Source organism: Nothobranchius furzeri, chromosome 6, assembly GCF_043380555.1.
Source record: "Nothobranchius furzeri strain GRZ-AD chromosome 6, NfurGRZ-RIMD1, whole genome shotgun sequence".
NCBI classification, from domain to species: Eukaryota; Metazoa; Chordata; class Actinopteri; order Cyprinodontiformes; family Nothobranchiidae; genus Nothobranchius; species Nothobranchius furzeri.
In genome coordinates, this window is record NC_091746.1 from 76013552 (window position 1) to 76138296 (window position 124745).

At 41.0% G+C, this 124745-nt stretch overlaps 2 protein-coding genes across 5 annotated transcripts in view; one reads left to right on the forward strand and one right to left on the reverse strand.

Annotated features, from left to right (window-relative positions):
- The window catches only part of LOC107375152 (protein CutA homolog), a 4293-nt gene extending 2430 nt beyond the window's left edge, over positions 1–1863 (reverse strand). Inside the window, exons 1-4 of one of the 4 annotated variants that reach the window (XM_054744754.2) lie at positions 1807–1863; positions 776–849; positions 199–317; positions 1–53 (exon numbers count right to left, since the gene is read on the reverse strand). The exon at positions 1–53 is cut by the window's left edge and continues 7 nt beyond it. In XM_054744754.2, coding sequence (XP_054600729.1) covers positions 1–53; positions 199–317; positions 776–838 — 235 coding nt within the window. In that variant the 5' untranslated portion in view covers positions 839–849; positions 1807–1863. Of the gene's footprint in view, positions 54–198; positions 348–775; positions 850–1787 lie in introns of all 4 variants that reach the window. The other 3 variants (XM_054744753.2, XM_054744752.2, XM_015943534.3) reach the window with 3 other exon arrangements.
- Positions 1864–22261: 20398 nt separating this feature from the next.
- On the forward strand, positions 22262–120562 carry LOC107375153 (voltage-dependent calcium channel gamma-2 subunit). The gene is made up of 4 exons (XM_015943535.3): positions 22262–22660; positions 77414–77497; positions 115462–115602; positions 119885–120562. Exons 1-4 carry the CDS (start codon positions 22450–22452, stop codon positions 120415–120417), a joined length of 969 nt encoding a protein of 322 aa, XP_015799021.1. The 5' UTR covers positions 22262–22449; the 3' UTR covers positions 120418–120562.
- Positions 120563–124745: the final 4183 nt, after the last annotated feature.

The window sequence follows — 124745 nt, forward strand, 5'->3', positions numbered from 1 at the left end:
TGATAGCTGGGATGATGTTCACACAAGCAGCTAGTTTCCGTTCCACAATACCCCTGGGACAAAACATAAATGCAATTTTTTTTAAAACACACCACAGATCCCTGCCACTGCTGTGGCAGACACAGAAAGCCACGTGGACTCTGCTGGTTCTGCCGAACTGTACTTGCCCAACCAAGGATGCAGTAAAGATTGTATCACCTAGCTAAATCTTTAGCAACAGTGTCATTAGGACAGGTGACAAAGGCTGCAGAGTGTGTCCCTGATGTGTACGTCTCAGAAGCCATTGAGAAAGCTCGCAGTCCAACAGTCCTCAGCAGCTGAAACATAAACACACTCAGAAGCACCGTCTGGAAGGAAAAACCACAGATTAAGAAACAAATGCATTAAAATCTATTTCCTTCACACTTGCAAGACTCTTTAGCTCTTGTTTGATTCACGGAACAGTAGTGGCTGTCAATTTCACTTAATGGAAAAGAAACAATGAGGGGATAATGTTTTACTTCTATTTAGTTTAACTGTTTGTATCCTAAAAAATTAAATGTGGCAAACATTTTTTAAAAATAGGCTACAAGTGTAATTTCTTATTTGCAACTGAATATGAAATCAGTGTAACAAAAAACAGTGGACAAACCCAGTCATCTAAGAGATAAACATAAATGAAGTGTTAATAATTCATTAAGATATCTGCAGAAATTAGAACGAAATGGACCCACAACTTTAGTGTATGTGTTTTAATCCATAGTGAATGTTTTCTGTGAGACATGTTTAAACTCACCAAAATCAAAGCTTTTAAGGACCTAACTTGCAGTGTGTCTGCACCGGGAGGACCAATGCACATCGCCTGTGTGACTGAAAAATACTCAGTTGTTAAAGTCTAAACACAGATTTGTTGTCAAAAAAGTTTTTACCCAACATCACAAGATTTCTACACACTCTGAAAAAGGGTCTTTACTACTTTAGTAAATGAATTACAGAAAACAAGCCATTTTCTCTGGTTTAATATGGACATTTTTACAGATTGTATTAATGATAAGGAATCCTAATCAATCCGTTTTCTTTAATGCTGTGTTACATCATGATGATTTAAAAAGAAATAAAATGTCAAAACATATCAAATAGAAATAAATGTGTAATATAGTCTGAGAAAACAACGAGAAGTAGTTTCGAAATAACTAATGTGGATAAGAAAACCTTCACAATATTCAGTGTAGTGGCTATAAAAGTCATGTTTCCAGTTAATAAAATGTGCTGCATGTGACAGATGAATTCCTGAAATAACACCAAGGTGTATTACTGAGTAAAGTATAGCTTTATGAAGCTGTAGCAACATTTTATGAAAAAAAACTACAAGTTTCTAAAAATTGTTTTTGCTCTTTGAAGTTACTTTAGCAGCGCAAAACATGTTATAACTCAATAATAGCATAATAAGTACATTGGCTAAGTGCAAAACCGAAACATGTTGACTCTAAACTACCAAAGTGTTTTCTTTCATTTTTAGTAAAAAATAAGCTGCCTGTATCTTGAGTGTGTCAAGTGATAAGCTTGGCGGACACATGAAGGAAGTTTTAGAGGAAAAATGTCTGTTTCTTAAAGTAAAGAGTATGTTGTGATGTTCACTAATACTGCGGACGCCACTGGCTAGCATAAATGCTAGCCTCGTGTACTCCTGCTAACTGCAGGCGACTTGATGCAATTTAGAAACAATATAAAACAATATAAACACTGCTAAACTTGGTGATTTAAACGTTTCGAAGCTTTGCTGAAAGCAATTAAACGAATATCAGTACCTTTACCTTCGAACTTTACCTGCTCCACTGCGTCAACCGTAAATCGTGACGGCGAATTGTTTGTGTAAATGTCGTAAAACTGCCGTAGTCTCAGAAAACATTTTCTCAAATTCTCACTAACTGGTTGTTTTATTGTAATTTAACACAACATATTATTATGCAATGAAATAAAGACATTCAATAAAGTAAAATATAATATTAACTTAAAAAATGCCAAACTCACTATTTAAAAAAACATTCTATTTATGTCCACTGTCAACAAAATTGAAGAAATGTATGTCTTTTGCTTTTTTGTTTTGTTATTTTTATGAGAATTCGACTAACATGGAATTCAAATAAAACGTTTTACAAGACAAAACAAGTATTTGTTTCTTTGGAATACTGTCATGGCATTTACCAACCACAAGATAGCAGCTTTTACTCAGAATGTATTTATTTTATAAGCTATGATGAGTTTGGGTATATGTGTCTCTATCACACACACACACACACACACACACACACACACACACACACACACACACACACACACACACACACACACACACACACACACACACACACACACACACACACACACACACACAATAAATCAGTCCCTGTCAGCAGGGTGCTGGCAGAGTCATTTATTTAAGTTATGTTAACTCCATGTTTAATTGCATGTGTGTTTCTTGTACACATGTAGCAATCTCCACCACACTCCTGCCTTTTGTCCCATCTTTGTTTAAAAAATGACACAAGCGTGTTACACTAACTGGGATCTGCATATTTGTGCAATGCACACACATGCACATGCATGCATGTGCTCGTGCGCGCGCACACACACACACACACACACACACACACACACATGAACCTGACATGCACATTTACAAGAAGACTAATTGAGCTGTGGCTAATAGGAGAGCTCAAGCAGGAATTCATGGACACACATGAAGAGAAAGCGGGAAGCATTAAAGGAGCTCATCAAGCTTTTGCAATAGCAATGAGGAGCGTTGTTGGTGGTGGTGGATGGTGGTGGTGTGCGTGTGTGTGTGTGTGTGTGTGTGTGTGTGTGTGGGGGGTGTTCCCATGGAAACTGTGCAGTCAGCACATCTGTACGGATTATGCGCTGTCCCCTCCTATTGCAATCCTGTGGCCTCTACCCACCTCAGCTGGACATGACAGCCTGCACTCACATGTAAAAGGCAAAAGCTCATGCAAACACACTTAAATGCTCATCCCGATATGGTTGTTATGACAATGGAGTTGTTAACCCACATGACGCCTTTTTGTCAAAAAAATGGAGACATCATGACATGCAAAGACTCAGCCATGACCTAACTTTCTTTTCCTCCACCAGGTGTTCTCTCTTTTGCTCCGGTCTGTCTCCTTCTTTTACTCTGTCTCTCAACCTCTCTGCCTCAAAGCATGAGGAGAATCAATATGTTTTCAATTTGCAGCAGAGCCTTCCTCCTCTGCATTCTAATCAGGCAGGACTGGCCCTTTAACTTCTGAAGATAGACCGCGGGAAAGGAAAAATCAGAAAGAGGGAAAAGGAGGGGTTGAGAGGTAGACGTAAGTTAAAGGGCATGTCAAAATGTAGCAAAGATATCAAACCTCAAAACCGATGGAGATGTCTTTATGAACATCCCTAGAGTTTCAGTACAGGATGTACGAGGCAGACTCCAGCAGAGACCAGAAATCATCTGGGCAAGTTCCTCAACTTAGAACATTTTCTCATTAAAGTCTCTACTTTATTTTCCTGAGGAGCAATGTGTGTTCATCTACTGCCTTAAAATTCAATGTATACCTGATGTGGAAAAATGGGAGAGAATCCAAATTTTCCCTTGGAAAACAACTTCAGATTGCTGTAGGATAGTTTTGGCATAATAAATTAGGACAATGCCATACATCACTGTGTGTGCAGCTGGAGTCAGAGTCTGCACATTAAGTGTAATAAAGTTACAGTTTTCTCGTGAAAAAAGTTAAATTATTTTTTAAATCTCATTGTCCTGCTTGATACGAATGTCTTTTTCTGTGTGCAAGTTCTATAGGGGGTACTCTTTTGGTCGGAACACACCAGATGCGAAAGTACAACAATGCGCCGCAAAGCACCGTGGCAGGACAAGTGTTTCTATTTGGCATCCTTGTTAACCTACGCTCATGGTCACATCAGCTGCAAAGCGCCAAGAAGACTCGCGCCGTGTAGCGATCGTTTCGGCGTGAGCTCTAATCTTTTCGTAAGCCATGAGTGAGCCGCGTCAATTCTGGCAGGAAGTCAAACCAAAGCAGAAGAGGTAGGCTGGTGTAGCGCTATGAATATTCTAATTGTCTGCCCTTTTCGATTTCGCTCCTGGCTGGCTCGCCAAATGTAGTGAAATATAGATCATATATTTATACACTGTAATTAGATCTAGATATTATAATCAGAAGCGGTTGTTTTTATCATCAGGGAGTTTACTTAAACACTTTGTATTGACTGGAGACAAGAAAAGAGAGAGTTGGGATCGTTTAAGAATCTTTAATTTCTATAATTATAAATTCTTACAATCTACCAGGACTAACTCTGTGATGGATGCATATGGATTAGAATGTTATCGTGTTGGTGCGTGTGTGTGTGTGTTCAGAATCTCTAGGCTGACGTAGGCGGATCTGGTTGTTATGACTACAAATCACGAGGCTTCAGAAGCTGATGACATGAGCAGCCATTTTGCCGTGACCACGTACCCTGTGGAGCCTCCCGTGTTAGATCAGGAAATGCCAGGTCCTCGGACCTTCAGATGTACTGGAGCTGGTGGAACAGCGGTCGCAGCACGACAAAGCCCGTCTGTGGATCGACTCCGGTAGCAGCGGCAGGCGTCAGCGAGTTAGCTCTTATTTTGAAGGAACGTCGTCTTGTTGTTCACACGACGGAAATCTCCAGCTTGACAGTTCTCAGCTTAAAGTAGGAATGTGCAGCTGGCCAGCCTGCACTTTTCTTAGCGATGACAAAGGAACTCCTTAGGAACTCAGATTGAACAGAGCTGAGGTTAAAATGGAACTGAGGATAAAATGGCGTTGCCTTGTTTTATATCCCCTAGTTGTTTATAAATCTTAGTAAACCGGATTGGACAACTTCATTAAACAACCCAGATTCTGCCCTACGACAGACGAAAGTTCTGATTGGCTGAGAACAATGTGTCATGCGTTTCCATGTTAATGTAGATCAGTCTGTCTGGTGCAGTCCTGTTTATTCATTAAACACATAACTCATGACATCTTTATTTCACAGATCATTCACCTGATTATTATTGATCAACATACGTTTTGATTAGCTTTATCACAAATAAAGTACTTTGATTAATTAAAAGCGTTCTTCTTCTCTTCTTCTGTCTCTTCTCCTGGAATGTAAACATTCAGAAACCAGCACCCGACCTTGGCGATTCCTACACGTTGTTACTGTGTAAAGGGGCAGCTGTTAAGGGCAGACAATTAGAATATTCATAACGCTACACAAGTAAATTTAACAAAATTAAGAAATGTTTCTAAGTAAAAAGCAGCGATTGATAAATGTGATCATTTTTGTGTATCTAAACAGACTAGAGAGATGAAAATGAACAAAGACACACACAAACAAACTCCTGCGAAGAAAAACGACGTTTCCATTGTTTCAAATGCAGTTTTTACAGTAAAAGATGGATTTAATACATGTGAATACAAACAAATACATTTAATTCAAAGGTAAAACAAAAGTGAACGCAGGAGCAGCCAACACTAGTTTAAGGGAGCTAAAGGAGACTACAAAATCACGGACTGATGATGACCTGGCTTTGTTGCTACTGGAGCTGTAATTAATAATATTTTGTTCTCCAACAGTGTGGAACTTTTTACTTTGTGGTTTATTTTAGTATTAGTTGGCTCACGTTACTGTTAGCTCATTGTTAGCGCCAGCCATAGCAGCTCGCTGTAGTGTTGTTGACAACAGTTATTATTTCGCTTTCAACCAGTAGGGCTTATTTCCCTCTTTCCTATTCATTCTCTCTCTTTCTTAACATTTTTTATCACGATCGTCTATTTTTTGCTCATTTTAAATATATTTTTAACCATTTTCTAAATTCTTTTTTATATTTTTACATTTTTAGTTTTTGTGAAGCGCCTCGTGATTTTTATCTTGAAAGGCGCTATAGAAATGATATTTTTATCTTCTTCTTGTACGGCGGAGGAGCAGGAAACTGCTCACTGTTACTTTAAATGTTTCAGATTTTATAAAGGTCACGTCAACATATTACTTATGGAAAAGCCTTAAAATGAAGCTGTCTAATAATACAGTTTTTTTCTAGTATGCTTATTTTCATTCAGATCAAAAAAAGGGAAAATGAGAAACAAGCATTTAGTTGCATCCCTGACTATTAACTCACTCTCTTTTGAACCAGACTCAAAACCCACCGGTTCCGTCTAGCATTCCAATAGTTACTCTCTTTGCTCCACACTGTTTGTTTTATGCTGTTCTATCTTTTATTGTTGTGTATTTTATCTCTGTCTGTAAAGTGTCCTTGAGAGTTTAGAAAGGCGCTGTTGAAATTAAATGTATTATTAAGTCAGGGGGACAGCAGTAGCTCCGGAGGTTGTCCATAAATCGAAAGGTTGCAGGTTTGATCCCGGGTCTGAACAGAGAATGCTTCTGTTGTGTCCTTGGTCAACACACTTAGTTAGTGCTTAATTTTATGAGATATATGCTTACTAATCCATAAAAACAATAAAGAAAATATAATTTTGATCATTTGATTATAAAACTTCCACCTGCAGGACTCCAGTTTATCACACAGTGACAGATCATAAATCAAAGCATGACCAAAGAACAGTGCAGCACACAGATACTTTGTTTTAGGAAAACTTTATTTTTATTTGTAATTATCAAAAGCTGGTTTTCTGAGCAGCGCAAAGAGACTCAGATGTATTCCAACAAACTTTACAATCACCAGATTTTAGTCCAGTCCAGAACCTTTTGTGCCTTGTGAAGTTTAAAGAAGAAACATAACTTTTTTTCTTAATCTTTAGTAGTCATATAGTTTACGCCAAATATGTTCATGAAGTTGTTTACATTAAATACTATTTACACTACGTGCGCAAATTTCTCCATTTGTGACATCACAAATGGGAATTTATTGAAACAGCTTTGTAGCGTTATGAATATTATAATTGTCTGCCCTTAACAGCTGCCCCTTCACACAGTAACATCGCCAAGGTCGGACGCTTGTTTCAGTATGTTTACATTCCAGGAGAAGAGACAGAAGAAGAGAAGAAGAACGCTTTCCATTAATTAATCTAAGTACTTTATTCGTGATAAAGCTAATCAAAGTATATGTTGATCATTAATAATCAGGTGAATGATCTGTGAAATAAAGATGTCATGAATTATGTGTTTAATGAATAAACAGGACTGCACCAGACAGACTGATCTACATTAACATGGAAGCGCATGACACATTGTTCTCAGCCAATCAGAACTTTTGTCTGTCATAGAGAGAATCTGGGTTGTTTAATGAAGTTGTCCAATCCGGTTTACTAAGATTTATAAACAATTAGGGGATATAAAACAAGGCAACGCCATTTTATACTCAGTTCCATTTTAACCTCAGCTCTGTTCGATCCGAGCTCCAAAGGAGTTACATCATACTCTCAACATTGTTTTCAACCAGCTCTCAATCCATCACCTCCAAAAGAGAAGTACAGAATGGCCAGCTGTACTTTCCTATTTTAAACTGAGAACTGTCAAGCTGGAGACTTCCGTCGTTTGAACCAACCAGACGGCGTTCCTTCAAAATAAGAGTGAACTTGCTGATGCCTGCCCACTGCTACCGGAGTCGACCCACAGACGGGCTTTGTAGTGCTGCGACCGCTGTTTCACCAGCTCCGGTACATCCGAGGGTCCGAGGACCTGGCATTTCCTGATCTACACGGGAGGCTCCACAGGGTACGTGGTCACAGCACAAAATGGCGGCTCATGTCATCAGCTTCTGAAGCCTCGTGGTAGCCTAGTCATAACAACCAGATTCGCTACGCCAGCCTAGAGATTCTGAACAACACACACACACACACACACCAACACGAAACATCCAAATCCATATGCACCCATCATTGAGATAGTCCTGATTTTAAGAATTTATAATTATAGAAATTAAAGATTCTTAAACGATCCCAACTCTCTCTCTTTTCTTGTCTCTCAGTCAATACAGAGTGTTTAAGTCAACTCCCTGATGATAAAAACAACCACTTCTGATTATAATATTTTGATCTAATTATTGTGTATAAATATACAACTACAGATCACTACAGCTTGTTTGCATGGATGCTTTATTCAATGTTTGGAGTGTTAATAGAGGCGGAAGAGACCCACACATCAGCACAAAAGGAGTCAAAAGGTGAGTATTGCACATTATGTCCTCTTTAAGGCTCACATCTCTGTGCGGCTAACGAAATGTCTGCAATTGTTTTATGCTATCACATCAAAATGGACCAGAAACCCTGATGAGCGTTTCCAACACATTGTTGAATTAGACACAAGTGGAAAGATTTCTTAAAGATGTTGAGCACTTGTTTAATCAATACATTTGCAGTGGTCTCTAGTTGGAATGAATGCCTTGTAAGTCGTACTCTGGGGGAAAAACCCACTGGTGCATCATTTTCAGGAACTAGACGTTATCCACATCCTAGCTGGGCCTCAGATGGCAGGATTTAGAGTCTTATATCCTGATATTGGGACATCGCACCTCGGATTGGCTAAAAGCAAGTCTTCTCTACCATTGACTTGCAACATGGCTGTTTTCTCCACAAATAATAAAAGTCCGGAGGAGTTCTGCTCTGTGGTGGAGTTGCTGATGCTAATGATAGCTTCTACTAGCCGAGATGTTCTCTGTTGTTTCCTGGACGCTAAAACCACAGCAGCCTTCCCCGTCGTGAGTCAAGATGGGCGAGGCCATTAATGTTAAGCGACAGTGTGACGTAGATTGTTCGGGCTCTTTAAATCCTAGAATTTCACCATCTATTTTCTATTAGAAGCTGATGCAGGAGATAGGTGTAGGAGGCTTTTCTTTTTATTTCTGCCAGTCTGAAAAACATTCCAATCCATGACTGAAAAACGTGATATGATCTGCACCATGAAATTTCTGATCTGTCGCACCACTAGCCATCAGCAATGTCTAGTTCCAATCCAAGTGAAGCACAGACCTTTACCTGAAGAGAGCACAAGGATATCGGTTTGGGGTAGAACATTTATATTTTAAATAAGATGCACTGAAATGCCAGAATAATGACCGCACATGTTTACAGCGCTGTTACACACTCCTTTATTCGGTTTATCAGCAAACAACAGTTGATCTGGAGGTGACTTGCTCTCTAAGGCAACTCCGCACTAAATCTGACCTGTCTGTTTGTCGTCAAAGTTGTGCAATTTTGTTTCTTTTTCTTTCCTCTTCCTCCCTCCGTATTACTAATTTACCAGCTCACCACCTACACCCGTCTGGCTGTGACTTTGCTGGTAGCACTGAAACAGAAGAGAGGAGGTATGTGAGAAGTAGGCCAGGTTGCAGCAGGTAACGCTAAGCCATTCATGCAAACTGGGATCTCGTGATGAAAGTAAGAAGAACAGGACACCCTGGTTTATCCTGAGGCAATGAGGGACAGAGAGAGCGAGAGAGGAGATAGTTGGAGGAAAGGAATAAAGTGAAGTGGAAGACAATAAAGAAAAAGTGTTCGGGGATGTGACAAAATGAAATACATGAACTATGAATAGAAAGAGCAAAGACAAAAGAAATGAAGGGAGATGAAAAGGAATCTAGTGGCAGTGACCTAAATTAGACGTGTATGAGTAGAACTGGAGGTTCTGTGCGTGTCTGTGAGAGCTGTTGAAATACTCATAGATCTGCATAAATTAAACTACTTTAAATCTAAAATGCCGTGCACATGCTCTCGCACAGCCTCAGAACAAAACTCCCACTTTCTCTTCTCCATCTATCGGCTGTACCCACTTAATCCTTTAAAAGGGTCATCGGAGGCTGACGTCCAGCCCAGCTGACCGGACACAGAGACACCTCTGGACCCGATGCAGAGGCCATCACTGGACTAGCATGCTCACGGTTATGTTTCATGTGAATTCTCTGTTGGTCAGAGATTTAACAGGCATGTTTGCGTTGGAATTCAAACACATCCTGGCACGGAAGTCATGCAAAGATCATAAAAAACATTCTACAAAAAAACAGCAAATAGTTTTTTAATCCAAAAATGATGGCTATGTTTGTAGTAAACTCACAAGAAAGGGATTCATCATCTTCCTGAACAATGGTTCGTTCTTGACTCTGCCGTGGCTTCGATAACCCAACTTGGTTCATCTTCAGAAGATGTTTGGAAATCGATGACTTAAACTCATTCCGTCCTTGAACAGTTTCCAATCCCTACCTGTTGTCCTTTCAAGAAGAGGCCTGCTAAACCCCAGGGGTCAGCACTCAGCCACCAAGCGCTCACAGACAGCATCCTGATGACTTGGCTTCACCATGTCTCTCTTTTATGAGCTTTCTTTCATAAACGTCTTTAGAATGTCTCCTGGACACATTCTTCTGAAGGTTTTCCAGGCAGGGCGAATATCCTGGGATAAACCCATGACTCATTGGACACATCTGGCCTGGAAACAACTGGAGATCCTCCAGGAGATGCTGGAGAAAGATGGCGTCTGCATTTTCCATCTTGGATCTGTTAAGTGAAAAAAAAAAGAATGAATAACGTGTCCATGACAGTTCCATAACAACCCATCATCCCTAAATGTTTAAGGAGCTACTTTAACACAGTAAAACAATTATTTGATTGTTTCATGGTGCTCTCATTAAATAAGCTTAACTGGGATGTTTGTATAACTAACTACGATCAGGGTCTGTCCACTTTTTAACATTTTTATTTTCCTTTTTGCTTCAGACGCTGAAACGCTTGTGAATCTCTGGTGATCCAATCACAGTGCAGCTGTGACCTGTCAGGCGTGCTGGTGAGTGAGACGGAGGTGAGATCCACACGCGGGTGAAGAAGGAGGCAGACAGACAGACAGACAGACAGACAGACAGACAGACAGGAACATTAAAACAGGGATTTTAATCGGGAACACGCTGACATAGAAACAATGATCCAACACGAGACACAGAACTGAAGGGGTTTAAGTACAAGAGGGCTGGGAGTTTGGGTGATTGGAAAACGAGAGGCAGGTGGGAGCAATCAACAGAGACACATGGCTGAACCAAACGGGGAGACAGGACAGGGTGTGACATGGCCACAGTGAAGGAGTGCGTACACACTTAGGCCTAGTCCACACGTAGCCGGGGTTTTTTAAAAACGAATATCCGCCCCTCCAAAAACTTGCATCCACACCACCTCGTTTTAAAAAACAACTCTGTCCACACGTACCCGGATAAATACGTTGTTAAGGACATGCCAGACCTGTAGGCGGCAGTACTTCCCCCGTTCTTAACCTCGTCCTTCGTCTGTGGTCTTCCGCAAGGAGCAGTAATTCCGCTTGCAAAAACAAACAAGCAAAAAGCACTTGGACAATTGATGGATCGGGTAGCAGTGTTGCCAGATGTACGATAATTATCGTATTTGTACCATAATTTTGGGCTCTGTACGATGTACGATCAATAGTTTCAAAAATCCTCAAATGTACGATAATTTCACATTGCATCTAGTATCACAGTCGTTTGCTGTGGCTTTCCCAAGTCCATTACATAATTTTAAACTGTTCTGAAGTCAGATTTCACCTCAGTGCTTACAGGTTTATGCTACTGTGTCTATTACAAAAACTGACTCTGGAACTAGGTGAGTAGGCTGCTTTGTCATCTATTGGGTCAGTTTTTCCACTGCTGTGATGTTTTGTTGCGTGCGTTTAACCTATGTAGAAATGAAATAAATAGGACTGCGCAAATGTGCATGTTGTGTCAATGCGTGGAGGTCGGAGTGGTGCCGACACACTCTGCACGTTTATAAGCATTATATTACTGGTTTTAAAGATGTTTATTTAAACAGGGCAATATAAAACACCTTCTTTGTTATATTATATTGGAGTGAGAAGTCGTTTATAGAACGTTATTATCAAATTTATAATGTACGATAATTTGTACTGAAAAACAATAATTTAGGCCTCTCTGTACGATATTGTGGGATTTTGGATCTGGCAACACTGTCGGGTAGTGACAGAGCGCAGCTCTGAGGGCATCCATGATGTCGGCTAGTGTAAACACAGGTTGCACACGTGATGTCAGCATTTTTTGTCGCGGAAAGTGACGTTGCGGACCTTAAAACTCCGGTTTTGTCTGTCCACACGCAGACACCCAAAACGGAGAAAACGCAGATCTTCACTTTGGCCGGAGTTTTTAAAAAGATCTGTTTTCGTGTGAAAAAACTCAGTTTTCGTGTGGATGACAGGCCAAAACATAGAAAAATATCTACGTTTTGGCAGATCCCCAGCTACGTGTGGACAGGGCCTTAGTCCTAAATGGTCTTGGACTTGTGTCCATTCATCTGAAAAAGTAAACTGTGTCGAATCACATCAAAGGAACACATATTTTCTTGATATATATTTGGATGTTTAAAGCTGAGGTACGTAGAATAAAAATTATAAAGTGACTTAAAATAGACTTAAACGTGACTGTCTGACACTATTCCATGATAAAAAGTAGGTAACCTTTCACAGTTTGCTCTATGTTCACAGGAGCCTAGAGCATCGAACCAATAGATTTGCGTATCTACCATGGTATCCACAATAGGGAGCTGTCAATAATAAGAAAGCAACCCAGTCCCCAGCATGCACTGCAAAGTGAACGCTAACTCGACCTGCACTGAATCAATGTCAGTCTGCAAACTTCAAGCTAACTACGGAAGAGGTGGGAGGGGAGCGAAGGGGGATTCATCTTTTGGAGCCAAGTGGTTATTGTAGGGTTTAACCTTACACCAGACTATTGATTTAGCCCGGGGGTCACCAACCTGGTGCCCACATGCAATATAAGGGGCCCTCAAGTCTAACTCAAACAAATACATAAATACATAATCTGCAATTTTTTAATAACAGATCCATTAATATAGATTTTGAAACAACACATTTATTAAAAAAAATATTAAAATATGTTTATTGTAGATGAAGTTTAGTTCAACTCTGATCTATTCCAGTTCAAAGGTCGGCTCAGTAGCCATGAAGTAGCTCTCAGCTTCACAAAGGTCGGTGACCCCTGATTTAGCCTTTTGTAGCGTTTTAGCGCCAACACTGCCGATTTGATTAAAATTAATGATTAGCAGCTCAGGCAGAACCCGTTGAAGGCTGAGAGGATAATTCAACGGTTAGAATCAAGTGTGAGCAGGAACATGTTGAAAACATTACCTGTCTGTTTGTATGATAAATGATGTGCATTTGTGTAGCCCCTTCTAGGGTTCTACACCCCCCCCCCCCCCCCCAAAGCACTGTGGAACACATGCTGGTGAAAATGAGCTACAATGCAGCCACAGCTGCCCTTGGAGCACACTGACAAAGGTGAGGCTGTTGAGCACTGATGCCTCCAATCCCTCTGACCACCACCAGCAGGCAAGACAGTGTCTTGCCCGAGGACACAACAGCAGCATTCTCTGCTGGGAGCCGGGATCATTCCTACAACCCTCCGATCAATGGACAACATGCTCTACCTCCTGAGCTACTGCTGTCTTGTAGCACAAATATTATGAAACTTCAACCTTTAGCGTGCTGCAAATTTTTATTTGTATGAAATTAATTCAGAGTCCATCCATCCATCCATCCATCCATCCTTCCATCCATCCATCCATCCATCCATCCATCCATCCATCCATCCATCCATCCATCCATCCATCCATCCATCCATCCATCCATCCATCCATCCTTCCATCCATCAATCCATCCATCCATCCATCCATCCATCCATCCATCCATCCTTCCATCCATCAATCCATCCATCCATCCATCCATCCATCCATCCAGCCAGCCAGCCATCCTTCCATCCATCCATCCATCCATCCATACAGCCATCCTTCCATCCATCCATCCATCCATCCATCCATCCAGCCATCCATCCATCCATCCATCCATCCATCCATCCATCCATCCATCCTTCCATCCATCCTTCCATCCATCCATCCATCCATCCATCCATCCATCCATCCATCCATCCATCCATCCATCCTTCCATCCATCCATCCATCCATCCATCCATCCAGCCATCCATCCATCCATCCATCCATCCTTCCAGCCATCCTTCCATCCATCCAGCCATCCATCCATCCATCCATCCATCCATCCATCCATCCATCCATCCTTCCTTCCATCCATCCATCCATCCTTCCATCCATCCTTCCATCCATCCATCCATCCATCCATCCATCCAGCCATCCTTCCATCCATCCATCCATCCATCCATCCATCCATCCATCCTTCCATCCAGCCATCCTTCCATCCATCCATCCATCCATCCATCCATCCATCCATCCTTCCATCCATCCATCCATCCATCCATCCATCCATCCATCCATCCATCCATCCATCCATCCATCCATCCATCCATCCATCCTTCCATAAAAAAATAATTCAGAGTGCTGGATAAATTCTGGAATGTGTTTTATTTAGAAGCAACAATAAGTGTGCGTCATGATTAAGAGATTAGCTTTGCTTCTCTTCTCATCTCTGGCCATCAGTAACCAGAGTGCAGCAGGGACGTGAGGTTGTGGCTGGATGAGAGAAGGAGGAGCAGAGCAGAATGTTAAATGTTTCCTCTAGACCCCAGAGGAGGAGAATGAGGTAGAGGAAAAGCAGCCAACATGGCAGACTTTTCTTTCTCCGCCTCGTTCCACCTTCTATGTGTGGCTCCATCTTCATCCCCCGTACCACCTTGCCATCCCTTTTCCTTCCACTCTGTCATCCTTTCATTTGGAAACTCTTCATACTTGTCAGTCTGTGTGTCTCCTTGGAGCACTTAAATTTTGTTTTATGGCTTTAATTGTGATTCACTCAGTGCTTGAAATGTTATTATGCTCAATGAATTACAGCTCATTGGAGAAAGGTTCCACATGCTGTTTTAGAACGAACGAACGAATGAACGAATGAATGAACAAACAAACTGGGTTGGGTTGGGTTAATCTGGGCATGGGAGTTATCATTTATTTAAAGAGAAAAAGTGTATTTTTTACCTTTAATCTATGGAATTATCCATCAAAATGTTGAAAATGAATTAAATGATTCCCAGTTGTTGAAACACATTGGCGGCTTTGTAACATTTAACCATAAAAATCGGGTCTAAAGTACAGAATCAAAAAATAGATGCAATATATTTTGGCTAAGTGCTCTTGCTGTAGCATGATGATGCCATCAGCAGGCGCAGGACCGCGAGCAGATCCGGAAACTACAGTGGCAGAAAACTACTATCGGCGATGGAATTAACTGCAGGACCATCAAAGTCTTGGGAGTCACACCGAGGCTGCATGCTTTCTGCTCCACAGGTAACAACGTAGACCGTAGTGTTTTTTTAAACGGTCCTGGCAACATGGTGTAAAACTACCCTGAAATGTATATACTGCCCCCTAGTGTTGGGTAACTCCATGTTGCCACTTTTGTCTGAAAGATTTGAACAGAAAAAGAAACCATGGCTCATGGCCAGCCATCTAAAGAGACACGCGACATTTTGTTGCCTTTCTGCAGGTTTAACATCCGGCTGAAGCTGTTCTGTTTTGGGGTCATCTCATGCCTGGCTTTCCCCCAGATACTCTGGCTTCTTCCCACAGACCAAAAACATGCAGATAACATTACCTAAACCGTCCTTAGAGTGAACGGTTGTCTCGTTAGCCTCTACACACGGCCTCATGATGAACTGATGGCCTGTTCAGGGCTTACCCTACCTCTTGTCCAGTTGCAGCTAGAGGAAGGAGGCCACCCTTACAGGATGACACAGTAAAAGAAGATATGAATGAGTGAAAATGTAAGCATGAAAGGTTTTAAACATGTGGCTCCTTGTGACTAAATAGTGTTTATGTATTCATGATAGATAATGTTAGATGGGTGTGGCTTACTTGTTCATTCAACACATTTGCAGTGTTCTCTGATATTAATCATAAAGCCATGATGCTCCTGTTCTGGGATGCACAAGTTTGCTGGTGCAGAGGTGGGCTGAGAACAGCAGGATTACTCGTTATTATTAATAATAAGTAAGCTTAAAAACTTAAAAGTAAAATGTAAACGCCTCGTGATTTTTATCTTGAGAGGCGCTATAGAAATGATATTTTCTTCTTAGTTTTCTTCTTCTAATGAAATGCACACACCTCACTTCTGACTGACTAACTAACAGAACACGTTCAACCATGTTGCAAAGTCACAAAGACACTCTCCGCTGCTAAACAAATTTAAAAAAGCTTTCCTGTGGGCAGGCGTGAGCTAAGATGGGCGAGGCTGTCATGATATGGAGTAGTAGTTAGGACCCAAACTGCAGGTAAATCCAGAGGTAGCCAGGTATGGTTCAAAAAGTAAAAGTGTTTTATTGAGAGCAGGAGCGGGAGCAGGAGTGGGATGCAGGAGCGGGAGCAGGAGTGGGAGCAGGAGTGGGATGCAGGAGCAGGAGCGGGAGTAGGAGTGGGATGCAGGAGCGGGAGTGGGATGCAGGAGCGGGAGCAGGAGTGGGATGCAGGAGCAGGAGCGGGAGTAGGAGTGGGATGCAGGAGCAGGAGCAGGAGCGGGAGCAGGAGTGGGATGCAGGAGCAGGAGCAGGAGCGGGAGTAGGAGTGGGATGCAGGAGCAGGAGCAGGAGTGGGATACGGGAGCAGGAGCGGGAGCAGGAGCGTGAGCGGGATGCAGGGATGCAGACAAACACAATGAAATGACAACAAACACGGAACAGGGCTTGGTTTAAATGCACTGAGAATGTGGGTGGAGACGAGCAGCAGGTGTGATGAGTACAGATGATAATGATGGACAGGTGTAATTAATCAGCTCTGGGGAAGGGAGGCAGAAAACAAAGACAACAGGAGGAAAATGATAACAAAGCTTAAGACTCAAAAACAAACCAATAACCAAAAACTGGAACTAAACGTAAATATGTAAATAAAACAGGGAGGATAAATGCAACTCAGATGAACAGGCCACAGCGAAACAAAAACCTGAAGATGACTAAAATTGAAAGACTAGGAGAAAGTAGGATAAACACGGAAACTAAATGAACCCAACAAAAGCTAAATGAGAAAAAAACTAAAAATGGGAGAATAGATGACTATAGACAAGGGAAAACAGCTAAGGAACACAGGGGTCAAAGGTTAAAGACACACGAGGAGCAGAACAAAAACTAAACAAACTGGAGGGGGGAGATGATAACGTAAAGTACGCTAAAGTGCAAATATAAGACACAGGGGAGAGAGAGATGGACTGTAAAACCTGAACGATATGTCAGAGGGGGACCAGAGACAAGGGAGATGGGATGTGGAAGGGACAGGGGAGACATGGACAGGACACAGGACATGACCATGTATGCAACTTCACAGTGTGACAAACATGTGAGGATTTTCAAATCCTAGCATTTCACCATCTATTTTAAATCAGAAGTTGATGCAGGAGATAGGTGTTTAGCTAAATTACACTTGACAGTTGTTTTTGTTCATGTTTGTTTAGCTATTATTGTCCCTTCCTCTGTCCTCATGGGTGACCCTGCCAGGAAGGTTGACCATTGAGCAGGGTTGATGGTTTATCCCTTGAGGTCCACGTGGCAGGGGTGAGGTGGTGCTCACTCCTCAGCCCTGCCACGTGGACCTCAAGAGACAAACCATCAACCCTGCTCAATGGTCAACCTTCCTGGTGGGGTCACCCAAGAGGACAGTGGGAGGGTTAAATAATTCAGTTATTATTGAAAACGCAGTAACTAAACGTTCCAAAATAATGTATCATCATTTTAAGTCATTTTCACAACTGATTCTGTAGAATAAAAGAGTAAAATTACACTTTTAATCCTAAAGGTTGCAGACTTTTTAACTCTTGCTCATTAGCTTGTTCTCATGCTGGCGTTTCCATCATTCCAGAATGTTCCCTTAAATTCGTTTTTGTCTTAAATTTTATGTTTGTTATCGTTTTTATTGTTGTTGTTGTTACTATTATTATGAGTAGTAGCAGTAGTAGTTCTTCTTCTTGAGAACATGGTCATTGTGTGTGTTTGGGGGGGGGGGGGAGTGTCAAGGGAGACATTTTTACATCTTTCACATCTCTCGTCAAATCAAACATGTTTGACAGACGCAGATTTAAACACTGGGCTGATGTCGGTGTTACATCACGGCTCTGGTGCAGTCACACCTGCACCTGTAGAGGCTCTTTTAGATTTCCATCAGCAGCAAGAAACTTCACATCTGAGACACCAAACGGCAGCAGCAGAGAGCTGCAGAATATCTGAACTTTGGTTCAGAAAAATCATGAGAAGCTGCATACAGGAATGCACTTCTGCTGTGAGTTAGCCTTTGCACTGCACAGCCCGAAGCTGTGCAGCTCTTTTATGTGTGGGATGTGAGGTGCATCAAAAATGTCTTATCCCCATCTGTAAATATTCTGAGTATCATGGTGAAATCTAAAAAAATTCATAGTTTCACTCAAATGCAGGCTTGTGCAGATTCTTTTGTAAATCTTTTGGACAGAAAAGAAAAATGGAGTGTGTTGCTGTTGCTGTTATCAGGTGTAGAGTCTCAGTCGCCCATCTGAGAAGCTTTTTCACTTCAAAACTGGAAATTTCATCACACATTTCTCCTGATCTGCTCTTTTAGGCCTGCACAGAGCAGCACGTTTCAAGCCAACATGAACAGGAGGCAGAAACTGTTACCCAGTAAGTACCAGCTTCTGTTACCTACACAAAGGCCAGCCTGTTGCCCTGCGTATCCATGTGTTGGTGTGTGCTTGTTTCTCTGTGTGCATAGATCTCTGGCAATCTGTATGAAAATACCATGTGGCAGCGGCACAGCGAATCACAAGAGGGAGACAGCTGCCATGCTTCTGGAGCTGCAGAAGGAGCTGTCCGTTTCAGCACCACGAAGGAGCTGCAGCCACTTAAACACAAACAAACCTGCTTTATGAAAACATTCAGAAAAATTTATGTTTTTTTACATTGTGAAATAATATTTGAATAGATTTGCAAATTATGTTTTTAGTTTTGGTATATTTTTAATCCAAGTTGTCTCATTACCACAATAAAACCGCTAGAGCTGCATGGTCTCCTCAAAAAGCGGAGTGGATATGAAACATAAGACAGAGTCTAACGGATCAGCGGCTTTTACAACATAATACATCTACTTCTGTTGGAGCCACCCAACCCTTTAACTGCTCACTTGGATGTTTTACAATCACTGCTGCCCCTCCTCCATCTCCTTCCCCACACCCTTTGGAAATTAAAAGACACCGACTACGGCCTGATGGAAAATAATAACACATCTCTGATAACAAGGGGACACTTCATTGATTCCTGTCAGGGTAAAATGCAGAACTTTATTAAAAGGCTAAATCAGAGTCGGAAACAGAGCAATGGCAAAAAGGAGCTTTAAATGAAAACGAGACCTTGGACTTTTCATCCGCTGCCTGATTAAAGGAAGTTTTTCTTACGTGTTCAGTAATTATTAAAGTGATTCATAAAACCTCACTTTATAGTCTGACCATGTGTAGAAATTTATTGAATCATGTAAAAACATCAGTGTAATTTGTTCTGCATTTGAGAGGTCAGACATGTGTGTGTGTGTGTGTGTGTGTGGGGGGGGGGGGGGGGGGTACTGACATTAGAGAAAGGGTGAGATATTGGAGAATGAACGTTTTAAAAGTATAAAATGGTGAGTTATACTGGTTTTGACTTTTTGTCTCCATTCCTTCCATCTTCTATACCCGCTAATCCACGCAGGGTCATGGGGGGCAGGCGCCTACCTCCAGTAGTCTCCCGGTAAGCAGGCAGGGTACACCCTGGACAGGTTGCTAGCCCATCGCAGGGCAACACAGAGAAACACAGGACTAACAACCGTGCACACACATGGACTAATCAACCTGACAGTCACATTTTTGGATTGTGGTAGGAAAACCCGGTGTACTCATGCAGAAAACCCCCGGGCCAGGATTTGAACCCAGGACTTTCTTGCTTAAGGCGCCAGCACAGCTGCTGTGCAGCGCCGAATGTTTGTCTTAATAAGAAAAGATCGGCTATTTCCTACTGGCCAATAGTTTAAAATGTTTTCTGACACTTTACTGATTTTAAAACGCTTTATTCTTTCTGCTGATAAAACTGAGAATCTTCTCACAGATTTTGAAGAAGAGTTTTCTACTCAAGTCAGATGATTTTATAGAATCTGACTAGTTTTTAATCATGTCTGGTTGTATGTGAAAGCTGGAAAAAGTTGATAAGTCAAGGAAATCAGTTATAAAATATGGAGTCCAGGTGAATTAGTTCTGACCTACATTAATGACGTTTTGTAACGTTTTGGTCCTTTCTGCTTTAGCTCAGAACATTTCGTGAAAAGTTGTTTATTTTTCATCTCTTAAAGGAAGCAAAGATTCCTCAAACCGGAAACCGAAAACTAGAGAATCTCGTAGATCTGTCTTGTTTACGTCCTTGTTGTTGTTTTGGGCTTCTTCCTGTGGGGTAGGGGTGGTAGCAGTGCGCTTGTCTTTGCGTAAAATGCGCTGCTATTGCGCACGGAACGTCTCCCTCGCTACTCTCTCTCTCTCTCTCTCTCTCTCTCTCTCTCTCTCTCTCTCTCTCTCTCTCTCTCTCTCTCTCTCTCTCTCTCTCTCTCTCTCTCTCTCTCAAGTAGTGCCGCTTTTTTCATCCTCTGCTCCTAAACATAATCCACCCCCTCCTCCTCCTCCTCCCCCCCTCTCTCTTCTTCACTTCTATCTCAGCTCTGCGAAGAACGAAAACGAGGAAACGGAGGATTGATGTGTTGGTCGACTTGAAAATTTCCCCTTTTTCGCGCGCACATCACCCTTTCTACTCCTCCTCCTCTCCTCACACCTGCCGGCATCTTCTTCCTTTCATTTTTTATTATATTTTTGGATCATGTCTGATCATGCTGAAGTGATGACAGTAAGTGGCCGTGTGTCTGCGCGCGCTCTGTGCTCTCCGCCTGGCCGTAATGTAAGCGTCTCGGATCGTCGTGGCTGCAGGGGGACGAGCCTCTGAGACTCCGGGAAGCTTCGTTCTGTCTCTACGCGTCCTGCTCCTCTCCCGGCCGGCTGTATAGCCGGTGCTGCTCGGTCTCTTTGCCTGGATGTGCCCCTCTCTCCTCGGTGTACCGTCGCTGCCCCAATCCCCTAATAGCAGATTTCCGCTGTTGCAAGAGAAAGGTCTAGGGACCACATATGGAAACTGGGGATCGCAATTTTAGGAAAAAGGAAAACTAACCAGGCTGTTGTTTTTATTTTATTTTATTTTTAAACCACGTTTCTTAATTTTTTTCTCTTAACCTTTTATTTGAAGAGAGGGGGGCTTAATCTACCTTTTATTATTATTATTAATTTCTCACCATCTCTGCGTTTGATGGCAGCCATAGTACCTGCTGATGTTTGGCTTTATTTATCACTCAGTCCTTGATTTTGTAGAAATGCTTGAATCTGTTGGGTTGAATCTGTTCTCTCATTTCTTTTAGTACGTCCAGTACTCATTTTCTCCACGTATTCTGGGCCCTGCTTGTCTGTCTAGCTTGTCTTCCATCACCCTTTTCCTCCACCAGAATACATTAAATGTCATGGCTTGGTTTTAGAGGTAAACCCTTTATCATGTCAAAGTAATTACACCCCATTTCTGAAATGTGCCAGCCTCCATTGGATGTTTCTGTTTAGGAAAGGAGGAGGGGGGGCATTTTAAAGAAACCAGGCCATCAACTGTGTTAGTCTTAACCACACTCCACCCCCACCACCCTGTTTCTTCATCCCTTTTCAGTATGAATTAATTCAAACTGTGTGCATCTGGGTGCTCTTCCATGTACAGGTGTGTGCGTATGAAAGTTGAAGTCTGTTAGGAAGTGTGTGTGTGTGTGTGTGTGTGTGTGTGTGCGTGTGCGTGTGTGTGTGTTGGAGGCTGACTGAGAGGGTCCATGTGAGGTAAACCAAGGATTTTTGCATACTTCCTGAAGCTGTGATGATTGTAACATCTTTATTTCGCTCAGAAAGTTACAATCTGGCCTGAAAGCACCACAAAAACGAAGTAAAAGCCCTCCCAACTTCTCATTATCTCAGCTTTTCTCTGAGTTTGACATTTAGAGGCCTTCAAACTCACCAAAGTCGGCCCAGATCCCAGACCGGATCTCTAGTGGGATCTGCTAGAAGCCTGTGTTTTTAGGTCAGCCTTATATTTTTCTAGAGCAGGGCCACTTACTGCCATCTGAAGTCCAGAACTGAGACAGCTTCACAGCTAAGGTGTGTTCGACCCGCTCGTTGGGCCAAACTCTACCTTGATCTAATTTTTCACCTGTTTGCTGGCAACCCCCCCAAAAACCAACCATACGATTTCCCCCGAGCTCCCCTAACTCCCCTGCCCCCCCAACAGCCCCCCGCCACCGTCGCCCACCTGACACCGCCCACACCCCGCTGTCCGAGCTGGCGTGGCGACGCAAACTCACAAGTATTTACTTCCTTTACATCAAAAGGAAAGGGGGCCCCCCTTTTGTGGAATGTGGCAACATGGGCGTGTTTGACCGTGGAGTTCAGATGCTGCTGACCACGGTGGGGGCCTTCGCCGCCTTCAGCCTCATGACTATCGCTGTGGGGACAGACTACTGGCTGTACTCACGTGGCGTCTGCAAGATCAAGAGCACCAACGAGAACGAGACCAGCAAGAAGAACGAGGAGGTGATGACGCACTCGGGCCTCTGGAGAACTTGCTGCCTGGAAGGTGAGCCAGAGATACCGAAGTGGATTTATACACACATGTATGCTCCCAACAGCACCGCTCCTAGGCACACAGGCAGATCAATCCCTGCATGCCCACACACACATTCACACAGTGCTGCATTTGCACTCGCATGCCTACACATAGGCTCACATGCCCACACTCTCTGTATCTGCATTAATGTCCATGCACATCTATCTATCTATCTATCTATCTATCTATCTATCTATCTATCTATCTATCTATCTATCTATCTATCTATCTATCTATCTATCTATCTATCTATCTATCTATCTATCTATCTATCTATCTATCTATCTATCTATCTATCTATCTATCTATCTATCTATCTATCTATCTATCTATCTATCTATCATCTATCTATCTATCTATCTATCTATCTATCTATCATCTATCTATCTATCTATCTATCTATCTATCTATCTATCATCTATCTATCTATCTATCTATCTATCTATCATCTATCTATCTATCTATCTATCTATCATCTATCTATCTATCTATCTATCTATCTATCTATCTATCTATCTATCTATCTATCTATCTATCTATCTATCTATCTATCTATCTATCTATCTATCTATCTATCTATCTATCTATCTATCTATCTATCTATCTATCTATCTATCTATCTATCTATCTATCTATCTATCATCTATCTATCTATCTATCTATCTATCTATCTATCTATCTATCTATCTATCTATCTATCTATCTATCTATCTATCTATCTATCTATCTATCTATCTATCTATCTATCTATCTATCTATCTATCTATCTATCTATCTATCATGTGTAAATGCACCCTATACACACCAACTCAACACATCTCTGACCATATAGGTCACACTTCCAGGACATGTACAGTGCAACCAGGTGTGCAGTTGCATCACATCTCTGCAACTCCAACTAAATATGCAAAAAGATTTTATACAAACCCCTCTAAAGGAGAGGAAAGAATCCCAAAAGTGTTATTTTATCTCAAAAGACAGATAGGGGTGTGTTTTTAGTCCTCATAAGAAGTATTTAATCTCTGTAATCCTTCCAGTTCTTCACGCTGAGTCTGTTGAAACTTAAAAATAAAGTTTCCGAATCTTTTATTTCATGCAACGATCCTTCAAAGTTGAGACAAAGTCAAAGTGATGCTTCAGTGGCTTGACTTTGCCGGTGTGAGGGTTTTCATTAGACCCAATTTTCAATATGACGTTCTTTTTTATTAGACCCATCCCCCTCTTTCATCTTAATAGTTTATAAAGTTGAAATGGGGAAGAAAAAGCAGCCAATGAGAGGTAGACATCTCAAGGAGCTGAAATAGACATAAACTGCAGAGAATTCTGTGAACATGAGTGTGTAGACAGGCATTCGAGAGAGAGAGGAGAAAAAAGAGAGAAGGAAGCATATGCGAGTTGCAGTGTGAGTTTGTTTGTGATCATACAATAGGAAAACTGTGAAATGTCTCTTTATGTGTGAAAGAAAATTTGACACACTTACATAGACACACACATTCAGGGAGGGACACACATTTGTGCACGTACACACACCAGGCTGCTTCAGCCGTCGTCAGACTGAATCAGAGGAATGCCGGGCCTCACGTCCACCTGATTCACAGGACAAAGTCAGGGGCTGATGACACAGATTCACCACGTTTGTGGGATTTCTGTCGTGATTCATTTGGTTGTCTCTCTGTCGTCTGTGTGGGACTGCCACAAGAATAGCTTCCGTCTTCACTCTTTATGTGGGTTTAAGGCATCGCGCCGTGTGTGGTATGCAACCGTGTTCAAATCACAACGAAGCCTCCAGCTGCACTTAGAACCTTGATTATAAAATACTTTCTCATTAGAACATTCTGTGTGTGTGTGTGTGTGTGTGTGTGTGTGTGTGTGTGTGTGTGTGTGTGTGTGTGTGCGTGCGTGCAGTCACCAATACTGAGTTATTACATAAACTGTGACCTCTCACTGCAAAAATCTGCTAAATAATGTGTTTTTTTTTATGTTTTAACCTGGGAAATGTTAAAGAGCAGCTCTAGGGACAAAGTTGTGCATAATTTACCCAAAAATGCAGATGATCAGATTTTAGAGCTTTTTGGTGGTCATGTGTCAGTGTTACATCAAACTGTCGTATCTTTTCTCGCTTTAATGTTTCACACTTTTGACCAGAAATGCTTTGTAAGTTAGGGGGTAAACCAAGTCTTTTCTGGTTGAAGTACGTGGCTTTTAACACCAACATGAAAACCCTGTTGGGGCAACAGTAGTTCAGGAGGTAGAGCGGGTTGTCCAGTGATCGCAAGGCTGCCGGTTTGATCCCAGCTCCGGACAGAGACACTTAACTCACCCTGTCTGCTGGTGGTGGTTGGAGGGACTGGTGGCGCCAGTCTGTGTCAGTGTGCTCCAGGGAAGCTGTGGCTACATCATAGCCCATCACCACCAAGGTGTGAGTGGATGAAGAATACACTGTAGCGTAAAGCACTTTGGAGTCCTCTTACTCCGACAGACGCTGTGAGAGTGCAGGTCATTTATTTATTTCATTTATTTAAAGTAAAAATAGAAAAATTGCAACAGGCAATGAGCTAACACATTTGCTGCATTCACTGACACCATCATCTGTGCTCCTTGTTCTGATTTATATTAAACAACTTTTAATTTTCTGCCACAGTTTAACCAAATTAGCTCCGCATTCTTCATTTTAGCACATTTCTCACTCTGTTGCAACTCTTAGCAACTGAGAGTTTTGAAAATGCCTGGAAATGTTCACAAGGATTCAGTTTCTCGATGTGAGTCACATTGAATGGTTGTTTCTTATGCTGCACCTTCTGCACTGTAACTGCTGAATCTTTAAGTTTGCCACTTATTTTATTCTGAATTTTATTTGTGTATCTTCACTATACTGTCACATTGATTTAGCTGTTCTTGCTACTGGAAAGTGTATGAAATGTGCTATACAAATAAAGCTGTCTTGCCTTTTTGAAATGGGGTTAGGGTCACATGCACACACGAGTGTGAAGATAGTCTACTCCTATTTTCTGCATTCGATACAGGAAAATAGACGGGGTAACTCTTGGGTCAGAAAAAGCTGATTTAGCGACGAGGAGAGGGCAGAGCGCGTGGTTATAGAAGCTAACTATCAGGCTTTACTATGTCTGGACATTAAAGAGATGGTGTGTATTTTTCCTTATAATAAGGGGCAGTGCATACCCAAATCACTGCAAGCCATCAATGTTTTTGTGCTCGAGTAAGACCACACCAACAGATGGCCATTAGGGTCAAAAATCCTTGGGAGCACTATTTTTATGTTTATGTTTATTTATTTGGCAGACGCTTTTATCCAAAGCGACGTACAAATTTTAACTTGTAGGGCATGTTGTGATCTGTAGGGGAAACCGGGGTACCCGGAGGACACCCACGCATGCATGGGTAGAACACGCAACTCCAAGCAGAAAGGCCGCAGCCGAGTTTCTAACCTGCAGCCTTCTTGCTGTGAGGCAACAGTGCTAACAACTGCGCCACCATGTGGCACATTTTCATACGAGTATTTTGTCAGATTCTTTAACCTCCAGCAAAACGACACACACATCAGATTCCCTTTCATCACAGGCAATGAGTGAAGAGATAAATGTGTAAAACAACAACGTTCATGAATGGTGAAAGTTTTGTAAATGCTTTACAAATCAGTAAATGTGTTTTGTCCTCACGGGCTTCCATAGAAGGAAACATGGCGTCTAATATGGCGCTGCCCAGAGGCTTAGGCCCTCCCATTTATTTTAGACCCATTATTTATGGTTATGTGTTACGAAGCCACCAATATTTTCAGTAAATGTGTTTTGTCCTCACGGGCTTCCATAGAAGGAAACATGGCGTCTAATATGGCGCTGCCCAGAGGCTTAGGCCCTCCCATTTATTTTAGACCCATTATTTATGGTTATGTGTTACGAAGCCACCAATATTTTCAGTAAATGTGTTTTGTCCTCACGGGCTTCCATAGAAGGAAACATGGCGTCTAATATGGCGCTGCCCAGAGGCTTAGGCCCTCCCATTTATTTTAGACCCATTATTTATGGTTATGTGTTACGAAGCCACCAATATTTTTCAACAACTGGACATCAAGTCATTCATTTTTAACAACATTTCGATGGACATTTCCAGAGAATATTGGTAAAAACTACACGTTGTGTCTTTAAACATCAACGTTGCATTTATTTGTTTTTTACCTAAGAAAGAAGAGTGAACTGAGGCAGCGGAAAAGTTGTGTCGCTGTTAGCTAATCGACAAAATTATAGTAAGAAAATGACCCAGTTCAACTTCTTATATTAGTGTCGTACAAAACAGTTGGTTGTAGGTGGTGGTAGTACAGTGTACGGCAGACTCGCCTCTGATGTAGCTCATCTCCACCAGGGTGTGAATGTGTGTGTGTGAATGGGTGAATGACTGATTGTGTTGTAAAGTGCCTTGGGGGGATCCAGGACGCTACACGGCGCTATAGCAGATACGGGCCATTTAGGGCGGTAACAAAAAGTTGATTGAGGCTCAGAATTGGCCAATATTCAGCACAGCTTAAGTAGTGTGATCTGTCAGTGCGCCCCAGGGCAGCTGTAGCTACATTGTAGCTCATCTTCACCAGCGTGTGAATGTGTGTGTGAATGATTGTGTTGTAAAGCACCTTGGGAGGTTCCAGGACTCTAGAAGGCGCTATAGCAAATACAGACCGTTTATCATTTACCATTTAGTGATGGACTAATCTGAAATTCAAAAATTTTAAGTACTTTAGAATAAAAGTTCATTTGAACACAGGTTAACCCTTTCAAATTTATTTTCTAAAGATTCCACAATGATTTAAAGTATTAATTAGCAACTACAATTATTTATGGGCTAAATATGCTATATGTTTGATACATACACCAAAATAAAGTCAGACTATTTGTTGGAGCTAAAAAGCGTCTTTATAAATTTCAGAATGGTGTAAAACACAACGGTAGGAACACAGCTGCACCAGTGCGGTCTATTTGATGCGCCTGCTTTATTCATTTATTTTGCTAAGTGGCTTTATTCTTCTCCGTCTAAACTCACCTCATGTCCTTGACTCCCGACTTGAAACCGCTAAAAAGCAGCAAAAGTCTGAGAGACATCCAGCCTGCACGCCTCTCCATCAGAGCTACGGTTGCTACACGACGTGCGTGGTGAGGAGAGGAGAATGAGAAGGAGGAATGGTGGTGAGGGGGGGAGACAATCGGAAGGTGTTGAGAAAAAGAAGGGAAAAAGAAAGAAAGAGAGAAAAAGCAAGCAGCTCTGGTTTGCTGTCACACACCCTCAGGCCTCTTGTGCTATCTTTAACACGCAGGCCCACGTTCTATCTAACCTATCTTACCCCAGCTCTTAACATAAAATGCTGCAGCATGACTGTGATTTCTTTAGAATGCTCGGAACATGATGCACATAAATTTGCTGTTTCCATTTAGGGGCTGCGCAGTGGCGCAGTGGTTAGAGCTGTTGCCTTGCAGCGTCAAGGTCCTGGGTTCGCTTCCCAGCCTGGGATCTTTCTGCATGGACTTTGCATGTTCTCTCTGTGCATGCGTGGGTTCTCTCCGGGTACTCCAGCTTCCTCCCACGGTCCAAAAACACGTCTGTTAGGTTAATTGGTCAGTCTAAATTGTCCTTAGGTGTGTGTGTGTGTGTGTGTGTGTGTGTGATTGTTTGTCCTGTGTGTCTCTGTGTTGCCCTGCGATGGACTAGCTCTCTGTCCAGGGTGTACCCTGCTTGATTGCCCATTGACCGCTGGAGATAGCACCCGACCCCACATGGACAAGCGGGTTCAGAAATGGATGGATGTTTCCGTTTTGTCATCACAGTAACATCTTAGCAGAAGATGGAAAGTGGCACCTGGTAACTCCTGTGGAGCTTTGAGTTTGATGTGACAGATTTGATTTCCTCTCAGTGTTAATGTTCCGAGCTGTATACAAATGTAAGCGTGTGTGTGCGGGGGTGGGTGGGTGGGGGGGCTTAAAATTAGAGTGCATTAAAGCATTGGCATTAATCATCCTAATAACCAACAGCTCCAGCGGTTTTTCCAGTGCAGATCATCAGCAGAGTCTCTTTATCTAAAGCTGCAGTTAGTGATATTCCTGGGCTGGTGGGGGTAGCCAATTACATGGACTCAGATTACAAAAATAATTCACTAGTACAAAATAAAGATGCACTCCACACTTTTATCTAAAGCTCCAGTAAGTGGTTCAGTGGCTGGGGAGCACACAGGATATGTAATCTGATGACTGAAGTCATCTGGTTTTGGAGGAGAAACAAAAAGACACCGGGGGGGGGGGGGGGGGGGGGGGGGGGGAGAATTCACAATCTATTGTCTCAAGCTACGCTCACATGGGCACATGGGAATGAATGAATGCCCTTTCAGATCCAAAATTTTTCATGTAACCTTGTCAATCTGAAAATTCTGATCCGATACGGCCCGATCACAATGAAACTCAATTCCAATTGAGAGAGGTGGTTTTGTCCGATCATCATTCCGATGGATGTCCATGTACACACTCATTAGGATTCTTGGAGTAAAATAAAGCCCACTGCGCATGCGTGCAACGGCGTGACTTCTTTCCGTTTTTGCAGACACTCAGGACAAGAAGGAAAACATGGCGGGAGGTAAACAGAGGTTATTCTGCTCTCCTCTCCTGTGGTGGAGGAGCAGTAGCATAACGTACCACTGAGCCTGTTCCTGAGCTAAAGCGATCAGTAAAAACAAAAGCATACAGGTGAAAATGTGAACGTCTGTAATGGAGGAAAAATACGTAAGTCAACAGACAAAGCTAGAGAATAAGAAAATAAAATGCCAGGGGAAAGACGTGCGGACAAGTTGGCATTTGTTTTTTTGTTTTTTTTTTGTTTGTTTTTCTGGGAAAGACAACTCTGCACATGCTCAACCTATTTAATCTGACTAAATGTTTGGTGCATGTGTACTCACTGCAGGATCAGATCATTTCAGTTCACCTCCATGTAAACAGAGATTTGGCATTTCCCACCAACCAAGATTTGAATCGGTAAGTAGAAATGCTTGGCCCCCAAAATGCCCTAATCATTAGGATGTTACAAATGCCAGTGCACAGCGAGGAGATAAGTTTCACTTTTGTTTTCACTCATGGAACACTGGGGTCCTAAAAGCAAGCCAAAACTGCCTAAAATCCCTTTAAAACTTGAAACAACACTTAAAATAAATCAGATCTTGTCCAAATGAAATGATAAATAGTAAGATTTATGTACTTGGTCAAAACAATCCAGGGGTCAAAGGCCACTATCCTGCATCTTTTAGATGTTTATTTACACTCCTGATCTAAAAGAAGAAGAAAGAAAAAATGAATGCAAGTCAACGGGGCTAAAATTGCTATTTTCTACTCCGCTTAGCCTTACGCCCTGGATCACACATATGTTGTACTACAATTTCAATGAAAACTATCGATGGGTGTTTCGACCATGCCAGTCACGTACTTTGAGATTTGTTAGCTTGTAAAAGTTCGTAATTAGCATGACAACAAACTAGAAATCGGCACGTTGCATATGTGACGTCACCACATAATCTCATCTCCCCTAATGTAGCTGCTACTTACCAGATGACCAGATTTATGGTGGTTCTTTCCTCCTGTGAGAAGTATGCTGAACTTACAGCCATTTTCCTTCAGTTTTCTCCGTGTCTGGTTCGACGGCGTCACTTTCGTGAAGCACATTTGTAGTCCTGGACTTATTTTGACACAAAACCTAAAATATCGTTCCCACTCGTTGAAAAATAAGCACTCACAGGTTATGGTAGGGCCACTCACCTCAGACCCTGACATGCTTACCCTGTTGGCAGATTATATTTACTCAACACAAGATCATTTGGATCATATATAACAATATTTACCTTATTTTAAGGAATGTTTTTCTTTTTAGACTAAAAATAAAATAAATGTCTAAAATTTTGGCTTTTTTATTTCACAACAAAAATAAAAATAAAAATCACAGATGTTCCACCAATGAAATTAACACCTTTAATCATCAAAGTATTTCAATGAACACGTTAAACAGAAAAAACACTCTTTAGGGTGTCTTACAGAGAGAGGTGTGCTGGGTAAATCATTAAAACAAGAGCCATTGTTCTTCATCGTCACTGATTCTTGCAGACAGCATTAAGCCGCTGTCTGTGGGCGGTCTGTTCTTGACACTGTAATAGATGTGATTGACAAGTCAAGGCAGCTGTCAAACCTCTGTCGTCAATATGCCACAAACACCCAGATTCTATTAATATTTTTCCAAAAACAAACATCCTTTCAGATTATTTTTAACATGAGATTTTTAATAAGCCTGAAATTCAAACGTCCGCTTATTTGTGGAAGATAATAAAACAAATGTTTTCAGAATTCTCTGACATTACTGGACCTCATTTGCCATTTATTCTATTTATTGTCGTTGATAAAATAGATAACATGACAGACGTTGTGCATTTGTTGTCACACTTCTTTAGATAAATAATAAAGACAAAAAACAATATAACCACTTTTCATTTTTTATTGTCTTTATGCAGCACTTTCCCAGAATGGCAACGGAGTGCTTATTTATTTTCTATTGACGGAATGAACTGAACTGTATTGGAATGTTTACTATGTGAAGTGCCTTGAGACGACTTTTGTCACGATTTGGCGCCATATAAATAAACTTGAATTGAATTGAATTGGTCGGGATGGGTCAAATGTGGAGATGAAATGTCACCAGTGTGTGAGATGATGACTAATGGGACTTTGTCATTGTCAGACACTGTAGTAGTAACATGTCTTGTCAGATGGCAAGTCGTTTTTTAACCAAAGTAATACTTTCAGCAGCTTTTTACTTGTTATTGGGTTGGGGAAAACATTTTTAAGTTACTCAAAATGAATTACTCGGTTTGAGATAGGTCAAATGAACTGGTGTACAATGGGGTCTAACGTGGATCAGTGGTTGAGTTTTTGTGCGTCCTCGTTTTAATCAGAACTAGGGAAATCTGATCTACAAGAAGGAAAAATGAACGGGAACGCCCCCCTGAAGTCAGATTTCCCACTTGGAAGTTGTGGCGGTAATGTTTCGTTACAAAGACACACTCTTAAGTGTGCATCTGAAATCAATGTTAAATTTAGATGTATTTTGTTTTTAACAAATAAATATTGTTTTGCTCTTATCCAAGTCTGCACTCCATTACTAACCTTAACCCGACAGCTTCAGCTTACTAATGAGCCTCTGCACTTTCCCAGAATAGCAACGGAGTGCTTATTTATTTTCTATTGACGGAATGCATGAAGGTAATTATTTAAAACACGAACACGAATTTTGTGTTATTTTGACATCACTAATCTCACATTTATTCCCCAGTTCAAATCAATTAAATTTTTGGAGATGAGAGTGGTGAAGGCGAGACTGTGATGCTGTTCCCATTTGGTAAATGTGATAAACAGGATGAGGACATTGCTCGCATGCCACTTGTTATAGGAAGTACATTACTGGGATCATGATATTACAGCTTACCTGTGTTTGTTTCATCCTCAATAAAATAAAACTTATGGATGAACTAATCAATCACACAGTCAAAAGACCTTTTTTTGAGGCAACATTTTAAAATTTGCTCATAGTATAACACAAAATTCATGTTCGTGTTTTAAATAATTACCTTCATGCATTCCGTCAATAGAAAATAAATAAGCACTCCGTTGCTATTCTGGGAAAGTGCAGAGGCTCATTAGTAAGCTGAAGCTGTCGGGTTAAGGTTAGTAATGGAGTGCAGACTTGGATAAGAGCAAAACAATATTTATTTGTTAAAAACAAAATACATCTAAATTTAACATTGATTTCAGATGCACACGTAAGAGTGTGTCTTTGTAACGAAACATTACCGCCACAACTTCCAAGTGGGAAATCTGATTTCAGGGGGGCGTTCCCGTTCATTTTTCCTTCTTGTAGATCAGATTTCCCTAGTTCTGATTAAAACGAGGACGCACAAAAACTCAACCACTGATCCACGTTAGACCCCATTGTACACCAGTTCATTTGACCTATCTCAAACCGAGTAATTCATTTTGAGTAACTTAAAAATGTTTTCCCCATTCCAATAACAAGTGAAAAGCTGCTGAAAGTATTACTTTGGTTAAAAAACGACTTGCCATCTGACAAGACATGTTACTACTACAGTGTCTGACAATGACAAAGTCCCATTAGTCATCATCTCACACACTGGTGACATTTCATCTCCACATTTGACCCATCCCGACCAATTCAATTCAATTCAAGTTTATTTATATGGCGCCAAATCGTGACAAAAGTCGTCTCAAGGCACTTCACATAGTAAACATTCCAATACAGTTCAGTTCATCAAGCCAATCAGTGAAAAGTTTCTTATATATGGAACCCAGTAAATGGCATCGAGTCACTGACTTGTGCCAGTGTCTTTACAGCAATCATCATACTAAGCAAGCATTTAGCGATAGTGGAGAGGAAAACTCCCTTTTAACAGGAAGAATCATCCAGAGGATCCTGGCTCAGTATAAGCAGCCATCCGCCACGACTCACTGGGAATCGAGAAGACAGAGCAGACACACACACACACACACACACACATGCATCTATACAACATATATACCAAGTAGTGTTTCTATGGTTACATAGTGATTTCTTAGTAAATATTCTATTTAGTAAGCGATAAACTTTATTGCATTTATCTTAGTGAATCTATAATTAATTCAACAGGCAAACTAGTAGTAGCACATTCAGTGTCAAAGAAAATAAAATGTTATTGTCAGCCCGACCAATCTCCCAGTCCCAGGGCGGACACGCGTACCACAAGGCCACTGAGAAGTTAAAAGTGTGACTAATATATGTAAATCTCAAATTCAATTAAGTAGCACATTTAAAACCAACAGAATAACAACAAAGGCAGATTAAACAAGTAAAAATCCTGTCAAATTAGAATAAAAAGGAACATTTTTAAGCTGTTCTGCCCTTTTCCCTCTATTGACCCTCATACAGCAGTTTTCAAGTCTGCGCCATCCTGTGTGCCTGTCATCCTGGATGGATGGCTCCATGTCGGTGGTCCAGATACACAGGCTGGTTCCAGAGATCCAGCCTGTCGCAGGTTCCCATCATAGATCTTGCCCCAGGAAAGGCTCTCATTCCCAGACACAGGCTGGGGGGGGGGGGGGGGGGGGGGGGTTCGGCTTTGACAGGTGGAGCTCAGCAGGCTCTAAATGCTGCCATTAATCTCAATCACAGCAGGTTTGAGAGCAAGCAAGGTGTGTGTGACAGGAGATATGTTTCTGGGAATGAGGTGTGTGCATCTGAGAGTGTACTCGGGCTGTGTTTATACCAGTGTACTACTCCAAATACTTTCTTTAGTGATTACTATGAGCCCTTTGAACCTGTGAAAACCTTACCATGTTAAATGGTTTCCATCAGGAAGTACTAGCAAAGGGTTGTCAAAACACAGAATGTTTTTGTGTGTGTCATAGCTTGCAGGGTTTCTCAATACTAATGTTTTATTACAATAAATATTTGCTACAGGATTAAACTGGTACAAATATACACAAGGGTAAAAACCCTTTGAGATACTCACTCATCTAGGTGACTGCTTATTTTCTTATTTTTAACTGAAATTTGTAATCTTTCATCTGTTTATGACATTTTATAATGTTATGACTTTATTTTTTTATGCTAATCTATTTTTGTTTTGAGATCATTATGATTTTATGACTTTGTTTTATTTTGTTTTGATCTATGTGAAGCACTTTGTGATTCTATGTCTATGATAAGTGCTACATATGAATAAAATTTACTATTTACTTACTTACTGTTCAGTTAGATTTCAGCTGCATTAAGGTTAATTGTTTGTTTTATGATTTTTTATGAAAAACATTGACACTTTTTAAAATTCCCCTTTTGTGCATCCATGAAAAGATAATTCAGTGTTGGAAGTGTAGAAAAGAGATCTGTTAAATTCTCTTGAGAACGCAATGAATAAATGGCGTTTGTTCTCCTCTAGCTTCGTAACACCTGAGCCGGGCTTTTTACATGCAGCAACGACAGCTGCTAACATTTAGCATAAGATGGACAAAACCTCAGTTCAATGTCCAGAGTGCCCAGGACACTCTCATGTCCCAGGATTACACCATCTGTTGTTTAAGAGCGCTGCAATCCATCTTGATTTACACTTGCTGCCCTGTGGGCAGTCCTGAGCTGGTTAAAACGTGAACTGGAGTTTGCTCCTGTAGCCACGTTTCTAGATGAACAAAATTACAAATTCTCGATTTTTCCACTTTTTTTTTTTACTGCATTCCATTTCATTTGCAAGGTGCCTCAAACTACCCAAGATCAAGGTATTGGCTTGACATCCTCATGAGCTGCCACTGAAGTAGTTGCAAGTCAATGTTGTTTTTCAAAGCAGCTTTTTTCTTAGAGTTTTCGCTCTTTACCATTTTCCCAGTAAGACAAGAAAAGTCCCGTTAGTCGTCACACACTGGTGAAATTTGTTCTCCGCATTTGACCCATCTCCTGGGGCAGCAGTGAGCTGCAGACACGGCCACGCTCGGGAACTTTCAGGTGGTTTAACCTCCAAATCAAACCCCTCAAAGACACAATGTGTAGTTTTTACCATTAATCTTTGGAATAGCCATAGAATTTTGTTGAAAAAGTATTAAATGCAGTTTTTGAAAAAAAAATTGGAGGCTTTGTAACATATAATAATACAATTTCGGTTTGAAATACATGGGAGCGGGTCTGAGTCTCTAGGCGACGCCATATTAGACACAATGTCTCCTCCTACAGGAGCCTGCGAGGACAAAACATAAGATTTGTAGCAAATGGTTAAAAAACATTTGCCATTCTTAAACGCTGTTTTACACATTTACCTCTTCGTTTGTTGCCAGTGATGAAAGGGTTGTTATTTTGCTTGAGGTTGAACGATGTGACGAAGTACTCATTCAAAAAATGCGCTCAAGGGTTTTTGACCCTAATGGCCATCTGTTGGTAAGGTTTTACTCGAACACAAAAATATCACTTGTTTGCAATGATTTAGGTAAGTACCGCCCCTTATCACCAGGGGAGATACACACCATCACTTTAATGCTGAGTGTCAAGCAGGGAGGCACAATTTTCAGGAGTCTTTGGTATGACCCCACTGTGGATTTGAACTCACCGTCTCCCAGTCTCACTCACACCACTAGGTCACTGAGCTAATAGCATTTACAAAAACCTTGTAAAATGTAGTCAAATTTGACATTAGAAATAACATCAAATGAATTGTCTAATTGTTACCTAGAAATTATTCAGGTAATAGTTTGAATGAATTCACAACTAACCTTTGGCTACTTGTACTGCTTATTTTTCATGCAATATTTATGGATTTTAGATAAATAATATCTAAATCTACTTTAAACCACTTTCTACCTTTATGTAATTGATGCAGTTGGTTTAAGCTGTATTTGTAGATCTGATCGCCCTCTTTAATGGCATTGCAGGGCATTGATGCCGACATGACACCATGGAACTATGGTGATGCAGTGCTCTGTTGGCAGCACAAGGCCGCCTGTCAAACAGACATCACGGACTCTCAATCAAAGAGATTGTTTACACACACACGTTGTCACACACACGCGCATCACACAGCAACACCACCTGAGACTAAAACACACTTTGCTCTTCTTCGTGGGAGGGACATCAGTCTCTCACTCACACAAACACAGAGGCCATTTAAAAAAATAACAAAATAAAAGAAAACAGAAATTCAAGGGTATAAAACAATCCTAATACAACAAGAATCTGACATTTTTTAATCTAAAGAAAACTCATCAATTGTTTAACCTGCATTGCTTGTTTGCTTGATAATAATGAAGAAAGATAACATTAATCTTTTAAAAGCACACTTAAAATCTAAGAATCTAAGAAATGTTGTGCTCGTTAAGTAATTGTGTGTGTGTGTGTGTGTGTGTGTGTGCGTGTGTGCGTGCGTGCGTGCGTGCGTGCGTATGCAGACAACCAAAATCCTCCTGTGTTGATTTTGAAATTGACTTTGAAAGCCGCCCTGATGTGTTCAGGGGTGTCTGTTTGCTCTGCTGCAGATGCTAAGGTGTTTCTCTAACAGGGTTATGCAACAGGACAGAGCTGTTAGCAGTCTGTAGTGTGACAGGCGGTGAGTGTGCCAGGGTGATGTAGTATGCATAGAGCACATCCACTGTCATTCATATACGGTGAGTTATGACTGCAGCGAAAAGCCTGAGTGGACATCTTGCACACAGCTGCAATTCTACACCCAACGATGGTCATAAGTGCATCATGTGGTAAGCTGTGTAGCAGCAAGTAAAGTGTTAAAATTGCTTCTCGAACTTGATCAGAAATATGTCCCACTTCCTGGTATTTGAACACAATGAAATAGAAAAGTTGTTTCCAGAAAAAATCTGAGCAAATAGGGAGTCTAAAATAGGTCATATTAGACACCAAGAAAACAGCTAGAAACTGACTGTAGGTTCCTTTAAAGTCTGATACATGAAACAATGCTAAAATTATTCTACGTAGTTGAAAGTCTATCTGTGGATTGGCTACACTTATTTCATTAGATCTGCTGTGGTTTCTCTAGTATGAATGGTAAATGGCCTGTTTTTGTACAGCGCCCTCTAGTTTACAACAAAACCAGTCATCCACCCATGGACTCACACATTCACGCGCGGTTGATGATGAGCTACAATGTAGCCACAGCTGCCCTGAGGCACACTGACGGAAGTGAGGCTGCCGAACGCTGGCGCCACCGGCCCTTCTGACCACCACCAGCAGACAAGGTGGGTGAGATGCCTTGCCCAAGGACACAACAGCAGCATTCTCAATCAGGAGCTGAGACCAATTTTACAACCCACCGAATTCTGAACAACTTGCTCTACCTACTGAGCTACTGCTGAATAGAATAGAATAGAATAGAATAGAGTACACTTTACTGATCCCACAGTGGGGAAATGTGCTTGTTACAGCAGCACCAACACTTAAGAGAACAATTTGAAAACAAAATAATAACAAAGGTGCGTGTAAACACACATAGGCAGTAATCTAGAATTGTAACCTTCGACCACTAAAAGCCACGAATAAATAAAGGAAATAAACTTGGGTTCCAACACTATGCAGCATTCTGCAAGAGACAAGGACATACTATGTGTCACGACGTGCTGCGGAGTGGAGCGGAGATAAGGCGAGGATCCAGACCGGGGAGGAAGCAGGCAGACAGGTAGGATTAACTTCACAGGTTTATTAGGACGCACGCTGACAATGAAACAATGACACCACAAGGAACACAGAACAGAAGGGGTTTAAATGCACAAGGAGCGGGAGCTATGGTGATTGGGAAACAAGAGGCAGGTGGGAGCAATTAACGGAGACACAGACTACAACCTAGGAGAAGACAAGACAGGGTGTGACACTATGTAAATCTGGTATTGAACGATTATTGAGCACATACTGAGTATTGCATTGGTGTTATTGTGTAACAGGATAATGCCAGTACAGCTTAAACTGAGGAGAATGATTGATTTGTGAATTATTTTTTGAGGGAAAAACAACTCTGGCGCTCCTGTTTCAGGAAGTAGAAGTAAGTCAAAGGAGTTGAGAGTGGAAAACGGTAGGATTTGGATTCTTACTCATTAATAGTCATGATATGCAAACATTTTGATTCTGATTGTCTAAAAGCAACAAAACTCTTCCGCTGCCTCCATTCTCATTAAAGAATGAAATGTTGCTAAAAACACAAACCTGAACAGGTTCTGCCATGTTGTGGAGTTGCTTAACTAACAGTTTACTTCTACCAGCCGAGATGTGCTCTGCTCTCTCCTGGCTACTAAATCAACAGCAAGCTGCCTTTTGCGGTCACAAGCCAGGGTGGGTGAGTCCATGAGTGCAAATTTTACAGTGTGACATAGATTTGTCTGGCTTTATTGACCAGAGCATCCATGCCCATTTTAAGACTTGCCATTACACTTAATTTATTTTTGTATTTAACGAAACATTTCACTGAGCGTCTATAGAGCATATGATCAATGTCCAAACACAACAACAGACCGGTTTGCCCCACTCTTCATGAATATTACATCCTAGAATGCGAGTGGTACTCCAACAATCTTCTTTGTTGTTTTTCTGCCGTACAGCTAGAACGTTGGCAGTAGTTTGGGCTAGCGTTAGCAGTAGCTCGGGCTAGCGTTCTGCGGTTAGCATTACCATGACCGTATGTTGGAAACTCTGAAGTGGGACAGGACATGCTAATGCAAGTTGGTGTGTCTACGCTTACAGAGGGTTAAACCAGGTTTCCTGTAGTTATTTTAAAAACTGGTTTACATAAGCAGGGTCCTATATTCAACTACAACAAGGAAAATGTAGTCTTGGATTCTACGACGGCTTTAATTAAGTTAGTGTGCTGCAGGAAAAAGCAGTGGTGAAATTATCAATTCCTTACTTGATAGTGACACCTTCAAGCATGTCTGGAGACTTCCATTGTTATATTAGGATATGAAGAGCTAATTTCACAGTAGGACCCAACATTTTACAGTAAGTCGGTCCTTCATGCAGGGAGCTGTTGGCACCTCCACGCAGCCTGTTTAACACATGGTGGGAGAGGTGCTGACAGTACAACTGTGCCATAATCCTACAGATTTCAGGAGCCAAAGGAAATGACCAAGAAACTCAAAGTGTCTCATTTTATGTCTGACCATCATCATCATAAAGTGGAAAAGGCAACTAGGATCTCTTGAACATCTGTCTGGTCCCCAAATAAGATTTTTCTTTCTTTTTTATAACAGAAGTAGATACATAAGGGGATTTTTGGATGAAATATCAGTACACTCAACAGACAGTTAATCCATTTTTGTCCATAACAACTAATATTCACCCACAATTCTAAAACTAACTACAGTCAATAGAAAACTTCCACAAATAATCTAAACTTGCATTTATTAGTTTACTCATGTCCACGTTTTGTTAAACTCTACCCATAACATTTGGAACTCTAATTGTTCAGAAATGGTTGTAATAATAAATAATTACACCTCTTAATTTTGCCACAGTCAGCTGTTTATTTAATCACTTTGTGCTTAACCGAACAACATCTGTGTTGTACAATTGGATGATAACTCAGCATGTTCGACAGCTAATCATCAAGCATTTTTAGATATTCTCCCCTATGAAAAAAAGTCATTCTTTTTCACACATTTGTTGTTATTCCTGAATGTCTTGAAGTTTATATTTCTAAAAGTTATTCACTGGAGCTGATCAAGCAGTTGAAGGTACAACGCTGCCTCTGAATGCATAATCAGTTTGAAATGTATCGTAACTCTAACTTGAAATGCACTGCAGCGAGATCACTTTTCTGTCACTTTTAACAAATTGAATCGAACATGCATCTGCCCATTTTGCCAAATATAAATCCGAATATTGTTATTACTTCAAAATTTCATTTTGTCGTCAAGTGCTTTGGTTCAGAGTGTGGTGAAATGATCAGTCTTAACCCTTAAACAGGGCAAGCAGATTGGTAATTACTGTAATTATCAGTTAAGTGTTTTTGTTGATTGATCCTCAAGCCTTTTTGATTATCATGTTATGCTCAAAGGCCCTTGTGTGTGTGTGTGTGTGTGTGTGTGTGTGTGTGTCAGTTCTTGCCTGAGAGAGCCTAAGTGGGACACAGGGCGTCTGTGGAGGGAATCAGTTGCTAACATTTAACTGCTCATTGATGAACTGCAGAAGCTAAATGAGCCAGTAAAAGACTGGTTATGCTGGGCAGGTGGTGCAGTATAATGGTGATAAAATGCAACAATGAAATGAGAGATTTCAGAATCTACTGCAGGGAGGCCCACCCTTAAAGGTGATGAACAATGAAAATACATTTTTTATTTTATTTCTGATTATAATCAGCCTTTCTGAGGTTTTCATGGACTAACAAAACATTCATGGACTGACCCATCTTGAGTCACAACAGTGAAGACAGTTGTTGATTTAGCATCTAGGAAACAGTAGAGAACGTTTCGGCTAGCAGAAGCTAACTATTGGCATTAGCAATATTACCACACGACATAATCCCCTCCAGGCTTCTGTTATTTGTGGAGATAAAATATCAACAATGGTCTTGATTAAGCAAGTATTCATATTTAAATAGCCTCTTTAATAAGACATGTTGTGAGCTTTTATGTTTTGCATCATAATGTGCAAAGGAAACATTGTTGTGACATTTTATGTAGTTAATAAGCTTCCTTAATATGATTAGCATTTTCCTCAGAACCTAACGTATGAAATCTTGTGCGTGTCTAGTAGCAGATCTAACTACTATGAGCAAGTGCCAATTTTATTATGTACATTATTTACATTTTTTGCAGAATAGTCTATAAAGTGTAATTATACATTTATTGTTAGTTATATAACTTTTGTAATGATTATTTATTGTAAAAGTATTTTAATAACAAACTTAATTTAACAACTCTGTTAATATTTCATAGAGTGTAAATGTCATACATGGAACTGTGGACCAGCTCTATACCCTTGCAAGGGTGATGGAGGGGGCATGGGAGTTTGCCCAACCAATCCACATGTGCTTTGTGGATTTGGAGAAGGCTTATGACCGTGTCCCCAGAGGCACCCTGTGGGGGACGCTCCAGGAGTACGGGGTGGGTGACTTTCTGTTAAGGGCCATTCAGTCCCTTTACCAGAGGAGCGTGAGTTTGGTCCGCATAGCCGGTAGTAAGTTGGACCTGTTCCCGGTGAGGGTTGGACTCCGCCATGGCTGCCCTTTGTCACCGGTTCTGTTCATTACCTTTATGGACAGAATTTCTAGGCACAGCCGTGGTGTGGAGTGTGTCGAGTTTGGTGGCAGGAGAATCTCGTCTCTGCTTTTTGCGGATGATGTGGTCCTCCTAGCTTCATCCAGCTCTGACCTTCAGCTCTTGCTGGGTAGGTTCGCGGTCGAGTGTGAAGCGGCTGGGATGAGGATCAGCACCTCCAAATCTGAGACCATGGTTCTCGACCGGAAAAGGGTGGCTTGCCAACTCCGGGTCGGGAGAGAGGTCCTACCTCAAGTGGAGGAGTTTAAGTATCTCACGGTCTTGTTCACGAGTGAGGGTAGGAGGGATCGGGAGATCGACAGGCGGATTGGTTCGGCGTCTGCAGTGATGCGGACGCTGAGCCGATCTGTCGTGGTGAAGAGAGAGCTGAGCCAGAAAGCCAGAATCTCGATTTACCGGTCGATCTACGTCCCAATCCTCACCTATGGTCATGAGCTTTGGGTAATGACCGAAAGAACAACATCGCGGATACAAGCGGCCGAAATGAGTTTCCTCCATAGGGTGGCCGGGCTAAGCCTTAAAGATAGGGTGAGGAGCTCGGACAGTGGCGTGCCCAGATCTTTTAAAATAGGGTGGCCCAGGTAGTGCACTTCTTTATGCATGGGTGGCACAAATGGTTATGCTTTTTTTTTTTACCCCAAGCATTTTGTAGACAAGTCTATTTAATGGGAATTCAGTGGGGTGGCCAATCAGATTCCAAGGGTGGCATGTGCTACCCCAGGCCACCCCCTGGACACGCCCCTGAGCTCGGACATTCGGGAGGGACTCGGAGTTGAACCGCTGCTCCTCCGGATCGAAAAGAGTCAGTTGAGGTGGTTTGGGCATCTGGTCAGGATGCCTCCTGGACGCCTCCCTGGGGAGGTGTTTCGGGCATGTCCTGCCGGCAGGAAGCCCCCGGGTCCTCGGCGCACGAGGTTGCATCTCCAATTTGGTCCAGGAACGCCTTGGGGTCCTGCCGGAGGAGCTGGTGGAGGTGGTCGGGAGAGGACGGTCTGGAGCTCCCTAGTTGGGATGCTGCCCCCGCGACCCTGACCCGGATAAGCGGAGGAAGACGACGACGACGTAAATGTCATAAAAATGTAGGATAAATGATAATTTCATAGCAATAAAAAAAACTCACTGAAAACTGGAGAAAAGGGCCAAGAACAGACAATAAATATTTAAATCAATTTATTTGGTCAAAATGCATTTGTGTCCCTTTTGTGTTTGGAAATTCTGGAATATGTTTGGAATCTTTCCTGAAAATGTGTTATTGATGGGTTGAAAGTGCTTCACTACATTGTACAACTATCTCTTTATTTAATTATTATTTTGGAGGGAAACGGGAGTGTCTTCCCTGCAGCAGGTACCGTAGCACATGAGCTGAGTCACAATAAGCGAAACGATTCAACAGTTTCCTGAAGCTTCCTCGTAGTTCAAGTTGGTGCAGTGACACGAGCATGTGGACACAAAAGGGCCTGCAGCCGTGCTGCTTTTTTGGTATTCTGTAACTCTGTTCTGACGCGCTGACCAAAGGGTGACGCATTCACAAACAACTCTGCTTCAGAGGAACAGATAATGTTTGGATTTCACACTCGTGTACAGAAATGATTTCCAAGCTGTTGTGCTAATCCTCTCTGTAGTTTCACTTCAGTTTCAACATCACAATCGGAAATGTTTACTGCTCATGATGTTTTTCCCATCTTAGTTCTTTCTATGTGGCTCACCCAAAAACAGGACACACAACTGCATCTATCATACCAGCTGTACCATTTGACATTCTAAACATTTGCCAAAACATCTATAAGGATGAAATCTATAGTTTATTTATATTTTCTGATGTGGACTATGTTGGCTTTTCGTAGGGTGAGTACCATCTGAAATATGATTAGAGGTTTGATTTCCAGTCCAGCCCTGCCTCAGTGCTTCTTAGTATTACAGAAAATTGGTTATGTAAACACAGAAAGCAGAAATATGCGCACAAATAGAAGATGCAGGATGAGAGTGAGTGTGAATGGAGACACAGTGTGAAGTACTTGGTAGAACATAGTTTTTTTTTCTTCTTTTTTTTTTGCTTGTGTTTTTTTTCTGATGTGTTTAAGATTGGAATAGACATGTAGTATATTTGATGTGTTTGTATTCAGTTAAGATCGAACTAACTAACGAACTAAAGAAAGAAAGAAAGATGCAGTGTTGATTATCAGAAAGTAAAAAAGAAATCAGATATTCTAAAACTCAGGTGTGATCCCAGTCAGTGATGGAAGTGGAAAAGAATGATTTTTTTTCTAAGGAAAAGTGCCGGTACCTTCTTAGGAAAAAGGTCAGACGTTAGGGGTGGGCGGGTTTGTACAAGCTGGGGAAGAGCCCCTCCAGTGGTGGTGGTGGTGGAGGGGCTGTTGTTTACCTGAAGGTCGACAGATGTTTGTCGGTTATTTTGGACAGTTCAACAAATAAATAGCGAGAAACTCAACCGGTACACACCGTACGCTGGAAAAAAAGTCCTGGCACACTGGGAGGTAAACATCAGGCTAAGCGTGCCGGTTCGGTTCATCGCCCCACATAAAGCACTGATCTCAGCTGTTTATCATTGCTCGGGTTACCTTTAAAGAGCAAGTCACCCCCAAATAAAGTTTTTTTTGCTGATAAACTAAATAAACGAGTGTCTAATCGTGCTGCAGACACGTGTAGTTAATAATTTGGCACGTCAGTGCATCTTCGTTAAAATTTAAATATTCTGCCTAAAACTGGCAGTGTTGTGCCGTTGTCAGGTAAAAAGTCTGCACTGCATTTGAATTTAAATCTGCCACCGCTATTGGCTAAGAGGTATGCTATGATGCAAACTGGTACATTATGATGTCACAATGTCGTGAGTGTATGTGTGTGTGTGTATTTGTTAGCGGCTCCGCCCTCTCGGTCTGCTAGGCAACAGCATTTGTTGCATTTTTCAAACATGAAGTGGGAGTGGAGTTAGACTCTGGTAGGGGGTGACTTGCTCTTTAAGAGACACATGGACACATTCCAGACCATCAGTTCAAAAACTTTCAATCAAGTTTTTTTTACATTAATTTCCTCCATTTGAATAAGAGCACCGACCACAAATTCATTCCATCTAGACAAAAAAAATAATACGTTGTGAAAAACCCAAATGACCTTTTTATTGGAGATTTTGTTAGTTAACAAATAAATAAACTGTTTTCCCTTTTAATGCAGAATCAATTAAACCTTGTTCCTCCTGCCCTCACCAGGTCTACTTATCTGGGTCCAGTTTGCGGGTGCAGCAGCCCTAGCATGCCCCTTCCAGCCCCCTAGCAGGTTAAAGAGCTGGTCAGTGATTTCATAGCCAGGAGTAAAACCACTAACTGTACCCTCCTCTCAGTACCTTGGAGTAGAGCTTGACCAATAGGCTGAGGTATGTGATTCCTCTACAGAGGGACCTTGGTCAGCTACATCAGAGTCTTTGCTATGCTTTACTTTGACTTCATAGGCTGCATACACAGCTAAAATGGGTGATATTCATTTTAACTTCTGTTCAGCAGAGATCTAATTTCTCTCTTTGTGGTTTTGTTTTAATAATAGCACGTCAATTTGAGGGGCAAATATTTTTAGTTTTCTTTTCCAAGCATTTCACCTGCCCCCTCGCCATTCTGCCTGTGGTTCCTTCCTGCTTGTTACTGAGCGCTGATGCATTTGTTGCATATTCAATGATAAATTAGACAGCAGGGGAGGCAGAGGTATGAGAGAAGCAGAAGAAAGACAAAAACAGAACAAGGGGAAAAAAGAGAGAGGGATGAAAAGACAAGTTGTAAGAGAGAGAGAGAGAGAGAGAGAGAGAGAGATGGATGGAGGTGATTGTGCAGATCCACACTCAGCTTTCTTTTTCTTCCTAAATGAAACACTGGAGGCGAGAGCTGCAGCGAGGCGCTACTGAGAATACTGGATGCTCTCTCCTCCCCTCCCTCGCTCTCTTTCAATCCCTCCCACATTCTCAAGGAATCAATAGTTGCAAATTAATCATTCTGCCCAGAGCACTTTGAGAAACGGAGAGATGGAGCGATGATTTGCATAAAGCAGCGAAGCAGCATCAGTGCGCATAATCGCACCTTCCGTGCGTTGAGCATGATTAGATGTTATTCATTGTTCCTTCACTTGTTTTGGGATGCATAATCATTGTTGTCATGGTGATAGTTGTGCTGCCCTTCTTAGAGGCTCCTTATGTCATTTGGAGAAGAAAAAATATCTTCCCTAGTTTTGAAAAACACCAATGAGGAGTTAAAAAGAGAAAAAAATGAGTTTTACTTTTGATTTAATTTAATATAAACGATTATTTATGTAAGATATTTTACAAGCAGAAAGTCAGGCTTACAGCTGCTCTTGTGAAAAGGATTTCAGGTGTAACTTTTCATTTTGAAGAGAAAGGACCAACGGGTAAAATGATGCTGTAAAGCTGTATTAAACTTTTTCAGATTTTTAAATCCTAGTGTGCTAAAAAGGACCCTTTAAAGGGTTAATAAATGTCACTCGCCCCTTGTGGCGAGAATACCGCATCTGCAACTTCTGACTGGCAGATACAGGCTGGCGGGCCATTTGTTTTGTTGGGACTTGGAAAAAATTGAGCTAACATACCTGGCACTGCAGTTTGCTTCCAGTGCATTTCCTTCGTGTTTTAGCTCATGAACACCACTGATATGTTTGATTTGGTAATGAGTCACTCCTGTAGACACTAATGAAGGCTTGGGAGACATTTCAGCTGTTGGATTAAGGTGTTAGCGAGGAGACATGTTTCATTTTCGGTTTGAGCAGAGAGTTAATAACGGACACTAGGGGGTGCTAAAAGCAAGCAAAACTGCCAAGTGTGCCTTTAACACAAAGCTACGACCTGGTTTAGCTTCAACAAGAGCAAATTCATCCAATTGTCAGAACATCTCTCTGCTATGAAGAAAAAAACAGTTCTGTTTCCCATAGATGAAAAAATTAAATCGAAGCTGTGTTGTTGTTGTTTTTTATTATTATTATTTGTGTTAACCTTAAGTTTCCATGTTTGATCTCAGTAGATACATAAATACTTTTTTCACACGTGTGAAAACACAGTGGCACATGTTTTCCTGTAGTTTTCTTTACTCTGATGAACTAAACCAAATTATCAAATCATTAAACACACACACACACACACATAACAAGAAAAAATATCTAAGATAAACACCTTTAGTTTTGGTCCTACAGTGTGTGGTGTGTGACCATGTTATGGCCACCAGCATGGCCTCTTCAGGTGCAGGAGCCAGGATCACCCAGCCCCGGTGATCAGTCCGACACCGCCCCTCCTCCTCCTCTCCTCCAGGCTGATGATGAGCACAGCTGACCCGAATCCCTCTGACGACCCACACCTGGGATAAAAAGGCTGTGCTTTCAGCAGTCGGGGAGGCAGCAGTGCGGGGGTTCTGCAGTCCTGCTGGCCTCCAGGCTGTGTGTTGTTTTAAACCCCTTTGAATTGATGAATTTTAACTTTAAAAGTTTAAACTCTGAGTTGATCCAAAGGGATCATTTGTTGATAACATAGTTGACTGAGTAATGATCTTAATGATCTCTGGTTTTGGGATTTTAAAGGTTAACTCTGTTCTGGTTTTAAGACTTTTATCAACTTTGTGGATTTCAAAACACCTTCAGTTTCGGTGTTTTAATTGTTAAGTTGTCTTTTAACTGTTAAACGTTTTTGAGAAATTTCCATTTTGCATTATTTTAAGAAAGCTCACCATCTGTTGGCACTTGTTTTTAGAACCTTTTATAACAATTGAACCAACTTTTAAATCCACTGTCATGTTTCTTCTGTCACCCCCTCTTTCACATTTTAACGGCACATGTCGGTTTAATGTAAAGTTTTGTTCCGTACAAAGTTTAAAGACAACAATCCAATTAGACAGAGCCTGAAATGGTATTCTGGGCAGTTTCAAAAAGTTTTGAAAGGAGGTGTGTGTGTGTGTGTGTGTGTGTGTGTGTGTGTGTGTGTGTGTGTGTGTGTGTGTGTGTGTGTGTGTGTGTGTGTGTGTGTGTGACATCAAAAAGCGGCTGCTGCTCAAGCCCGGCAGTCCCACCCACAACGCTGTGGCTGCTGTGGCTCGCCAACACGAGTGCGTTTGCATGCAGCCAGTAACCCTTTTAAAACCCGAATATTCACAATAACCCGGTTCCGCAGGTCCATGTAAGCACAGCCAAAAACCCAGATATGCTCATAACCGGGTTTTTAAAAACCCGGTTACTACACCTGGGGTAACCCTTTTCTAACCCGAATGTTTGGTCGTGTAAACGCATATCGGGATATCCCATCAAAGCGTGTGTTCTGCGCATGCTCTGTTCACAAGGAATCTTGGTCTTTTGAGTAGCGAGACGTCTTGTATGCGCCAGAACACCGGAAGTAAACAACAAGTTGGGAGCAACATGGCGAGTCGCGGCACAGCACCACACTTTTGGAGTGACGAGGAAACTAAAGCGTAAACAAACGCGGTCGCTATCTCTTCCGAACTGGGAAACATGTTGTTGTTTTCACGGATAGCGGAACAAGAAGAACCGGAAATGACGTATATTGCGTCTGGACGTAGTCCATACGTCTTGACGCTACCCCAACGTCCGCATTTAAATCGGGTTATGCAAGTTAGGGGTAACTCTTTCTATTTATGCTTGTAAACGGGTTATTCTGATCAACTCAGAAACCCGAATACCGACCTTAACCCGATCATAACCCGGATATTGGCTGCATGTAAACGTAGTCATTCTCACACCCTAAGCGTCAGAAACAAACTCTTGGTCAGCCACCCTCCACGTCAGACCCCAGACGCCAAAAGTGCCCTTTTTCGTTACTTATGTGCGAAAAGGGATTTTTCCCTTTTGTAACTGCAGATCCCAATGCAGCGTAAAACTGACGTGATTAGATATCCGCTGATGCGGCACCGAACCAGCTCTATTAACCTCACCTAAACCTTAACGTTTCACTATTTATAACCTTCCCCTCACCTTCATCCTAACCTTAACCCTCTTGCTACCTAAAACGTTACTCTCACTGTGATCAAGCGTTTGTTTCCAATGCATTCTGACTCTGTCAGAGTCTGACTGTGAATTTTCGTATTTGCCGCCCAAGGGGAACATTAGAACATACCATCTGGCGAGGGGGAGGTTACAAATACCCTCTACTTTTAACCTCCACCGTGGTAGTTGAAACCTCCCCCTCGCGTTGGCTCGGTCCAAACTCGACCGATGACGAGGCGGCTCCCGCCGTTGACTTCATAGAGCCGGCTTTTAGAGCGATCGACACATCACTAACGTGTTCGCTAGCAAGATGGTTAAGGCTAGGATAGGGGTGAGGGGAAGGTTAAATAAGAGGATAAGGTTAAGGTGAGGTACAATGAGCTTGTTTGATGCCCTGGCTGCGGACATCCCATCGCGTCAGTGTAACCCCCAAATTCCACTTCCTCCGCTCCGGTCCGCCCCCACCTTCCGCAGCCGCTCGCTTCCGAACTCAATTTTTACTGGTACCCGCTCTACAACGGCTCCGCTCCGGTGTGGAGACCTGAGGTGGGCAAACAAGCATGCGTGGGATTTTCGAGATCTTGCAATACAGTCCGAGCAATAAACGCAGAAGTTAGATCCAAACACCCGTTGTGTGGGAGAAGCATCAAAATGAACTGTTTAATCTGCCCATCATTTGTGTTGAGATCAGCAGTGTTTGGATCAACAAAGTGTGACTACTTTGATAGTGGAAACTGTATTTATGGCTTATTTTTGTGCATTTAAAGTTCAGCCGCCATTGACAGTTGTTAAAAGTTGTTAAACCTGTGCATATGAAACAAAAAACGCCTTTTGTTTATTGATTTATTGTGAAAAACAGAAGTTGTGCTTGCTCCTTTTCCTGTTGGGCGGTTGTGATTTCTGTCCATTTACTGCGGAGGTGCTCCGGCGTTCGGCAAAAATAGGATTGATTATATTTTTGCCGGACGCCGGAACAGAGGGCGGCGCACTGCGCCGCACTGCCAGAGCACGGCCGCAGTAGTGGAATTGCTCTGATTGACTACAACGGGACCGATTTTGCTCCGGCGTTCGTGTCGGAGCGGAGCGGAGCGGAGGTAGTGGAATTTGGGGGTAGCGCTGCATTGGGATGCAACGGTAGCGGACATCCCATCACGTCAGTTTTACGCTGCATTGGGATCTGCAGTCAAATAAGGGAAAAACCCCTTTTGGCACATAAGTAACGAAAAAGGGCACTTTTGGCGTCAGGGGTCTGACGTGGAGGGTGGCTGACCAAGCGTTTGTTTTTGACGTGCTGGGAGTGAGAATGTGTTGGGCTCGCAGCGTTTACTTTACTGTGGGAAATGGCTAATAATGGTTCTTTGATGGGAAAAGGTTGCAGACCCCTGCTTTAACACCTCCATCTAACTGCTGAAATGTCTCCCCAGCCTTCAATAGTTTCTAGAGGAGCAATTTATCACTAAATTAAACAAATCTGTGTTCACAATCTCAAAACATGCAGGAAACGTGCTGACTCTAGCTCCACTCCACAGCTCTCCCCACTAGCTGGGACTGGATTGGCAGCTCTGAAGTTGCAAGTATGATATTCTGGCCACAGAGGGCAGTCTGAATGGCATTTCATTAACCCTGTAAAGGGTCATTTTAGCACATACTGGCTCAAGAAAATTATCTTAAAATATGCTTAAGTTGCATTTGTTTAACACACCACACATTGCAGGATTATCTGATAAGATTATCTTTAGAGCAATTACGGTAATGGGTGGTGTGCTTCAGATTGTCAGAACGAGATTATCTGGTCAAGAATTGGCATAACTGTGTTGTAGACAGGTCTTAACGAGAGCAGAAACTGAGAACTTGAACAGTTTTGTATGACTAGAGGGAAATTCAGGACATGATTGAAGGGGGAAAAAATGGAGATGCAAAGCAAAATATGGGAAAACAAGATGAAAAGACAATCTGTTGAGGGAGGAACAGAGGGGGCAGAATGATTTGAGTGAGGAAGAAGGTAAAGGAGAGAAGAAGCATAAAACCAAAGGAGGACTGGGACATGTAGGTGCTAAACAACATCTGTGAGGGAGGGAGAAGTAGGTGTGGATGTGGATGGAAGAAAAGTTCCCAAACAACATCTGTACTGAGAATTACGTCTGTAACGAGACGGGGTGAAAAGATGTGAGTAAGGTGGCGACATTTGCTGCTGTTGAAGAAGATCGTTGATGTTACAAAACAACAGAAGCATCAGATAATGAGACTCTTTTCATTTACCACTTGACTTTTTTGAATCAAAGTAAAAAAAACAAATGTAGGTGAAGTTTGCTGACAATGTCATTTATCACAACCTTTACTTTTTTCCATTTACAACCATTTGCACTATTGGTTCTTCAGCTGCAACAGAAATCAACTGGCAATTACCCACCACTGAACAGTAGGACTGCAATGCTCAGTCTCTCGGAAACCATGTTTATGTGCAAATAAATTATTTTTCCAATTACATTTAGGTAGCTATATAATTACTGGCTGGAAAGTGCTCAGGTAAAACATTTTTGACTGAGTGTAAGTAAGTGCTGCTGATGCCTGAACATACCTATAAAAATCCAATAATGCTCTGGTCAGGGTTAGGGCGCTCAGCAAGGTACAATACTTTGTTCACTATATATTTAATGTGCAGAACTTGCAGGTTTGGACATGGTGGTTGTTTGTATGTTTTAATTTAAAAAAAGGAATTACCTTGTTGAAATTATACTCAATAAATGAATTACACAAAAATACATAAAATATTAACAAACTAGCACAAATAACTTCAATAAATATATTGTAATGGTTTAAAAATGTAAATATTCCTATTTTCAGATTTTACATTAATCTGAAGAATACACAGCTCATGTTTAATGACAAATACTTAATATGGAGGTGTAACAATGATGGCCACGTTCCAATTGGAAGAAGTCCTGCTTATTAAGCCCAGTTCACACATTTTTAAATTGTCCACTGATTTTCAGAGGATAAGAGACCACACGGGGTGATAAAAAATCACAGATAAACCAGTTTTGGCCCAACAGTTTGTGGTGTAAAGCAACTCAGCAAAAACTACACAATACACACTAATCACTTTACTGTCAAACATTCCTCATTCAGACGTTAAATCTTATGAGATGACATGTGGCTTTGAAGTGAAAATTGGCCAAACGTCACATTCAACAATCAGACCGAGACAATTCAACATTTTTGAGACCCCGGCATTATGGTCATAATGGCCAGCGCACTCGTAACACACCGCAAAGGTAAAAGTATGATAAGATTGTATTTAAAGTGATCATGTTAAAATAACAGTGACCAGTTTCCTTCTCCTCCTTACTATTTGTTGAAAGTGGAATTACAACTGTCTTAGAAGAAGAAGAAGAAGAAGTAGAAGAAGAAGAAGAAGAAGAAGAAGAAGAAGAAGACGAAGAAGAAGAAGAAGAAGAAGAAGAAGACGAAGACGAAGAAGAAGACAAAGAAGAAGAAGAAGAAGAAGAAGAAGAAGAAGAAGACAAAGACGAAGAAGAAGAAGAAGACGAAGAAGAAGAAGAAGACGAAGAAGAAGAAGACGAAGAAGAAGAAGAAGACGAAGAAGAAGAAGAAGAAGAAGAAGAAGAAGAAGAAGAAGACGAAGAAAAAGAAGAAGAAGAAGACGAAGAAGAAGAAGAAGAAGAAGAAGAAGAAGAAGAAGAAGAAGACGAAGAAGAAGAAGAAGAAGAAGAAGAAGAAGAAGACGAAGACGAAGAAGAAGAAGAAGACGAAGAAGAAGAAGAAGAAGAAGACGAAGAAGAAGAAGAAGAAGAAGACGAAGAAAAAGAAGAAGAAGAAGACGAAGAAGAAGAAGAAGAAGAAGACAATCTTTTATATGGCGCCTCAAAATAAAATTCATGAGGTGCTTCACAAAACAAAAACTTACAAAATGCAAGTATAAAAAAATCTTCTAAATGATTAGAAATATGTTTAAAAGTAGAAAAGAAAAAAAATGTAAGGAAAGGTAGAGAAAATGAATAGGAAAGAGGGAAATCAATGAATCCATTAAACAACCCTGCTGCAGCCTGCTGTCGCTAGCACTAACAAGAAGCTAACACTAACATGAGGCAACTAAAATAAACCATGAAGTAAAAAGGTCCACACTGTTGGACAAAAACAAGTATTACTCACAAGTCCAGTAGCAACAAAGCCAGGTCACCATCAGTCCGTGATTCTGTAGCCTCTTTCAGCTCCCTCAAACTAGCATAGGCCGCACTGATGTTAACTGGTTTCAGCTCGTTGCTTTGCCTCCAAAAACATAACTCTCTTACCTTTACTTCCAGGCTCCGTCATGATGCCAACAAAAAAGCATTTCTTCATGTGTGTGTATGTGTTTTTTTTTTCTTTTTGGACAATCAGCAAACTGAAAGAGCTAGCATAACAGGCAATAGCTGTAAAGCAAATAAAAAGATCTCCCCGTATAAGCCACCTACCCACTCCACAACACTGTTAAGTGCAGTATCTGGCCAGCAGAGGGCTGCAGAGTGGTGTCAAACACGAAACTGGTCAAGTTTCTAACTCAACAATCACAATGTTAAAGCTCTAGCTTAAGGTTAAAAAAATTATTTAATGTTAGTTCAGTGGTGCAACTTTAAGATTGACGGAAGAGGCTGTTCAAAAAACAATATGATTATCCTGCTGTGTGAACCGGGCTTTAGCAGTTCTACAGAACAGCCACCGTAGTGGAATTTAGCCTTTGTTAATGCTTTCTAAACGTCCGCTACATTAGTTTAGATCCAACCCCTTGTCCTATGGGTCCTATGATGTTTGTGTCGTTTTATCAAACATAAAAATCATGACATATGAAATGTAATCAAATAAGTTTTTTTTTCAAAGTGATCAACTTATACTGTGTTTCTTCTATGTTATGACCCAAACTTAAACGTGTGTGGCCTAATCACACAAGAGTATGTGGGGGGCGATGGTGGCTCAGGGGCTTGTCCTGTAAGCGGCGGGTTGTCAGTTTCTGTGTCAAAATCAGAAAGGCGCCACACATGTGCAGGTCATTTATCATTTATGTCAGTTTTGTTAAAGTGGGTTTGAATGGAAGAAAGCCTCAATAATTAATATCTTTGTGTCACTTTGTAACTGGTCCTGCTGTGACTAACTGTTCTTCTCCATTCAGTCTGTAATAGTCTTTTTTCCTCTAAATAAAGGTTGTTCAAATAGCTTTTCAGATATAATTTTTCACAGAAAGTTGCTTCAGATTTAATAAAGCAGCATCGCTCATGACTTTTTGAAGTTTATTTATCTATTTATTCATGAGTAAAGATATTAAAGCTGTGCAGATGTTGAAGCTGCCTGTCACACTACAATATTGCTGGAGGCAGTTCATCAGGGTGCCAAAGTGAAAGAATACCCTGTGTGAACCTCAGAGATGTCACAGGTTTAAAAAAAAAACTACAGCATTTCACACCCAGGGAGCACAGAACGATTTCCAGCCTTGCTGAAAACGGAAATGTTGGAGGCAGGAGCACAAAAGACAACCTGGGACCTAGGAGGTAGCTGTGGGAAAATATTCAGACTGCTGTATGCGCTGACGAGAGACGATTAAGGGATTTGAGGAGCAAGTGTTCAGGAAGGCAAATATCAGGTGAATGGGAAATAGTGGGATAAAGGGCTTTTCAGTTTTATTTCTGACACATTTCACTTTTGAAGCTGAACTGATATGAGAGGAAAAAATCATGCACACTTTTGCTTCCATTTCCTGTTAGCTTTGGGCATTAAGTAGTCCAAGCCTCCAAATACATTTGCTTTTCATGTCTACCGAACAGGATTTTTTTTTTTTTTTTTTTTTTTACATTTAACTTGGCAGGTTTTGCTGAGTCTTCTATAATGCAGCCACAAAAAAGTCTTTAATGTGCTTTTCTTTGGTTGTAGTAAAATGTTCATGCAGAGCTGTCTGAGTGCTCTTCTGGGTCTCTTTTTCTGTGTTGTGTCAGTTTGAGCTGCCATAGATGTTTGAATGTGTGTGTTTTCCTTCTTTCTTTTCCTTTCCTCCTTTCTTTTTTTTAAAATCATTGCCATGTAGTGAAAGCTAGCAAGTAAAAGCCAGTGAGGTCCATGCAGTAGATGAGTCATAGCCCCCACCCCTCATACTCATACCCCCTGCTTTCCTTTCACTCTCTCAGTTGGACTTCACACACTTAAACAAGCCGTTCAGTGTACACACACACACACACACACACACACACACACACACACACACACACACACACACACACACACACACACACACACACACACACACACAGCTCCTTGTAGTTTCTTACAAATCCTCTTAGTGGTAGTCAAACCTGTTAACAAATCTTCCCTGTGGATAACAGCCATTGGCTCACACTTGTGTGCACGCACACACAGACACCTCAGCTTTTATGCGAGCAAGCAGAAGCCCCGAGAGCTGCACACTTGGATGAACCGATGGATGTGCTTGTGTAAAATGCACACGTACAGCTCATATATAAAACATTTAGAGTGGGCACACATGTTCACATGTGCAGGTGCGTGCAGCAGAGTAGGCACATTTTTTGACTCGCACACTCGCACGCACGCACCTGCACACACACACACACACACACCTTTCATTACGTTCTTTTTGCTCAATAAGCAAGATGTTTCCTGGAAGCGCTAGTGGCTGCTTGCTAAAGGACATCTGAAGTAAGATGTCAGTGTGTGTGATTAATTCAGGAGTACACAGTCAGCTTCTTGTTGCTGTTTAATAAATAACTGAATAGTCCTGCCCCAAATGGCCTTTGACCTCTGAGACATGAAACATATCCTGCCCAAGTCTCTGTTCGTGTCAGTCCTTCCATGTTCGTGTCAGGCTTCCTGTTAGCAAAATGTTTTATGAATCACTGGATGGATCTAAATGAAACTCATCACAATCAATAAATGAACATCCACAACTGATTAACTCTCAGTGCCAATCCAATTCAAGTTGTTCACCACAGCTAATCAACCTACGCTATCACAAAAGTGGCTATAACTTTGTTAAATGTACTGATAGTAACTATGATTTAGTGTGGTGGAGGTTAATGGTCACAAGATAAACTATTAGTGGAAACAGTTCAGAAGAGTGCACAGTAAATTTAACTAATGCACCAAATGTATTTATTAGACCTTGCACACACATTGCTGAGTATTCCCAAAAAACAAAGACATTTTCTGAGGTTTGGCCTGGCATGCAACAAAGAAGATTTACGCCACCAAAAATGATTCTCTCAGTAACTCAGACCAAAGTGGAGATCTGCAAATCCTCAGTTGTCAGCATTTAGTTGTGGACGTACCTAACCAGGATTTTAAGGTTTCACTACGTCACTGCCCACGGCAAAAGTGCTTTGCCATCACGTGTGACCTGTGTTTACACTAACTTGCTGTTCTATGTAGAAGACCACAGACAAAGGGCGACGTTAAGGACATTTGTTGCCCACCGCCCAGCTATTCCACATCTAAGGAACGTTTTTTAGGGAAGACACCAATTATTTGGGGAACTACTGCCCTCCCTCCCTTCTCTCACACTGCAGGCACGCAGCAGCAAAAATGTAAACAAACACGTATGCTGAATTTTCCCCGTGACAATTGATGTAAAGATTTCGTCGTACAACGAAAAATACAGCGCGGAGGAAGCTCGTTATTTAATACGAGTTTTAAAGAAGAAGCTCTGGGCGGTGTGAGGTGAGTTTTCAAGGCTCGCTGCAGAAATAAAAACACGGAGCATCAACAGTCAAACACAACACTTGTTTGTATGAACGTGACATAGCTGCACTAATAACGTGAAGACATCACTCTAGATCAGCAGCCTGTGATGACACCTGGTTCTGCTCACTATAGGGGCTGCCATAGATATTGTTAAATAAATAAATATAATAATATACTGAAAATTAATCGAACCAAACTTTAAAACACTGTGTCACGTTTAGGAGAGTAGGACCCAAATTGCAAAACCCAGGATGACACGAGGCAGGAATTGAAATAAAGAAAATCCTTTTATTGTAGGATGTGTCCAAAATAAAGAATAAATCCAAGAACGGGGAGGGAGCGAAAATCCAAGAATCCAGGGAGTCAAAAAAACACCAGAGGAACGAGCAGACTGACAGGACTAATAACGCTGACAAGCAACAATGGACCGACAAGAACACAGAGACAGACAGGGCTTAACTACACTGGGAGGAGCAATCAGGGAAACAGGAAGCAGGTGTGTGGGGTGAGCTGCTGGAGGGAAGGCAGGTGACACTAATCAACTCAATGGGGAAAACAGAAACAGAGGATGGCAAATACCTTAACACAAAACTAAACAACAATTTCCTAAAGACAGAGGGAAGGACTCACACAAACTAGCTGGAGGAGGACATAGTACATACACACACACTGAGCTGGGGACAACGAGGCTGGAGCTGACCTGGGAGGAAACAGTAAAAGATAACATCAGACACTAGACTGACACACAAACTGACACACAGAAACTGACACAGAAAAAGGACACAAGAGGGCGCCAAAGGGCTACAACATAAGACACATAACAGGGATGCAGACAAGGACACATGAGGGCGCTAAGAGAGCACAAGGGGAGCTGGGGGAACAAAGGGACACAAGAGGGAATCTAGAGAGGGATGGAGGACACCAGGAGGCACATAAAGGAAGGGGGCTGACGCAGACCATGACACACTGAACCGACCCGATAATGATTTTAGCGTAGCGTTACGCCCTTAGTCTCCGCATGCTGTTGGACAACAAACAACATGACGTACTCACCGATACAGATTTCAGCCAACGGGGCGGTCCAGCAAACATTGTTGAAGAAGACACAAATAAAATCCTTTTACTAAATAAAATTAAGTACCTCTGTCTGCTCTTGACTCAAAGAAATCGAATCGTTTAGAAACATTTTGACCATTTTGTACAGTGTTTTGTTGGAATTTGGCAGCAGCAGTCTGCAGGTGCAGGAATTTATGTTTTTGTTAGTTTTGGAGTAATAACTGTTTGTTTTAGATGAGCATTTCCAATTTTGAGGCGATAACATTTATAAAGATGCGTCTTACTCTTCAGCTGGAAGCGTAAAATATGTATTTTGGTGAATATCTACAAATAAATAGGTGTTTTAAAGCAATCAACAAGCTAGTTGGTTACATTAATCATTTCATATCTGGAAGTATTTATTTTTAATTTTTTTAATTTTTGTTTTCAGTTAAAGTTACCATGGCAACACATCTCCATTACACAGAAAATCCAGAGTTTGGTCTGAAATGACATCAAAGATGCTCATCCTTCGTATTACAAGTTACGTGTTTTCTGAAAAGCTTTACATTTCCGCAAAATATTTATCACTCAGCTGACTTTCACTCGCACAGCTTGGCTTAACTTAACATGGACGCATGGTAATTTGTCTCCAATTAGAGGTAAGCACAACTTAAGACGATAAATCACAATCATCTACAAATGAGCTGGATGAGTACAAAACACCGGATTAATCTCTGCTTCAAACCACTTAACTGGGATTTTTAAGCACATTAACAAATGGAAATCATTTGTTTATGTTGATTGGTGTGATGGCTCTGTCGTTTCAGTCGCTGTTAATTTGACTAAATAAGCATGGATGAGGATTAACGGGGAGGGATATTTGAACGTGAGGAGGAAGTAAGAATACCAGAAAGGATTCATCAAGTGGGAGATGAAGGAGACCATAGCTGCTGCTAGTTTAGTGGCTATTTATAGTTTAAACGCACCAGCTCTTTTTGCCTGAATTCATTGTCTGCCCTTTTCTCTCCCTTCCTCCCCCATCCTCACCCCTTAGCCTCTCTTTTGGTCTCATTTTCACTCGGTGCTGTAAATCTCATCAGTAAGCTGCCACACATTTTTCTCATCTATCATCTTTTCTTGCTTTGACTTGACCCTCTTGACCTCTTTTCTTTTTTGTTCATTTGCTTCTCGTCCCCTTCATTTTTCTGCTCTTTCATTAGATATTGGGTCAGAGCTTCCTACTCATCCTCCCCCCTCCCCACCCTCTCTGATGATGCTCAGTAGTGTGCTGTTTCTTTTGTAATGTTATGCAACCACCATCACAGACGCACTGTGGGGCATGGGCGAGGAGTGGGGGGGTGGGGGGATGAGAAACATGAAGGGGCAAAATGATGAGAGAGAGAAAACGAGAACTCCCTATTCATTGGTCAGTGACCCAGTCACTATCTTGCCTAGTCTTGTGGTCTAGTCAGTCAACCTTGGTGAGCTAATTGCCGATTCTGACCCATTTACTCCTCTCTTTTCCACTGGAGCATGAGTATACATTAATGTGGTTTTAATATGTGACTTTATGATTAGAACCAGTTTCTCATTAAGCTCTGTGGTCTGTCAGATGGATTTCAAATCTAGCACACTAAACTACTCTAATGAAAGGTTGCCTGTAGAGCATTATCAGTGCATATGATCCATATTTCTGGGTGCAGTGAAGACCTCGTTTGACCTGATTTAGATGTATCTTTCGCAGTGGCAGTTGGTAAATTCAAACGATGCCTTTCTTAGTGAGCTGACTCCTCTTGCCTTGTGAAGAGAATATTGAGGAAACTTTCCTTCCTATACTAAAATAAAAACTAAAACACACCACAAATTAAAAATATCCACATTGTTGAACAAAAACTATTATTTACAAGCAACAAAGCTAGGTCATCATCGGTCCATGGTTTTCTAGCCTCCTTTAGCTCCATCAAACTAGTGTAAGCCATGCTAATGTTCACTCTGGTTTTAGTTTTAAACTCAACTATGCTTAATTTGATTCAATTAAAATGTTTTAATATCTAATTTCCTCACTTTGATCCATTCTTCACCAACTTCAAACATTTTAGATTTTTTTAAAGGTTCAAACTGAATTTAAAATCTTATAAAAACAAAAAAATATGTGCAACTTCATGTTTTATGTATAAAAAAATCACAGTTAAGTCTGTCAGTACAAAATAGTTTTTTACACAAGATTTTTTCAATAAAGTGCAAAATCACAAGTCGAGATCTAATTTGTCATAAAAAACTAACATATTTTTGAACTGATAATGTTCTGCCCAAGTGGTGTCAGGATTTTAAGTCACTGTCCAATACGGTGACTTCATCTAAACAACTACAGATTTGCATGTAACGACTGGATCATAAAAGCAGTTTCTGCATCAAGATGGAATGACATCAACCAATGAGAAGAACCTCACTGTCCCCCTTTTCGGCAATCCCTCAGCGCTCCATCCGGCCTCTCCTCTGCTCCATCCTAGTTTTTTTTTTTGTGTGTGAAACTTTCTGCAATGTTTCCCGCCTCCTCCCGCCCTGATGAATACCCTTGGCACAGAGAAAAAGACAATGAAAAAGGGAGCTAATAAACGGAGGAAGAGAGGGAAGGGGCGGTAGAAGATTAGGAAGGAGGGAGACAGAGTAGCTGTAAAAGAGAGGCGTGACAGAAGAGAGAGAACCGTTGTAGTCTCACAAAGCTGATAGCATCCCTGCTAAGCGTATTGATATGAAGTGAAATTCGTTTTACAATTATATCAAACTGCTGTGTGTGTGTGTGTGCGCGCGCGCGTGCGTGTGTGTGTGTGTGTGTGTGTGCGCACGCGCGTGCGTGTGTGTGTGTGTGTGTGTGTGTGTGTGTGTGTGTGTTTCTCAATGTCAGCATATCAGACTGCAAACTGCCTAAAAACTTGTGGATCATTTAAAATATTTTACGGCATTGTGGATTAAATCTCTGGGAATAAATAGAAGAAAAATGTTTGTCAGAAAAAGAGTTTTCTGGCAAAGCACTGACATCGTGCAGAAGTTAAACAAAAGTAACTGAAACAAAAGCTATAAAAATGCAATTATTAGAACCTTGAATTGTCCAAAATGGTAGTATTTTAGTTATGTAATTATGTTGTAATTTAACACAAACCAGGTCTGCCTGGGAATAAACCACCCTACTAAAAGGATAATTTTGAAATAAGAGAGAAGGTACCGTCACTCAGCTTAGTTTTACTTGCATAACCATTTAGGGGGTTCTGAAAATCTGCAGCCCTCTTTAGACAGGTTTTCACCATCAAAGTTGCAACATCCTTGCTCCAGTTAGGTGGCACATCACAGGCCTACTTTGTGCAGCTGAAGTACAGCTGCTAGAGATCTGTCCCAAAAAACAAGTGTGGATGTTATTTTAGCTCTTGTTGTGGAATTATTTATGGGTTAATCAGATTTATAATAGTTCAGTGTAGAGGAAGAACATCTCTACAGGACCAACCATGATGAGGTTACTTATACAGCTGGAGTCATGCTCCTCAGCAAGGATGATCAATTGATTTTGTTTCCTGACTTATACTAAAATGTATTTGCCTATGCTGTTAACTGCATCAAAGCTTTCTGCAAACAACGCAGCAATAACCAGAGATTTACAGGAGATGCCTGTCCTTTTCAGTTTCGGTCAATATCAACAGATTATCAACTAGAGTATGGTTATGTTGCTCCTTAATACTTAAAACAAAACAAAAAAGGTTGAAATCAGAATTTTAAAAACAAAAATCATATTTCCCAAACACGCCTTAAAGGGCGAGTCACGTGAGTTCCAGAGTCTTTTTCCACCCACATTTCAATTTTAAAAATGTGCCAAAAAGAGGCGATGCCTGGAGGACCAAGAGGGCGGAGCTACGGTACTGAATGACAGATGGTGATAGAGAGCGACGCTAGCTCCTTTGACCTTTTTCCCCTCTTCGTCCCTAGAGAAAAGGGAGAAAGATTTTTCAGAGGAAGCAAGCGGCACTAAGCGAATATTTCATATTTGTTTTCTTGAGCCAGTATATGCTAAAATGACTCTTTACAGTGTGAATGAAAAGTCTCTCTCACGTTAGGGCATGCACAATGGCTCAGTCATAGTGTGTGTGTGTGTGTGCGTGCGTGCGTGCGTGCGTGCGTGTGTGTGTGTGTGTGTGTGTGTGTGTGTGTGTGTGTGTGTGTGTGTGTGTGTGTGTGTAAAATGCCAGGGGCAGACGCTTAACAGTGCAGGTATTTTGAATCTGATGTTGAAATACAGAGAAAACACAACTTGTGTTCTCAGAACAACGTAAGCTCTTAGGTTGGTACAAAGTGCAGGTGGGGGTTGAAGGTGTGCTTCACTCGTTTGCACTAGTCTCTACAGTAGGAATGAATGCCATGTAATTTGTACTCTGGGCCCTGGTGAGCCTGCAGGAACTAGAAGATTGTCGGATCTGAGGAGAGCTTCAGGCAGCAGGGTTTGGAGTCTAACTTCCTGATATGTAGACATCGCACCTCTGACTGGCTAACAGCAATGTGACTCTACCACTGACTCCATTTACTTTTCAACACTGATGTTTTATTTTCACAAATAACACAAGCCTGGAGGAGTTTTGCCATTTGCTGGAGTAGCTAATGCTAACAGTTAGCTTCTACTAGGCTGAGATGTTCTCTGCTGTTTCCAACCAAAAACAGCCATCCCTGTTGCGAGTCAAGATGGTTGAGTCCACGAATGTCAAGTGACAGTGTGACGTAGATCTGTCAGGCTTTTCTAATCCTAGAAATTAACAATCTATTTTCTTTCAGAAGCTAATGCAGGAGATCATGTAGGACATGTATGTATATAAACACTAGATGCCTCGTTGTCAGGTTCGGAGCAGGAGGAGTAAGACCCGAGATGCAGAGCACCGGACGACATGAGGCAGGAGTAATTGAAAAAATGTAGAATCCTTTATTTTGAGAAGTAATCCAAAAATCAGACAGGAAGCCAAGCCAGGTATCAGGAACAAATGAAAGATTCAGAAGGTCACTAACCGAGCAGGAGTCTAAGGTTTACACGGGGGAAACAAAACACACTGACAACAACAATGGACCGAAAGGGACAAGACAGGGTTTTTAAACACAGAGAAAGGTAATCAGGGGAACAGGTAACAGGTGTGAGGGGTGAGATTCTGGAGGAAAGGCAGGCGCATTCAATGAACTGCATGGGGGAAAAGAACTAAGCAGGAGGGAAGAAAAGCATTAACCTATAAAACACGGAGTAACTGAACCTAAAGACTAAGGGCAAATATAAACAACTAATAACAAGAGGGATGAGGAGGACTAATATAACATCAAAATAGGAATTACCAGGGAGAGACTAGGAGGAAACCTGAGGGATGCCTAGAGAAAGCTGGGGATCATAATGAGACATAAGAGGAGAGCCTGGAGTGAGAACAGGAGGGGGCTGGGACCAGAGGGACACAGAACATGACACTCGTCCCCGTTGTTCGCCAGTGGGATGCGACGTAGCAACGTGGCGGCCATCTTACCTCAGACAGCTGCCCCCTTTCGTGACATTAGGGTGTATGGTGCATGTACTATTTAAATAACTCTACCGTGCTCAAATTTCTACCGATTTTCAAACGGTTTGATTTGTTATAAATGCCAGAAATGTGTCTATGAAAGAGGATGGGTTTGGCCCAGAATATTCTGTTATTTCACTCCACAAAGCATTTAATCTTTCATAGATAACACATTTAATTGTAAGCAACAGTAACTTAAAGTATGCATAGCCTATTATTATATTATATAGATTTATCTATCTATATATATATTCCTGGTTTGTGGAATAGGATTTGTTTACAGATGAGATTTCAAGGTTCTTTTGAGGTAAAGCCCACATAAACAGAACGCAGATACAAAATGTGCACCCCAACAAATAAGACAACCAGCACCCAAATCACATCTGTCAGCCAGAACCGGCCCGCCAGCACTAAAACTTAACCCAGCAAATTATTTTGTATTTTCACTATTTCTTAACTTTTGTTTTCTTATTTATTGACTTTCATTTATTAATTATAAGCTCTTTGGAAATGCTTTCTGAAAAGGTTAGGAAATAATCAAAAGATAGATAAGATGGATTACAGTAATAAATAAGATAGATGGATAATGGATTGACATTCATAACACCAGATAAACAATGTATAGAAGGAGGTAGCAGCAGCACGTGGAACAGCAGTTTCAAATTATTTTATTTACATAAAAAACAATTAACAGACCGAATAATGTACAAGTATAGGTTTTCTTTGCAACAGTTACAGATGAAAAGTGATCCCACGTTGTCTCGATTTTTCACAGCGACGATTCAAGCTTCCGTAGGCTGCATGAAAGTCAGGCATGTTGACCCTCAAGCATCAGAATTAATAAAGTCCAGAATCCAGAAATGTCCTGTTTTAGCATATCTCAATATATGTTTTGTGTAACAAACCAAGAAACTTGAAAATCACGGGTAATTTAGCATTCATTTATTTAAAATAAAACAAGCGACTCCCACTGAGGTAAATAGTAAACTTTGTTTTGCCAAGCAGTGCACCCACCGTAGCCTCGTCATCTCTAAGCCAAGTTAGACAGCTAATAACTACAGAATTATCCACAAACACAGCCATTTAGACAACAACTGGCTGTCATAAAATCGTTATTGGTTTGGTAGAACCACATATAATATCGATTGTGGTCTCAACCTGAATAAAGTGCAAATAGCCTAGGCGGGACACATGGTTCACAATTAAGTCGCTTTCAAAAGCAAAAGCATTAATTTCGACATGTGCAAGTATGTTGTCTCACGCCCATGTGTTCTAAGGTTTGTAACAAGGCAAACTGCTTGTAAATACGTTAACATTTCATCGAGTGAAGAGTGTTTTTGTTTAAGCTGATCACTCACCTTTCAGCTGCTACCATTGAGAGCGGACGGGTCTTCTGTCTGAGGTAAGATGGCTGCCGTTTAGCTACGCACTCCCGCTTTATCTAGTGTTTATATGCATATCTATGGTGTGGGAGACTATTTTCATGCTCAACCTGCATGGAAGAATCAGAGTGACGATTGTAATTAGAAATAACAAATAATAAAATATTTTTTTTTCAGTGAACCACACCTTTAATTAAACAAAATGTGATGAGTAGCTTCTTTTCATTCTCTAAATTTGAGCTGAAATTAACACTTTTGCACGGGGACCATTTGACCAATTGTCCTCAGCACAAAGGTTTTAAAAGGGACATATTAGGACATTTTTCTCAAATTATTGTAGTTCTGTGGTCGACACAAAACATGTTCATGAAGTTCTTTGCACAGAATCCCTCTAATAATAACTTCCAAAGCAAGATGTTTCAAGGCTCTGTCACTTTAGGAAAACAAGCTGGTCACACCCACTCATAACCCACTCAGGCTGCTATAAGCTGAGAAGCTCCAATACCTGATAGGGGCTCAAAGTAGAGCTTCTGCTCTCCCAGCACAAAACAGATGGACAGATTTTTTTTTTCATGTTTGGAGTTTTTATAAAGGCAGACAAACATGGCCGCACAAAAGGATGCAAAAGGTAAGTTTTACTAAATATGTCCCCTTTATGGAAAAAAATCATAACTTGGAAAAAAAAAAGACCCAATCAGCATGTTTGCAGCATTCCACTTCCACCACGGCATGTGATTGAATAACCTGAAAACCCAGTTTGGATTCAACTCTGAATATCAGCTAACAAGATTCAAACTGCCTCTGGCTCTTCCATGGATCACAGGAACATTGTACTAGCTAACTCATTTGGGAGTTGGGGGATTTGAGTGATATCCTCATTTGGGTTAAAATACCTGATAATGGGACAGTGTTGGGAGGGTGTGTGACTGGGATGTCCTTCACCGTGCCACAAATTCTCTGCCAAATAAAAATTGACCATGAGCCACTGTGTTTCATTCAGCACAACACTGAGTTTATTTTCTTATCTCAAAAAATGTAAAGTCTCACTGGAGCCGTTTTTCTTCAGCAGCAAACCAAAGGAGTTCTTTCATTTATGAGTTACGTGGGCACGCACACACACACACACACACACACACACACACACTTGTGCGCAAAAAGCCCGCTGATAGAAAAGGTAATTGGTTACTCTAAATTAGTCTGAGCAAATAGGGTAAGAATCTAATTCTACATTTATTACAATTATCTTTAATGGGTCTTGCTGTTGTCGGACGTGTTCTGAAATTGTGTGGAAATGAAATAAGGCTGTTCGGGTTCAAAGATTAAAATGAAATGTAGCTCACAATGAGGTCGTTTAATGAAGTGAGGGTTGTTTCAGTCATTTTTATTAGTCTGTATCAAAGTTTTATTTCTGAAATGTGAAGAGTTCGTTTCGCCTACAGTATCAGTTTAGCTTTATTGTCTTTGTACTGAGAAGGTGTTTTATGTACAATTTTATCAGGATAGACTGTGGGATTAAACAAACAGAAAATACCAACAGAGTTAATGATCAGGTTTTGTGTATCATTAACGTAAAAAGTAATTGCAACAGGTTTGGACAGTTCATTTTTATTTCACCAGCCACCATAGGGGCATCGCTAAAGGATGCTCAGAAATCTGAAGTAGGCCACATTTGGATACTTTGAGTTTATACCAGTGGCAGCTGGTGAATTTTTTATTATTATTTTTTTTTTTTGATGGGGTGCATTTTTGCCATCTGCTTTCAGATGCGCCAACCACATATCACCACTAGGGAATGCCAAATTACCATTCTTAAGCATCACAGATTGAACACGACAAACCCAGTATTAGGTCCATGAGCACTTCCAGCAACAAAGTTATTCCACGTTTTCTACCTCAACAACACCCAATGACAAAAGCCACTAAATGAAAAGCAAAACAAAGCTAATTTCATGAAGTCAAATGTGTGAATTCAGTCTCACCTTTGCCGGTTTATGGTCATAATAATCTGTGTTATGTCCACTCAGTTTGTGTGATCCTTTACCCATTGTCACCCAAATATGAACACACACTAAACATTCTGAGCTGAGCTGAGGCGCCGCCCAATTTTGGTTGCAAACCTCTGCACCCAAAGGCTCTCCTAGGGTGTTGCTCAACGTCAAGGAACCTTGCCTTGCCTCACAAGATTCCTTGCTACAAGGACATTGTCCTTCCTTAGTCAAAGAAAACTGTTAAATGGAACCTCATGTGACCGCGGCGGTCATGTCACATCATTTGACACGTGTGATAAAGTTATATTTTATACATATGAGTTACAATATAAATGTATAATGAGCATTTTACTTTTTAAATTGTGTATATATTGATTAAATTAAATATGTAAGCAAATTATTAACTGCTAGCCACTGAAACTGCAACTACTAAGCAACTAACCAACCACAGATAACTGCTTTGGATCCATAAAACATTTTAGATATCAGCCCGATAGTTACAGTTAGTTGACTTACATTTAAACTGGAAATTTGCCCCAGAGTAGCTGCTGGCTCCTGATACGCTATACTTTTGAAAGTACTGCACTGTATTCTGGGAATTTTTTGACAAGAGAAGGCAAAAAAAACACTTTGCATGTATCCTTGCTCAGTTAGCTAAACAGCTAACAAACGGAGGACAGACGCCTCGGTAGCACATGAACATTGGGACCGATTGGAACATGCCTTGGCGGTTCCTGATGACGTATCTCCTAGGCAACCGGGGCAGGATCAAGGCATCAAGGTGAGGCAATGGAAAAAGCCCTATTCTGTGTATCGGAGGGGGATCAAGCACGCATGTGCCAGTTATAGTGTAGGTCTATGGTAAAGATTGCTGCACCAAAAAAAAAAAACAGGAAATACATCACATGACAATTTGGTCGACTTAAAAGTGTGAGAACTACATATAAATGCAGCTTATACACAGCATTTCTGTATAATGTGTAGATTGTTCAGTTTAATTTTCATGTTTTTATATATATATATATATATATATATATATATATATATATATATATATATATATATATATATATATATATTGTGATTCCTATCGTTCTCTTCTGCCACTGGTAATACTCACTGAAAAAGTCCCCATTTGTGACATCACAAATGGAGAAGCATAGAACTTGAAACGGCCCATTCTGGAAGGAACTGAAATTATTGAGTAAAAACATGGTGAAATAATTTTACATGAGGGGGAGTTAGTGTAAATGACCTAATCATCATGTTTTGTGTAGACCAAAGAAATATTATAACTAAAGGAAAAAAAGTCATTAATTGTCTCCTTTAAGCATGACAGATGAAGAATCTTCCAGGCTATCCCAGCCAAGATGGCAGCAATCATCAACTTTAAACATTTAACAACAGTTATGGAAGAGTTTAAATAAGAGCCAGATTTACAAATACATTCAAAACCAAAGGGCAGTTAATGCCAAATATGTGTCACTATTGTTTTAAGTTAAACTTGAGTGAATTTTTAAAAAGCTTGAGGAAGGAAGTGTCTCTGGATTGTGATGACTATCTCAAGTCCAATCCAAGATGGCCACCACATTTAATTTACATTATCATAAACAGACATCAGTGTTTTACATATTTAACTGAAAAGGCGCAGAGTGTCATTTACAAAGCTGGTGCTCATAAATATTTGACCAACAAATGAGATTTTTAGTTTGAAACTCTAATCTTCGTGCCAGACTTTTCATTTCTTCCAGCTATCAAAGCAGACTTCTTGTTTGAGTTCTCTTTTTATTGTTTATAGGCATGTTTGCTTTATCTGTGTGTGTAGTTTAAAACAAGAGTGTGCTGGTCTTATGGTACGGTGACTTTGACAGATTATCATCATCTGCATTTTGAATAAAAGTGAAATTTTCAAGCGCTGTGGGAATTTAGAGCTTTGCTTTAACGTTCCGTTTATTCTGGAGCTGTCACTGAAACAGTGAGGTTTGCTCTGGAGGAAATGTGCAGCTTCACAGTGTTCAAATCTCTTCTCGGGGTTTAAGGCAGCAGCTGTTTCCATCTTTTATAATGAGCGATGTTCCATTTTACTGTGGAACATTTCAAGCACAGCTAAGAATTGTTCTCAAAGCATGAAGAAGGAAATTAATCCAGAATGAAAAATTATTATTTCATCCAGAACATGAAGAAGCGTTTTGCATCTTTGTTGTGATCCACCGAACTGAGCTGATCGCTACCTTTGGCGTGTAAGACCTTTGAGACCTCTGATGTTACCGCGCTCTTGAAGATGAGGGATTATGTTGATGTCAGTTTAGTACACAGAGAGCTGGAGCTTTAATTAGCTTAAGAAATAAAGACGGTTTGCCAAGAGTTTACATAACATGTGATCCAGCAGAGGGCCTTTATCTTATTACACACACACACACACACACACACACACACACACACACACACACACACACACACACACACGTTCTCCTACATCGTACTGTGAAGGTTAAGATGTTAATACTTTGAAAAAGGTTGAGTATTTCGTCGCACTGCATTAACTTATCCTCAGCAGCTACGAGGTGAGTCAGTAAGCGGTTTTCTGATTGGCTTGTGACAGAGAAAGGGGTCACCAGGTCTTATTAGCGTAAATCATCTGCTGGAGATGCTGTAGCGCTCACTTCTCTTTTACTGGGAACTTAAGTGGAGCGTTTTGACTCCAGAGGTGCAGGTTGAACTCTGAATAATAGTGTCTGTTCTTTCTTTAAGCAGAATGTATAATTTAAAAGAGGCAATTTGGAAGAGCGACAAATCATTATGACAACAGAGTAGGGAGGTGGGAAGAAGAGAAGAGAAAAGAAAGCTTCCTCAGAGAGCGATCTCACAGCAGGCATCAACGTTTGTTAAGTCTTGGATAATGTTACTGAAAAAGGTAACATCCGTTGTACACGTTGTGGTCAATGTATTTTATCTAACTATAAACTAAAATAGATAGTGAAAACAACTTTAAAAAATGAGAGAAAATTTGGATTGAATGGGACGTTGTTAGCTTCCATTATCATTTCGTTTTTTACACTACATTTTTACCCACATTGCACCTAAGAAGAAGAAGAAGAAGAAGAAAATATCATTTCTATAGCACCTCTCAAGATAAAAATCACGAGGCGCTTCACAAAAACATCAACAAAAAATAAAAAAATATGTAAAAATATAAAAAAGCATGTAGAAAATGTTTAAAAATATATTTAGAATGAGCAAGAATAAGCAATTGCGATTTTAAAGAAAAAATGTTAAGAAAGAGAAAGAGTGAATAGGAAAGAGGGAAATCAGTGGATCCTGAGGAAGGTGGAATAGGTGGGGAGAGCAGAATAAAGAGAGAGGTGAAGAAGGTCATACAAAAGCCAGCTTGAACAAGTGAGTCTTCAGCTGCTTTTTGAAGGAGACCACTGAGTCCACTGATCTCAGGCTCAGGGGGAGAGAGTTCCAGAGTCTGGGGGCCACAGCAGCAAATGATCTGTCACCTTTGGTCTTTAGCCTGGTGCGTTGCACAACCAGTAGGCTTTGATCACTGGACCTCAGGGACCTGCTGGGGGTGTAGGGACTAAGAAGATCACCAATGTGAGATGGTGCTTGTCCACGTAAGGCCCTATAGACCAGAACCAGGATCTTGAAATGAACCCTGAAGTTGACTGGCAGCCAGTGAAGCTGGAGGAGAAGCGGGGTGATGTGGGTGTGTTTGGAGGACTTGGTCAGAAGCCGAGCACAGGAGTGCTGAACCACCTGTAGATGGTTCAGGGAGGCTCTGCTCAGACACGTGAAAAGAGAGTTACAGTAGTCTAAGCGTGAGGAGATGAAGGTGTGGAGAACTGTCTCAAGTTCAGAGCGGGACAGAATGGGACTCAGCTTAGCAATGTTCCTGAGATGGAAGAAGGAAGAGCGAACAAGAGAACTGACATGAGAATCCAGGGTGAGAGCTGGGTCAAAGGTCACGCCAATATTCCTGACAGAAGGTTTGGTGTCGGAAGCAAGCTGACCAAGAGAGTCTCTGACTTTGGGAACCAGCTTGTCTGGGGCACAGATGAGGATCTCAGTCTTATCTTCATTCAGCTGAAGAAAGCTCCCAGCCATCCAGGTTTTGATAGAGTCTAAGCAGGTGTGTAACAGCTGCAGCTTAGACATCTCATGGGGCTTAAAGGAGATGTACAGTTGGATGTCATCTGCATAAAGATGGTAGGAGATTCCTTTGAAGGAGCTCAGGATGTGCTGAAGAGGAAGCAGATAGAGGAGGAAGAGCAGAGGCCCTAGCAAATAACCTTGTGGGACACCATGGGTAAGAGAGGTGGTAGAGGACCTAAACTTGGAGACGGCCACAGAAAAGGAGCACTCAGAGAGATAAGAGGAGAACTTGATAGAATAGAATAGAATAGAATAGAATATAGACAATCCCTTTACTATTGGGGGAATTTCTGTGTCACAGCAGCAACCACATTTATTATAGAAGCAGAAAAAGATAATAAAAGATAAAGATTTACAAAGAAACACATAAATACTTAAACAATTATAAATAAACAAAGGTTAAAAATGCTGCACATGTACACATTTTAAGAAACAAAAACATAAAATACTGTTTAGATTAAAAGAAGGGAATGGGAATGAGAAACATGAATGAGAAAGTCTGCAAATGCAATGATGAGTGTGTGCAGGTGCAATGGCAGAAATATGTGCGAATCGCAAAAGCAGCAGGAAAGATGGAATGGAAAATAGGTTGTCATTAATTATAATAACTATTCATCAAAACGTGAAGCTGAGAGTTTTGAGATGTCATTGGGAGGTGCATTTCATTAACCAGAATATTAGCTTTGACTTGCACTTCAGAGAACTGACACATGACTTAGACTTGTCACTCAGATATTTGAGACTTGACTTGGACTTAAGAAGAAGAAGAAGAAGAAGAAGAAGAAGAAGAAGAAGAAGAAGAAGAAGAAGAAGAAGAAGAAGAAGAAAAGATCTTTTCTATAGTATAGTATAGTAAAAACCACAAGGCACTTCACAAAAACAAAAAATGTAAAAATATATACAAATGATTTAAGAAAATGATTTAATAATATATTTTAAATGAGCAAAAAATAGACAATTGTGATTAAAAATGTAAAGAAAGAGAGAGAGTGAATAGCATTTTGACCCATGGTAAAAACACGGTCCAGAGTGGGTCCCCTGGTGTGTGTGGGGCCAGAAACATGTTGGGTAAAGCTGAAGGAGTCCATAAGGCTGGAGAAATTAATGGCTAAGTGGTCTGAGGGATCATCAACGTGGATGCTAAAGTCACCAACAATCACCAGTCTGGACAGCTTTGGAGGATAGAAACTCAATAAACTCCTGAAGGAAAGAACTGTTTGGACCAGGTGGACGATAGACCACAGCACAGTAGAACGGGTCCTTACGCCCAACTTTAATCAGCTGCATTTCAAAGGAAGCAAAGTGACCAGAGGTTGTAGAGCTACATGGAAGATGGTCTCTGAAAACAACAGCTAGGCCTCCACCACGACCAAAACCCCGGGGCTGGCTAAGAAAAAAATAACCACTCGGCCAGATTTTAATCAGACCAGAATAATCAGATGTTTGCTGCCAAACTTCAGTCAGAAACAGAAAATCCAGGTTTTAAGAGAGAATTAAATCATTGAGCAGAAAGGACTTATTGTTAACAGAGCGGGTGTTTAATAGAGCCATGCTGAGTGAGGTGGAGGAATCAGAGATTACAGAAACAGCTGGAGTTAGTGGACGTAAATTAGCAGGGTTAGACCCACGGTGTTTATAAAAACCACTTGTGGAGGGAACAGGAGGAGAAACCACTGAAGAATGAGGATAAACAGACCTTAAAAAACTTGGAAAGAGAAACCGCGCCACATCGCGGCCTTTGACGGATAAATGTCAGACTTCAAAGGCCTGACAATTTACTTTGACTTGCACTTTAGAGACCTTGACTCGCACTCTTGCCTGTGCAATCTCTTCGATCAGCTGATCGTGATGTACTCGTGGTTCCCCAGACCAAATGCAAAAGCAGAGGAGAGAGAGCGTTTCCGGTGATCGGTCCCAAGTTGTGGAGCAAGCTGCCTACAAATGTAAAGCAGGCCGACTCTCTTATTGTGCTTAAATCTCGCCTAAAGACTCAATTTTTTTCTCTAGTTTTTTAAGTGGTTGGTTTTACTGTGACTTTATAATCTTGTTGCCACTGTAATATGTCCTTTGTTTTTATATGTTTTCATTGTCATTCTACATCTATTTAATGAACCATAAGACATGAGATTCCATAATAAATATGAAATCAATCTTATGGATATTTGGGTACTTTTAATCAGAAGACTGGAACTTTTTATTGCAGGGATTATGTAACACTTCGTATTAACTGAGAGACAATAGAAGAGAGATTCAAGTTTAAAACGCTTAAAGATTTATTACTAAACAAATCAAAACTAGATTAACTTTAAACACTAGGTGTATGGTGTAACTAAGGTGAAGTGAGACGGAGAATGGTGTAGTGTGGAATGTTGTTCAGAACCAGCAAATCCGAAGAAACGATTAGTTCCGATGGAAGTGAAGGTGATGTCTTCCTGCTAAGCTTTGATTTGGAGATTCATAAACACGTAAGACGCCATCTTGTCGCTCAACACATACGCTTAGAATGAGATCTCCGTACAGATCCAGAATGCCAGGTCCTCGAACCCCTCTTTCGGTACCGGAGCTGATGAAACAGCGTCAGCAGTACGACAGACTAGTCTTTGGAATGTCTTCAGGTAAAAAGCGACAGTTGGTTGACAGCATCAGATGGACCCGGAGGGTCAATGAGTTCAGCTTTTACTCTGAAAGGAACCGTTGCTTGGTTGGAACAGCAACAGATTTTATCCAGCTTGTCGTTGGTTCTTTCGGCTGAAGAGGAAAGTTACGGATTGGCCACTCCGTCAACTTCTCTAGAACACTTTGAACTGGCGTTAAAGATGACGTGGGCATAGTTTTATACTTCGGATGTTTTGGTTTATGGTCGAATGAAAAGATGACAGATTTACCAAGCACCACCAAAACCATGCCTCCGTCAGATCTGGCAGATTCTGATTGGATCAGTAAAAGCAATGTGTCATGTCTTAACGCTACATGTGATCAGTCTCTAGTGGAAACATTTAAAGTTATATTACTTATTATATTCTGTAGGATTATAATATCAAGTAATTAATATTTTCATTTCACAAAATGGTTCACATTTTATTATTGACTGACACTTTGTTTGATTAGCTTATTAAAAATAGAGTTCTTTGATATATTAAAAAGGAAGAGTCCTTTGTCTTCATTCTTCTCTTGTGCTGGAAAGGAAAACAGTTTAGAAGCAGATGCATGAGACCTTGAACAATATCTCATGCAGATTATTTCTTACTGAGGAGAGGGGGAAAATGACGTTTAGGTGGAAAACAGTCATTTCATTCCGTTACAACACTTTGGTACACATCACTGTTTTTTATTAGTGCTTTATAAATAAATTGGAATTAGAGACTTGAGATGAACTTGCATCTCAAAGACTTGGAGTGGGACTTAAAAAACTTCAGACCTGACTCAGACATTTCTCTTAAAAACTTGAGACTTGAATTACGTTTGACCCTCATTCACTTGATTTTTCAGTAAATTTGCAGTGGCATCTATAAATTAATGTCTTGTGAGTCATTCTCTGTGGAGGAAAAATAAGCTCTTGTGGTCCTGTTTCAGGAAGTGGAAGATAGATGGAGATGGGGTGGGGTGGGGGTGGGGCGGGGCAGAAAACGGCACAATTTAGAATTCTATTCACTATTATTCATGATATTTGGATATGTTGTCTCTGATTGGCTAACAGCAACGCAGCTCTTCCACTGCCTCCACTCCTTTGCAACGTTGATGTTTGATCTCCACCAAGCCTGAAGGAGTACTGTCATGCTGTGGAATTGCTAGTGCTAACAGTTAGCTATTACGGTACTTGCAGACACGAGCTCATTACTTTCCTGGCTGGAAAAATCAACAGCTTCCCCCTCCCGGGCCAAGATGGCTGAGTCAATGAATGCTAATACTTCAATGAGGCATAGATCTGTTTGTTTGTTTGTTTGTTTTTTTAACTTAAGCATTTCCTCGTCTATTTTCTTTCTGCAGCTAATGCAGGACATGAGGGTAGAAGACAATTTTCACGTTGAGCATGAATGTGAAATTCAGAGTGGCTGATCATATTTCACAAATAAAAATTAAAAAAACGGTTTTACAGTGAATTTGGTCTTTGTGGACGTAAGGTTTGACTTGGCCATGCACCCCAGAGGTTTAAAAATTCACTTTGACTTGCATTTCAAAGGTATTAAACTGACCTTGGACTTGCTCTTCAAAGATCTTAGACACAACTGGGACTTCAATCTCAAAGATTTGATACTTAATGTGACTTTAAAGACTTTAGAGGTGACTTGGACTCAGAAAAAAAGCACATGGGAACATTTATGCTCTGATTTACTAAACTATAGGGTGGTCAGTGTTACAGATTATTTACACAAAGACAATAGAATCTTATATTTAGACCAAAATTATTCTGCACAGGCCTCTTTTCTGTTGAGACAACAAAAGTATGGTCTTAATTTGAATTGCAGAAGGTGGATAAAAAGGAGTAGTGGAGGGGAGGGGGCAAGGAGGAACGGGGGCTGAATAGGATTTGTTTAAATGAGATTCTGCTCTTCGGGGTATAGGAACATCGTATGTATGTAAGAGACGTGGCAGGTGAAAGACTTAGGAAAAAGTGGGGTGGAGAAGTAGAAGAGAGAAGGATGGAAGGAAGAATGCAATTCCAGATTACATGTGCTCATGGTGCAGTGTGGGTGGGCAAGCGAGGGAGCATTCGAAAGGGAGAGGCAGGGAGAAAAAGTGGTGGGAGAACATGATGGAGTTTGTATCCATCAATGCATCTGTGAAATGATGCATTTAACAAAGTATGAGATAATCCCATGAAGATGCCAGCACTCAGAGCAATAAATTAAAGTTGAAGTCCAAACGCATAAAAAAGTATTTTAATTAAAGTTGTGGGAAGTTGTGGAGGCGATGGAGAGATACTGCATCTGCTTTGTGCATCGCCTAGCAACCACTATATGGGATATTTTATAACGTGAGGAGATGCGTTGGCAACAGTGACAATAATGATGCACAGATTCATATAAGACTGTATAACGTTATCACCATTTTCATTTGGACAGTGTGTTGTTCTTCAGGGAATATGTGAAAAATCACATTGTTGTCTTGATTAAACCGTTCTTGACAATGAAGTAGCATTAACAAAAACATTGATGTAAAGGCACTTCTATAGAGCCACATCACGCATTAAACATGTGGCACTTTAATCAAATATCGATTTATTTTAAAGTTATTGTGTTTAGTTATTGGATTTAGGCTGTGAAGTCCAACGCTCTTTTCTTTCCTGTTAATTTTTTTAGATTATGCCATCTTAACCCATTTTTGTTAACAACACCGTAAATCACATTTACTCATCGTTTCAATTGAAGCATGTACTGAACTCCAAAAATGACTAAGAATTTAAAAAATAGCAGGATGTTTGAATCAAAGGTTCCCTATTTTAGTTACTACTGTCCTTAATAATAATGAAATTAAAAATAAAAATCCAAGAATACAGTTTGTTGTTTATTTCTTGATGTTGGAGTCAAAAGGCTGCCATGAGGGTCTCTACTTCCTCCACTAACACTCCAAACATGGTAAAAAAAACATCCATCCATTTCCTGTCAGTGTTTGGTTTAGAAATTCTGTTCCTATAACAAGCTGTTTCAAAAAGACCCTGTTTGCGACATCACAAATTAGATTAGCATAGAACCCTCATATATATGCAAGAAAGATGGAAGAGCAGCTCTAATCCAAAGCCCTCAGAAATCAGAGCTTCTCAGCCTATAGCAGCCTGAGCGAGGGATGGATGGGCATGGCTAGCTCCAGCTAGTTTTCTTAAGATCACAGAGCCCTGAAATGTCTCATTCTAGAAACTAAGAATGTCAAGAATGAAACTGCTGAAATTGCTTTGTGTGAGAGGGATTTTGTGCAAAGACTTTTGTATTGATCATAGAACTATTATAACTTAACTTCAAAATGTCTAACTTGTCCGCCGTTGGAATATATTTGAAATGTTTCATAGTTGATGGTTTAGGAACTGCTTGACTCTAACTTGTTTTCACCATACATCCACCTTAAAAATTACAATCCTCTGGTTCTTTTTAATTAACCAGGTTTTTGATAACTGCAGCTCCCCATCCTCACCCTATCTACTGTCCTTTAACCCCATCCCATTTCTGACTCTGCTTTGACTTTTTACTCCTGTTCTACCAAACATCTCCTTCTCTGTTGGATTTCTTTTCATTTTTTATTATTTCTTCTGTCACATAAATCAGTCGGTGGAAACTAGTATGTGCTTAGAGAATGATTTAGACATGATTTTATTTCACATTTCTTGGCCAGACGTTGGTTTTTGAAGTCTATGATGAAATGCTTCTGTGTTTGATGATGTTCTTCCATTGTGTTGACTGAGAAGAGCGACTATATAGTGATGTGTGTGTGTGTGTGTGTGTGTGTGTGTGTGTGTGTGTGTGTTTGTAAGCAATCTAAAAGCCAAGCGCTGGTATTTCGTCCTCTAATTGCCAATTACCAAGGGCCCATTTAATTGCAGTGGTTTGGGAGGGCATGCAATTAGCACTGGAGCTGAACCAAGCCACACACTCACACACATAATCCATCTTAATGAGCCACACCATCTCTTCCTTTCCTCCTTCTCCTGCGTTCAGCTAATTCTCTCCTCCTACCCTAATACAATCACGAAAACCCGATTTTGAGGGATTTAGAAGAAACTCCTCCCAGCTCCTTCATCTCACTTTGTATATGCAAAACATTTTTTTCTTTTTCTCCTCTCCTTTGTCTTAATTCCCCACACACAACTCTATCCTGCCTTGTTTTCCTCCGATACTTTCTTTTGTTACTTGATCCCTAAATTTTCTACTTTTTGTGTCGCTACTTTTTGTTTTATGAAAGATTATTGTGAAAATTAACCAAACACAAATAAACGCATGCGTACAATATAGTTCTATCTGTATCTCTTTCGCTCTAAGCTGAGTATCGTCTCCCATACACTCTGATGCATTCTTTCCTCCTCTCTTTTTCCAAACAGGGTCGTTTAAAGGCATGTGTAAGCAGATAGATCACTTTCCAGAGGATGCCGACTATGAGGCAGATGCTTCTGAATACTTCCTGCGTGAGTTTTTCTTTAATTCATACTTCCTGTTTAATGAGCATTTCTTTTTACAATGGTATGAAAGTGGAGAGCAATTCAGAATATGAACCACTCTGCAAAGAATGATGTCAAAATGTTAAGAAATGTCAAAATTGGTAGCCTATGGAAGAAAACTTAGTACCTGTTGTTCTTCTTCTTCTTCTTCTTCTTCTTCTTCTTATTATTATTATTAATATCATTATCGTCATCACCTTTAACATTATCAACATCACTTCTCCTTCTTGTTCTTCTTATCATTATCATTATTATTGTTATTATTAATATCATCATCATCATCATCATCATCACCTTTATCATTATTATCATTGTTATCATTTATTATTATTATTGTTATTATTATTATTATCATCATCCTCACCTTTATCATTATAATCATCATTATCATTATTAATATTACTATTATTGTTAGTATCATCATCATCATCACCACCACCTCCACCACATCATCATCATCATCATTATTATTATTATTATTATTATTATTATTATCATTATCATCATCATCATCATCAATTTTACCATTATCATCATCATCGTTATTATTATCATTATTATTATTAATTGCTGCGTTTTAACCACAAAAAAACAAAATAACAGTATAATATGTTTAATTGTTTTCAGTGGAAGTCTTTACTCCTACAGCTTCCACAAAACTCCTACACTTCCTGCAGTCCTTCACAATAAGAGTCTTAGGCAAGTACACAAACCAAACTCATCAATCTAAAAGAAACTTTTTGTTTCAACAAACAACTTAAAATAAATGTTGTCTTATAAAACTGAAAACTGCAGCTAACTGCTGTAGTTTTGAGAAGTTATTGATTTCAGGCCCATGTATAATATACAGTTTATGTACTAAAATATTTGTATATTCAAAATAAATCTGTTCTGAAAGTCCATCTTTTCCATGCATGGACGCAGGGGGCTGGTGCCCGTCTCCAGCAGTCTTCGGGCAAACAGGTGGGGTTCTCTCCAGATAGGTTGTCATTTCATTGCAGTGTTTTCAATGTCACCATCATGGACGTCACTAGGATTGAGATATAGGGGGGGCTTAGCCCCAGGAGCTTGACCTCGAACGTTTTTTGTCACGCCCTGCAAAAACTTTGTCAATTAATTCATTATCTGAAGAAAATCTAACAAAACCTATTATTTTATCACTTTCCTTTCCTTTCCTACTTTTGTGCATTTTCTCTCTTCTTTTTATAAAAAATAACACTTAATCAGTTAATTAGTGGGGTCTATGTTGAAGAAAGATTTTATGTAAGTCCATTAAAAATTTGATACGTTATATTTCCAAATAAAGATATTCATTTCAGTCTACTGCACTTAACAGGGGGAAATGTTGTAGTCATTTATTTAATTTGTTTAATTACAACTTGTTTAATTATAAATGTTACTGAAATGTGACAATAAAGAACAAATGAATAACTGTCAAACTTTTATTCTGCCAAATGAGTGTGCAGTTGACAGTTTTAATATATGAATAACACTGCTATGATATGGAATAAAGGAGTATATAATTAACTATTACAAGACAAAATAACAGTATATATGAAAATATCCAGCAAGTAGTAGAACTTATAATACAGAAAGTCAACTATACAGATACAACTTGACATAAAGGTTGCAGGTCAGATGATAATTATAGTTTTTTTTCTCAAGTTCTCTTACCTGTTCACTCCTAAATAGAAAACTGTTCAATTTTGCTTGGGAACTTTGTGCTCAGGTAAATGCTCATAACGGTGCGCTCGCCCCTGTTTTCTCTGTAGATCACTGACCTTGACCATGCAGATCTCCTCAGCATCAACCACCTGGTCTCTCTCCTGTTCCTCACTCACTCTCTTGAAAAAATCTTCGTATATCGATCTAGCCAACACATTGAAAAACATTTTCAATTTCTAATGCCAAAACAAATGCTACTATGCCATATAGTTTTCAATCACAATAACTGAAACAGCCATTGGTGGATAGATGGTACAGAATATGGACAACTGTTAGCCTAATATAGCCTATGTTTGGTTGCTCATGATGATGGCATTTTCCATAATGTCACATTAAGCTGCCAAAATTTATGTTAAAGTTAGATGAGTACAATATCTCCTTTCTTTACCATAAGTAAACATAGGAAATATTAAGCAATTGACAACCCACATGGAAAGAATTCATATAAACATATATATGTTTTGATGTAGCTTTTGAATATATGTGACATTATAAAACTGGCTGTTTACTATATTATAGATACATATATGTACCTATAGTATAATATATATATTATAGAAAAAATATATAATATAGAAAAATGGTCAATAATATACACATTCGGCCATATTCTGATTAAGGTTTTTAGTGTGGAGTGATTTTTGTGCCACCAACTGGAGCGTGCAGTGATCAATCTGCAAGAGCACAACCTGCTCTGCAGTCGTATGCAGCCCTCTCTCTGCATGCTCAACTCCGTCTCTGCCTGCACAAATCTCCCTGTTGTTGCTCAATTTGCAATTTACAAAGCAATGTAGCCTCTCTGTCAGCCAATCAGACAGCTCTCCATTATGCAATCAAAGCATGTCCAGGAAATACTGCCAGGAAAATTGCACTTTTTTCAGATAAAGAGGACTTTATATAATATTTAATTAGGTTGATTAACCCTCCTCTTTTCCTGGGACATTTCCACTGTTCACTTCCTTTTACACATCAAGGGCTCATTTACGTCTAACCAAACAGAGAAGAAACACTTTATATGTTGAAATTAAAAGTCCTCTTTAACTGAAAATAGTGCAATTTAACAGTTTTAGGACTGGGCAATGTGTCTTTTCTGGAAGTCAAATATGGTCACCCTAATCATGACACATGAATTACAACAAAGTATCTTCCAGGCAGTGGATGGTGACTGGTAGCTAACCAGCAGCAGAAAGCAGTTTAATAAGCTGTTAAATGGGTGTTTTTCTGTAAAGCAGTATTTCCTGGACATGCTTTGATTGGATAAAACAGAGCTGTCTGTGATTGACTGTTGGAGAGGCTACTTGTTGAGGAGAGCAGGGAGAGATTTGCATCGCAGAGACAGAGTTGAGCCCACAGAGGGCTGTAGCTCCTGCACACAAGCGCAGAGCAGGTTCTGTTTGTGCAGACTCATTACTGTACGCTCAATTTGGTGGCACTAAGTCACTCAATGAACTGGCTGGCTCGTTAATCACGTCACTTCAGGGGAGTTTTCCGACCATTTAACTATGGCGCGGCTTTTCATTATGGTTTGCGGCATGTAAACATGCTAGCGGAGTTAGCGTTAGCATGTCGGTGCGGTAACATTTTCCTCTCTCGTCTGAACTATAACCTTGAAGTATTAACGGTGTGCTGCTGTTGCTGTCTTACCCTAATGTGATGTTGAGTGACTTACAAGAGCGCTGAGCAGGGTTTGCTCATCGATATAAAGGTTTTGCTGTATAACCCCTGCCCCTGACTTGTCAACAAAGCTGCCGGGCTTAAGGGGAGGAAGTCCTTTCTTGATACTTCCTGTGTGCGACGGTGTAGTTCTATATTCATTAATTATTATTTCTGTTTCAGACTAAAAAAAAAATTCTAGGCGCAGCCGTGGTGTGGAGTGTGTCGAGTTTGGTGGCAGGAGAATCTCGTCTCTGCTTTTTGCGGATGATGTGGTCCTCCTGGCTTCATCCAGCTCTGACCTTCAGCTCTTGCTGGGTAGGTTCGCGGCCGAATGTGAAGCGGCTGGGATGAGGATCAGCACCTCCAAATCTGAGACCATGGTTCTCGACCGGAAAAGGGTGGCTTGCCACCTCCGGGTCGGGGGAGAGGTCCTACCTCAAGTGGAGGAGTTTAAGTATCTCGGGGTCTTGTTCACGAGCGAGGGTAGGAGGGATCGGGAGATCGACAGGCGGATTGGTTCGGCGTCTGCAGTGATGCGGACGCTGAGTCGATCTGTCGTGGTGAAGAGGGAGCTGAGCCAGAAAGCCAGGCTCTCGATTTACCGGTCGATCTACGTCCCAATCCTCACCTATGGTCATGAGATTTGGGTAATGACCGAAAGAACGAGATCGCGGATACAAGCGGCCGAAATGAGTTTCCTCCGTAGGGTGGCCGGGCTCAGCCTTAGAGATAGGGTGAGGAGCTCGGACATTCGGGAGGGACTCAGAGTAGAACCGCTGCTCCTCCGGATCGAAAGGAGCCAGTTGAGGTGGTTTGGGCATCTGGTCAGGATGCCTCCTGGACGCCTCCCCGGGGAGGTGTTTCGGGCATGTCCTGCCGGCAGAAGGCCCCCGGGTCGACCCAGGACACGTTGGAGAGGTTACATCTCCAATCTGGTCTGGGAACGCCTTGGGGTCCTGCCGGAGGAGCTGGTGGACAAGGCCGGGGAGAGGACGGTCTGGAGCTCCCTTGGGATGCTGCCCCCGCGACCCGGACCCGGATAAGCGGAGGAAGACGAAGACGAAGACTAAAAAAAAAAAACTCATGTACCAACTACACGTGTCGTGATTGTGTTGAGCATGTAGATGTGAACAAATAAAAAAAAGTTAACTGAAAAAAATAAAATAAACCAAAATGATAGGGGGGCTTGTGATTATTTTAGGGGGGCTTCAGCCCCCCTAAAACGGACCTAACGACGTCAGCGGTCACCATCATTAATTTTTTAGATGTGTTGCACAAAATCTAATTGCAATCAAATGAAACCCTCCTTCTTTGTCATCCTCAGGCTCCAATCATCCATCGACATTTTATAGCTCTTGTGATTTTTTATTCCTGTTCTACGTACTTTAAATTTTATGTAGGATTTATGTCAACCCTCGCTTAATATGTTATGGTGAGGGTATTGTCTTACAGTGGTTAGAGCAAATGTTGTTAGGGACTTAAAAATGACAATTCCTGAAAAGAGTGTGCTAACTTTTAGTAAAAATTAATTATTTGAGTTCACGTTTAAAAAAAAATTCCTAATTTTTCTAAAGAGCTATTCAGAACAAATTTTTAAAAGTTAAACGAATAACCAGAAAAAGGCGACTAACTGAAGGAGAAAATCTGTAGAGGGCAAGAAAAAATCTGAGCAGAGAAACTCAAAACAGAGGGAGGAGGAGGGATTAGGTGGAAGAGGAAGGATGGGGAGAAGGTCACTGATCACTGAAGAGGAAGAGGCAAAAATGGCAAAAGAAAGAGTGATGAGGTTTTCAGAATCAGTGTGTGATAAAGGTATAACAGAGACAAAAAACAAGAGGAGAAGGTTAAGGAGGTGAAGGACAAGGAGTAGGTCACCAGTGCAACGCTGCTGCTCTCCCAGTGGCTCACCAATTAGGACACTTACTTCTATAAATACTCCAGGCTCTGCAAAGTGGGTCACACATCTCCCTCTCCTCCTTCCATCCATCCATGTGTCCCTCTCCTTCCCTCTCTCACTTTGCACCCGTCTGTCTGTCCATCTCCTCCTGTTTGTCTGACGGGTGCTGGATGGAATCCCCAGTGTGGAGCAAAGGATGATGGGGAATAAAGCTGCTGTCGTGTCCAGGTGGAAATGGGTCTTAGAAACCTTTGTAGGCAGACTGCTTCATCTAAGGCTGAACACATGGCACAAAACTGTGACTGCGAAGTTATTCGTTTGAAAGAGGGGTGAAACATCTTCAAGATAACTAGACAAGTTCAGTTGTGTTTGAATAAACTCATGATTAAAGTCAACGAATTTCTTAGCGTCAGGGTTAGGAAATGCAGCAAAGACTTTGCTCTGCCAGCTGGTTTGGCCTCGCTCCATTGTAGGTAGAGCTATAATTCTGGTTTTTCACCAACATCCTTTTTCATTTTTCTTTCATAACAACAGATCATGGGTTTTATTCACCTTTACATGTTTCCACAGCGTCTGCTGTCCTCAGAAGTGTCACTTGATGTTGATGTGGCATGTCTGTTGGGGGTTTTATGCAGATAGCGGAAGATTACCACCCCTCGCTGTCTGTGACTTCTGATTTTTAGTCTTTTTTAATTACAAAATTTTGCAAGCAAATAAATTTTCTATTATGTGAAAGAGAGAGAGAAAATCCACCTAATTATTTTTTCACTTACATTGCTGTACAACGTGTGCGATTCAGGGCATACGTTAAAGTGGAACCTATATAGCCCCAATCATTTAAATTAACTTTATTCCCATCAGAGGACCCACGAACCGACCTGTAGGGGAAGAGACTTACCCCTAATCCACACTGGAGGCATCAGCAGCTCGGAACGTCTTTTTTTTTCAAACATAGTCTATGGGTTGATCCAAACCAGCCGCGGTGCTGAACATCTAAAGATTTTTGCCACGAGCTAGGGATGTGACAATGTCCTGCAGTTACCATAGGGCTAGACAGAAAATCACACACTGTATCTGTGTAAAACATCTACTATTTTTTTTATAAAAGACTATTACAGAGATGTGATTTCTTATCCATGTAGATTACATCAATACATGTGACCCAATGGTTTGTTTGCTTCCAGCATCATTCGACAAGTGCAACAGTGTGTTTTTCATGGCTTTAATCCTGGAGAGAGAGAGGAACAACATCATTTATGACATCAAACAATGGTATCAAATGTGATCTTCTTCTTCTTCTCGGTTTAATGGCGGATGGCACAATTAGACATTGACCGTTGAAGTCTAAAGGGATTTTGTGATCTCGCGAGACCAGCAAGACGGCAGAGATGTAGCGCCGCGTCTGAGATGCTCCCTAGTGTTGGTTGATGTGCAGCGAAACGTGCGTGTTAACCGTCCGCACCGCTGGTGCCTCCAGTGTGGATTCAGGGTTATGGGCTCAACACACAGGAAGTAACAGCGCCTCTCCTCCATTCATTTTAAACGAGACATGTGCGACAGAGCGATAATCCCGGGTCTCCTTCCTGCTAAGAGACACGCGAAAAACGTGCATGTGAAATTTTGCGCTCGTACATGTGTTGTGCACAAGCGAGCCAGCGACGTGATCCCAGAAGGGTGAAAATGTTAAACTTCACCTCTGTAACTCGGACAAAGACCAGTCAGCGGAGGTTTTACTGACTGACCAATGAGCAGACAGGATGCTTCTCAGTGCATCTCTGGGAAAACATGAAGAAAAAATTAATACTACTTGCCATTTTGGATTTCCCAAAGCTTTACAAAATTTATACAAAAGAATAAAGAGATCTTCACAAAAAGGCAGCGGCATGGGGAATTGTGGGTGAATTGGTTGTTGGTGTGGTCTCATATTCACCGTTTCTTTTTCTGTTGGTAATATGGGATGAACTCTAGCAAAAACTTTTGAGACTTCACATCTAATACCTTTTCAACTCTGAACTGCTTTAATAACCCAAATTTCTCTCCAATCGGATGGCCAATCAAAACAATGAAAGACTCGTTATTCGCCCTGTAGAGGAGCTCGTCGCTGGCTTTTGCCGCTGCCGCACGTCGCTTCCCGTGTGTCAGATTATCAAAGCGACAGCGATACGTTTTGCTGATCGCAGTCATTTGTCACCTGCTGTGTGTCGAGCCCATTCGACTCCCAATGACAGACTGCCCCAGTGACTGATGTTTGTCGCTATGAATACATCATGGTGTTCAATGCTCTGATTGGTTCGAGCGCTGTCCAATCGCATGTGGAGACTGTTTGAAGGACAACCATGGATTCTGCCCCTACGACTGAGCTCGGTCATGGTCCGGCTGTATATTTACATACACTTGGCTTGCTAGGTGAGGAATCTCTCACTTATTACAGATATCTTTGAACAGCTTTAGTTTGGAGAAATTGTTAATTAATTTAGACCAAATAGCTGAAAGGAAAAAGGTCAGTTCCCAAACAAAGTTTTCACAAATGTCACAAAACCTCAAAAAAATTCTCATTGGTCCATGCTAGAACATAAACCTTTGGAGGGGTGTTCAAACTGTACAAGACGAAGGCCACAATTTTCTATAATTTTTACTTTTTTAAATTCATTTTATGGATATTTTTTCCCCAGATATCCAGAATCATTCCGGCTGCATGACAAGTGTAAAAGTAAAATGCAAAGGCTTTGCAAGTAAACTGCTGCAAAGCTGCATGGTGGCGCAGTGGTTAGCACTGTTGCCTCGCAGCATGAAGGTTGAAGGTTCGAAACTCGGCTCGGCTGTGGCCTTTCTGCGTGGAGTTGCGTGTTCTCCCCATGCATGCGTGGGCTTCCTCCGGGTACTCCGGTTTCCCCCACAGATCACAACATGCCCTATAGGTTATAAATTGTGAGTCGCTTTGGATAAAAGCGTCTGCTAAATAAATAAACATAAACATAAAATTTCATGCCGCTCTGCAATGAGAATTTGTGAAATGTTCCTAAAATAGAAGTTGAATGAGTTGCAATGTTTTTTATTTGTTTGTTTGTTTGTTTTATATTGTATTTGCATGACAAATAAGAAACCAGATAAGTGATTGGTTAAACTGCATTTTTATGACTAAAATGAAAATTTATTATCTGGAAAGAGAATAGAAGATGTGTCGTATTTTTTTATTGTGATTCCAATAATTGAAACCATTCACAAGTCATACCTTTGCGTCAATGACATTTTTCCTACACTTTGAGGAAACTACACTGAGTTCTTTTCAATCTCTGTGGATGACCGGTTTGGTGCCTGTGGAAGTATAGTTCATGAACGTGTAATTATTAAGTCACAAAACTAACTGCCTTCATAGGAGTAACTACAGAACAAACAGCTATAATTATCACTAAAAACAGCTTAAATGTCATTCACAAACACGGAACAATCCTGTGCTGAATGTTGTAGCAATGCGGAGACTTATTTTTTCTCCGGACAGCGACTTGCAAAAATCATTTGTTGTAGGAAAACACATCGGAAGCGTTATTTTGTGAACCCTCCTGCTCTGGAAGGTCTAAAATCGGGTGGGCATCTTCACTTTGAAAAAAAAAAAGATAAAGAGATTAGAAAACAAGGGTATGGGTGATTTTAAAATGCTATTCCTCAGTATATTTATGCTTCTCAAGTCTTTAAAATCAGTGTACCAGTAATACAGCTGCAACTGTAGCATCTCCCCAGACTAATACTTCACAGACCATTGGATTTCAAAAGTGCACAAAATGTCTTTATGTTAAAATTGTGTGGTCATTTGTTTTTGTTTTCTTCTTTTTTTTCTTTTCTTAGTTATTTCAGCTGATTAATGTTTACATAGAGATGTATTCGTTTTTTAACGATGGCTTAGTTGGACAGACTAATTTGTACATAAATAAATCTGTCAGTTCTTATTCCTGAGGTTGAATTGGTCACTTAAAGTCACTAAATGTTGCCATTTTGGATTTCCCAAAGCTTTACAAAAAGTATACAAAAGAATAAAGAGATCTTCACAGCTGAACTTCAGCTACAGCTGGGTCTAACGTTGTTTCTGTTACCTTTCATATTAAAAATCCAAACTATGATGCAAAAGCAGCTTGTAGCAAATTCACATTAAAACTGTTTAATAGTGTGAAATGTTTCAGAATCACTCCTACGGCTAATAAGTTTACCCACCCTGGTGGATTTTTGAATTTTGGGGCCATTTGTATAAAAAAAAATAATAATAAAAACACAAGCATATTTTTTCCACTCATGGCCAGTGATATTATGAGACCATTTATTGTGGAAAAAATGTGTGAACTCATTTCAAATCATCATAACAAAATAAAATACCAAAATGACCCTGTCGAAAAGCTTAAACACCCCAGTTCCTATTGGCTTGGAGTCTTTTGTGGTAGAAGGTTCTGCATATAATCTAATGGTAAAGCAGCCCATTCTTCCCGGTAAATTCATGGACCGTCTGTTATGAACAGTGCGTTTGAGCTTTCCTAGGGCTGGGCGATATGGACCAAAACTTATATCTCAATATTTTTTTTTGTTGAATTCCCATATACGATATATATCTCGATATTTTTCTTCCTGTAAAATATTTACAAGTTAACTCACTTCAAGCTGTCGTGAGAAAGTATATACATAAATCAGTAGATTAAATGCATAAAAAAAGTATTGATTCTTGTCTAACTTTAACCTTTGTGCCTATTCTCTACCAGTCTGAGCTTTAGAAACAGAGATGGAGATGGCTGACGTAAAGACCTGGCCATTTCATGTTGGTGTGATAAAAATGCAGCATTTCAGGTTACAACAGCAAAAATGAAAGACAGACTCATCCAGGTCTGATTAAAAAATAAATAAATAAAAACGACTCAGCCGGCCCTAAATAAGTTACCGCCGGCTCACCAGTCAAATGCCTGCCTTGCCTGATGGCCATTAAAGCTATGCTCGTATCCCATTTTCCTTCCAAGGTTTTTAGTTTTACCACAAACATTTTTTCTGTCTGACTGTCGTTTGGTTTGAACAAAACCCATAATTTTCTACTTCTGTATCAGTGTTCCAACACTGCTGATGGGCATTCTCAGGATCTTGGATATCGTTTTATATCTCATAGATCCTGTGACAGTTCTTTTGCATTCCACATTACTCAGAAACTGGAATCATCAGTGCAGCTGGGATTGAAGATGCTGGGGTTTGTCAGGCACCCAACAACGCACACCAGATTTTATAATCACACACTGATTGCAATGAAACTGATCACAGGTGAGGATGGTTACCTGTTGCAGCCATTCAAACCAATTAGTGTCAAGTTGTGTGCATGTTTCAGTCCAAAACCACTAGGATGTGTAAATTTTTCAACAGTGATTTGGTATTTTATTGTGTTATCGTATTTTGAAATGAGTTTGCACTTTTAGTCACAATAAATGGCTTCAGAGCGTCACTGACCATGAATGAAAAAAGGTGTTTTTGTTTACATTAATATTTCTTGAGAAATGGCTAAAAAAAATGTGACAAAAATCCACCAGGGGGTGTGTACGTTTTGGCATAGATGTACAACTGTTTAAATTTTATGGCTAGTTTAATTTAAGCCTGTCTGATTTGTGAATCAAATAACTGAGACGTGTGGAGATGTGAGGCAGTGCAGCAGCTTCTGGTCTGTTTTGTTCCATCAGAATGAACAAATTGTTTCGTCTCAAATTCTGGCTAAAGGTACCCAAAACACGAAGAAACAGTGTTTATCACTGTGACATGGATCGAAGACATCATCCATGTGTCTTTGGCTTTTTTTGTCTCCTTCTCTATCCCCAAGGACCTTTACAGCCCCCTTCACCCCCACTGTTTACTCCATCTCTCTCTCTCTTTCTCTCTCTCTCTCTCTCTCTCTCTCTCTCTCTCTATCTCCCTCTCTCTCTCTCTCTCTCTCTCTCTCTCTCTCTCTCTCTCTCTCTCTCTCTCTCTCTCTCTCTCTCTCTCTCTCTCTCTCTCTCTCTCTCTCTCTCTCTCTCTGTGTCTCTCTCTCTGTGGGTGAATTTGCATGTGTGGTTATGTAAGTGAGAGAGGAGTCAGCCTTCATCAGCCCTTGTATTGTGAGCTACAGAGAGGGAACAGTGCACCACCCTTATCTTTCACAACAGCATACACAAACAGAGCATATTAACCTTGATGTTTTGGCTTTTTAATTGTGTCATAAAGGCACATATCTTGTTGCAGTGTGAAAAAGTAAAGGGATAGTTCAGACATTTTTGAAAACATTGCTGGATGGGCGGACCATATACAGTGTCTCACCTGCAGTGGGTAGCCATCTTTCAGTTTGGAGACTCAGGGAGGAATATTACATGGAGAAGTCCAGCTAACATCATCTGAAACAAATCGAACTTCTAATTTTTCTGTTCTGTCACATAAAGGGGTTTTAGATGTTTTATTCTTGAAAAGTTTCAGTACCTTCCAGAATGAGCTGTTTCAAGGCTCTGTCACTTTAAGAAAACAAGCTGGAGCTGGCCATGCCCACCCATCCCTTGTTCAGGCTGCTAATAGATGAGAAGCTCTGAAATCTGGTAGGAGCTCAAAGTAGAGTCGCTGTTCCTCCAACAGCTCTCTCTTGCATGTGAGAGGTGGTTCTATGCTTGTTGTGACATCACAAATAGGAACTTTTTGAAATGGGTCATTACAGGCAAATAATTGGATTGGTCTTTTTTTCACGTCTTTCCACATTTTAAGTGTTTATGAAGGCGTTTGAGATCCACGTGGCAGCAAAGGAAGTAAAAGCTGATGAATTTGTTCCGTTTAAACTAGGAATGTGTTAAAAAAGAAACTGATAATCAGTGTTGGGAGTAACGCCGTTTAAATATAACGGCGTTCTTTTTTAGGTAACATAATAATCGAATTAATTACTTTTCCCACTGTTGCAACGCCGTTACCGTTACTGGGGATGGAAGGTTTTGCGTTACTATGTGCTTGTCGAACGTTGAGCAACAGTGTGAGGCTTTCTGACCGCCACACTTCAGCTGCAGCCAGGGAGAGAGAGGTGTCGGTAACGCACTTACAAACACGATGATGATTGGCCGGGTGGGCGGAGACCCTCTGTGTTCTCACTGTCTCCATCACTGCATGCTGTGGACCCAACAGAGCAGTGATGGGAATAACGTCATTTAAAATAACCACGTTAAAAAAAAAATATTTCCTTCTGTAACGAGCAAACTAATTAATTATCGTCTTCTTTTAACAAAACGATCGTTTCTGTTACTGATAAGGAAATGCGTGCGTTAAGCAGCGCGGTGTGTTGAAGCTGTCATCAGCTGATGAGCTAAAGAGGTAGTTTTCATCCAAGCGCATCACGGCCCGTGAAGAACGAGGAAGACGTGATGAATATCTACGGCTGCAGACCTGCAGATTCGTTGCTGCAGCAGCGAATCTGCAGGTCTGCAGCCGTGCCCTTCTTAGCGTGACAGCGGGACTTCCCGAAGGTCCGCTCACCCGTTCACCGCTCAGACGTCCTGATCTTCTACCTTCTGTTGGATTGTTCATAATGTTTGCATTCCGTACTGATTGTCCTGTGTGTTTTGCCGTAGTGGCAACGGGGAGTGGGAGTGGTTATGTGGTACCGACGAGCGGCAAATAAAGTAAATGGTGGCTCGTGAAGCAGGCTAAGAATACTTATTCACAAGTTTGAGAGTGGAACATTGCATGGTAACAGAGTAATTCGAACTAAACGCCCACTGTCAGCGCGAAATGGATTCGTCAGGAATTCCTGCACCACGAATGGACTGGGATTCAGCTAATCTTCCCGATATCTGGCAGAGGTTCGTACAACTTGTGAAGTTAATGTTTAGCGGTCCGCTAAGTGGCAAGCCCGAGGAGACCCAGTGCAGCTATCTTCTTCTGTGGGTAGGAGAAAGAGGCGGAGACATTTACAACACATGGCAGCTATCTGAGGAAGAAGCTAAAAAGCTGACCACCTACCTCGACAGGTTTGAACAGTACCTCATGCCTAAAACGAACACCATTTCTGCCAGATATAAGTTTAATGACAGGCTCCAAGGGGAAGGGGAGTCATTTGAACACTTTGTGACAGAGTTAGTTACTCGTCAAGCAGTGCGGCTATGTGAACAGTGATGAAATGGTCTGAGACAGGATTGTCTTTGCAACCAGTTTCCCACAAGTCAGAGAAAAACTGCTGAGCCAAGGGTCAGATTTAACTCTAGAAAAAGCCATAGACATTGCACGCTCCTATGAGATCGCACAAACCCAATTGAAAGCCATGGTCGACCCACACGCAAGCCTGCAGGGAGCAGCGCCTGCGCATGCAGTATCCACTAAGCGCCAGAGTACTTAGCAGAAACATAGGAGGGCACCTCATCACAATAAGATGGGAAAAGTGTGCGGAAGATGTGCACGTGCACACAGCCAGAAGGAGGAGTGCCCTGCAAAATGGAGGAGGTGCAAAAAGTGCAACAAAATGAACCACTTTGCCAAAGCATGCCGTTCATAAGCACCAAACCAACACAACCCGGTGTGTTCTATCAACCCTGACACTCCAAGCGATGAAGCGGGGCTATTCATAGAGTCCATAACAAAGTGCAATGAAGGGGAGGCTGATGAACAGGCTTACGCTGACGTAGAAGTAGGCTCACTTCATCGCACCGTGAATTTTAAGCTTGACACAGGAGCCACTGCCAACGTCATCCCTGCCCGATTGTTTAAGAAGCGTTTCAAGCAGGTCAGCTTGGCACCGCCCACATGCACACTATCTATGCTATGGAGGAGAAAAACTCAACATCAAAGGCACCTGCCAGTTGAAGTGCAGATGGAAAGACATTCACAAGATGCTGACCTTTGAAATAGTAGAAACTGCAGCGCCTCCCATCCTAGGGTTGAGAGCATGCCTAGATCTAAACCTAGTCAAGCTGGTCATGTCAGTACAGATCACAGGCATCATGGAGGAGTTTGCTGATGTGTTTAAAGGCATAGGGAAATTCCCAGGAGAATGTGACTTACACATTGACCCAGACACCATGCCCGTCGTGTGCCCTCCACGGAGGATCCCTTTCACACTGCGGGAACGACTGAAGCAGGAGTTGGACGACATGGAGAAAAACGGCATAATCATCAAAGTAAAAGAACCCACAGAATGGGTAAACGGACGGGTGGTTGCAGAGAAACGTAATGGGAATCTCAGAGTGTGCCTTGATCCTCGCGATTTAAACAAAGCCATCAAAAGACCCCATTACCCGCTTCCAACACTGGATGATATCACACCAAAGCTGGCAGGAGATCAGTACGTTAGTGTCATGGATGCTCGCTCCGGCTATTGGGCCATCCAGTTAACCACCAAGTCATCGCTCCTCACTACCTTCAACACGACCTTTGGCAGGTACCGCTTCCTGCGCCTTCCTTTTGGGATAATATCAGCACAGGACATTTTCCAAAGGAAAATCGATGAGCCATATGAAGGGCTCAATGGGGTGGCAGCCATCGTGGATGACATCCTTGTGTTCGGCAGGACAAAGGAGGAACACGACGACAACCTCCGTGCCATGCTTGAGTGCACAAGGGAGCGAGGCGTGCGTCTCAATCCAGAGAAATGTGTCATAGGAGCCACAGAAGTGAGTTACTTTGGACACAAACTCACCCGCGAGGGCATCCAGCCAGACCCAAAGAAACTGCAGGCCATAAAAGACATGCCACCTCCTGAGAACAAGAACGAGCTCGAGACAATTTTTGGAATGGCTAATTACCTGTCCAGATTTGCACCACGGCTATCAGAAGTAAATGCACCGCTGCGTCAGCTGCTCAAGCAAGATTCGGAGTTCATAAGGGATCAGAATCACGACAGTCTTCCAGCAAATGAAAGACCTCATAACCAGAGAACCAGGCCCCGTACTGGCATAATACGACACGACCAAGGAGCTACGACTACAGGTAGATGCATCGAAGTATGGTTTGGGAGCTGTGTTGATGCAGGACGGACACCCAATAGCATATGCTTCAAAGACACTGACCCCAACAGAGATCAACTATGCACAGATTGAAAAAGAGCTCTTTGCAGTGTTGTTTGGATGCAAGCATTTCCACACCTACCTATACGGCAGAAGAGTCCTCGTCGAGTCAGACCACAAGCCGTTGGAGCACATACTGAAGAAGCCGATCTCTGTAGCCCCTGCTCGTCTGCAGCGCATGCTGTTACAGCTGCAGAGGTACGACATAGAGATTGTGCACCGGCCCGGAAAAGACATACCTGTGGCCGACACACTGTCCAGGAAACCAGTGCTCGACCAAGACAGCACGCTGAGCGAAGGCATGGAAGACCAGATCCACTCAGTGACAAACAGCCCCCCAGTAAGTGACAAAAAGCTCTTGGAGATACAGGCTGCAACAAGATGCGACCCGCAGCTCACCCTGCTGAGGCAAACCGTGCATGATGGCTGGCCTGAGGACAGAAAAAAAAATGCCCCAAAACCCTGTTGGACTTCTGGAATTTCTGAGATGAAATTTCGCACTTCCATGGCATCATCTTCAAAGGTGACAAAATCATAGTGCCCACAGCCCTAAGAAACAATGTGCTGGAGAGAATCCACACTGGGCACATGGGGATTGAGAGGAGTAAGCAGAGAGCGAGGGACGCCCTCTTCTGGCCAAGCATGGGCAGGGACATAACTGCCACGGTGGAAAACTGTTCCATATGTCAGGAGCGGCGCGCAGCGAATCCCAAAGAACCTCTCATTCCACACCAGATTCCTGAGAGACCATAGCAGGTCGTGGCCTCAGATCTCTTCACATGGCGTGGACGGGACTACTTAGTAATTGTGGACTATTACAGCCACTACTTTGAGGCTGAAAGGCTATTCTCTACCACCGCAGGGTCCGTCATCAAAAAGCTCAAGGCCATATTCGCCAGGCATGGTATACCAGAGAAGCTTGTCTCGGATAACGGCCCACAGTATAGCTCTCGAGAGTTCAAGGATTTTACAGTCACATGGGACTTTGTCCACATGACCTCAAGCCCTTTATACCCACAAAGCAACGGCCTTGCTGAAAGAACAGTTCAAACGGCCAAATCAGTTCGGGATAAAGCTCACGCACAGGGAGTAGATCCATACCTGTCTCTATTGGAACAAAGGAACACGCCAGTCGACGGCTTCAGATCACCAGCGCAGCTCCTCATGAGTCGACGGCTGCGCTCAGTGATTCCCATCACTGGACACCAGCTGTCACCTCGCATCATAAGCCAGATGGTCGTGCAAAAAACACGGATGGAAAGGCAAGAGCATCAAAGGCACTACTACAATCGCAACGCCACACCACTACCGAGGCTGCAGCAGGGTGACCACATTCGCTTTCAGCACGAGTCTGGAAACTGGAAACCGGCTGTCATCATCCGACCTGCAGAGACTGCCCGCTCTTTCCTGATCCGCACTGGTGAAGGACAGACTATACGGCGTAACCGACGGCACCTGAGAGGCGCCAAGGCGGCACCGGCACCTCCAGCACCAATATCCGATCTGGTAACCCAGCCAGATAGTGCTGCTCAACAACAAAAAGAGCCCCTGTCGCCATCCAGAGACACTACAACACCAACCAGGGATACTAGCTCTGCCCTGACCACCAGATCAGGACGAGTGGTCAAACCAAGGGTCATTCTTAACCTGTGATTGTAAAGGGTGTAGGCGGGATGTTCTATTTGTGGACATAAAACACCAACGTTGCACAGCAACTCTGTGAGTCCTTTTGTTGTTAGCCAATCCGGGGCGAGATGTCCAAATATCAGGAAATAAGACTCCAGACCCTGCCATCTGACGCTCAGCTCTGATGCGTGTCACTACCAGTTCCTGGAAATGGTGCACCGGTATATTTTTCCCCCGGAGAATGACTTACAAGACATTAATTCCAACGAGAGACCTCTGCAAATGTATTTAATTAAGAAATGTTCCACTTCTTTAATAATTGTTAGACATTTGTGTTGCTGTAGCTCTTAAAAATGAATTACACCTCACCACTTCATCTCAAATAATCAGAGCTTTCCCCTTCTTCTTGCATTAGAAGGTGAGTGAGTGACATGTTTATTTTTTCCTGTGGGATTACCTATAAGGGCTTGCTGCAGCACTGCTGACATTGCTCAGTATTATAAACCCACTTAACCTACCAGCTACTGCTGATAAAAGCTCTGGCATGGACATGCTGACCTCAACCCTACAGTACATGCCTGAACTGCTACTTGTAAGCAAAAAACAAAAAACGCAGGAGGGGTGAGTATTTACCCACCTAGTCCAGACTATAAATGCCATTCGGTATGCATTTAGGCATAAACACAGGAAGATAAAACATCATAATTGTGTGTTCAGAAACTCAATAATGAAATGTCTCATTAAAACTGCAAAGATAAAAATCTTTGTAGGCAAAACTTCTCCATGTGGTCTTATGAGATGATTACATTGTTGAAAAAGTAAATTGCGGCTGGATTATTCTCGTGTGTCTTTATGTATAGTCATTAATAATAATCATTCTCAAACTAATTGTTTTTTCCATTTAATAACTGGAGAGCACATGACTAATGAGGTTAAATAAAGCAAAGCTGACAAAATTTTCACCTGTTGCTTATTGCAGCTAAAGAGAAAACAACCCTGAATAAATTAGAAAAAATGCTTTGTTATCTTTACTTCTTCATTTGTTTTTATTTATTTATTTTTTTTTACTTTTATTTGGCAAACATAGGCATAACCATTTATGTGTGTGAGTGTGTTTTCATAACCTTTTTGCAATTAGAAACTTAGGAACCCTTAGGAACAAGCTGGGAGAAGCTGGGAAGTCTGGAGTTAAAGTTTTCATATGAAAAGATTTTATTTATTTTTATTTAACCAGGAAAATCCTTTGAGAACAAATCTCTTTTGCAAAGGTGCCCTGGCCAAGAAGGCCGCCATAAAAATTCCATGTGAAAATGCAGTTAGTTAAAACAATAAAAGTTAAAACATAAAATTTTAAAGTTACAGGAGTTCAATGAAAATTAGTAAATAACACACACACGCGCACACACACACACGTGTGTCTGTACACACACACGCACACAAACATAAGCACCAGCATACACACAAATACAATGGGAAAGACGTACCAAACATGATGCATTGATATTACAGTGATTCACTCAACATGAGGGAATGGAAGTTTTCGTCTTGACCTACATCATAGGCTTATCTTAACTTCGGAGGCACGAATGTGCCTGCTTCCTGTTCCTTTACTAGCCACTTAAATTGACCAAAAGAGACCGGGTTTTCTAGTTTTAAGTGATTCTGTAGCTGGTGCCAGGCTGATGGAGCAGAGATCCTAAATGCTTGCTTACCTAATTCTGTACGAGGTAAGCAAGCATTTAGGAAGCATTTGCAAGATTGTCTCAGTTTTTATATTACGTCATGTAAATGGTTAATGGCCTGTTTTTATATAGCACCTTCCAAGGTTCTACAACCCCCTAAAGCACTTTACAAAAGTCATTTAGCTACATTCAGACACAGGTGATAATGAGCTACATTGTAGCCACAGCTGCCTTGAGGCGCACTGACAAAGCGAAGCTGCATCAGCCCCTCTGACCACCACCTGCAGGCAAGGAGGGTGAAGTGCCTTGCCCAAGGGCACAACAACTGTGGCAGGCTGAGCAAGGCCCAAACCTGCAACCCTCTGGTTACAGGATGGGCACTTTACTTCTCTTCCACCTTCACCCATGTGCATCACATGATCAAGTCATTTATAAAACGTGTCAACTTCAGACCGGCGGGCTGCTCTGTAGAGACTTAGAAAAGTTCAGCTTATATATCCGACTAATACTGAGTGGCAGTTATGTATAACTGCAGTGGGCTGTATGGGATGGCGGGAAGGCTTAGCAAAAAAATAAAAAATAAAAATATGTATTGCCTACAATATATCAAACAACAGAGTAAGAATATAATTATTTTTTTACAGATATCTTAACAGAACGGGATTCTTTTAAAGAAGAAAACTTCCGATTGCTGCTTTAAGTAAGGATGATCATGGATAATTGTGCAACCCCCCAAATAAAAACGTAATATCTTCATTAAATTAACATTTTTAGAAGGGATGTAATGCAGTTGTAAAGATCTACTGTTGCTGTTTTATTCAGCCTTTAAATAAAATGATTTTGAAGCTTTCCCAAATTCCCCTGTCTAAAGGTCTAAACCTTACTGCTCACAGAGATAGAAACGCACAGAATCCTCATTTGCTCTAAACCCTCTGAAGTGGAAACACTTTGCAGTCTTTGTGTTGCTAAAATTAGGCATCTGGATAATAATGTTTCTTGTTGAGATACTAGGAGACGTATGACGTCGCCCAGCAATGACGTCACCTAACTTGCTGATGCCTCTGCAGCTATTTTGGGCTGACATGAGGGCATATCACGATTTACATGAGTAATGTGGGATGATAATGACTGGCAGGCAATGTGAGCCTCCCTCTGTGTGTGTGTGTGTGTGTGTGTGTGTGTGTGTGTGTGTGTGTGTGTGTGTGTGTGTGTGTGTGTGTGTGTGTGTGTGTGTGTGTGTGTGCGTGTGTGTGTGTGTGTGTGTGTGTGTGAGTGCTTTATTCATGCACGCATGTACAGAGGGACATGCAAACACTCATCTGGGAACTAATTTCTTATTATCAGTATTTGAAGTAGATTAATTTATCATCTACACACGATTCTAGCTGCATGATTCTCTGCAAGAGTCAAATGCACATAAAGATACACCCACTCGCACAGATAGTTTTTCCCCAGAGTTCACACATGTTCTCTGCTTCTGAGTTTTCTGTTGTGGGCGAATTGCATATGTGTGCCAGAAGTTAGATAGGTGAGTGTGTGTGTGTGTGTGTGTGTGTGTGTGTGTGTGTGTGTGTGTGTGTGTGTGTGTGTGCGTGCGTGTGTGTGTGTGTGTGTGTGTGTGTGTGTGTGTGTGCGTGCGTGCGCGTGTGTGTGCGTGCGTGTGTGTGTGTGTGTGTGTGTGTGTGAACAGATTGTTCATGCACAAATACAGTAGGATACAGTGTGTTTAGGAAACACCCCACTTTAGAGTGAGTAGGTTGGAGGCTGATCAATGAGTGCATTCACTCTGTAGCTTGTTGAGCTTGCGTGTGTGTGTGTGTGTGTGTGTGTGTGTGTGTGTGTGTGTGTGTGTGTGTGTGTGTGTGTGTGTGTGTGTGTGTGTGTGTAATAAAATAACAAGAAGGTTCTGCACTGTAGATTGTGCATACACATCTCACAGTGTGTATGTGTGAACCCAGGGAGCTCCCATGGTGGTGTCCACCCCCGCCTCTATAATTCAGCTACAATTACAAGACTCCCCTCTGCTGCAACTAATGAAACCATAAGTCAGTGATACACACACACACACACACACACACACACACACACACACACCACTGCAGTAGAAGCAACCAAGAAGAGGGAGGAATAAAAAGGAAGATGGAGGTGAGAAGGAGGTGTAAAACTGTTGTTTTGTGAGTGTACTTCAACAGCCCTCTACAATCTAAGAAATGGAATGTTAAATTTACTTAAACAAGTTACTTCCACTGGTTGCACTAAAAGTAGTTGCTTAAAGCTGCAATGACAAATCTGCATAAAAAGCTAACCTGTAAACTAGGGTTTGGACTCGATAAGAATAAATTAATTAATCTTGATCAATCGCATTTTAATCGTTCACGACAATTTACACCCAAGCAAATTTTTTTTTATTAAAAATAATGTTAGTGAGGGACAGGTGACATTCCCACACTTTAATCTCTTTAATCAGCTTGACCCACTCCCATCTTCCCTGGTTAAATCCTGCCTCTCATCCCTGTTACCCTTCATTTGCTCCATCATCCATGCCTCCCTCCAGACTGGAATCGTTCCCTCAGCCTTTAAAACTGCAGCCCTAACCCCATTTCTCAAAAAGCCCGGCTCAGACCCAAACAATTTTAATAACCTTCGCCCCATCTCCAACTTACCATTTATCTCTAAGATACTTGAAAAAGTTGTTGCTAACCAACTACACTCTCATCTATCCAGCAACTCCCTCTACGAAGTCTTCCAGTCTGGTTTCCGCCCCCACCACAGCACAGAAACGGATCTGATCAAAATCACAAACGACCTCCTTCTTGCAGCAGACTCAGGCCAGATTTCCATTCTCATCCTACTCGATCACAGTGCAGCATTTGACACCATCTCACACACAGTTCTACTCCATAGACTATCCACCATCGGCATTTCAAAAACTCCTCTAAATTGGCTCAAATCATATCTATCTAATCGCACTCAATTCGTCCAACTGCGCACCTTCCACTCCAACCCCAAGACAGTTACCTCTGGAGTTCCTCAGGGCTCAGTCTTAGGTCCCCTTCTTTTCATAATCTACTTACTCCCACTTGGCAATATCTTCAGGAAATTTAATATTCATTTTCACTGCTACGCTGATGACACCCAGCTCTACTTCTCTACCCAACCAAACCCCCCACTCCCTTCATCCTCCCTTCTCAGTTGCCTCACCGAAGTCAAATCCTGGTTTGCTTCTAACTTTCTACAGCTCAATAGTAATAAGACTGAGATCCTCCTCATTGGCACCAAGTCATCTCTATCCAAGACCAGTTCATTCTCACTCAGCTTTGACAACACCACACTTCTCCCCACCGCCAAAGCTAAGAGCTTGGGTGTCATCTTAGACAACACCTTATCTTTCATTCCTCATATTAACAACACAATAAAAACTGCTTATTTTCATCTTCGCAATATCAATCGGCTCCGCCCCTCCCTCAGTAAGCACTCCACTGCTATTTTGGTCCACAGCCTGGTCACCAGTCGCATTGATTACTGTAATGCCCTCCTCTCTGGTCTCCCTTTAAAATCACTCAACAAGTTACAGTTAGTCCAAAACTCAGCTGCCCGGATAATCACCAAGACCTCCACTTTTGATCACATCACCCCTGTCCTGCAACAACTTCACTGGCTCCCTGTCAAATACAGAATTGACTACAAGATACTTCTTCATGCCTTTAAAGCCATCCATAATCTCGCTCCCCCATATCTTTCTAATCTCCTCCACATTGTCACTCCCACTCGCTCTCTCCGATCATCATCTTCACCTTCCCTGTCCGTTCCTCGCACTCGACTTAGTACTATGGGAGCCAGAGCTTTCAGCCACTCAGCTCCAAAACTCTGGAACACTCTACCGCCCGACCTCCGCAATATAAACTCCTTCTCAACCTTCAAGTCTCAACTCAAAACTCACATGTTCCGCCTGGCTTACTCACTGTAACTGTCCTCCATCCATCTACTCTTTTTAGTCTATTATCCATCGCACTGCTCCGACTCCACCTTTGGGAATTACTTTTAGCATTTATTTCTTGTTGTTTGTATTGCTTGCTTGTTATATTTTGTCCTGTACAGTGACCTTGAGAGCTTTGAAAGGTGCTTGAAATAAAATGTATTATTATTATTATCAATCAATATATCACATCATTGTCATAAAGTAGTCTAAAACGGTGCCTGTGATTCTTTATGTTACTAATAATTTTCATTTTCAGTCAGTGTGGTTATTTAGGTCACCAAGCACAAGGGGTTCACTACTGAGGGATTTTAAGGACGCTTTTACTCACAGTGCTAGTTGAATGCATTCGCTTACTGTGTTACTGTTTATGCTAAGCTAAAGTGAAAGGAGTACAGCTGTGTCAGGAGAAAAACTCGACTGATTAAATTTTTTTTTTTCAATAATCTAATACTGGGAAACATGTCAACAGAAAAAAAATCTATTTCAGGTGTAATCTCCTTTTAAAAGAATTATCCACTATTTTAATAAACACAATTATGTCTTGAACCAATAAGAAAATATATTTTCCCGTTGCATTTAACGATGGAAATCCTTACTTCTTATCTGAAAGAAAGCAATAAAACAGCTGCATTACTAAAGCATTAATCTTGCAACAAGGAAAGAAACAAATATGAATCAATTTCACAATAATAACCAATGTTGGAAAACTTCTTTGTTGTGTTCATACTGTGTTTGTTATCAATTTTATTTTATTTTCTTCATTATACACAGAGCGATAAGTTACCTTTGCTGGCATGTTTCGAAGTTTCGCTACAGAGAAACCGCCTGATGTCTTCCTTTTATCCACGGGCACCTTCTCCGCGGATCACCGTGTCTCACGAGTGGTCCAGGGTGTAAACTCCTTTGTCCCTGTTATGGCACTGGGTCCACGTCTCCTTATCTCATTTACTTCGGTTGCTCTGTGTTTATGATCCGTGTGTTCTCCCAGTCCATTACATGTTTTTTCTCTTGTACAGCGGTCTGTTATGGCCGATTTCTTTATTTTGCTTTCTGCATATTGCTCTTGTGTGTCTTCGATTTGCTTCTTCCTCACACTCCTTTTTGTGTTCTGTTTTTCATGCGTTGAGTTGGCATCCTGTGTCTCCTTTGTACGTTTGCATGGTATTTCATATATGACTCCACGTTTTTGTGCTGAAGATATTTCGTCTTTTAGGTGTGCTTATCTTTTCCTAACTATCATATACAGTTTAGTTGGCGTGTTTATGTAGTGTTTTGTCATCGCTTTTATAATCTTTTCTGTTATGCCTCTGATGTATGGAAGGGTTATTACTGGTTTTGAATTGGTGTTTTCTGGTTTTTTGTTTTGGTTCACCTTCATTTTTGTTGTTATTTGCTGGTTTCCTTTGTTATTTGCCCATGTTGGGTATCCACAGGTTTGTAAAGTGTTTTTGTGTGTGTTGGCCCTCTTGTCAGCGTTCCTCTTCTTCTGTTATTATGTTTGCTTGGTGGAAAGTTGAGAAACACACGAACCAGCTCAAAGTTCTCCTCATACATTTTAAAACAAACAAGTTCAGTTCACAATTTAAAAAAAATTAAACTAACTGCAGAGTTCCAGAAAGTAACTAGTTCATAGTTATTTTTTGTCCTCCATCCATCCATTCATCCATTTTGAACTGCTTATCCAGAGTCAGTGTTGGGCAAGTTACTTCAAAACTGTAATACATTATTTATTACTTGTTACCCTCATTTTAAAGTAATTCATTACATTACAATATTACTGATTTTAAAATGTAAGGCATTACACTACTTTTGCATTACTTTAAGTTACTTTCACCAAAACAACTTCAGTATGAATCTGGTCATGTGACGCTCAGTGAGCTCATGACTTATATGTGGAAGGTGATGTGGTGTCTGAGCTAGGATTGCTGTTAAAAACAGTCAGATATAATAACAGTGCTTTAAAATGATTGTTTATTAAATAAATGCAACAACAATCTGTACTCTCAGCACGCTGCCATCTTATATTAACTGAGTAGGGAGTGAGGTGGTGGGGGCTCCAAGCCTATATTTGCCTTGGTCCCCAAATGCCTTGATACGGCCCTGGATGTGGCACTGACTTCTGGGGTGATCTGATTCTATCACATGTATAAATATTAAATGCTTATATATTATTGCTTTTCACTGGTAAAAATGAGTATTGGGGATAAATCTACCTACTTTTTTCTTTTCAAGCACTTTGTTTTGTTTTCTTGATTTTATTTGAATAATTTCCTGCCCTTTCTCTCTCTAACCTTCCTGCATGCTGCATGTTTTCTCCGTCTTCCAGAAAAAACTGTTTCCTAGACTTCCTACTTTCTAACTTATCAGCCAAAGGGATCTTCTGCATGCGCGGCGCTCCAGCAGTAATGAGTTGAAATCACCGGGGCACAGATTATGAACTCAGCTGAGGCAAAGCACGTCAGAAAAGCACAAAATACCAGAGAATATGCGCTGATATGAACGATCGCAGGTGAATTATTTTGTTTTAGTGGAGCGATTTTGTGAATGTTACAGCGGCCGCGTGGAGGACGCAGCTGGAGTAGCTGAGCCGTTACCGCGGCGTCCTCTCTGCCTGCAAAGCTGAGTCCATAAATGACGTCATATATGTAGATACTGGATCTTTCTTCGGGTTTCCCGCAATTTGAATTTTTAAGGAACACATCTTGATTCTGGGTTTAAAAATGCATTGTAATAACCGCGTTACTGACAATTGTACCGAGTAAATATTACCATTTTCTTTCCCTGTAATGCCTTACATTACTGCATTACAGCAAAAAGCAATGCATTACAGTAATTAATCACTTTTGCACCGCATTACTCCCAACACTGTCCAGAGTTGGGGCAGCAGCCTAGGCGTGGAGGCTCTGACTTCTCTCTCCCCAGCCACTCGGGCCAGCTCCTCCCGGGGAATACCAAGGCGTTCCCTGGCCAGCTGAGAAACATAGTCCCTCTAGTGTGTCCTTTAGGTCTCCTCCCAGTTGGACGTGCCCAGAACACCTCACCAGGGAGGCATCCAGGAAGCATCCTGAGCAGATGTCCGAGCCACCTCAACTGGCTCCTCTCGACGTGGAGGAGCAGCAGGTCTACTCCGAGTCCCTCCCGGATGACCGGGCTTCTCACCCTCTCTCTAAGGGAGAGCCCAGCCACTCTGAGAAGAAAACTCAGTTCTGCCGATTGTATCCACGACCTCATTCTTTCGATCACTACACAAACCATAGGTGAGGGTAAAAACGTAGATCGACTGGAAAAATGAGAGCCTCACCTTCCGGCCCAGCTCTCGCTTCACCACAACAGACCAGTACAACATCACTGCAGATGCACCACCAATCCGCCTGTCGATCTCACGCTCCATTTTTCTGTCAGTTGTCAAAAAGACTCCGAAATACTTTAACTCCTCCACTATATATATATATATATATATATATATATATATATATATATATATATATAATTTTTCATTGATAAGGAACAATTGCAAATATGTAAAATTTCATCAGTGCGAAGGCCATCATGATGCAAAACGTTTAGCGCACACCAAACAGGTTTTTTTCCCTTTCTCTGCTCAGCTGTGACACTATCCTGCACCTTTACAAAACGCTTTATGCCTGCACCACGTACATTCCACATTCTCATCACACATCTTGGCAAGCTTGTCTCAGATTGCATCAGGAGGCAGCTACATATCACTAATGGGGATCCCACTGCTCTTAACACTATCCTGAAACAAAAAACCTGCAAAGACAATCCATGCTGTTGCTGATGTTTTTGCATCAAGGTCATCAAGGAGAAAAGGTGGAGATTATGAAATTTCAGTGGTTATAGCACCCCCGTTCCTCCTTTCAGGAAGAAACTGGAAGCCACGCCTCCTACCGCGTGAGAGAACTAAGACAATAACCCGAAGCAGAGCACGGTTGAATACACTGATCATCACTTTGATCTAATACACAAAAGCTGAATTCCTTTCTGTTCTCCTCCCTCCTCTTCTATATCTAGCTTGAAGTTTACAAACTGACATTAATTCAATGCAGGTTGATATAGCATTTAAGCTAACGCCATATTAATCAATGGTAAACACATACAGTAATTATTTGAACTGTTATTCATTTTATTTTATGGTGTGGAGCACTGAAAAAACAGATTTTAATTATTGTTGCTGATTATAATCGGGTATTCTGAGTGTTTCATCCAGGCTGAACATGAAAATAGTCTCCTACACCGATCTCCTGCATTAGCTTCTGATAGAAAGTAAACGGTGACACTATAGGACAGGGGTGTCAAAGATGCAGCCCGCGGGCCGGATGCGGCCCGCAAGCGGGTTAAATCCGGCCCGCGAGGTGGTTGTGAAAACTTTATTTTCATACTTTACAATGTAGAGAGAAAATACACTTATCTTTGTGAGCAAGTTTTCTCTGTAATCATCATAACTAAAACAAAGCTGCGCTCAAGGCTCACACAAGAACTTGAATCCCATCCTGAAGTTGGCCGCCACTCAGGATGTGACTTCTGATATTGATGTGCTGGTGAAAGCTAAAAGATGTACAGTAAAATGAGTCAAATATACTTTAAGTGCTGCATGAAACTGATCTTGCCATGCGATCTGTAAGCTCTTTGAATCACTAAGGAATTTTTATTTATTAATTGATTTTTCATTTTTTTCAAATTTTCAGGAACACTTCAGGTGTTGTACTTGTACTACACTGTCCTCAGGCTCCAGCCTTGTTTCATATTGATTGTATTAAAACAAAGAAAACAATCGGTCCGGCCCACTTGGGACTAGATTTCCCTCGTTGTGGCCCCTGAGCTAAAATGAGTTTGACACCCCTGCTCTAGGATTAGAAAAGGCCGACGGGTATGTCACGCTGTCACTTAACGTTCATGGACTCGCCCATATTGACTTATAACATGGAAGGCTGTTGTAGCCTCCAGCAAACAGCAGCGAATGTCTCGACTAGTAGAAGCAAACCATTAGCATCAGCAACTCCACAACACAGCAGAACTCCACCTGGCTTGTTTTATTTGTGGAGATAAAACATCAGCGTTGCAGAGCAAACAGTCAGTAGTAGAGTTGCACTGCTGTTATCCAATTCAAGGAAAGAGTTCCAAATATCAGGGAATAAGACTCCAAATCCTGCCGTGTTAAGCTCTCCTCTGATGTGGCATTCTGCTAGTTCTGAAACAAGTGCATCTGAGCTTTTTTTTTCCCTTTGAGTACAACTTACAAGACATTCACTTCTGCTAGAGACCACAGCAAATATATTAAACGATTAAAGGAGTGTCTCACACTTTTGAATAACATTGTGTTTACATTTCTCTGAAATAAAATATCTTAATCTGTATCAGTTTGAACCCTTATAAATCACAAAGCTCCCTCCATCTTTTGAAATCATCCCAAAAGTAGATTCTACTCAAGGATGTAATTTTCACTTAAGAAGTGGGGGGGACACAGGGTGGGGGGGGGGGGTGGGGGGGGGGGTGTGTGGGTATCTTTGCAGTATGTTCTAATGGGAAACAGGCTTCAACACAAACTGTTGTTTCCCGCTTGGTCCTACAGCTCAACCAGTGTCAATTTAATATAGCGTAATATTGTTTTTGGATGGTAAAAAGTGCAGGGGTCAAAACTTGACTTTGGAAAAAGTGGGGGGGACATGTCCCCCCTGTCCCCCCCCAAAATTACGTCCATGATTCTACTCAACTGTTGTAAACGTTTTACAGCGAGTTTTTAAGAAGTACTTTTTTATTGAAATATTTTTGAGAAGTTGAAGGAGTCAAGGAATCAGTAACTTTGTTTTTTTTTCTTTGCTCTATTGCAAACTTCCGGCGTCCCCCTGCAGTGCATGCTGGGGATTGGGTTGCACTCTTATTGATTGACAGCTCCCTCTTGTGGAGATGTAAATCTATTGGTCAACAATGTTCATGTAAATGATTTGTTTGGCTGTAGATGCCAATCAAGGGACTTAGAGGAAAGATGAATTCTGAAAGAGAACCTACTTTATATAATAGAACAGGGTCAGATAGTCAAATTTAAGCATTATGAAGTTACTTTAAAGGATACTTTGCAACATTTTCATATTTTTAAATAATTTCTTGAGCCAGCATGTGCTCAAATGACACTTTAAGGCAGGGGTGCCCAATCCTGATCCTCGAGGGCCGGTATCCAGCACGTTTTAGTTTTAACCCTGCTTCAACACACCTGATTTCAATCAGCAGGTGATTAACAGGCTTCTGCAGAGCTTGATGAGATGCTGCACAGGTGATTCAACCAGTTAATCAAGTGTGTTGGAGTAGAAAAAAAGAAAAAAACTTGCTGGATACCGGCCCTCCAGGACCAGGATTGGGCACCCCTGCTTTAAGGGGTTAAGGCAAGGCCATTTGCATCTTCACTGTAGTCGGTTCAATCTGTTGGACTGAAATAATGGAGCTGACATGTCTGGTTCCAGCACATTTCATTCATGTTTCAGATCATGAATGCAGCTGATTTGTTTCATTTAGTGATGAATTACTCCTGTAGACACTAATGATGGCTGGGGAGACGTTTCAGCTGTTAGATTAAGGTGTTAAAAAGATGAACGCACAGGAGGAAGACAGGATTTGCTTTTGGTTCTACAAATGGACACTAGGGGGTGCTAAAAGCAAGCCAAAACTACCTAGCCCTTTAAAAGATTAAGCACAGTGTTGGGAACGTTACTTTAAAAAAGTAATTAGTTATAGTTACTGATTACTTTGTCAAAAAAGTAACTCAGTTACTAACTGAGTTACAAGATCATAAAAGTAACTAATTACCAAGAAAAATAAACTACTTAGTTACTTTTTTCATTAAAGAATGCAAGAATTACTACAATAGTGAAATATAAATGACTAATGACTGGAACATAATAACATGTATGTCCAAATGTTTTTAATAAACCTGAAAAATTTAAATAAATAAGCACTTAACAGGAGGAACTACTAACGGGAACATTACACTTATCTAGACTATTAAAAGGTCACTGTGTGATATTTAACAAGACCCCAATCAGCTAAAATTTAAAATTGCAAATAGAAACACCTGTAAAGGTTCCCGAGCCTTTAAATGGTCTCTCAGTCTAGTTAAATTACAGAAATAAATGTAATTTTTCACCGCATTTTAATTTTTCCAGCTTCACATAATTGTCTGTTATTAGTAGCATTTCTGTTGCTGCTAATCTAGTAATGGTTAAAGAGCAAGTCACCCCAAATAAACTATTTTTTTCTGATAAACTATATAAATGCGTGTCTAATCGTGCTGCAGACACGTGTAGTCAATAGTTTTGCACTTTAGTGCATTTTAGTTAAAATTTAAAATTTCTGCCTGAAACTGTCAGTGTTGTACCGTTGTCAGGTAAAAACTCTTCACTGCATTTGAATTGAAATCTGACATCACCATTGGCTAAGAGGTATGCTATGATGTAAACTGGTAGATTATGATGTCACAATGTCGTGAGTGTGTGTATTTGTAGTGGCTCCACCCTCTCCGTCTGCTAGGCAACAGCATTTGTTGCATTTTTCAAACATGAAGTGGGAGTGAAGTATGTTCTTGTAAGGGGTGACTTGCTCTTTAAATAAATAAATAAAATCCTTTAAAATGACACTAGAAGAGGCACAAGCCTGATGGAGGACTTAAATGTACTATCTCTGGTCAGACCCAACCACAGAAGAGCTGAAGCTGGGTGATAAACACACACAGGTAGTTCTAATAACACCTGAGCTCCATGACGTCTGAGACTGATGCATCAGTGTTACAGCGGGACTAAAGACGTGATCAGAAACAGGTTACAGCTGGATGATCTGGGAAGGCAGAAGATCAGGTCGTATGAGCGGTGAACAGGTGAGCGGACCTTCGGGACGTCCCGCTGTCAAGCTAAGAAGGGCACGGCTGCAGATCCACACCTGCAGCCGTAGACTATTCATCACGTCTTCCTCGTTCTTTGCGGGCCGTGATGCTCTTGGATGAAAACATCTACCTCTTTAGCTCCTGATCAGCTGATGACAGCTTCAACACACCGCGCTACTTAATGCCGCATTTTCTTATCAGTAACAGAAACAACGTTTGGATAAAAGAAGATGTAATTAATTAGTTTGCTCGTTACTGAAAGAAATATATTTTTTAGTAACGCAGTTATTTTAAACGGCGTTATTCCCATCACTGCTCTGTTGTGTCTACAGCATGCAGTGACTGAGACAGTGAGGGTCTCCGCCCACCCGGCCAATCATCATCGTGTTTGTAAGTGCGTTACCGACACCTCTCTCTCCCTGGCTGCAGCTGAAGTGTGGCGGTCAGAAAGCCTCACACTGTTGCTCAACGTTCGACAAGCACATAGTAACGCACAACCTTCCGTCCCCAGTAACGTAACGGCATTGCAACAGTGGGAAAAGTAATTAATTAAATTTTTCCGTTACCCACAAAAGAATGTCGTTAGAAACGCCGTTATACTCCCAACACTGGTACCACCGCTTTAAATTGAGCTTATTTCTGGTTTGATTAATAATTATTCTCAAAAACACTTAAAACGGAATCATCTAAAAAATCTATTACTAATGATTTTGATAATAATGATTGTAGAATCAAGTGATAATCATAAAAACAGATGGCACAAGAAAACACAGGACATCACACCAAGCCGGCTAAATACAAACTCACTACTTCGTGACTACAAAGCAAAAAAAGACTGTTACCTATTAAAAGAAAAAAATAACTTTAACACTTTGGGCTTCTTAAAATACTCATGTTTTTTTGTTGTTGTTGTTTTTTTTTTTTGGACACCGAACTATACAGTAGCATTTTCACTTTGATGAAAAGATGCCCATAGGAGCAAAACTTCACAACATTTTTTGCTGCATCAAAACAATGTTCTGTACAATCCAATCTGTAGGTGTTCGTCAAAAGTTTGCATGGTTTGACTGCGCAGTGATGTGAGCGGTAAAGCACGGCGAGGCAGGGTGGCCTCGTGTGAAAACAGACATCAATCAGCAGCCAGGAAGACAGGGTGTCAGCCTCCACGGTGGCCTTGAGCATTCTTTAAAAAGAGACTTAAAAACATACTGAACGTGTCTCTTGATGCTGCTGCTGCTGCCACTGCAGTGCATTCACTCCCAGCTCAGCTCTCTTCTTCTGTGTCTGTGCCACGATGTGTGCCTGGAGGCCTACACATTTAAAAATTCTTCCTTTTAAACTCCCTGCCTTCAGCTTAAAGCGCGAGCGCAAAGAGAGCAGAAGAATAAGTGAGAAATACTGCTGCAGGCAAAGAAGCTTCACATAGAACCAAAGACCTGACGTCTTTGTGCTTTTTCTCTTGTCTTTCCTTTGCTCCTCTGTGCTTATTTTGTCTTTAACATTCCTTATTTTCACATTGTTACCACGTTTATCCATCCATCCTTCTCATTTTGTCATTTTCTGCTTAACAACACACTTTTTTCTTTGAAGTGCTTCTTTTTAATCTTAGCTGCATCTTTTAGAGAAACTCCTGGAACTCAAGATAATGTCTTTCCATCTTCTCTTTTACATGTTGTCTGTATTAAAGGTGCAGTGTGTAAGAATGAAGTACAAATTTTACACTGAAATAATCCCAAAGCAGTCTAATGTCTCAATCATGTTCAAAGGAAGGTTATACTGAAACATATTTCATTTTCATCAGGTTATCAGTTTTTACCGGTAGAACATCTTCTGGCCTCAGAATCAGTTGCTTGACTTGTCAAATCCATCATTTTACACTGCCCCAGCCTCGCCTTGCTGAGTGAACATTTTACCGCTACGGTGCCCTCTAGTGGCTGGTAGATGTAAACACAAACCCAGTGTCATGCCCAACAAAATAAAATTTTGATTATTTATTTTTTTAAATATGGCTTTTGCAGGAGAAACTTTACATTCATGCTGTGCCTCTCTAAAGGCCCGGTGGAAGTATTCTTTATTAAATATAGCTTTTTATTAAAATGTTCTATATTATAACATTAACATATAAAAAGAAAAGAAAGAAAGAAAAGTAGGAAGAAGAAGAAGAAGAAGAAGACGAAGAAGAAGACGAAGAAGAAGAAGAAGAAGAAGACGAAGAAGAAGACGAAGAAGAAGAAGACGAAGAAGCAGAAGCAGAAGAAGAAGAAGACGACGAAGAAGAAGAAGACGAAGAAGAAGACGAAGAAGCAGAAGACGAAGAAGAAGAAGAAGAAGAAGAAGACGAAGAAGAAGAAGAAGAAGAAGAAGAAGAAGAAGAAGAAGAAGAAGAAGAAGCAGAAGACGAAGAAGCAGAAGACGAAGAAGCAGAAGACGAAGAAGAAGAAGAAGAAAAGATCATTCCTATAGCGTCTCTCAAGATAAAAACCACGAGGCACTTCACAAAAACAAAAAATGTGAAAATATAAAAAAGAATTAAGAAAATGGTTAAAATATATTTTAAATGAGCAAAAAATAGACAATTGTAATTAAAAAATGTAAAGAAAGAGAGAGAGTGAATAGGAAAGAGGGAAATCAGTGGATCCTGAGGAAGGTGGAATAGGTGGGGAGAGCAGAATAAAGAGAGAGAGGTGAAGAAGGTCATACAAAAGCCAGCTTGAACAGGTGAGTCTTCAGCTGCTTTTTGAAGGAGACCACTGAGTCCACTGATCTCAGGCTCAGGGAGAGAGGTCCAGAGTCTGGGGGCCACAGCAGCAAATGATCTGTCACCTTTGGTCTTTAGCCTGGTGCTGCACAACCAGTAGGCTTTGATCACTGGACCTCAGGGACCTGCTGGGGGTGTAGGGACTAAGAAGATCACCAATGTAAGATGGTGCTTGTCCATGTAAGGCCCTATAGACCAGAACCAGGATCTTGAAATGAACCCTGAAGTTGACTGGCAGCCAGTGAAGCTGGAGGAGAAGCGGGGTGATGTGGGTGTGTTTGGAGGACTTGGTCAGAAGCCGAGCACAGGCGTTCTGAACCACCTGTAGACGGTTCAGGGAGGTTCTGCTCAGACACGTGAAAAGAAAGTAGCAGTAGGAGACATTTTGCTGATATGAGTTCGTTTCAAACTTTGCATCATCACCCTAAAATTGTTTTGACATGATGCATTTATGAACGTGAATCTGCACCAAGGTCCACCTTTGGTGTCATTTTTCAATAAACTGCATAAGGATTGGGGGGGGGGGGGGGGGGGGGGGGCACTTTTCTTATCCAACTTAATTCATAAATGTTTTCAACACCAAAACAACGTTTATGTTTTCTATTCTTTTTTCTTTGTTCATTTTATTTAATTGTTTTAGTTTTATTTATTTAATTTTTTTTTTGTTGCTAAACTTGGCCCAAATTTTTTAAATATGGCTTATCACTTATTAAAAGCAATGGCTTTAATAAAGCATGTGCACCCTCCTAATTTTTTTCAAAGGTGTGGTGAAACTCAAAAACCAAAACTCAAAATTTAGGACGTCTCAGAAAAAATGTATGTTTATAGTCTAAGGAAAATATGTATGGAAGATGGTAAATAGCCTAGTTTTTTATTTTTACTTTTATTTTCCTGAAAAACAAAATCAATCAAGCACAACTCATGCAACCTATCCTTATGTTTGTGACAAAGTTTCTGTTGAAATTAATTTTTTAAACTGTGCACCCTCTGCCTTCCAGGCTGTAACACTTGTAATGTGAGGCAGAAGCTGACACCTTCCCAGGTGCAATTGGGGGGTGAACTGCTAATTATTCATATTTTGAAGCTTTAATTCCATCTAAAGTAAAGATTAAAAAAAATGCACCCCCTTTATAGTTTCCATGATGGTAAATTTGACCTATCAAATCTAAAATGTTTTTATGAACCAGGCTGTAAACATGGTTATTTCTGCTGTGAATTTGGCATTTTTACCATGGGAGACAGCCCCTAGTGGATGAGGGGGAGAACTGCAATTTTTGTCACTTCCACGTTGGCTTCCCTATCGCAGGCGGATGTGTCTAGGACCATAAACTAGATGTTAATATTTGAAGTCAAAATCAAGGTGAAAAGTCAACATTAAACCACACTTTAATATACACGAGGTGAAAGCAACTCGTAGCAAACAATCAATACAATTTAAATTTAAAACACAAACCTGTCACCATGATGCACCGTGTGCTGTCCACACCTATTTGGGTGCTGGGTATGACTCTGATTACAACAACAGAACTCAGCTAGCAGTGTGTTTATCTCAGCCAATGATAAATCAGAAAAATCACAGACGTGCAACTGCGACAGTAGGCATTGTTGCTTTAAAAACGACGTGCACGTCTTTGTTTGGATGCTGGAAGTACGTAAAACAAGGGCCTTGAAGAGAATTTGACTTGACGCCACATGTCAATAAAGATGAGGAGATGAGGTTAAAACATAATGGAAGAGAGGAGAAAGAATCTTGGTGCAGAGCCAACTCCAAGGTCACCTCAATGTTCAGCGAACGAAGCGATCACAGGGCTGCTGTTCTGAAGGTAAAGAGTGATGCGGATTCAAAATAAAGACAAAATAGGGCACAAAAAAGTCTAAAAGCAAGATGACACTATTAATATTTGATCTGATAATCAAGATGAACTGAAATCTGGGTTCATATGGAAACATTTACAATAAAGCTTTGTCAGCTTTTAGAGAAAGAGTGAACATCTGCTAACTGAAAGGTTTACGTTTCATTTTTGGCTTCCTCGGTTGACACGTTGTCAAGTGTCATGGGCAAGTATAAAGCTGTACATATAGAATTAAAAGATAAATCTGGCGCATTTACTACAGCTCCAGATTTGGTTTATTAATTTTGATGATTTATTTTTAGGACGCTTTATGTCAGTGTAGAACGTCACACATTCTATATCAGATTTGCTCTAGATGGAAACAGATCCTGTTTATTGTTTTTTTAAGTGTAGGAACTAGAATTTAATTTCAAAAGGAAAATCTCAGCTTATATGAAACAGGCTATTTAAAACGCTTAAACATTTAGCTGAGGCCATCTCATCATATTGTGACCAAAGTGAATGAAGCACAGAGCTAACAGCTGGTGGAACGCTCAGTTAGCAGAGAACATTCATAATTCATGATTTATGTGCAATTAACTGGGATGCTGATTTTTCTCCTCATCTAATCAACACTTAAAAATGTTCTTGGTGTGCTTAAAACATTCTGCAAAATTGTAAAATTGCATTAAGTTAATTGGATTATAAAATTTATCCATCCATCCATTTTCTTCAGCTTATCCTGAGTCGGGTCGCGGGGACCCAGACTTACCTCTCCCCAGCCACTTGGGCCAGCTCTTCTGGAGCAATCCTTGGGCGTTGCCTGGCCAGGCGAAAGACATAGTCCCTCCAACATGTCCTGGATCTTCCTTTAGGTCTTCTCCCGGATGGATGTGCCCAGGAAACCTCAGCAGGGAGGTGTCCAGGTGGCATCCTAATCAGATCCCCGAGCCACCTGAACTGGCTCCTCTTGAGCAGCGGATCTACACTCCTCCCGGATGACCGAGCTTCTCACCCTATCTTTAAGGGAGAGCCCAGCCATGAGAAAGCTCATTTTGGCTGCTCGTATCTGCAATCTTGTTCGGTCACTACCCAATGCCTGGAACCATAGATGAGAGTAGGAATGTAGATCAATGCAGACCAGGCTCTGACAGAGGTCATACAGGGGCCTGACAGCCTGTTTCAGAGGGCCTAATACCCCATATACCCGGACTACCCACCTTCTCCAAATCCACAAAACACATGTACGTTGATTGCGCAACCTCCCACGCACCCTCCAGGATCCCCCTAAGGGTATAGAGCTGGTCCAGTGTTCCACTGCCAAGACAAAAACCACACTGCTCCTCCAGAATCCGAGGTGCGACAATCCGACGGACCCTCAGTTTTCTATTTAGGATACAGTTATGTAGCATGTACAGTCCTGTGTAAAGATTTTAGGCAGATGTGAAAAAATGCTGTAAATAAAGAATGCTTTCTGAAATATAAGTAATGATTTATTTATTTTAATCAAAGTGAGTAACCCCAGGAATGTCCCACCCCTGAATATAATTCAGCCTGTTGCCATATTCCCCATTGTGGGAAAAAGCATTTTCTGACCTGCCCAGTCATTTTTTTCTGGCAGCATTCTGTTAGCTTTAGCTTAGCATAAATGATGTAAGTGAATGGTAACTGCTAGCGTTTCATCCATTCAAATGCAAAATAGATCACCTACTTTTGTAAACATAAATGCATGGCCGCTAGGCCAATACCGGTACAGTTTTTTGAAGGAACCACATTGTACGTTGATCTAAAAACGGCAGAGCACGTGACAGATGAAGCTGGAGTCTTTTGGGTCCACTGCACTGTGTCCTTGCTCCTTGCAGCAGCAGCTTATAGTGGTGCTTTGTCATAATGTAGTTGCGAGTCTAAATCCACTCATAATTCCTTTGTGTTTTTTATTATTTTCACTTGCAGTTGATATGATTATTGAGATCGACAAGAAAAATGAAGGTGATTATTATTGTGACTTTTTCCACATAAAATGCTAGCTGTTACCATTCATTTACATTGTTTATGCTAAGCTAAGGGATAGACAATTAATGTAATACTACCACATCAGGAGAATGACTGGGCTGGTTACAAAATGCTGGAAAATTCTTCCTACAGCACAGTTCCTTAAGAAACTGTGTGCAAGTGTATAGAAGTAATTTATGCAGTTTTTTTATTGGTGAAAATTAATGATAAACACTTTAATTTTTGAAAGCATTCTTTGTTTACCAATTTTTTTTTTACACCTGCCTAAAACTTTGGCACGGTACTGTAAGTGTAGGGAAAATCAGCTATTTTGTCTAGTCGAGGTTTAAACACCCCAAAACATGAATTTGCGTACAAAAAAACTGCATCCGTTTTAGAAGGAAGGAGTTTACAAAAATCAACCTGAGGCCAATCGGCCCATCAGCCAAACTGAGAGTAAACAGATAGCTGATGGACAAACTGATACAGAGGAGAGGGGAAGGACATGGGCAAACAGAGATGAAGAGAAACAGGACTGGAGAGATGCATCGATCCACACATGGTCTCTGGTGGACAACATTTAGAACAGATAAAAAGAGTAGCGTTTATCACAAGTATAAAGCAATATTTGCAGTTATATTATCAGGTTTATTACAAAAAATATATACCGTATAAATCAAACAAATGTAGAAGTTGTTTATCCATGTCACTACATGTTATGTCATCTGGTTGTCACCCTGTTTCCAAAAATGATTTTATTTGTGACTTGCTTGCAGCGGTGACATCTATTTCTATCTCTTTGTGTGTGTGTGTGTGTGTGTGTGCGTGCGTGTGTGTGTGTGTGTGTGTGTGTGTGTGTGTGTGTGTGTGTGTGCAGGCGCTGTTCGAGCATCCAGTATCTTCCCCATCCTTAGTGTGATCCTGCTCTTCATGGGGGGGCTTTGCATTGCCGCCAGCGAATTCTACAAGTCACGCCACAACATCATCCTCAGCGCTGGCATTCTCTTCGTCTCTGCAGGTACATTGAAGGGTGTTATGGTGGGGGTGGGAGGCTAATGTGGACAGTGACGATGTGCTGGTGGAGACGTGGTCAGACTTGTCAAAATAAACTAGAGGAAATCAGAAAGAGACTAGCAGTGTTGGTAATAGAAAGAGCAACAGAAGCAAGGGCAGCACAGACATGGTGAGAGTGCATGTGTGAAACAACATGTCTCTGTCGGACTGAGACGGTTATTCAATGGTGTATGAATGAAAATAAAAATGTAATGAGAAGAGGGAAACCTTATCAGAACACGAATTCATACAACTTCTGTAGGATGAAGCAGTAGAGACCAAGATAGAGAATTTTAGCAAATGACTTCAGTGTGTGTGTGTGTGTGTGTGTGTGTGTGTGTGTGTGTGTGTGTGTGTGTGTGTGCTGTGGTTCTAGGACACGGTCTACTGCGTTACACTAGAAAATCTAATACCTCTCCAAGTCACGAGTGAGAGACAGAGTTTGCCGTGTTTCTCGTCTTCCTTTTCAGTACGTCTGTCTCTTTCGGCCTGTTGCTAGGCTAAAAGGAGGCCGCTGGGATTCAGCTCTAAAAATAAGGTGTCCCTGAAACTCATTTGCTGAGATTCATCTCAATGAGACCTTCAGAATGAAAAAAAGAAAATAGTCCATTCACATTTTTACATTTGCATTTGTTGCTTTCTGCGTTAACTTATACTTGTCCCCCCCCCCACCCCCCCACCCCATATACAAAAGGAATGTCGAATTTTATAAAATCAGCGTATGTCAACTAGTTCCAATAAACCCAGCTGCTTAAATGAAAATAGTAATATACATTTACTTTTAACATAACAGTGCATAACAATATACATACCATACTTTCATTTAAAATATTTGCCTAAAGGTTATTTTAGCCTCATGAGTCCAAAATGCATCAGATCAGTACTTTCCAAAAGTTGAGTTCAGGACCTTGCAATGTTTGGGGAAATGTCTGCTGGTGGGACATCTTGAGGAAATCTCCAGAACATAATTTAAAAAATAATTGCTAGTATCATGCTTTTGCTAAATTGTAAAATAAGTAAATTTAAGAAAACAAAACTGTATGCTGGTCGCTGAAGCTGCTTGTCCCAAATCTGATGTGTTTTGTGGGTCAGAAGCTAAAATGTTCTAGAAACCAATGACCTGGATGTTGTTTTGTAAACTTATTTTGAGCATTTCTATGGAGAGTTCAGCAGACTTGAATACTTCCAAGTGTTCATTTCATTAAAGTGACAATGTGTAGTTTTTACCATTAAGCTATGGAAATATCCATCGAAATGTTGTTGTAAATGAATTAAAAGATGCCCAGTTGTTGAAAAATAGTGACAGTTTCACAACATATAACCATACAAATCTGTTCTAAAATACATGGAGCAGGTCTAAGGGTGTTTCTCAATGCCAAGGAACCTCGCCTTGATGTCTTAGTCCCGTCCGGTCGCCTGGGAGATACGTCATTAGGGACCGCCAAGGCGTGTTCCAATGTTCATGTTCTACCGAGGTGTGTGTTCTCCGCTTGTTAGCCGTTAAGCTAGCTGAGCAAGGATACACGGGAGGTGTCTTGTAGCCTAGCCTTGGTCAAAGATTTTCCACTATCCACTGCAGTATTTACAAAAGCATGGCGGATCAGAAGCGAGCAGCTACTTCAGGGGCCAATTTCAAGTTTAAAAGTAAGTCAACTCATTTAAAATAAAATTTTTGATCCAAAGAAGTTATCTATGGTTGGTTAGTTGCTTAGTTGTTGCAGCTTCGGTGACTAGCATGTTGTAACTCTCCTACATATTTAACAAATATATACACAATTTAAAAAGTAAAAGGCTCGTTAAATATTTATATTGAAACGTATACATATAAAATGTAACGTTATCACCCGTGTCACGTGACCTTACATGACCGCCGTGGACGCAGGGTCACGTGATGCAAGTCTGATCCATTTAACTTGCCCAGGGAAGGACAGTGTCCTTGTAAGCAAGGTGCCTGGCATCACAAGACATCGCCTCGCAAGGCCAGGTGACTTGACATTGAGAAACACCCTAAGTCTCTGGGCAACGCCACATTGGATATCATGTTTCCTTCTACGGAAGCCTGTGAGGACAAGATACATTTACTGGTTTGTAACAAATGGTTACAAAACTTTCACCAATAATAAACGTTGTTGTTTTACACATTTACCTCTTCACTTGTTGCCAGTGATGAAAGGGATTCTGATGTGCTTGTTGTTTTGCTGGAGGTTCCACTCCCAGGGATTTTTTACCCTAATGGCCATCCGTTTGTAAGGGCTTACTTGAACACAAAAATACTGCTTGCTTGCAATGACTTAGGCATGTACTGCCTTCCATTGCCAGGGAAAAAACACACTGTTACTTGAATGTCTGCAAAATGGTCTCATGTTAGGTGTTTTACAAATTTACTCAGACTGTGATCTTGTTTCCTTTAAAGTGCAAGGTTCACCGAGAATCTGAATGTGAAAATAGTCTTAAACCCCTATTTCCTGCATTAGCTGCTGAAAGAAATAGATGAGGAATCGCTTGGGTCAGACAAAGCCAGACAGATCTACAGTATGTCACACTGTAAATTCTGCATTCATGGACTCACTCATATTGGCTTCTAACCACAGAAGGCTGTGTTGGGTTTTGCAGCCAGGACACAGCAAAGCATGTCAAGGCTAGTCGAAGCCAATTGACAGCATTAGCAACTCTACAATCCAGCAGAACTCCTTCTGGCTTGTGTTATTAATGAGGATAAATCATCAGTGTTGCAGAGCAAATGGAAGCAGTGGAAGAGTTGCATTGCTGTTAGCCAATCAGAGGTGAGATGTCTTAAAAGAATGAGTAAGACTCTAAATCCTGCTGATTCCTGCCCCTCTCTCCTCCGGCTAACTTCTACTTCCTGAAACAGAGCTTTTTTTCTACAGCAAACGACTCACAAGGCATTAATTTATTAGACGACTAGCCTAGAATCTAGACTATCATTTGCCAAACCTAAATAATTTCACTTCACATATCAGTCTAGGCACGCTTTATTAAACCTCAGCAGCCCCGGCCAATATTGTGGCTAGCTAATCACAGCAGGTTTATGTAGAAAAACGCTTAATTGTCTTTTGTTTGTATATATATGTATATATATATATATATATATGTGTATATATATATATATATATATATATATATATATATATATATACACATATATATATATATACATATATATATATATATATATATATATATATATATATATATATATATATATATATATATATATATATATATAATGTCTTCTTCCTGCCCCGTTGACTGTCACTCGTGGCGGACCAATTACAGTGCTCTATTGATTATGGGGGCCAATCACAGTACTCTGTTGCTGGATGGGATGTTACCAAAAAACAAAGATGGGGACGGCTCATTTGAAACAGAATAATAAACTTTGGCCTATTTTGAATTGGGCTTGTCTTTGAGTCGAGAGCAGATAGAGATACTTAACTCATTCACTACCAGCCGTTTCCTGATCGGTAAAGCCCTTCGCTGCCAGCGTTTCACAGTGTTTTTACAGCTTTTTTTAAGAGTCACAGAACGTTGTGCGCTAGGATGATGTCGACACCAAAACTACCAAAACAAAGAGGAGACTCACTGCTTACATCAGGAAGAATCCGCGTGTTTCGAGTGTTATCCGTTCTTTCATAATCTGTTGTCGAATTGTGATCGGCAGAAGCTTTTCCGGTTCGCGTTTCACTTTTTTTTACAGCAGCGGCCCAAAATGATCTCCTAACACATGGATTTTCTGCTTCCTGATCACGTGACGTGTGACGTATGTGGATGAAGATCGGCTTTAGAGCTGGAATGCTTGTTCACACGATGCGGGGACTCGTTCCGACGCCCACACAGTAGAAAAAATGCAAATGACGACTTTAGTCGTCAACGGCAGTGAATGAGTTAAGTTTATTTAGAAAAAGGATGTTTTTGCATCTTCTTTGATAGAGTGTGGTAGACTGCCTCGTTCATTGACATTTGTAGCAGTACATCATGGTGTTCGTTATCCAATAGTTTGTGGAGACCGTTTGAAAGACAACCATAGATCCCGCCCCATGACTGAGAGCCATCAATGGACTGTGGCCAGACTATATATTTACATATACATATAGGATGGCTTGCCAGGCTATGAGACCACAGCACATTTATTGAAACATCAAGTGTATTCCCTCTTTAAACAAACTTCTGCTGGAGATATTCTATATTTTCCTTTTTGAACTCATTTATTTTTCTCTTTTTTACAGGCCTGAGCAACATCATAGGAATCATCGTGTATATATCAGCAAATGCCGGCGACCCTTCAAAGAGTGACTCCAAGAAGAACAGCTACTCTTATGGCTGGTCCTTCTACTTTGGCGCCCTCTCCTTCATCATGGCCGAAATGGTGGGTGTGTTAGCTGTGCACATGTTCATCGACCGGCACAGAGAGCTGCGAGTGGGTGCGCGAGCTGCAGACTACCTCCAAGGAGCAGCCATCACACGCATACCAAGTTACCGCTATCGTTATCGACGCCGTTCGCGTTCTTCGTCCCGCTCCACGGATCCCTCGCAGTCTCGCGAGGCATCACCAGTGGGCCTGAAAGCCTTCGGGACTCTGCCTTCCACTGAGCTGTCCATGTACACACTGCCCAAGGGCCAAACGGGCACCCCGACAGCTACCTATAACTCTACAGAGAGGGACCACAATTTCCTACAGGTCCACAACTGTGTTACTAAGGACCTGAAAGACTCAAGCGGCCACAGCAACGCCGCCAACCGGCGCACTACGCCGGTATGAATCACATATGGACTATAGACTCTACAAAAAGTAAAAAGGGATATTAGTGAAAAGCACCAAAAGAAAGACTGTTGTGTGAAAAGGTGAGCAGACGTTGGTAGATTGAGGAGTGAGGGGCAGGAGTGACAGAAGATCCAAGGAAGCTGAAAAATCAGTGAACTTCTGATAAAAATTAAGAAAAAAAAAGGAAATGGAGTTAAAATGCATAAAAAAGAAACATGCATGATTTTCCCATGAACCATTGTTTAATGTTTTTAAGGTGGGTAAGGAGTCAGGAGGTCGGACATCTTGAATGCTGCAGCATTTGGGGTGTTGGCCGTCTCAGGGCCGTGGATCTATGGATGGGTGGGCTGGGCCAGGCTGCCTTTTGAAAGACAAACAATTTTCTTCTTGTTTTCATTCTTCTCCTCAGTCCAAAGAGCGGCAAAGCTTGCCCCTCGGCCCAGCCTTCAAACCTGCCCTTGCACTGTCATTCCACATCCCTGCCAACACACACGCACACATCGTAAACTTCCTTTTACTCTCCACTACTTTGTTTAACGGCATTCTCTTGATTTAATTATTTAATTGCATTACTACTGTGAACCATTGCGGTGTGGAATTCAAGCAGGGAGCAATTCAGGCCGCAAAAAATAAATGCATAAAAAAACATTTAAAATATAAAAGATAAAAACATTTTTATTAAATGTATTAATTATATATAAATATATATGTTCATATATCATGACTAGACTTCCCTGCTGAAGGAAAAAAAAACAAGAAAAAGTTAAGTAACTTATGAGTTGCTTAATGTAGTTAAACTAAATCTAGTCATCATGGAAGCTCAACCAAGATGGAGGGCTCAGCATGGCTGGCTTGTTTACGGTCAAACCACTGATAAAGTAATACTGGTTAGTAATGGACACTCCGGCAGATTATTTGACAACAACAGAAGATACAAATAAAAATGTTCTGGCAGTTTGATGAAATCCTGGCTGCCATATTTGTTCAGAGATACATGGGTAAACTTTAGCCTTTTATGTTGTTTTACTTTTCTTTTCTTTTCTTTTTGGCCTCATAAAGAGGCAGAGAGAAGTGAGGACTTGCTTAAGAAATGATCTCTCATCAAACTTGAAAAATGACTGTGGACAATGAAACGTCACTACTGCCTAAGACACAGCTAGTGCGTGAGAGAACACAGATACCGGCGAACTGAAGTAAGTGACTCAAAAAAAAAAAAACTATTACAAATTTACATGCATGCTGATCAAAATCATCAAACCTGCTTTTAAGAAAATGATGTTTTGAACAATTAGACACTGATACCATGTAAGGGCGGTGGGATGATAGAAACTAACGTGTCTTTTCAACCTTCTTCTTTTCGTGGTTCGGGGTTTGGATTGGGGCTTCACTATGCTTGAAACAAAAACATACTTTGGGAAATGTTAACAAGGCTTTTTATTGTTTAAGAAAAGAAAAAAATTGCCTTTTTTTATTTCATTTAAATGGTTCAGTTAATTGCAACTACAGCCTTAGTATCTCTTATTTTCTCTTGCTCTTTGGTTTCACATTGTGTTGTTGTAAATGAGAGTATATGAAAACAAAAAAGTCTAAAATCTTTCAGGGTGCCAAAACTGAATGATTCTGAACTTGGATGCATCAAGTCCTGATGACAAATAAAATTTCACCCCTCTCCCTGTAGGGAACTGAATGTGCGTGTTGTTGTTTTGTGTGTGGATGAAATTTTTTTTAAGTAGCTTAATGCAGAAAATGAAATTTCAACAAATCAAATAAAATAAAATGTATTTTTATTTAATTACGTCCATTCATATCCTGTAATAATTACTTTTTTGCAAGCTCATTGTGCTAATAAATGGCTTTAAAAAGTCCCTTGAAGGTGTGGAACCCTGAAAAAACATTTTTTAAATCTTCTTTCTGATTATATTTGGTCACTCTTGAGTTTTTCATGCAGGCTGAACAGCAACTCCATCACACAGCAGAACACCTCCAGGCTTGTATTATTTGTGGGGAAAACACATCAACGGTGCAGAGCAAAGGGACTCAGTGGTAGAGCCGCTGGTTTGCTGTTAGCCAAACTGAGGCAAGATGTCCAAATATCAGGAAATAGGTGTCCAAATCCTGCTGTCTGAAGCTCAGCTGTGATGTGGCACGCTTCTAGTTCCCAAAAAATGGTGCACCAATGTTTTCCTTCCCCAGAGTACGATTTACAAGACAGTCATTCCTACAAGAGACCACTGGAAATGTATTGATTAAATGAGTGTTCCACACCTTTTTAATGTTTGTCAGAACAGAAGAGAATAAAGATTGAAGATGTTAGAAAATACCTGCTCATGAAAAGGGAGTTTTCTTCCTAATAGGCAAGTATCTTGGGTAAATAAAAAAGTATACCTGCGACAGTTTCGACATCTTACTTGAGGCCTTCTTCGTGGACAGTCGTCTGCTGGAACAATCACGTTTTATATCCAGTGCTCTCAGTGCACAGCAGGTGGCAATGCATGAAGGAGGCCTAGAGTAGGAGGCCGAATCTGTCGCAAGTTATAACTCTTTTGTTAACCCGGTTTTTTTTCATCTGACGACATCATCTAGAGGCTGACAAATGTATTGCACCTTAAGTCATTCTCCACACTTATACATTTACTGCCAAAAGCAACACCTCTCGGTCTTGAACGCACGCCAACAGAGCTAAAACATGTTGTTTCACAATTATTATTCTCATGTTGTCCTGTTTATTCAGATATTTACTTGTCCACAAGAAAGGTCACCAACTCTGCCTTTGTCTAGGTGTGTCCTCAAATGCTCCTGCACGCTCTATGATTGACATCTGTACGTAAGTGGATGTGTAATGCTATTGGCTAATGCTGAATGGTGGTCAGTTCAACTTGCATGAAGCTCTACAGGACAGTGGTGGGCTTACCAAAAAAAAGTATGCATTGTCTACATCATATCACAGAACAGGGATTATCACTTTTAGGGATTTTAAAAATACCCATATTAATCATACATAATTCCAGAAAAGGGGAAAATTTCAGATTGTCGCTTTCCCTTTTTGCTAATGTTATCAATGCATAATGAACTTCATAAATGAAATATGTTATGTAAAATTAAAACTTTTTAAAGTTTCTGTGGCAAGGTTATGAATCTTGAACTGATGTACATAATTCTTTGAATTTCCTCAGTTTGTAAAAACAGATAAGCTAACAGCTAACAGCAGCTAACAGTAAAGCCAAGATTTGGAGTGGATTTTTGCGATCTTCAAGGTTTTGTTGTCGTTTGTGTGAAAGCTATTTTCTAAACCTTTAAAGTTATTTCAATTTTAGTGTTTGATGAAATGCTGACAGGCAGTGTTACGCACTGATATTTAATTCAATAAATCTTTGCACAGCCTTAAAGGGCTGCATTCTGTTGGGTTGATCATCCAATAAAAAATTTCACACAGCAGACAAAACTAATTAAAAGTGCAGATACGTTTCACTCTGAATCACTCCCTTAAGTCACTTGTTTTCAGGGTGTTTCTGCAGAGTTAGTAGGATATACTCACTTCTGGTGCCAGCCCCATAGCGGATGAGGGTGGAACTGCAATTTTTGCCACTTCCTTGTTGGCATCAGGTTTGAGAACCTAGGGTCCCCCACGGTCTGAACGTATGCGCTGTCCGCATCTTGATCTGTCACTCTCTCTTTGTCCTCCCCTGGTGTGATGATCAGACTGGCTAGCTAGCATGTCTCTCTGCAGCACTGCTGTGATCGCTGAAGGGAGGGAGGAAGGCGGGGGAAAGGAGGAGAGACTAGAGCAGTTGTTCAGCCTGACTTAAATGGTGCTGCACTGCCCCACCTGGCCTGGAGGTACTCAGAGCTTAGTGATCGAACTTTGTGACCTTGGCAATGTGTCGAGAGCAGGATTCTTCCCCTTAACGGTTATGGTTCTGTTGCAGAATGATTTTAGGGTGATTGTGTACACTATAAAACCCAACTGATAAATAAATTGATCACCTAATTCTAAACACTTAAAGGTGTCCTTTAAAACTGTTCATATAAACAATAAATAATAAATACTGCATATAATACAATAAAAGATTTATGTTGTTAAACTGACAAGATAAGGGGCATTACAACTAATTATTGAATACTTCTGTTCATATGGGTGAGCAGCAGAGTTGGGGGAACAGCTGTTGTGTTTTCCTCCACACCTGCAATTAGCATGATTTTTAGGTCATAGACTGTTTGAGGCTATGGAACAAGCCTTGCTGGTTACACACACACACACACAACAAACACATAAAAAAATCACAGAGACTAAGGTTGCGGCCAGTTACATCAAAAACTACACGAGT

Coding starts and splice junctions, on each gene's coding strand:
- LOC107375153 (XM_015943535.3), top strand. CDS start 22,450: ATGGGCGTGTTTGACCGTGGAGTTCAGATGCTGCTGACCACGGTGGGG. Junction 77,498..115,461: donor TGCTTCTGAATACTTCCTGC/GTGAGTTTTTCT, acceptor GTGTGTGTGCAG/GCGCTGTTCGAGCATCCAGT. Junction 115,603..119,884: donor CATTCTCTTCGTCTCTGCAG/GTACATTGAAGG, acceptor TCTTTTTTACAG/GCCTGAGCAACATCATAGGA.